Genomic DNA, 113,816 nt, shown 5'->3' on the forward strand with positions numbered 1-113,816 from the left:
TGTCTATTATATCTGCATACCACCACCAACAATGGTATGAAATTATTGAGATCAATAAATAGTATTCACCAATATTTCTTAGCTTCACATGAGAAAAGGCAAGCTCTCCTCCCCTGGCTTTATTTCTCATTCATATGAAGTATGATGTTAAGATGAAATACATATGTTAAAACAATCTTCTTGTATACTTTATGTGTGTAGTTTATTATATATCCGTTATATTTCAATAAAGCTGCAAAACCCTCCAAACAAAACAAAAAGCAATAAAAATTCTACTTTATATGTAGCAAAGAAATTGCTTCATTTATTTATGAAGAGCAGTTACTTGTGGGAAACAACAAGTATCACTACAGAGCCTGGTAGCCTAAGGAAGCAAATTTTATTTAATTATTACTTTTCTTTTTTTAGCCTACATTTAGGTTAATATCTCTACTCAGTGAAAAAACCCCCTTTTTATTTTATTGCGTTCTGCTGCAGCTCCAAGGCGGAACTGTTTGAAACCTTTGTGTTTTTAGAGTATCAGTTAGCCATTAAAGAGGATTTTAGAAGTTTCGGAAATGAACCTGAGAGGCGAAATATGAATATCTTTCATACGTGCCCCAAATAGCGTATTCTAAGGCTGTTTCGAAGTATGGAAAATTGACAGAGAGGAGCTATCAGGCTCGGGGCTAAGTGTGACTGTTTTTAAAAATACAACCGAGAGATCTAAGTGGGCTTCCCAAAGGTCTCCAAATCCCTAGGTAAAAGTCTTTCACACTAAACCTTTCAGTAAAGATATTTTCCTGAGGATTCAACTCAAGAAAGCCAGTCTAAGTGTTTCTATTGGTAGACGTAATAAGAGTGCTGGAGTCGACTCTCCAGCGACTCCTCCCGAGGTTATGGGTAAATCCAGCGTCTTTCTTTCGTTCTCAGTTCCGGGAGGAACAGCCGGTTCCATCACCTGGATGCACCCAGGACTTGAGGAGCACCTGAGACTCCAGAGGCGAAAGAAATGGGGAGGGCTGAAAGCCTCCGGTTCCTTGGCCCCCACCCCCAACACCCAGAGGAGGTGGGAAGGAGGATGATTGACAGAGTCGATCAGTGGCTACGGGATTGCAAGAGGGAGGGACGAAATCGGGGACCGCTGAGCTTTCCCCTTACACGGGTTGGGTTGGACCTCGGGAACAGCCTCCCTCCGGCCTAGTGGCCTCTCTGAATGGGTTGTTATGGTAACAAATGACCGAACAGTCCCTTATGAACTGGCCAATGAGAAGAGCCGTCTTTTTCACCGTACTCCTTAGCCTTAGGTGTTGCGAAAGCACGGGTAGGAGCGCGGAGAAGACGGTGCCCAGACGTTCTGCGGAAGAGCCCAAGGAGGGGTTTGTGACGTTTCCAGGAGGGCCAATCACGTCTGTTTTTGTCCAACGGCCCCGCCCTTTTACCGCACATTTCCCCTCCCCTAGCTCATTTCGCACGACGCAGCGGTTGGGAACACAGACATTTTCGGAGCAGGAGCCGCCAGTGCCGGCGCCATTTTGTGTTTGGAGAAAGCGGCTTCTGTGGCAGCTGGAAGTGGACGGAGATCACCCGTGAGAGGGCGGCGTTTCGTACCCGAGGTCCCCTTTGTGTCGTCCCCTAACCCCCCTCCGCGGTCAGCATGTGGTGAAGCCGGAGCCGCGAGAGACCCGGGGAGAGGAAGAGGAGTCAGAAGGGAGGCGGGGTATCGAGAGCGGCTTCAGCTTCAGCTGCGGCGGATCTCGGAGGGGGGCCGCGGCGCAATGTCAGAGCAGACGCCGGCCGAGGCCGGTACTGCGGGGGCCCGGGAGGACGCCTGTCGGGATTATCAGTCATCACTCGAAGACCTGACCTTCAATAGCAAACCGCACATCAATATGCTGACCATTCTAGCCGAGGAGAACCTGCCCTTCGCCAAGGAGATCGTCTCTCTCATCGAGGCCCAAACCGCCAAGGTTTTTATACACCCCGCAGCCTCCTATTCTTCTAATACTCCCTGATTTTAGTGTCAGCCTCATCCCAGGTCTCGCTTCCATCCGAAGGGGGACAGAGTTCCTCTCCAACCCTCCCCCCCAACTCTGGCTCAGTCTTTGGGCCAGGCTTCGAGCGTGGGCCTCTCTTGGGGGGAGGGAGTGGGGAGGATAAAGGGTGGAGTCCCACTTCCGCTTACGAACTCCCTATTTAGGCCACCGCATTGTATATCCCGACACATGCTTTGAATAGAGCCCTTTGGGGAGGGGGAGACTTAAAGGCAGTTTGTGGTGTGGGAAGGTAAAGAGTTAAAACCATTTTAAGCCCCTGGGAAGGTGGGGAGTGGTTCTTCTCCCACTTTTCCCCCCGGTACCTTTCTGGGTAATTGTGCACTGTGGGTTGGAAGGAGGTGAAGGGGGACCTGGGAGCGAGCTGTTGGTGGGTGGGAACAGGGAATTGGCCCCGAGTGGAGCAGCCGCTTGTTAGGAGCCCAACATGGCGCCTGAAAAGCACATGATGCAAAAGGGAAGAGAGAAGAATCCATTCCCTGCCAGCCAGGCAGCTGCTCACACCCGTCAGCCCCATTTTGGGGTGGGGGCGGCTAGATAGAACTTTTAGTCTCCTATCGGAGTGCTTTATTTGTCCCCCAATATGGGAAATTGGGGTTGAGGGTGGGGTATGGGTGGGGGGAGGAGATCTTATCCAACCTGTAGGTGGAGAACTGGCCCATTGGGTAACAAGTACTTGTAGTTTTTTTTTGAAAAGTTCAGTCCCTCCTCTTCCTTCTCTCTTTTTTCCTCCCTTCCCGGATAGTGAAGACGTGCTTTTCTTCACCCCTTGACAGAAGTGGTCCTCTGCCACCCTATTTCCCTGTAGTCCTCCTCTTATGTGGATTCATGTGGGAGTGATATGTCACTTAAGTTACTGTTAAACTCGGTTATCATGATGAATTTTAATAGCTTCCCAGCACTGCGTTTTAAGTTATTTTTCAAGCTTGTACTTATGGTTTAGTTTTTTCTAGTTGTTAGTGATTGAAATTATCAGGATGAGCCTCCTTTTAGCAGAGTGAACCCCGTTTAAAAGGCCACTTTAACAACAACCACCAATATATTGTTTAGAGGCGGTTTCTGTCTAGTGTAAAACTGAGTGGTCTGACTAATAAATGGTTTTGAAATGTGTGACTGGTATTATAAAATTTGTGAATAAAACATATAAAATATGTATTTGTCTTTTTTTATTTACCTTTGTAAGGTGTAGAATCTGCTTCCAAGACTTATTTTTATCTACGTGGTTGTGTGTTTTAAAAAAAAGTCTTTAAGTGACTTGGGTTCATTCTTTAGGTTCCATCCACTCTTGGGTAAATCCTTTCACAAGATACACGGTTTCAGGTGGTCCTTTCATATCTTAATTTAAAGAGGACAAAAAGTAAGATTTTTTTTTTTAAGGGCCCACAAGTTTGTCATGCTCAGTCTGACAGCTAAAATACAAGCCTTCATTCTCCTTTTCCTGTGAATGTCTGTGTGAAACAGCTATTGTTCTTTTTTTTTAAAGTATGAGATTTGAAAAAGGAAGCATTTCTCATACTCAACATCCTTTTTATTGATACCACAAACATGTTGGACATGAAAACTTAGTTTTTGCCTTGTTGAAGGCTTAACTTGACATTGAATGCCTTTTAAAAAAAATGAAACCACTTGCGCTTTTTAAAAAAACATTGATTTTTAAAATCTAATTACCTAGTTTTTTTGAGGGGGGTTACTAATAATCCACAGAGCTTAATGTTTAGCAGCTCAGGTTGTCACTCAAAAAAAATTTTTTTTTGCTGGGTTTTAATGGATCCAGAAGATCTTCACAAGAGGTGAAAAGTAAATGCTGAATTATAGTAATCACATTAAAACTTGTATTTGTGTATGGCTACACAGTGGTGAAAATAGATGGACTATTTGCTGATAAAAGACAGCCGAAATTTTTTTGGCACACGTTTCCTGGTTATTTTTGTAAAACCAGATTGAGGAAAAGATGTAAAAGTCACTTTGGGGAAATAATCAGGGTTGGGGTTGAGGGTGAGGGGAGGGATTTTCTGTCATTTGGTAGCAAACTGGCTTGGTTTTGTGTTTCTGGAGGTGAATGTTTGTGTCCTTATTCTCTTAGCATCTCAGCATTACTAAACTTAGGAATTCACACCTAAATTGACGCTATGAGGCAGTAGTAGCGAAAAATGTTACATATAGGATTCACTTGTGCAATAAAAAATTAGCCTACTGAACAGATTTTGGTTTTATAGAGAGCCTGTTATTTTCATAAATACCACAATGACTAAAATGGTGTAAAACATGACATGGTAAGATAAAGACACAGCAATAAAGCATTTGACATGTTGATTCTTAATTTACCCACATGCCGTGGCCTTGTGAAACCCTTTTATTAGGTAGTATTGTAAAAGAAATTTTTTATACAAGATGATTCAAGTGTTTCCTTAGCCAACTTTGGTTGTAGTAAAGGTTATCGGAAGCAAGAGCACTCTTCTACACACTTGTATGGGCAATTGGTTTTGTGAAATGATGGACTTGTGTACTGCAGAACTGTGAGCCTACCCTAGCTACAGGTAGCTATGGGTAAGTGTTGTTCGGGGTTAAGATTCCTATACACATGGGATGGGTAAATGGGGTGATTTTTTTTTTTTTTTTTTTAAATCACGGTTGCTCCAGTGGAGTTGGATTTAACACTTAGTGTATGTGGTGTGTGTTAATGCTCCTCAGCAAGTCTGTGAACCTGCTGATGCTTTCAGGAAACTTAACTGTGCCTTCTAAAAGCCAGTGATGGGTAGGCATTGCAATTGAACTGGGGCAACATTTGTTTGCTTTGGAAAGGGCTACCTGTATCCACATCACCACACTGGCTCTGCACAAATTTAGAACCCCTGGTTTGTGCGTGTCAGAGGAAAAATAATTCGACGGAGAGTCCATGCTGTGAAGAAAATCTTCAGGACAAATCCTGGTTTCCAGAGTCAAGTTCAACCTGATTTACATGACTCAGCGGCCGCTCCATCCAGTTTTTCTTGTATCAATTTGCACCTCCCTGCAAGTTTAAAGGTGTTTTTTTGCCATTAACTTCATGTGTGAAGTATACTTAATTTCTTTGTACATTGGATTATAGAGAAGTAATCCTAATGATTTTACAGGTAACAGGCTTCATAGACTTTAACATATAAACTATGCTTATGGAAATTAGGGTTTCTGCCAGAAGTCTGAAAACTTCATTGATTCTAGGCACACCACTCTAAGTTAATATGGATCACAAAGCTTAAATTTGGATTGCATAAAATAGTCCTTATTTCTGGTCACTTAAAATGGGTCTTTACCATATGAACCTGAAATTCCATTGAGCATTAAATGAGTTTCCTAGAGATTGGATTTTTCTTAATGGTGATTTTGAGCTTATTTTGTCTGCTCAACTAAAGGTCACTGTAAGGAATGAGTGAACACAAATGTTTCATAAACTATTTAAAATTACCAACAAAAAGAGGTCTGTATTGTAGGTTTAAAAATCACTTTTAAAAGTACTTTTCTGGTGGCAATTCATTATACTAAACTTCTCAGTTTCTTTTTATTCAGGCTCCTTCCTCAGAGAAGCTTCCTGTTATGTACCTTATGGATTCTATCGTGAAAAACGTTGGACGAGAGTATCTCACTGCCTTTACTAAAAATCTAGTTGCAACATTTATTTGTGTGTTTGAAAAGGTATATATTGCATTTAGAAACATTTGAATTTTTAAAAAATGTGTTCCTGATTAAATAAATACTTGCCTTTGTGTTGGGTTTTCTTGGGTGGTAAAATATTTTATTCTCTTGGACTTCTATCAAGTACCATGCTAAAGGTAGTGTTTTATGTTAGTTAATGCAGGTTCTAGGGGTTTTACTTGACCCATTTAAGACTAGGTGACTGCTTTTAGATGGGGGGAAAAGATCTGAAACTAGCAAGGGTATTTCAAATTTCATTGTTTACATTTCTGGTGTTAGGGTGTTGACCATTCCTATCTGAAAAAAACAAAAAAAAACATGTATAATCCACCAGTGTGTCTGGACCTGTGATTGATGCATGAAACTTAACATGATTTTGTTTTTCTGGAAATGTTTCCTCTTGTTACTTTGTTAAGTATGTTTTTTTATGAGTGCTCTAGGTATATGTGAATAGTGGACTAGTTAATTGCCTTAGGCTATATTGGAAATACTTTTTATCCCCTTAGTGTTGAGAAAAAAGTCTTGTTTTCTATAGCCAGAGATGGAACATTCTTTGATAACATTGTATCTGATAGTTTGGTAAATACAGGCATTATGTTGAGGACAAAGGACTTGCTGAAGTAAGTCAGGTTTTACCTTTCATACGAAGCAAAAGGGCATTTATAAGATATTAAGGTTTAGAGATTGTTTCCTAATGTAAAAAATTGGTAGTTTTTATATTTTAGATGCAGTCGTGTTTGAGGAAAATTTATAGTTGTTAGACTTGGAGAATTTGGATTATTTTGAAAACTATTCAGTATCAGATTTTACTTGTGTGAGAGAACAGAAAATGCAGTTGCTGCTTGAGTGGTTTTTTTCCCGTTTAAGTTCCTAGAGAAAAGAAATACTGCTAAGTAAGTATTATATGAAAGAAATTTGAAAAGCTGTATTTCAGACTGTTAAGGAGCTTGTTAGTAGTGTATTGTAAACTTCTGCTAAATACTTGTTACCTGAGCCTATAGCCTTAAGAAGAGAGAGAGGGTCACTGCTTTACAGAAGTTGGAGATCTAAACCAACCTCTTGATTTCAGTTTCAATATGTTCAAATTTCATTTCGGTGTTTGGTAGAATACCTTTACTGAATCTAATTGGGCCTTCACACTACAGTTGATGAAAATGACCTTGTAGTAAATATAATTATTTAAAGACATAGTCAAGGTGTATTCTAAAGTTAAATATCTAATTCTGTTTTCCTAAGTACTAGGTTTCTCTGATGGCTAATTTTTAGAATGTGATGCCCATCATAAGCATGAGCATTAAGTTATAAAACAAGCTAATCAGTGGATAAGATTTTGAATTTTAATACTTAAGGTATCTTCCACACTAATAGCTTGTTCTTAGGTATCAAGATACTGTATTGCATTGTATTGCAGCAGATTGATTAGTGAGACAGTTTTGTCTTAATTTTAACATTGTATTACCATGTAAATTAAGAAATTTAAGACTTGATCAGATAAACGCTTCACTAGTTTTATGTTTTTGTGCAGAGTAAGAATAACATTAGGAATTCTATATCAAATCCTAAAATTTGGAAACATTTTGTACTGTTTTTTCCAATGGGCCTCTCCTATTTTGTGACAAACATGTTCAAGAAAGTCCATTTATAATTTGTTCAGGTCTGACTTTGGCACATCTACATTCTGGCCAGAAGGTAGTTGAGGTTTTTGAAGCACACGAACATCTGCAGGCTATATCGTCTTTGTCTCAGTAATCTCAAAGCCAAACTTCCTGTAGAATTGTACTTTTAAAAGTACAAAGACTTGCCTAGTGGTTTGCTTTCACGAAGGCTAGATGATGATGACTTTAATTTTTCTAATTGTTTTTTTTTTGAGGGAGAACTTTATTTTACATTTGCAAACCAAATATATCGTTAATAAGTTTTTACTGTTGTATATATTCATGAAAGAGCAGTATGTATGCTGTATGTGGAGTACAACAGAGATTGATATAGCGTTATACTTAATATTTAAAACATTCTATAGTAACTTAACAAGCCATAGAATTGTTCTGTTGTTTTAGGTGGATGAAAATACTAGAAAAAGTTTATTTAAGTTACGTTCCACATGGGATGAAATATTCCCATTGAAGAAACTTTATGCCCTGGATGTCAGAGTCAATTCGTTAGATCCTGCTTGGCCTATTAAACCTCTACCCCCCAATGTGAATACATCTAGCATCCATGTGAATCCTAAATTTTTAAATAAATCGGTAAGTTTTACATGAATGGTATATAACTAATACTTTCAACTGTCAAGTTTTGACTTTTCTAAAATTTCTTGCTAGAAGGAAATACCAAGAATATCCTGTGTTGAAACAGTTTTTAAATTTTTTTTCCCTTCAGGTTCACAATGCATTTAAAAATAAATTATTGTTAGGTGTTACATAGTATATTTACTTTGATTTTTAAATTCCAGAATGTTTTTCTGCATCCTTTTAAACATGATTGGCTGTTTAAAATTATAAATGGTATTTATTAAGAGATAAGCTTATATTTTTAGTTTCAGCTTCCTTTTTATTTCTCTATAGTTTTTTAACAAATAATTTTCTGTTATAGCCTGAAGAGCCTTCAACACCTGGCACAGTGGTCAGTTCCCCTAGCATCTCTACTCCTCCAATTGTTCCTGATATACAAAAGAATCTTACCCAAGAACAACTAATAAGGCAGCAGTTACTGGCAAAACAAAAACAGTTATTAGAACTTCAGCAGAAAAAGCTGGAGCTTGAATTAGAGCAAGCTAAAGCACAATTGGTAAGTAGAGGAAATTTGCACTTTAAATAATTTTAAACATGTCTTCTGATAAGTAATATTTTGTATTTGAATCTTACACGTTACTTTTATTAATAGTATTTTCCTTTTATTTCACAAATTGTGTTTTTTGTTAGAGCAAGTTTTCATATCCTTGTGAAACTCACTTGAATATAAACTATACACTATTGTCTTTCAAGTACCTTTTTAAAAAAAATTTACTGTCTTTAGAGAGGAAGAGGGGGAGAGAGAGAGAAAAAAACACTGATTTGTTCCACTTATTTTTGCATTCATTGCTTGGTTTTTGTATGTTTTTCCTGGGGTCAGATATACAACCTTGGCATATTGTGATGATGCTTTAACCAGCTGAGGTGCTCGGCCAGGGCCCCCACGTATTTTTTACTGGATTGTTATCTTCTATGGTAACATCTTAGTTTTATTAACAATTATGTCATGTGGATTTAATATCAGTCCCAATATGATAGCAATGTTGTGGCGAACGTTTTTATAGTCTTGAATCTTTTATGTGCTTATGCTTCTTGAGTAGAAATCCGGGTACTAGAAGTCAAAAAACAAAAACAAAAACAACCCATCATAAAATTAAGCAGTCCAGGAAGACTACATGTTTATATGCACCAATGACCTTACACTAAGTTATTTTACTTGGAACTTATTTGAGAGTAAGGAGGTACAGGAAGGCAGAGTTTTATAAGTTTATTATCAGTGCCACTTTTGGAGGAACTAAATTTTATAACAGAATTTAGCTGGGATAATTGACTGTGAATCTGAAGTGCAGTGATTTAATTAGCAGTTTCTTAGCATCAGTCTGGTTCAGAATCCTGAGTAATTGGAAAGTGGATATTTTTTTCCATTCTACCAAGAGATTATACTATAAAACTCCAAAGTAAAGTACTAGTAAGAAGTAACAGGCCATGCAAGCACATTAATTTTCTCTTTTCACTTTAATTTCCATTTAAACATTAGAAGCATACAGTGTAAAAACAACATTGAATAAATGGATGTATTGAATAAGCATATTTAGATTTCAGTTTCTTGATAAATAATCTGCATGTTTTACTCTATTAATATGAATATTTTCTTTGTATTTCAGGCCGTTTCTCTTAGTGTTCAGCAGGAGACATCCAACTTAGGTCCTGGATCTGCACCATCCAAATTACATGTTCCACAAATTCCCCCAATGGCAGTCAAAACTCCCCATCAGGTTCCTGTGCAACCTGAGAAAAGCCGTCCAGGTCCATCCTTACAAATTCAGGATTTGAAAGGAACAAACCGGGATCCCCGTCTTAATAGGATGAGTCAACATTCTTCTCATGGAAAAGATCAAAGTCACAGAAAAGAATTCCTAATGAACCCATTAAACCAATCTGACATTAAGATAAGTAAAACTATACCCTCTGAAAAACTAAATTCATCCAAACAAGAAAAAAGTAAATCAGGTGAAAAAACGAAGAAAGAACTTGATCAATTAGATTCTAAATCTAAATCTAAATCTAAATCACCATCACCTTTAAAAAACAAATTATCCCACACAAAAGACTTGAAAAATCAAGAATCTGAATGCCCAAGGGTATCTGATATGAGCAAGAGAGATCCAAGATTAAAAAAACATCTTCAAGATAAGACTGATAGCAAAGATGATGATACAAAAGAGAAGAGAAAAACCACAGAAAAAAAAGATAAAGATGAGCATATGAAATCATCTGAACACAGACTGGTTGGAAGTAGAAATAAAATTGTTAATGGCATTGTACAAAAACAGGATACAATAACAGACGAGTCAGAAAAACAGGGAACAAAACCAGGGAGATCAAGTACTAGAAAGCGATCAAGATCTCGATCACCCAAATCTCGGTCACCGATTATACATTCTCCTAAGAGAAGAGATAGGCGGTCACCCAAACGAAGGCAAAGGAGTATGTCTCCAACCTCAACACCCAAACCTGGAAAGATTCGCCAGTCAGGATGTAAGCAGTCCCATATGGAAGAATTTATGCCGCCTTCTAGGGAAGAAAGAAATGCTAAGAGAAGTACTAAACAGGATGTTCGAGATCCAAGGCGAATGAAAAAGACTGAAGAGGACCGACCACAAGAAGCTGCAAATCAGCATTCTGCAAAATCAGGCACTGAACCAAAAGAGAATGTAGAAAATTGGCAAAGTTCCAAGTCTACCAAAAGATGGAAATCTGGTTGGGAAGAAAATAAAAGGTAGGATGTTCACATTTTTAATCAGTTAGAAGAATGTGTACGTTTTAAAACATAGTGGTAACTTACAAATTGGATAATGTTCACTGGGTGCTATAATTGATACTGTATTTTTCCATTTAACTCTTAAAACCCTATCATAGGTTAAATACCATTAATCCTATTTTGCAGCTACGGAGAGTGAAGTTTAGAAAGGTTAATCTACCAAAGGCTGCAAATCCAGGACATACAAGAATTAGAATTTATATTTGATTTTCGTGATTTCAGATCTTGTGCTCTTACTCATTGAATTTTATGATTACATGTATTCATTTTAACCAGATCCTTTGAAAAGAATTCCTAAGTATGGTCCCGAGTATTTAAAAAAATTTTATGAAGTAACATACTGCTTTTATGGTTTTCAGCTTACAACAGGGTGATGAACATAGTAAATCTCCTCACCTAAGACATAGGGAAAGCTGGTCAAGCACTAAAGGAATCTTGTCACCTCGAGCCCCAAAGCAGCAGCATCGATTAAGTGTAGATGCCAATCTTCAGATTCCTAAAGAGTTAACTCTTGCAAGCAAAAGAGAATTACTTCAAAAGGTAGATACCATGATCCCATGCAGTCATTATTCTCTTTAAGTATTTTTGTAAGTACTATTTATATTTAAAACACTTGATTTCCTTTTATTACCCCATGCAGACGAGTGAACGTTTAGCATCTGGTGAAATTACACAGGATGAGTTCCTTCTTGTTGTGCATCAAATTCGACAGCTATTTCAGTATCAAGAAGGTAAACATAGATGCAATGTACGCGATAGTCCTACAGAAGAAAATAAAGGTGGATTAAAAAAGAAACCTCTCTTATCTGATGCTGAATTAACCTACTATGAACATAAAGCAAAACTGAAAAGGACACAGGTTCAGCATTCATTTCCAAGACTTGATCTCTTAGATCCTGATATTTTTGACTACCCTTTGACTGATGCCTTGTTGTCTGGAATAGAATGTGAGCCATCCAAAAGTAAACATGCAAGTAGGAATAGTGGAGCACAGTTTGACAGAAAAGAACAATTTAGTGAAAGAGCAAGACGTCTTTCTCCTATATCTGGGAGTCGTACTTATGCTGAGAATCTTTCACCCCATGAGGGCCGGAGAAGACATGACGAGCAAGTCTCTGCTAAAGGTAGAAAGTTAAATCAGATTATGCCTATTGAATCACACAGCAGTGAAGGGAAAATGAACAAGCTAAGTGGGGATGGATTTTTGTGACTGTTCAGACTACCTTTTTCTATTTTGATTTTTTTTTCCCCCTCACAGAGAAGGGAATAGAACTAATGATACTTAAAAGGCCAACTCTGTGCCAGGTACTTTACTAGGTTCTTTATATATGTAATCTAATTTAATCCTCACAACAACCTAATGAAATATATATTACCTCATTTTATAGATAGGAAATAAGACCAGAGAGGTTAAATAACTTGTTTTCAAAATCAAATAATTAGTAAGTTGACATAATGGGGATTTTTTCTTTTTTACCCAGGTGTGTCTGACTCTAGAGGGCAGCCTTTTACCTGTTGCTTGGTGCTGTCTTTTTCCTCCCCTCTAAGTGAGATAGTTTTGGATATTTTTGGATAAACATTTACATGAATATAGGAAGATTTTAAGATAATTATGTAAGTTGAGATGCAGGGAAAATAATTTTTTTCTCTTTTTAAAAGGTGTACGAGAGGAGCAGAGATCACCATTCAATGATCGTTTTCCACTTAAGCGGCCTAGATATGAAGATTCAGATAAACCATTTGTAGATAGCCCAGCTTCACGGTTTGCCGGCCTTGATACAAATCAGCGACTTACAGCTTTAGCTGAAGACAGACCATTATTTGATGGACCTAGTAGGCCATCAGTAACCAGAGATGGCCCAGCCAAGATGATTTTTGAAGGACCTAATAAATTAAGCCCTAGAATTGATGGACCTCCTGCACCAGGTTCTCTTCGGTTTGATGGGTCTCCTGGACAGATTGGGGGAGGTGGCCCTTTGAGATTTGAAGGACCACAAAGTCAGCTAGGAGGCGGGTGTCCTTTGAGATTTGAAGGTCCTCCAGGACCAGTTGGGACACCTTTGCGGTTTGAGGGGCCAATTGGTCAGGCAGGTGGAGGTGGTTTTCGGTTTGAAGGTTCCCCTGGTCTGAGGTTTGAGGGATCTGCAGGTGGTCTACGATTTGAAGGACCAGGGGGGCAGCCTGTGGGTGGTCTCAGGTTTGAGGGACACCGGGGTCAACCTGTGGGTGGTCTCAGGTTTGAGGGACCTCATGGTCAGCCTGTGGGTGGACTCAGATTTGATAATCCCCGAGGTCAGCCTATAGGTGGACTTAGATTTGAGGGGGGTCATGGTCCATCAGGGCCCGCAATTAGGTTTGATGGACCTCATGGTCAGCCAGCAGGTGGGATCAGATTTGAAGGCCCTTTGCTACAGCAGGGAGTTGGAATGAGGTTTGATGGCCCTCATGGTCAGTCAGTAGCTGGTCTGAGGTTTGAAGGACAACATAATCAACTTGGTGGGAACCTTAGGTTTGAGGGTCCACATGGTCAACCAGGGGTTGGGATCAGGTTTGAAGGACCTTTAGTCCAACAAGGAGGTGGAATGAGGTTTGAGGGTCCTGTGCCAGGAGGTGGCCTGAGAATTGAAGGGCCTCTGGGTCAAGGTGGTCCAAGATTTGATGGTTGTCATGCTTTAAGGTTTGATGGGCAGCCAGGTCAGCCATCACTCTTACCAAGATTTGATGGACTACATGGTCAGCCGGGTCCTAGATTTGAAAGGACTGGTCAGCCAGGCCCACAGAGATTTGATGGACCACCTGGACAGCAGGTTCAACCAAGATTTGATGGTGTACCTCAAAGATTTGATGGTCCACAACACCAGCAAGCATCAAGGTTTGATATTCCCCTTGGTCTTCAAGGTGGACGATTTGACAATCATCCTTCACAAAGGCTTGAATCAGTTTCTTTCAATCAGACTGGTCCATATAATGATCCACCTGGCAATGCTTTTAATGCCCCATCCCAAGGACTGCAGTTCCAAAGACATGAACAAATATTTGATTCACCTCAAGGACCAAATTTTAATGGACCACATGGCCCTGGAAACCAGAGTTTCTCAAATCCCCTTAACAGAGCTTCTGGACACTATTTTGATGAAAAAAATCTTCAGAGTTCTCAATTTGGAAATTTTGGCAATTTACCTGCTCCAATAACTGTAGGAAATATTCAGGGATCTCAACAGGTAAGTCTGTTGCAGTTACTGTAAAATTATGTTGTGTGGAGATAACTTTTTAATATTTCTAGGGTTTGAGGAAGGTTTCAGGAGATAGTTTATTCTATAGATTGGAAAATTTATAATGTATTTCAAAACACTGCATGTTAAGGATGTGGGAGGAGAGTCTTGGGGAAGAAATTTGCAGTTTTGATCCAAAATTGATTTTAGCTCTTCGGTATTTAGGAGCTTGCTGTGCATGCACACACACTTCCCTCCCCCCCCCCCCCCCCCCCCCGTAGACTTTATTTTTTAGAGGAGCTTTAGGTTCAGAGGAAAATTCTGCTGTGAGGTACAGATATTTCCCATATACCTCTTGCCTTGACACCTGCGTAGCCTTCCCATTATGGTTTTTTATTTTAGGCTTTAAGGCTAGTAAAGTATTATACAGTTGTTAGGGTGTTTATGTCTATAACCTCTGCTACAGTGTAAAACTGTGAGGTCTGTTAAGTTTTAAAGTAACTGTAGAGCTTATTTTCTAAACTGCTCTTTTAAAACTTCTTAGTCTGAGTTAAGAAAGTCAAATTGCCCATGCTTTTATAGTCTTACTCTTTTTCTTCCTCTCATTTTTCGCCACCTTTTTAGCCATTCAAAACAGAATTATTTGACATTAATATCAACATAGCAAACCTGTGACTTACCTTCCAAATATATTCATTTTATCACCTGAACATGTGTAGTCACCTGTTGGTATTCTTTTGTCCTTGTTCTGAATGCATCTTAAAATGTATTTTGAAATAATTTTAAAGCAACATGCTTACAATTTGTGATTAATTCAGTTGATATTTATTTAATGACTACTCCTGCTTGCCTGCTAAAATTCTCCTGGGCTAAATTTAGTTCTTTTCCAGTTGCTGACACGTTCTCAGTAGGATGATATCATTTTGTGCCAGTAACATTGCATGGGAGAAAATGTAAAACAAGAAGAAAGATTTTTAAGAGCACCTTATAAGCATTATTGATAGAAAGCAGTCTTCTGTTGATATCCAGTAGTCTGAAGAAACAGTTCTCCTGCCTAGTTAGATTTACTGTATTATATGTTCTTAGAGGAAATGATAGTTATTGACAGATACTTTAGAATGGGACTTGACTTAGTATTGCTTCCTATGTTATACAGAATTGGTGGAGTTTTTATTATGTATACATACCACTTAAAGTTCACATAGATACTGAACAAGGCTTATAAATGGATATTTGTTTACATACCAGCAACATGTAGTAGTCTTACCTCATTCTAGACGACAGATACAGTTATTGGTATGCTATATAGTACTTGTTTCATGACTCTTACTTTCAGCATTCCCTTGATGTCTTTTACAATCTACTTTGTAACCCAAAGTATGATGGCCAAGATAATCACAAAGGAGTTTAGATTGCTAATTAAAACAAGCTTTTGATACAGGTCACATCTCTGGATGTCAGTTCTTCTATTTATAAAATAAGGGAAAGCACCAGCAAGGTAAAGTGATTTGTGTAAGGTTACACAGCTAGTTGACGTCTATCTTGTGTTTGCATGGTATCTTAAACTTTTCAAAGCAGCTTCACATCCATTCTCAGTTCCCTATAACTCTGTGAAACAGATTCAGGAGGATATTGTTCATTTTTGTAGAAAGTCTAGAAGTGACCAATCAGGTAATACTTGTAAATCTTTATTATCATGGAAACCAGGCCTTAAGATATCTGTGAATATTTTTATGTGATTTGGATGTTAAAATTTTACTTAAAATATGGAAAGGATGTTCTTAAAACCAAAGTTTCTCTTAAAGGTTCTTACTGGTGTTGCTCAGCCAGTACCATTTGGCCAAGGACAACAATTTTTACCGGTTCATCCACAAAATCTTGGAGCATTTGTTCAGAATCCTTCCGGTATGTACTTTTTGAACTTTGTCTTTTGAAAAAAACAAATAATTAATGTCTTATTCAATACCTACCTGTTGATTTTAAAAAATGGCAATGTTGAGAGGGCATAATGTGATTTAGAGAAATTTAAGCTGCCTGGACTTTTGTTCTTTTTCTGGGTTCACATCGTTGATGTGTGTTCACATTGATTCTATTTACAACTGGAGATGGTTAGTGAGGACTAGTAATCCATTAAAAAGAGGAGGAATGAAATCTATTGGGTGCAAGCTGGAAGGTGGCATAGGAATGTAACACTTGTGTTGAAAGGAAATACGACAAACATCAGAAGTGCCGATATTTGTTATTTTGAGTTTTTGTTTTGTGTGTATGTATGTGATGATCCAATAAACATTAAGTAATACTGGGGACATTGCCTTGTAAGCCAGTAAAGTTGGGCTATTCATGTGTTTTTTATGGGCACTCAAATAATTATACTCAGCGTATTTAAAGAATAGAAAAAAACTTCTTTGATTCCCTTAGCCAGCTCCTCTGATAAGCGCCTTTGTTTCTTACAAAGTAACGAAATTGTTATGGATACAATAACAACATTGGAGGCAAGGGCTTTAAAAATGAATTTTAGTTTTAATATGTGAAAAATAGGAAGTATATAAATTATGGTAGTTTATAAAATAACTGCAAAGTTAACATATTGAAAACTAGCCCACCAAATCATAGTGATACTTGCTTTATTTTTGAATCTTCAGAAACATGCTCTGGTATGGCAGTATTCAGTTTACAAATTTAGGGACTTGTCTAAATCTTCTAAAGTAACTAGGACAGTCCTAGCCAAGTTCTAGTTTATGTGTTAGATCATAAGCTGTGTCATCAAAAGAAATTCATTCAATTAATTTGAAAGCTGTTTTTAATTTCTAGGCTGACCATTGGGATAATTGATATTTTTAATTATTATTATTTTTTTGGTGTCATTGTAATGAAAGGGAAGGAAAGAATTTGGAATGTAAAGTCAGAAGACCAGGCTTAGAGTCTCTACTCTGCTGTTTCATGGATGGTCAGGATATAAGCATATATCCTCTCTGGGCTTCAGCTTCTTCCTCTGTAGATGGGATATGATAAAAGTTATTACTTGCCTAGGAATTGTTCGTAAGAGAATCAAATGAGAGTGTATATGCAGAAGTACTTTGTAAAGTGCTATGTTAATGTATTTATCTGGAATTCAGTTTTCTTTGTTGAGAATTTCTTGTTTTACGTTTGGTGTGCAAAAACTGCAATTTTTTTTTTTTAACAAATAGTGTATATAGTACCAAACACCTCAGTGCATTATAATTATTAATTCATTTTTAGTCCTCATAGTGACCTTAGATAGGAACAATTACTATTAATACCGTTCTATAGGTGAAGGAAACTGAGGAACATAGAAGCAATGTGATCATGTCACACAACTAGAATGTGGGATTTCTAGGTAGAATAACCAAGGAGTCTGGTTCTGTAGATCATGCTTTTGATCACTAAACTTTGCAATCCACAGACATGTGAATGGCTGGTTACCACTGTGAGACATATAGATAGCTAATTTCAATGAAATGTAATTGTTAAACTAGTATGTGAAATCTTATTGTTATTGACTATCAGGGGTGATTTATTCATTCATACACATATTCAGACATTCATTTCAACAGACATTAAGATAGCCTACTGTGTCCAAGTATTGTGCTAAGTGTGAAGACTATGCAGTGGTTAGCAGCAGGCATTATGTGTATTGTGGATGCAAATTGAATTTCTTTTCATGAAGAGGAATTTTTGGTGGTTCACAGCTTTTTCTAGAGGTAGTGAGATGCATAATGGTGACATACAAATATATTAAAATATTTTTATAGTTGAGTGAAAGGATCATAATTAGATTAGTGCTTATCAAAATAATTGGATTGATTCCTCACCAGTGAGCTTAAAGAGAAGATTGGTATCCTTTTGTCATTTATTTAAATTATTGAAGCTTTAATAAGCCTCACACCTGTTCAGCAATAGCCTGAGTTACTTTGCAACGGTAATAATACAGCAAAGGGCATAGGGGAAGGGACACTCTGAGCCACATGGCTCATCTTCCTGCATTAGTTTCCCTGGGTAGTCATGGCAGGGAGAAGTACTTGCACTTAGGCTCTTGGTTTTTTTTTCTCCCTATATAGTTAGAAGATAAGGACTAGAAAATTAGATAGTTGGAAATAGAAATGGTTTTTGCATAGAAAGGAGTATGAGTATAAAGTATTGGTGTTTTTAGTATTTGTTCTAGAATATGTTAAGATACAAAGTTCATTTTAGGAGCTTTTAAGATACTTACGTTCATTGTTAACAAGAGTGTGTAAACTTTATTGTTGATAGGACATCTTGAAGAAAACTTCGAAAATGCTTAGTGTAATTTATACCTTTAAGTTCTAGTTTCATTTGAAAAGTTTTTTGTTTTTTTTTTAAGGAGCCCTTCCTAAGGCATATCCTGATAATCATCTCAGTCAGGTGGATGTAAATGAATTATTTTCAAAACTGCTAAAAACAGGAATTCTCAAATTGTCTCAGCCTGATTCAGCTACAACACGTAAGTGTGTTTCCATACTTCATCTACACAAAGCTCCACTAAGTTGTAAAGATGTATGATATGATATAATTTTTGATAAAAGTTCTTACTTATAACAATTGAATTCTTAGGTATACTCTATTTTTTGAAAATCTAATAGAATTGGTTTATAATATTTTTAAATTTTTCTAAGATGTAATTATTTCTGTAGTGGACATTGTTTTAATTGACTAACATTCCTTCTGCAGATAATGTGCAGACTTTTTAGTAGTTATTCTATATTAGTTTTTAAAAAGTAATTTGAATATTGATGAGGTAAAGTTTTGTGAAGATTGACTTTTAAAGATCTAATATTACTTATCAAAATAAAGAATTATATTAGGTTTCTTGGCCATTATGTAAATATAAGATTACAAACACTGAGTAGACAAGATGGGCTTCTCTACTGCTTATACCACTGTGCTATTCTGCTGTAAAGAATAGATGGAGAATAGTATTGAGAAATTGGTATTTATTTTTTTCAATTGAAGAAGTAAATGAAGTTGCTGCTCAGCCTTCCACTGAAGAGGAGGAAGATCAAAATGAAGATCAAGATGTTCCAGATCTTACCAATTTTACAATTGAAGAATTGAAACAGTATGTAATCTAATTTTCTTCCTAATTTTCTAAGGTAAAAAGGACAGTGACTTTACTAATAGTGGACAGTATTATTAGTGCTATTAATTTTACCCGTTTTGCTGTTTTTAAAATTTAGGAACCTGGGTTTTTTTCTTTTTTTCTTTTTTAATGTTGTAAACTATACATAATGTAACATAAACTTTAGGAAGCCTATTTAAATCTTCTTTTAAAATATGTCTGCTGCACAAATATTTAGGCCTGAAGGCTATGGCAAATTTCTGTGTTTTTCATATCTCTGTTGGGTAGAACAAATACAGGGAGTTTAAATATTAGATAATGATAATTACTCATTTTCCTTTGTATTTTCATTTTAATTCTCATTATTTTTTCTTTATTGATATTCTTACACATTTGTGGTTAAGAAAATTAGATTTTTGTAGTCTAGTATTTAAAAAAAATTTTTAAAAATCTATTTCCACTTTATAAGTAATGCACGTTCATTGTGGACAATAGAAAATACAAATGAAATCAAGAAAGTAAAATTACCTACAATTCTCACTTTACTGATAACAGTGTTAACCTTTGTTGCATATCCTTCATAGTTTTCTATTGCCTATATTACTTACAAAAAACATTTAAAGCTACTGTATGGATTTATTATATCTTTATGAGTACTTGATTTAAAAACCGAACAGCTAATGTTCTCACTCTTTTAAAATCAATATTTTAAAGTAATACTTTTTTTTTCTAGTTTTATTTTTATTTTTTCAAATACATTTGTCTCTGCCTACCCCCCACCACTTTCCCTTGCCCTCTCCTCCCTCCCTCAGCTCTTCCCCTTTGGTTTTGTCCATGAGTCCTTGCTATATGTTCCTTGACTTTCCCCTTCCCTTCCTTCTCCCCCCCCCTTCCTTCTTGTCTGTTGATTTCTTTTCCTTTCAGTGTTGCTGGTCTTATTTTCCTTGAGTACTTTCACATACTTAAAGCTTTGTAATGAAAGGCATATAATAAATAATAAAAGATGATCTCCCTTTCTCCTAGTACTACTTTTCACCCAGAGGCAAACTTTTTTTTAACTTTTTTTCTGTGGTTCCTAGCATTTGCTTTTATTTTTTTAAAATATACATACATGGTGGTGTGAAGGAGGTTTACAATTGTGCGTACATGAAACACATGAAGTATATTCATGTATTATTTATTACAGTATTATTTTCCATATGAACAACTGTAAAACTACTTTTGCCTCATGCTGTATTTTTCTGATCTACCACATTTCTTGATTTCTCATGTTTAGAAGTCTTAACTTTTTGAATGTGAAGATTTAGCTAGTTCCTTTACTGTTCTATCAACTTTGTCCCATATAGTTATATAACCATTTTTTCATTCACTCATTCAATATTAATAATAATGACTAAATATTTATTTTATATGCTGGTATACAAAGAACTAGTGTATTGTCCTTTGCTTTATTCTACTATTTAAAAAATCATTTGGAGTTTGTAACTGCCCTGTTTGTGGATTTCCTTGGTCTTTATACAGTTTGTTTCCAAATAGGGAGCCCACAATTCTAAAAAATGATTTGCTGACCTCAGTTTCTCATTAGTCTCCTAATTTTTCTTTTTAGTAATCTATACAAATACTATTCCTTCTGCGCCTCTTTCAGTGTTCTTTAGATCAGGGTGGGGCAATTGAGTTATTGAGAACTTCAGAGATCTGGAGATATAAAATCTGATTATTCTGCCATATACACCTGCTGTGTCCACCTTGATACTGACACTAGTCTAAGAACAGGCCCGCTGTTGCTTTATTAGTTAGTTCATGGTTACTCCATTTTTAGTCAAAAGGAAGTAAGTGACTGAGCCAGGTCTGTTAACAATAGGATAGACTGCATGTTCCAAAATTTACTGAAGTTAAGGAAAAATGGGCCAGTAATATACATTAATAGAAAATAATAATGATCTTTGGGTATTAATAGCTCTTAGCTGAAACATTATTTCATCGCATAATGACTTCACCATTATTAAAATACAGAAAACTAGAATATTTGTAACTGTCTTTTTTTTAAAGTCCTTTAAGCCATCAAAACTAAAGATTATTTCTCTTTTCCAAAATAGACGTTATGATAGTGTTATAAATCGACTGTACACTGGTATTCAGTGTTACTCTTGTGGAATGAGATTTACAACATCACAGACAGATGTATACGCAGATCACTTGGACTGGCATTATCGGCAAAACAGAACTGAAAAAGATGTTAGCAGAAAAGTCACTCATAGACGTTGGTACTACAGCTTAACAGTACGTAATTCATATGTCTCTGATCTGTCTTTTACCCTTTAAATTTTATTCTAAAAGTATTAGTTTAAGTAGTTGCTGAGGTATTTGTAACTTGTGACTTTTTTGAATATTTGACCCCTAGTATATAGAAGGTTTTTTAAATAAAGAAATTTGAACAGTATGTATTTGCTTTTTGTTGACATTAGAGTAGGATTTCTTCTAGACCTAAAATTCCAAGTTGCTGTGACTGATTTTTTTTTTTAAGTATACTAAAATTGATCATGTTTAAATTAGTAGATTGTAACTATAGAGGTAATGGAAAATTAGTATTGTAATCGGTTGCTTTATGTTTGTTAGTTAAGGGCCTGAAAGAGAAGGCATAATTAAAGTATATTGTAGAATGTACCCTTATCTTTAAGTGGCATTATATTGAAGGTACTCAGTAAAAGTTTAGGAACAATGAAAATATTCTTCTTAAATCAACTCCTTCCTTTTAAGGACTGGATAGAATTTGAGGAAATAGCTGATCTGGAAGAACGTGCAAAGAGCCAGTTTTTTGAAAAGGTGCATGAAGAAGTTGTGCTCAAAACACAGGAAGCTGCTAAAGAAAAGGAGTTCCAAAGTGTACCTGCAGGGCCAGCTGGAGCAGTTGAGGTAAGAGAAGACTGCTAATACTCCCCCTCTGTTCATGTCGCTTACTTTAAGTAAATGATCATAAATGTATCACTTTATTTACATCCCTCTAAGATTTCTTCACTTGATCTTAGCCAGAGGCCAAAAAGCAAAACTTTTTTTTTTAAAGATTTCTTGTAAGCTTGATTCATTAGTTGTACTCTATGATCTGGTTTTGGGTTTTATAACCACTATAGTTATAATATTGACCAACAGCAGCGAAATGTTACCTGTTATATCAGTATTACATAGGGAACATTGTTTAAACTTTCAGAAAACTCAAATTCCTTTCTCCATTTAATGCTTATATATTTTTACTTAATGTGTCTTATTAGTAAATTTCATTTTATATGATTCTATTTTAGAGTTGTGAAATCTGTCAAGAACAATTTGAACAATACTGGGATGAAGAGGAGGAGGAATGGCATTTAAAAAATGCTATTAGAGTAGATGGAAAGGTAATTTTCATTTCGTTATAAGTTTTAAGATTTGTTTTGTAGGGGTAGCTCACCACTTTGACAGAAATGCTTTTTGCTTTTAATAAAAAAGGTACTTCTGAGGTATTGAATTTTAGTCAGTGTTTGAGTTGGAAGGGATCTTAGCAGTCATCTGGTTTTGTAGTCATATAAGAGGTTGCATAACTAGTTAATGATAAACCCAGGACTAGGTCTTAGGAATCTAGTCTTTCTGCTTAACCAGTTTTGATTCTAAATTTGTATTTCATCATCAAAACTGTTAATATCTTGAAAACTTACCATGTTATCTACTTAATGTAGAAAGCCAAGTTTAAAGAGAAATCAGGATGAAAAATATTTTATCCGTATTTGTAACCAAATTTTTGTCTCTTTTTCCAAAGATAGTTATTTTCTGGTTTAGTTTAGAAATCTTATTAGAATAACCATTAGAAATGAATATACATATGAGTACCTACTTACTTTTATCTTTTTGCTTCAGATTTATCATCCATCATGTTATGAAGATTATCAAAATGTAAGTTCTTTTTTGTTACTGTTCTTATGTACATTAATAAATTTTGTTATTTTGTGCATCTGAGCAATATCATTATTTTAATATTGAGATATTGAGCTGTTTTTGTGTTTTGATGTAGCATTTAGATTGTTCATTAAATATTCGTGCTAGATTGATAGAATCTGATTAAAATTGCAAAATTTCTGTATTTCTTGCATTTCATTCACTTCAATCTTGATGTCTTTTACTAGAGCACTAGTCATAGAGAAATATGAGGGAAACTCAAAGATGAGGATTGATAGGAATAGGTTTCTAGAGCGATGGGTAGCATTTACTGCTTTCTTACGTACTTCACTCAGCCATGTAATATCAGAGAATTTTTAAATGATCACACATGGAATCTGAAAGATACCAATCTGTTTCCCATTGAAATTAAAAAATCTTTTTGTAGAGTGACCACTTTTTAAAAACCAAATACTGGAACACTGCCTTTCAAAGATTTGTTCCACAGGTTCAAGAGGCAGCTTGGTGTATATATATGTAGATCATCAAAAGAGTAGACTTTGTAGGATGTTTTGAGGGTTTGTGGAGCTTTTAGAAATCCTCTGAGTGTTTAAAATTAGTCGCAAAAATCCCAGGCTATACATAGAAGTTACCATCTGTGTGGGGTTAGCTATAGAAGCATATCTAATCAGCCTCTTTTGGCCTTTTATTGGTTACCGTTTCTCTTAGCTCATTGCTGAGTACATGTTAAATGCTTGAATCTGCCTTTATAGCATGTTTTAGAGGGAAGCAAGTATGTTTGTTTCTTTGTCCACAATAAGGATCTTTATAAGACTGTCATTTAATGTGATATGTTTGATCTTTAATCAGTACTTATAGGGTTTTTCATTTTGTAGACATCTTCATTTGATTGTACACCATCTCCCAGCAAGACACCAGTTGAAAACCCTTTGAACATTATGTTGAACATTGTGAAAAATGAATTGCAGGAACCCTCTGAAAGTCCCAAAGTTAAGGAAGAACAAATTGATATTCCACCAGCTTGTACAGAGGAAAGCATAGCAACACCCACCGAAATTAAAACAGAAAATGATACAGTTGAGTCAGTTTAAAATAAAATGAGAAAGGTATGGTTTTCTTTTTTAAAAAAGCTGCTGTTGGATCTAGAAGGTGAAGAATTTATGTATATATAGACATAACTATATAAATTGTCTAGCTGAGGCAGGGCCTTCAGCTGTCATTTGGTTAATAAATACATTTTAGTATTTGCATTTCCTACTGCCTGCACAGTTTCAGGTGCTTGTTGTGTGAAAGTTCTGTAGATGTGTGCAAATTTAACAAAATGAAATTGTATGTGTAAAAATGTACGATTTTCACTTGTGAAACTGTAAATTATAAATAAAAAATATTTTTGCTATCCATGGAGTGTAATATTTATGCACACCATCAAATAGTGTTTCTGTACTTTTTATTGGGTGAAGATGGAATTAAACAGCAACCTCAACATAAGATTTTTTTCTAGTAGCTCCCACAATTACGGAGGCAAAGTCTAAGTTTTATTCTTCAAAAGGGGGTTGTGAGAGAGCACTGCAGGACTTTTCTCAAGTAGAAAAGCCAGATTTGAAAAATTTTAAAACAAAACAGGACATGTTTGCATATATATATATATATATATATTTCCAGCTTTAGAGAACCATCCAGATGTCCATTTTTGAAGAGTATCTAATGAAGCAACTATTATTGAAGTTGGACACTGATGCCATCAAACGATGAATATATTTAAGTACTAAAGGTGATTTTTTTTTTTAAATGACATTTTTCAAATTTGTCACAATTTAATGCAGTGAACATACTTCTATTTTAAGTTACAGGGCAATCTGTAAGAATGTTCATTTGAAAGATGGTTTACTTTTATCATTTGTTGGTTTTGACTGAATTAGATGAATACCATGAGATGTTAATATTCATACATGTAATAAATAGGATAAAGAAACTTTGTTTGTGTGTCTTTATTTCTTGAATGGCTTTAGATTGTGACTTCTTTCATCACCTTTAAAACTTGAAGTGGCACTTAACCAGCCAGCCACTTGGAGATGCAACATTAATCTTCTCTGCCATCTATTGGAGGAGATAGGCATATAAAACAATAAAAAGTCATAGTTTGTTGAATATTTAACATTTGGTTAGCCAAACATTTTACATACATTTTCTCTGGCACTTAAAAATAATCCTACATGGTAGGTGGTACAACTTAAAAAGTTGTAGAACAAGAATGTGAACCTGGCTTTATCTTAGTCCACGCTATTTCTACAATTTAAAAAAGTACCCTACGATAAATGCTAGGATAGAAATAGGCACACCAAACTACCTGGACATAGCAAGGCTTTATAAAGGAGGGGGGCGGATAGCGGAGTCTTGGGAGATAACTAGGACTGGAGTCCACAATCATGGAAGGGTATCTATGAAGAAATGAACAGCAAATACAGTTTTCAAAAATTAATTTTTATATGGTTAAAACTCAGTAACTTTGATTACGTACTCTTGGTCATGCTAAGGTATTACACTGATGACCACAAGAATTTTAAACACGTAATACCCTATTTGCATCTTAGCTTTTTTAAAAATGGAATCAATAAAATTTTAAGATTTTCAAATGCTACAGAGAGGTTTAGTAAGAAAGCTGGTTGTGTTCATGTGATAACTGAAATTTTGAATATACATGAATAGTTATGAAAGAAATGCTGGAATCTGAATCCAAAATGTAGTTTGTTGCTATGCCTGTTTTGGAGACCTGTCAGTATTTATGAAAAGTATGTGACAAAAGACATTCAAACCTACTAATACCCATATATAGAGGTGCCTAGAGAACATTTAAATTCATAGGAATGTGAGAGAACACTATTGAAGTAGTGTGGATGATAGGTGACAACATAGTTAGGAGCTAATCTTAAACTGGAGAGAATTGTGGTTACAATGAAATGAATAGGAGATATTAGCATGCTAAGTAAGTTAGCTCATTGGAACCACAGGTTAGAGAGACATAACCGTTGTCACTTGGAGCTGGAAAAGGACTAGATAGCACTAGAAGAATTGGAGGGGGCAGTATTGAGATGACCACAGGTATTGGACCTGGAATTCAGAATGCAATTCCTAGTTTTTCTTTGGGGTAGGCGGCTAGATGTCAGGTAGGGATTTAGATGTTCTCTCCCACTCCCCACCGGCAAAATTTAACCAGGGCTGTGCACTAGAATAACCGAGTTAAGAACAGGTTCCTTATCTCTGAAGTTGTTTAGTAGATTGTCATTCAGAGATAACTCAGTATTTAAGGTGCTCCATAGCTACACTTGAAACTAGTATGTCAATTGTATTAATAAAGTTCCATACTTCACTCTAATGAACAGGCAAATCTGATTTAGAAATCACTTAATTTTAGCCCCAGCCCTGGCTGGTGTGGCTCAGTGGATTGAGCACCAACCTGCAAACCAAAGGGTCCCCAGTACGATTCCCAGTCAGCGCACATGCCTGCCTGGGTTGCAGGCCAGATCCCCAGTGGGGGGCATGTGAGAGGCAACCATACACTGATGTTTCTCTCCCTTTCTCCCCCTCTGTGTAAAAATTAATTAAAAAAAAAAATTTAGCCCCAGAAGATGGAAAAGTAATAGCTAACACATAGCACTGGGAACTATAAACAGTAGTCTATATTGGAAAGTGTGGCAAGAAAAGCTAGAAACCTTATGGAAGATGAAAAACATCATTTGAAATGAGTTTGAGACCATATGAAAGGAATAGTATGTTATTTCCTGAAAACTAGAAATTTCATTATTTATACCCTATACAATGTCAACAAAACTTTACTTAAACTTTCATGTTGTGGAAAATACTACACAGTAATGTTATTCAGCTAAAAACAAAATAAGCTTTAGGGAGAAAAATAAAACTAAGATTCTCATACAACAGCTTAGAGGATTTTAGATTCTATTTTCCTGGCTTTCTTTACATCCAATTTTAGTGCCAAATAAGTGCTGTGAAAGGTTTATACAAAATATTCAGGAAAACATAAGGAGGCATTTAACCATGTCCATAAGTGAAAAGATTTAGTTAAAAAGGTAATCTGGAGGTAGAGATCGAAAGTCAGGCTATTGTCAAGGCCTGACTTCTGTAGGAGTAGAAAGTTTTCTCTTAATCCTATATGGGGCCAGCTCCCTGAAATAATGGACACTTCATTGGGCAGGTGGGGAAGAGCAAAAAAGCCAAAAAGCACCAGTGGGATCCCTTAGGGGTTGGAGGTGCACACCAAAAGGAGAGCAAGAATGCCTGGAAAGCATGAATGTACACAGGCAGGCAGTAGAGATGGTTACCAAAACCACCTTAGTTCAACTTTTAGTCTGGGGTTGGCCCTGCTTCTTTTTCTGGAACTAGATGTAAAGAGCTGATTTACGGGGGATTATGGGGACAAACTGGTTAAGTACCTCACTATGGAAAACCTAAGATAGAGGTAGAGGACTAGTCATTTTCACTTATTGGAACCATAATCTTCCTGCTTATAAAGGGTACCATTTCCTTGGAAAGCTGAGATGCCCACTTCAGTGTGTTCTGAAACTTTTTTCACTTGAGAAACTGAGTCCCTTACTTACCTTAAAATCCTGTACAACATGGTTTTTACATCTTGACTACTTTATTAAAATTGCTCTTAAGTATTATCAATGACTCCTTGCCAAAACCAATGTGCTTTTCTTAGCCTCTTAATCTCTCCTGGGTCATATAGTCGTTAAACTTCTCTTTTGTTTTATGTGACAGTGCAGGTCTCCCTAAACTTCTGTATTTTTACTTAGGAAGAATTAAACTTTAAAAAACAAATAAAAGCATAGAAAATAGTCTACTTTCATGTCCTTTCTTGTATAAAGTAACCCGAGATGCCAATTTGGTATAGATCCTTCCCAAACTTAGAAATTCATTTAGAAAATAATTTTTAGAAATTAAATCACATATAGTTTTGCCTTTTTTCATTTACCACCTTACAAACCATTCCATGTTGATTAATGCACGTAGATCTGTATGTCTACCACTACACATTTCATATTATAAGCATAACATAATTTAGCCATTCTTTCACTGATGGATATTTAAATTTCTCTTTACAGCTACAAATTGTTGCAATGACTATGTTAGTATATACATCTCAGCAAGTTATCTTGAAGATTTTACAACTTGAAAGTTGCTGGTTCAAGCATGGTATCTAAAATTTTGAGAGGCAGTACAAAAATTGTCTTTAATGGGTGATGCCACTTTAGTCTTTCACCAGCAGTCTTCAGAGTGCTTTGTTGAGGCCACCTCTTCCAACACTCATTAGCCATAATCTTTTAGTTTTTATCATTATGCTGCTCCAACAGCCTATGAATTTGAGTATCTTTTCTTTCGTTAATTTCCACTTGGCATTTCTATGTTTTTTGCTATTTATTCTTTAATTTTTAGAAAAAAATGTCTTTTCTCATCTTGACTTTATAGTAACAGCTTGTAGCTTTTTAAATGTTTATTACACTATTTTCTTTTTCCTCTGTGGTCTCTGGGGCTTGTCTTTCTTAGAAAGGTCTTCCTATGATTTATTAAACAAATATTCTGTATTGTTTTCTAACACTTTGTTAATATTTTTCATTCTGAAATTTTTGTATGTGAAAACAATGAAGAGCCTCCATTTCTCCATTTGAAATGTACCTCTGTAATAAACAAATCGGCTTAAGTGCAGATCAATTAATGTTTGTTCCACTAATCTGTCTAGTTCTATTCCAATACCACCACCCTGTTCTAAATACTCTAGCTTTATAGTTCTAATATGTATTTGGGTTAAGTCCTCACTGATTGTTCTTTTTCAAAAATATTTTGTTTAATCTTGCACATTTAATCTTCCAGATAAACTTTAAATCATCTTGCCAATTTCCACTAAAAATTACAGTAAATTTTTACTTAAAATGCAACTAACGTAGTCTCAGGAGAATCCCATCTTTACAATAGTTGAGCCTTCTCATACAGGGACACAGCTTCTTTCTATTTATTTGGATCTTCTGTAACATCCATAAATGAAGTTCTATGGTTTTTTTCATGCAGATTTTGCTTACTTCTTGAAAAGTTTATTCCTAGAATATTCCACCACTGTTGCTGCTAATGTAAAGATTTTTCTTTACATTTAAAAATTGATTCTGGTTAGTAGGAAATCTTACTTCTGTATGTTGCCATTACAGCTGACCATCTTAAGTACTTAACTCTTTATTCTAATATTTAATATTTTACGGTTGTCTTAGACTTTCCAGGTAAACAATAACATCACACCTTAATTTCCTTTCCAATCATACTTTATCTTATTATTACACTGGGGCAAAAATTCTCAGACCAGTGCTGACTTACAGGAATGACTGCAGATAACCTGGACCATAACGTTAAGTGTGCTGTCTGTTTGTTCCTTCAGTTAAGTAAGCTTCTTTTTATTACTTATTACGAATTTAGCTTCTCTTTGAATCAGTAATAGGTGCTAATTTTTCAAGTGACTTTTCAGTATCACTTAAGATCATACAGTTTTTCTCATTTATTAAATTAGGAAATTTTCATTGCTGTACAGTTAACCCATCCTAGTACTGGTAGGATAAACCCAACTTGGTTGTGACACTCTAAATGCACTGCAGTCTTCATAGTTTCCTTAGGGTAAGTGAGACTGAGACATAAGTCTTTTCTTTTACTCTCCTTGTTTAGAATCTATTAGGGTTATGCTACCTTCACAGTTGGGAAGTATTCCACTCTTTCTGCTTGGTTCCTCGTGACTTTTGTCAGGGATACATAGGTCATTTTTAAAATTATTATCAGTTTATTAAGGTTTTCTAATTCTTAGGCCAATTTTTTTGAAATTTATACTTCCCTAGAAAATGATACAAGTCAATTTTCAGAACTATTAGCGAAAGTTTACATTAAATCATTTCAGATTTTCAAAGACCCTCATATCTGTAATATGTTTCCAACATTTTTTCTCCTTTTCTCCCTCAGATTTGCTAAGTGTCTATTTATTGTTCTTTCCAAGTACCAGCTGTTATTGTGATCAATTTATTTTCCCATTTCATTTACTTCTGCTTTTATTTTTAAATCCTTTTTAATCTATTTTGGAAGATTTTACTTTTCCTGCTTTTCTGGTTTCTCTTTCCTTTTCTAATCCTTCCTGCCACATGTATATCCTTTAAGTGCTGCCTCATTCCTTCAGTGAGTTTATCCATACAACAAAGCAAAAGATGAATGCTTTACCATTATTATGTAAGTGGCTACAGCACTGTATTAATTTGGGGTCAATCATAGTGGGTTCCAATTCCCCACCTCTTAGTTAAGTGATCTTGGCCAAATCTGCGCTGTTTCTTCATCTGTAAAAACAGAAATAATAATACTGATTAAGTGTGAAACTATTTGCAAATCACTTAGCATAGAAACTGTCCCATATTAATAATTCAACAGATGTCTGGTAAATGCCCCATTTCTAAAGATGAGGGAATTGGGATGACTAACCCCCAAATCCCTTGTATCTGTAAAAACCTTTACTTTCAGTATATCAGTTCATCTACCAGACAACCAACCAATCAGCCCACCCACTCACCTACACAGCAGCTAGTAAGCCCTTTCCCCTTGAACTGTTTATTCTAGATGTCAGGAGTTCTGAGATGAATAATGGACACAGTACCTACCTTCCAGAAGCTCAGAGTCCTTGAAGGGTAGGGGTGAGGATCAACTGCTAAACAGGTTAATTATAATACAATGTGGTAAGTGGTCTAATACAAAGGTTGCAGGAATTCAGGGACTTTGAGGATTATGTACCGCAAAATCAAAGATCTAGGTAGAAACCCTAATTCAGGTACTTTCGACTTACTAGCTGTGTGTCCTGAGACAATTAACTTTCGTGCTTTTTCTGTGTAAACCAACAGTAACACTATCCTGGTATTATTAAGGATTAAATAAGAAAACTAATATAAAGCACTTACTACAGTGCCAGACCCATCATATGAACTCAACAAGTAGCAGTTATTAATATTACAAGATGCTATGGGAATTAAAGAAAGGCAATTTACTGTGTTTCAAGAAAGGAAAAATACAGTCAGGGGAATTTCCCAAATACATTCACAACACAAACCTGTGGCAAGGGAGAGGTCAGGGGGTTGTGGGGCTGGGTGAAAAAGGTGAAGGAATTGAGAAGTACAGATTAGTAGTTAGAAAATAGTCATGGGGATGTAAAGTACGGCGCAGGGAACATAGTCAATAGTATTGTAATAACTATGTATGATACCAGGTGGGTAATTAAGTATCAGGGGGATCAGCTTGTCAAGTATATGATTGTCTTCCACTATGCTGTACACCAGAAACCAACACAAAATAATAGTGAATGTAAACTGTAATCGAAACGTAAAATTTAAGTTTTGTAGCTAAAAAAAAAAAAAAGAGAGAAAAAGGTAACAACAACAACAAACCCTGTGGCAAGGCAATGAAGATGGGAAAAAAACGGTGAAAGGAATAAACGTGGCTGATGCCCTTGGAGGACAGAGAATTTTAATTTTTGTATTCTCAGCTGCTAGCACTTTTGCACACATATGACCCATATATTTACAATAAATTCTTAATGGAAGAATACACTTTAAGCAATAGGGCTGAAAAAAAAGATGTGGGCGAAACTGTTCAACGTCAACATTTTAGTGGAGGAACCTTGAATTTGAAGTCAGAAGACCCGGAACAGTCTTTTGACTAATGAAAGACCTGTGGGGTTGTTTTTTTTTTTTTTTTTTTTTTTTTACACCAGCTTTAAAACTTACCTGCTGTTTGGCCTTAGCAAATTACTGATACTTTGAATGTCCTCACCTGTAAAATAGGGTTAACACCTACCTTACAAAATTATTGTGAGAATTAAGTACCAAGCGATTATCAGAGGGCCAGGCACTAGTAAGCCCTCAACAGTGAGAGCGGCTGCAGCTGCTAACTTCTCCTTTAGGTCTTTTTCCACACTTGTGAGAAGTCAGGGTTAAGAATAGCTTTTCTTCAACGTTCCAAACAGCACTAAAAAAATTACACTAGGTTAGCCAAGGACGAAAGGCCCCGCCCGGCACGCGCTACATAGGTCACCTACGCAGACGGCAGTCCTGGAGCTTCCACCTGAGCGCTGAGCCCTGGAAGGCGCGATCCAGGCCAGGCAGTTACAGAAACCAGGCCTACAAAAGCTTGGGTGTGAGACTGAGCGGAACTTCACCAAACACCGGTCTACACCAGTATCCGATTCCTCCTAAGAGCAAGCCTTGAAAAAGGTGAAGGAAGAGAAGACGGAAGTGACGCAAGCCGTAAGGAACTGGAAATGACCAGAGCACGCCGGAAGTTTATACGTTTCCAAGGCGACGGTTCTGCCACAGCTCCAACCTGGTGGCCGGAGTCAGAACGCTATAAAGTTACTTGGAAGAGAGGGTACCGTGTTCAGCGGTCGCCGCCACAGCGACTCGCGGGGAATAGTAGCCGAAGACGACGGCGGCCGCCGCAACTGGCCCTCGCGTGTGGAGGATAAACGGCCGACCCAGCCAACGCGGCGGCCGGTCGAAGGAAAGAGGTAACGAAGACCAGAAATTTACTCTCAGAGAGGAGAGGGAAAGAATCCATAAAGACGATGACCATCGCTGCAGCGTCTCTACGGGAAGCGTAAGTGAGGACGTCGTCTTCTTCAGCAGTCACTTCAGAAGGGTCGGTGAAGACCTTGGCCGTTGTCGCAGTGGTTCTCGAGGGACAGTTACGGGAGATGGTGGCCACAGTCATACCGGCCCTTGGGGGAATGTGAGAGGAGACCGTGGCTTTGGCAGCAGCGACGTCAGTTTCAGTGAAGTGGGAGGCCACCAGTCTAGTAACTCTGGAGGAACGGTTAGAGAAGACCGCGGTCTCCGCCTCAGTGGTACCTGGGAGGGGGCCAGGGAAGTCCGCGGCCCCGGAACCAGCGACTCCGGGGAGAGGGTCAGTGACGAGCGGAGCCGCCGCCTAAGTGGTTCTTGGTGGGGAGAGAGTGTCGATGGCGGCCCCAGCTTTAGTAGTTCCTGGGAGGGAGTAAGTGAAGACCGCGGCTACGCGGCCAGCGACTCCTCCGGGGTGAGCAGCAGCCAAGACTCCAGCCGCCACCTCAGTGGCTTCTGGGAGAGAGACAGTGAAGACGGAGGGTCCCTCTGTAGGAGCTCCTGCGAGGGAGCAAAGGAGGACGGCGGCCCTGGTCCTAGCGAAGACGAAGACGGCCGCTGCAGTGGCTCGTGGGTGACAGCCAGTGAAGACCGCCGCAGCAGCAGGGGCCTGGACTCCTCTCCTCCCCGGAGTCCGTGGGATCGCACCATGCCCGGGGTGCCCCGTTCAGGCCCTTCCACCTCCTCCACGGACACGGCAACCCCGTGTGAGTTCGATTACTTCCATAGCCCTTGTCTCTGCTACACTCTTTTTCTCAGTTCTGCCCCATCAGCCTTACCCGTTTTTGGCAGTTCCCTTTCCCAGCTGTCACTCCTCATTTCTCCTGAGTGACCTATTTTCAGTGGGTCTCAAAGTTGTTCACCTTTTCTCCAGCCTCCCTCAGTTTAGCTTTACTCCCCCACCTTTTTCTTCCCATCTGCGCATTCCTGAGACTTCTCGCCCATTGATGTCCACCCTTGTTAAATCTTATGAACGCTTTTAAGTTCTTTCTTGACTTCTCTGAAGCATTTGACCCTGTGGAGATGACATTAGACTTACCTAGTTTTCTTTCTTCCAATTTATTGACTCCCTGTGTTCTTTGCTGACTTTATTTCCATCCTCTACTTAAATGTTGCTTTTTTCCTGGACAGTGCCATCACTGGGGTTTTTTCTCTTGTTACGCACTATGACTTCAACCCTAGTGAGCACTCCAAATCTATGTTATTCATTCAGCCATCTAGTAAATATTTATGAAGTGACTAATATGTACTGTGTCTTAAGGATATATCAATAAAGAAAACAAGCATACTCCTTACCTTCTACTGGAGAAGATAAATACTGAGCAAATAAGGACTAGTATGGTGAATATTATAAAGAAGAGTAGAGTGCCATTAGTTCCAGTAGGGGGTGAGGATGGGTATCAGAAAAACGTACCTAATACTGAGACACATCTAACACTGAGATCTGAACTCCAGACCTCTCTGAGCAGCAGACTCGTATGCACAAGTCCCTTCTGGAACTCTTCCTTGGGCACCTTGAGAGCATGTCTAAAATGTAATTTTGTATCCCTATGCCTTCTCTGTCGTTTAGTGTTCACTCTCTCAGTGGCACCACACCAAGGCCTTTAGCTGGACTCTTTGGAGTTATCCTAATACTCTTCCCTTATTTTGTCTACTATGCACATCCAATTTCACTTCAACCTGTTTTCGTAATATTTGTTGAATATTCTGTTCCTAATGCCATTCTTTTGGTTGCAGGTCTCAACCTTCCTGCTATAAACTACCATAGCTATTTTCTTACATGGTCTCTCCCTGAATCTCTGGTGTTTTTGCTTCCCAGTCAGTCCCTTCACCAAAGCCAGTCCTATACACCCAGCATTACAAATCTGATAATTATTATTCTTCTGTTTAAAATCTCTTAATGACTCCCCGTTTAAGTGCTTGTAGCTCTTTATGGCTCCAGTGGCTTCTGCTCCAGTAAGCTGAACTTGAGGGTGTTTCTCTGTATTTGCCTGTGTTTTCCGGATTCAGGGTGGCAGTTTGCCAAGACCTCAGTTCTCTGATCAGTCCAAGAAAAGCCATTGGTTTTCAGTTTGTTCTTTTCTCCGTGCTCTTTACATGTTAGAACTGAAATGGAAGTTGGATTAAGATGTTAATCGCAATGCTCTTTGTAGTAATTTGGAAAGCCAAAGTGATTTTGTTCTTTCTTTTGACTTATTGCTGTAGTATTTTTTTTTGTATTATAATACGTTTTAAGCAATTCCATTTTTCAGTAGGCACCAGGAAGAAGGTGCATTTTGGTAGCATACATGATGCAGTTCGAGCTGGAGATGTAAAGCAGCTTTCAGAAATAGTAGAACGTGGAACCAACATTAATGAAGTTGATATTCTCCATAAATTTACCCCTTTACATTGGGCAGCACATTCTGGAAGTTTGGAGGTAAGAAGCTAAATAAAACTGGGATAAGTTTACAGCAGTTTTGTAACTGTAATCAACAGGACTAATACCCTATACTAGGCGCTGTAAATATTTTCCTTTTCTGTTCTGTCTAATGCTGGGTGTTTTGGTCACAATGGCTTTGTAACAAATTAACCCAAAACTTATTGGCATCAAATAACCATTTCTTTATGCTCAGGATTTGGATCACAGGGACAGCTTGTCTCTGTTCCGTGGTATCTGGGGCTTCAGCTATGGATTGAAAACCTGGGGCTAGAACTTTCTGAAGTCTTGTTTACTCAGATGTCTGCTAGTAGATGCTGGCTGTAGGCTGGGTACCTTAACTCTCCTCCATATGGGCCTATTTTGAGGATTCGTCACCTGGGCTAGTTTGTGCTTCCTCACAGTGTGGTTGCTGGGTTCCAAAGGCAAGTGTAAAGGGTAACTTAAAGTGGGTAACACAATAAATACCTAGTTCTCTTAAATCCTAACATATTTGCTATAATTGCTTCAGATTTTTAGAAAACAAATGGAATATTATAGGTATATTCGAAGTCCCTGAGAACCCCTCCCCGGCATAATTTCTCTCCTCCTAACTCGAGAGATAACTATTACCCTGAACTTAGTGTTTATTATTCCCATCTGTGTTTTATGCTGTTATTGCATATGATTATATCATTGTTTTAAATGACTTGTTTTATATAAATGACATGAATCATTATGCAGCTTGATACATGTGGTTAAATATATGTAATCTAGTTTATTTCTTTCAGCCATGTTGTAATAGTCTATTCTTTGACTAATATCAGAATATATTCATTTTTGAATTGATGGATATTTATAGTTTGTTTCAATTTTTAACAGTACAAGCAGTGCTTAGTAACATTTTTATGCGAAACTTCTTATTCTTGGGCTGTGTACATAACTAACTGAAATTTTTCTTATGATTCAAGGTTGTATATGGGGACCTTATTTTAACTACATTTCCCCAGACTGTCTGCTTTGGTATGTCTGTTCACTATGCAGTCATTTTTTTCTCCACTGCTACACAGAGACTGCTATGAATATGGCTTCTCTGTGTGATTTCTTTTCTGGTCTGGGTTCTTCTGCTTCTTGGAACCAAATCTGGTTTGGAGAATCTCTCTCCACCAGTTTGTGTGTCCCACTTGAATTGCTGTAAAAAGGATTTCCCTTTGGCCTTTTGGTGACCTCCTTCAGCTGTGAGAAATGTGCCTTGATGGATCTTTCTGCCCATGCAGCCTTGGGTGGGTATTTTCTCTGCTGCTTCCTCCCACATCCTTATTTGATCTACAGTTTGGCAACTTTCCCATCTGTTTCGTGGTTTGAGTTTCAGATGTCTCCTAGTTTCATCAAAGATGTTTTTTGCCCCTTGTTTTTCTTTTTTCTTTTGATGACTTTGAAGAGGTGAAATACTGATTTTACTCTGCTACATTCCAATAGGATAGGACTTCTTGATATACTATTTATTTAATCTCTTTCCTGGTATCCTTTTAGCTTCTCTGATTACTACTCTCACTTAGGCTTCTTTGGTTAACCAACCTTGCCTATTCTATAAATATAGGTATTTTTATGCTTCTGCCTTCTCTCTCTCCAGGCAGTTTTTGTTAGATTTCCTTGGCTGTATCACTTCTACATCATAATTCATGGATTTGCCTTCTCTCCTAAATTATATATCGGGTGCTTCATCAACAACTTATGCGTATCTGACTAGTATCTCAAATTCAATTGCTGTAAAACTAAACTATTATTCATTTTTATCACTTTCTTAGTTTTCAGGGCTAATGGCTTTTGAATCATTATTGAGTTTTCTCAATTTTTTTCACCATCTAAAGCAGTGGTTTTCAACCTTTTTCATCTCATGGCACACAAAAACTAATTACTAAAATTCTGTGGCACACCAAAAAGTATAGTTTTTGCCAGTCTGATAAAAAAATAGATATAATTTTGATTCATTTACATCAGGTGGCCATTGTTATGTTGGCTATTGTCATTTTTTAATTTTAATTTTTAATTTTTATTTATTTTTTAAATTCTGTTTATAGAAGCCCATCAATAAGAACTGATGCCAGTGGGTAAGAAACAACTGACCAGGGATCTTGGTTTTAGGATTATGTATCAAAGACCTTTGAAATGTTTAATACTTTTACCCAGCCATTTTATTGCTGACAATTTCTTAAGAAAATAAAAGACAGAAATTTATGCAGAAGATATTCATCATATTCATTACAGCATTATTTGCAATAGAAAAGAATTGTAAACAACCTAAATGCTCTCAAACTATATAAATTATGGGCTGTCCACAAATGCAATATTATATACTCATTAAAATTATGTTCAAAGTGTTCTTAGTTACATGAGAGAACACAATATAATGTTAAGTTTAAATTTAAAATATTATGTGTTATGATCACAGCAATATAAAAAAGAAAAGAAACAAGTAATAATAGCACACTCATGGATGGGTATAATACCACAAGCAAGTAGCATTTTAGGACTGGTAATGTTAATAGGGTTAATTACCTTTCCCTTTGTGCCCTACTGTATATTTCAGGTTTTCTAAGGCTCTGAGAAGACAGAATATCTTGCAGCTCATCACTATGCTCCTAGCACTGAGCCTGACACATAGTATGTACTTAGAAAAATTTGTTGACTAAATTTAAAGCCAAAGGAAAAATAAAAACATTTTAAAAAATAATAAACATGCACATACATGTATATATACACATGTAAATATGCATGTATGTATGTGGATGTGTGTATATGTTTATATATGTCAAAGCAGAGTGGCAGTATTAAAAAAAGGAGAAATTTCTCTGCATCTATATTTACACTCATAATATTATAAATAGCAGGAGAGTAAGAACAAGAAAGAAAATATCCAAAAACTGACCAAAAAAATTTTTATAAGAATAAAATCAAAAGGTGTTGTAATTTGTGAACTGTTTTCTTTGTTCTTATCAATATACAAATGAACAAAGAAAAGCACTCACCACTAGCTCTTTATACAGAAAGTTACCTTTGGGAAGTTTTATTGAAGAATGCAAAGAATGTCTCATCTTTCATACTGGGAGTAACTGATAAGGAGCTAAAGACTTAATGCAATAGAAAAATACCATATTTTCTCATTAGTCCATATCTCAAAAGAAGATATAACTTTCTATGTTGTCATTTTTTAAATCTGACAATATAAGGAAAAAGAGGTCAGTGCATCTGACTAAATAGTCAGGTATTTCATGTTTTAAAAAATCCTGCGGCACACCGGTTGAAAAGTGTTGATCTGAAGTATTTGTTTAATAACAACAGAAAAAACTCACAGAACTATTGTGAAGCAATATTGTCAGTTGTGATCATTGTAATATACACTACAAAGCAATTTTCTCAGAAATCTGAGAAGCACCAAATGTGATCATTTATTTAAAAAGTATCTGCTTGAGTTGTCTCAATTTCTTACAGAAGCATTATACATTATCAACATTTCTCTAATGAAGGTGCCCTTCATGGTGCACATTGATGCAGAAAGAACTGATTACAAGGTCAGTTGATTCCATTCCATCTTTGTCTTTTGAATTTGTCTTCTTCATCCTCATAGCCACTGCCTTAGATCTAATTGATTTTCTTTTCTTTTTGTCTTGTCTACCTCTAGTTCATCTTCTGTATATAAATATACCACTCTAAAACTAAAATCTGATATTACTTAATACTCATCCTCTATAGGATAAGGTTCAGGCTATTTAATATGGTAGACTTATATTTCCAATCTCATCTTCCAACATACTTAGACATTTTGAAAACTGCATATTTTAGATTATATTGTAGCAACTCTGGAGTTTGATCCTACTCCCTTACCCCTACCCAAGGGGTGGTTGTTCTATATATTTGTTTGTTTGCTTGCCTGGACTAATTATGTGGAGTCTGGTTTCCTCACAGTATGTGGCCTCTGCTCAGTTGTTGTTTTCTTTAACACTTGTTTTTTGTTTTTTAAGCCTGGCTTTCCAGGGTTCACCACTGGGTTAGCAAAGCTTATTGGTCAGCCAGTGACTTATGAAAGCATATGCTAAAATACCTTGAGCCAGTAAGGATTTCATCTTTTACTGATGGGCCTCGGTATAGCTGGGGAATGTTTTCAAAATCCAAGCAATGTACAAGTCAGTCTGACATCTTGAAAAAAAAAATTGTGTATGCAAGGCCTCATGTTTAACCAGGAATTTCTAGTCAACGTAGTTCCTCTGCAGTCTTTTCTGAGTCTGAGCAGCCTTGTACATGCACGCAGCCTTTAAGATTACAAGGAATAAATGGAATCTTAGTAAGGTCCACTTTGGCCATCTCATTTCTTGGATTTTCCTATTAATTTTCTGGATAGTCTTTAGTTTTGTGCTTGCCCCAACCAGTATCATGACTTTAGGCTAGCTCTGATGTTGGCTTTCTCAGATTGTTCCGAGGAGTGGAAGTGTTTTTGACAATGTGCCTGGGCATGAAAATTTTCATGTTTAGCTCCTAATAAAGTCAACCCTTTGGTTACAACAATGGAGGTGTCCACCCAGGTAGGTGTTCTGCACCATGCAGCAGGGAGAGGGATAGGTGTAGTCCCAGTCTTCCTGTTCTTGCAGAGATTCAGTAGATTTTCTTGAATAAATTCTCCTTATTTTGTTATATTGCCTTCAGTCAATTTTCAGAGTCTTTAAATGATTGTTTTTGACAACATTGTCAAGTGTTATCATTGCTTTTAGGGGAGGATTTGCCAATCTCCTCACTTAGCCATTTCTGAGTTATTGCTTATTTGTCAATTGATTTTTGATAAAGATGCATATGTAATCTAATGGAGAACAGATACGGTTTTCATTAAATGGCACTGGCACAATTGGATATTTTATATGTAAAAGAAATTTGAAACTTAACCTTATAAAACTTTTAGAAGAAAACATAGGAGAAACATCTTTGCAAATCATATATCTGAACTTTTGACCAGAATATGAGACTTATAACTCAGTAGTAAGAAAACAAAAAACCCAATTAAAAAAATGATAAATGACTTCAATAGACACTTTCTCAAAAATAATATGGATGGCAATTGAACACATGAAAAGATACTCAAAGATCAAAGGTCAATGATTATTACGCATTAGGGAAATGCAAATTAAAACCACAGGGAAAGGCCCCTATACACATATTAGAATGACAAAATGAAAACAAAAATACTCAAGAAATGACAATATGTAGTATTGGCAAGGATATGGAACAACTGGAACTCTCATACATTGCTGGTAGAAGTGTAAAATGATACAGTCACTTTTGAAAACAGTTTGGCAGTTTTTTATAAAGTTAAACATATACTCGCCTATGTTCCAGCAATCTTGCTTCTATGTATTTACCTAGGACAAATAAAAAACCTGTATGTGAATGTTTACAGTATTCTCCAGTACCTGAACAGGGTTACTATATAGTAGTCTCATTGTTACCGAACAAAAGGACCCGTTGGGGGGGCGGTGCCCAGATAGCTATTACCGAAACAATGACACCCTCCTTCCCCGGGGACCCCTCGGTTGTGGGTCCTTTGCCCGCCGCTTTGGAATTATGGCTCTGAATGGCAGAGTTTGGTGAAAAGGAAAAAGAACTACTTATTCAAAAGTTATACAGGTTTGATTAATGGCTAAATGTCACCTTTAAACCTCAGAATCCCTTCGAAACAATCACCAGCACACACACTGTCCTGCCTTCCCCCCTTTGCCAAGTTAGGCCAGTCAGGCCAGTCAGGCCAGTCAGGCCAGTCAGGGGTACCATCCTTCAGAAGAAAAAACGAAGCCCAGGGCTCGGCTAGGCAGGCCTCTCGCGGGTGTCAGCACCATCTACTGCGTCGCCGCAATCTCCAGCTGTTAATCCATAACCATGTGGCACCTTCTCCTGGCCCACTAGCAAGAGTCCTTTCTCCCCTCTTTCTTCCCGCGTGGTCTTCACACCGTTCCCCAGTCCGTGTCCCTTTTTCTCTCCTGCAGGCCCCCATCTCTCCTCTCTCTCAGTTACATTCTGTATTAAGTCTTTTAAACCTTCCTGATTAGCTTTGGTGATATGCCAAACAATCCTCTTTGCAAATGAGGAAGGAAGCTATCCTGTTATTGACATGCAAACCGACTTTCAATGGCCCTGCTCAAGGCTCCCATCCCCCATGGTGGCCCGCCTTGGGGTGGGGGGAATATATTTTTCTTGCACACCCGAATCTCTGGACCCTGTTACAAAATACCCTTTGCAGGGGGCGCCCTGGCTGTGCCCCGTTACATCACCAGAAATATTTGTTGAATTAATGAATGATTCACTGTGATCATTAGTGAAGTCAAGCTTTTTAAAAAATATATTATTGGCCACTAACCTCTGAGGGGGGGGTACCACGTCCCCTGCAGAGTTCCCCCCCGCGGGTCATTGCGGATGAAGGAAAATAAAATAAGTCGTTTCAGACACTTCTTGGTCTGCCAGGAAAAGGAGGAGGGGTATAATTCCCTCTAGTGTAGAATGCCCCTAGCCCTTCTCTTGAAGTGACTTATTGAGAACAATATGTGCAGGGGTATACAGCATGAATGCAAAACTCATCAATCAATGTCAAAAGTCTATGTTTACAGGAAATAGATAGAGATCATAGATAACAATTGAAGGAACACAGATATTTGCCTCAGGTTGGGGTCTGGTAGACAGGGTGGCTCCCATTCAGCCCTGAAATCTGGGAAACTGATCAGGTTATATGCTCGACCCCAAACATCAGTACTCATTAAACTCAAGGGCATTCTTAGCAAAGTAAGTTTCATAGGATTTAATGCATTCCTTCTTCAGGCCTAATTTCTCCCAGGAACAGCCCAATCTAGTTTAGGGCTGTATCTGCCTTTAGTATTGTTTCAAGCCTGAGTCAGGTGGGTGGAGCAGAGCAGCCAAGAGATAAGGAGACTTCTTTCAGATTGAATGAGGACTCTGGTCACGACAAAGCCGAGAGGTGAGGTTTTTTATTCCCCTTCTCCATGTCCCCCAAGTCCTTTCCTGATGGCCCCTATGCGACTGTGCCTGTCTTAGGTTGCCCCTGCCATCGAGGGGGTCTTACCCATCATTGACTAACCAGCCATTCTCTGGGGCCAAGCAGGGTGATGTGAGGGAGGCAGAGGCTGTGCCCCTGTCAGGGGGACAGGTTTTGTCTCCTCAGTGTCATATTTTCCAAGGCCTTGTTGCTCAGCCCCAGGTTTGGGCCCCTCTTGCCTGTTGGCAAAGCTATAGTCCCTGAAACCAGGTGGGACAGTTCCCAACAAATGACACCTAAATGATAAGCCTTCTCAACAAATGATATAGCTATGACTGATTTCAGTATATTGCAATGATACAATCAATTTTTTTAAAAGAAACTTCTCGAAGGTAAATCTACAAACTTGAACATATAAAAACAGTAATACTATATCTGGCGCAGAACTCTTAAGTACTATATGAAAATGAAACCGCGTAATTTTAAAAAATCTTAGATGAAGATGCATTTGATTACTACTCTTTTTTATATAAACTACCATAGTTTTAGAGAGCATCATCAGAATATCAAAGTTTGCTTTGATATAGAAGCTTCTGGACCCATTTAAAAAATTTTTGGCAAAGGTTGCAAACTAGCAGACTCTAAGTGAATTTGGCTCACATGTGTTTTGTTTGGGTTGTGCAGTGTTGGTCAAACATTAGGTTTGGATCAACATTTTACTCATAGCAACAACTGGATGGTATTGAGTAGCATCTGCACCTTATTGACAAGGAGTGTTGTCTCCAGTTTGTCGCAGTTCTCATTGCTCCCTATTCTTTACCCAACAGTAAAGCCAAGCCCTGACTGGTGTGACTCAGTGTGTTGGGCATCATATTGCAAATTGAAAGGTTGCCAGTTCAATTCCTGGTCTGGGCACATACATGGGTTGCAGGCCAGCTCCCTGGTTGGGGGTATGAAAGAGGCAACTGATAAGTGCTCTTCCTCTCTTTTTCTCTTATCCTCTCTAAATAAATAAGTAAATAAATAAATAAATAAAATCTTTAAAAAAGGGGCAAATATTGGTTACCATATCATTGTATCTCTGCTTTTGTTTTTCTTATACCTGGCTTCCTCACTCACGATGCTTCTCTGGCTGCAGTATTTCATGATAACAGACTAAATTTAAAAGATAGAAAAATGTTTAAAACATATGCCTTATTACTTGTTAACATGATTATTTTCTTAATTTAGTGTCTTCATTGGCTCCTCTGGCATGGAGCTGATATTACAGTAGCAACTACGAGAGGTTGGACAGCAGCTCACATAGCTGCAATCAGGGGTCAGGATGCTTGTATGCAGGTAATAACTTTGTTTACTTTTTAAAAATTCAATAAGTTTAATTACTTTAGCATAGTTCTGTTAAGCTATTGCTTTTATTCTAATAATTTGATCCTATAGGTTTACTTCTATTGGGTTGGCCAAAAAGTCAACTATGTTTTTTCCATGTGGTGGCTCTAGTAGTGCTTAGTTGTCTTTAACTTCATTCAAAACAATTTTGTTGGACTGTATTGTGACAGATGTCATATCAATGTACATTTTTATTTTTTTGCAAAAAGTGTCAGACACTTAGTTTTATTATGAAGCTGGATAAACACTGGGCCTGATAAAGCTTCAGGGGTGTTAAACATGGGCATGGACATACAGGTAAAGTAGGAATTCAGGTGAAAGTTAGACAAAATGGGTTCAGTGGAGTGCTAGTGAAAACAGTCATTTTATCTTAAACAATTTTTCTTTGCCAAGTCCTAATACTTTGAAGTGATATACTTCCTTCTGTTCTTCAGAGAACTTCAGATCACCAGTCTGGGGATGAGAATCAGGACAATCACTGACTTCTACATAACATGCTCCTCGTAACAACTCGGTGGGGTAGGGATTATTAGAATCTCTATTTCCTAAATGAGGAAACTGAGGCACATAGAGGCTGAGGAATTTGCCCAAGGTCACACAGCTAAGGGGTGGTGAAGCTGGAGCTTAAATTCAGACTGTCTGGCCTTAGAGCCTAGGCGGCAACCACCATGCTATAGCCTGTGTTGCTCATACCCTAAGAAGCCGGCAAACATACTGCCTGCCCTGTCCTCCCAATAGTTTTGCAGGACTGACTGTCAGATTTCCATGTTGATGAAGAGATATGACCCAGTTCCTTTGCCCTCAAGCCTGGGCTAATGTAAAGGGACACAATCTGATCAGGGTGAGGGCTAAGTATGTTCATGTTCTCTGTGCTGTTTAGAATGCAAGAAATCCTGACCCCAGACACAGACTTCAAAGCTGACTTGGAGCAAGCGCTTCAAAGGAATGTAATATCTGTACAAAATAATGTTGGAAGGAGAGTTAGTTGCCTGAAGATGCAAGGAAAAAAGGGGGTGGGATGAGGTTTGGAATGGCTGTTGCCCAGAGGGGAAAACAAAAGGCACAGGCATAGAAGCTAAACTGAGAGTAGGGTTGAAGGAATTTAAAACATGAAAGTTCTGTTTAGGATCCAGCAATAGAATGCAAGAGTGAGGTGTCATTTTGGTCCAACAAAACAAATTTCTGTTTGGGGAAGTAACTATAGCTGATTCACCAATACATTTTTTTTTTTCCCCCAGAGACCTAGAATGATTTCTTAAAAAAAAAAAAGGAGGGCGGCATGGTAGTTTTATACGAACCTTGAGATTATTCAGATATGCACTTCATGTAGCTATAAAGAAGAAATCCAAGGTTATGTTAAAATAATAATTTTTGTTATATTTTGGGAGATTCTATTAGAATATTAGAAAACCCTATAAGGAATCTATTTCTTAGAGGGAATGTTTATAAATTCTTTTGAGATGTCCATGTGAACTTCAGCTGCCTGGAATACTCCATTTTTCACTAAGATACTTTTCTGGGCTTCCATCCAATTCCTGGCCTTATCCCTCCACCAGATTGTGCACTGCTGCCTCTCCTTCCTCACAGGCCACCTAATTCTCTCACACCTTTTCTTGCAGTTTATGTTTCCAATGCTCTCCCGATCAGCCAATTAAAACTTGTCTCTCAGCTTGCACCAATTCCAGCCACCTCTTTCCTTATCCATCACCTCTTCCCTGGCATTGTTCCAAATTTATTATTTTTTTAAAAATAATTTTTATTGTTTTTTCTATTACCATTTAGTTCCCTTATACCTCCCTTCCACCCCTCGCAATCACCACACTTCTGTTGGGTTGGCCAAAAAGTCCATTTTTTCAATATCATGGCTCTAGTGGTGCTTACTTGTCTTTAACTTCATTCAAAACAATTTTGTTGGATTGGATTGTGACAGCTGTCGTATCAGTGTGCATTTTAAAAAAACATCAAAATTGGGGAATTTTTCTGTAGCCATTTTAACATTGAAGATGGAAGAAAATACACAATGTTTTTGGCTTATTAGGCTTTATTTCAAGAAATGCCGCTGAATAACACACACGCACACACAAATTTGTGCAGTATATGGAGAGAAAGCTGTGACTGATCAAACATGTTAAAAGTGTTTTGTGAAGTTTCTTTGTATATTGACATATTGGCCAAATAATTCTTTGCTGTGGGGCTGTCTTATGCATTGGAAGATGTTTAGCAGCACTCCTGACCTCTACGCACTAGAAGCGAATAATGGGAGATAGTCGACCTATTCAAAATATCCAAATCAATAAAGTTATTGGTGAAAATGAAAAATGTGTTTTTTATTTTATGGAAAAACTAAATGGACTTCTTGGCCAACCCAGTATGTTCTAAATACGAACTTACGGGATTCTATGTCTTAGATATTTTGGTATCAACTACCCACTTAAACAAGTGATATAAGACAAGAGACCATTTTATTTTGAAGTAGTTGTTTATCTGTTTGGATTGTTTTAAGGGCTGTCACAGTTATGCACAGATTATCGCCTTTATAGCTTGCTGTGCCTAAAATTACTTATTTAATGTGTTTCCTGGCCAGAATAGCACATTAATATGTGGCAGGATCTAGTTTACCAGAGTAACTGGATTTAATCAGTGTTCTGAAATAGACTAGAATTTGGAAGAATACAAAACTGTATAAGCAAACAGTCCCTGCATGTAAGAAGGCTGAGATTCTGTTTGGAATGAAGGAGCTCTACTCAGTGAGTTACAAAACACAGCTTGTGGTTAAGGTTCTAATGAAAAATACAGATGAGAAGAATTACAGAGTTTAGCTGGAGACAGAAGAATCCTAAGTGGAGGAAATACAGGTTTAGCTAAACCTAAAAGAATACATTGATATCAAAGAGTTAAGTAGTAAAGAAGCATTGTAAGTTGGGAATATGTCAGGAGCAAATAAAAATAATGATTTTCATTTATTGAACATTTTTTAACATGTCAGTCATAGTCTCCTATGTATCGCCTCATTTAACACAACAATCTTATGAGACCCTCACCCACTTTTTTTAGATTAGGAAACAGATTCAGAGTGAGTTAAGTACCTTGCTAAGTAAGTGACAAAGCAAGGATTTGAACCTATACTTTGTCCTTTTAATCTCCATGTTAGGATTCTATGTGAAGTCCCTAAATTAGAAAAATGAGGTGTGTTCATGGGATATATTACTATTATATTAGTTTGACTGAGTGTAGATGGTTTGTTCTGTGGACTGTTATGAACTAACTTTGGATGAGCTAGATTTGTAAAATGTCTGAGAAGCAGAATAAAGATTTTAGTTTCATTTGTATAGGAAAGAGGTTTTATGCACATACTACATATATAGATATGTATGGAACCGGAGAAGCCTGCATTCCTGCTTCCTGTCACCTACCAGACCGAACTGACAGGGATTGAATCTTAATGGGCGCTTTATTCAGATGGCCAGCAATCTGAGAAGACGGTGGGTTTGTACTGCAGCAGACCATCTCAAACTCCATTTTATACCAACCCTTTTTATAGGGAGAAGAAAAGTGTAGGTAAGGGGTTTGGAATTCAGGGAAAAAGTTAATCAGATAAAAAGCTGTAGCATTCTTTTATCTGTGTCCTGGGTCATGGTCTTTATCTGTTCTTGGATGGTGGGCAGTGGCCATCCCACCCTGGAACACAGTGGCTCAGATACCATCTTGATTGCTTGCAGTCCTGAGGCACAAAGGTGGAACTGCTTATCTCCTGGAGTCATGGTGGGTCATACCTTTAGCTCCTGGGACAATAGCTTTTTACATACATTGATTACTAAATTTAGCTATTACCTGAAACTAAAAATTTTTGAACATTTGAGTCCCCCATCATATAGATATACATATATACATACACATACATATACATGGACATTAATATTAGAATGAAGTGATGAAAGCAGTATTTCAGGAAATTAGTTTTCTGAAACATAGCCAGGATTACCTGGGATGAAGAGAGTTTGGAAACAAGAAGAAAAATTAGATATTTTTTTCGTGTGCTCACTAACCATAGAAGGTGGAATTAGGTGATGGCAGTGGGAAAGAGAGAAAATGATCTCACATCTTCCAAAGCAGTTATTGAGAAAGTATAATGATAATTTGAAGTTCTGAGTCAGAATGACAAATGATTATGAAACTACTGATGGGATATCTGAAAGGCCATGGAGATTAGAGAGGAAAAAGGTTGAGTTCAATTTAGTACATTTAGAGTTTAAGGGGCCTGTAGATGCAGGTGCAGAAGGTGCAGGCAGTTGAAAGGGAGCTGGAGAAAAAGATTTCAGATAATAAAGTGTAGAGAAGAGTGAGTATTGAGGCTGAAATGTTGAAGAATTTTAGTAGTAGGGGTGCGAGGAAGCAGAGAAAAAAAGCGTAAGGAATTGAGAGGAGGAAGTCTAGGAGCTAGAGCCAGGGTCTACTAGGGCTGTGCAAGTGAAGAATGACATTTAAGAATTACGCAGAGTATAAGTTACAGGATAAAACTAAGGGGAATAAAGCTTAAGGAAGTGCCACTGAACTTAGGAACTCCCTACAGGGGCAGGCTGGCTGTATTTCTATGCAGTGGTGGGGGTGACACTCAATTTGCAGGTGGATTTGACATTTAGGAATTAATTTGAGAAGTAGAAAGTGGAAATAGTACTTTACAGTGACATCGGGGTCAAACGAAGCTTTCTTTACTTGATACTTTCTTCCTCTAAGCAATAGTTCATGCCATTCCCTTTGCCTTGATTGTCCTTCTCTTCCTCAAAGTGACCTCTTCTCAGAGCTGGTGTGGTGCTGTCTTTGTACTATACTGTTTAGTTCTTGCTTATCAAGGACAGCTTTGTATAGTTACCTTTGTCCCTACATAAATCCTAATTCCCTGAGTTGATAAGTCTTCATATGCTTTGTAGTGACTTTTAAAACATAATAAGTGCTCAATATGTGATTTGTGATAATTTAACTAGTTTGTTACTGTAAGTCAGATTAAATCATGGAGATTATTCTTAAAACTCTCAATTGGAGTCATGACTAATTAAACTTTTTCTAAGATACTCTAGTTACTTTAATAATGAAATCCTTTTATTGTATTCAAAATTGTATTCAAACGATTTCATTAATAAAAGATTGTTCTTTTGAAATAATGCAAGTTTAAATTTCACCTTTATTAGCTTAAAGTGTTTAACTTAATGGTTATTATTCAGTGCTCATAAAAGTGTGCCTCATAAATTGTATGTACATGCTCAAATGAGAATGTGAAATCAAGTATTATAAAGATTTCCTAGGCAATGTTAAAAACGATCTTAAACACTTTTTTCGGATTAGCTAAGGTCCTCTCACACTTTGCCTGTGGTACGTATGTAAGAACATATATAATAATTTAGCTAGGTTTATAAATTTCTTGCCTTTAAATAATATGCATCTGCATTTGTGATTTTACATCTATATTCATGTAAAATCATTCTTTTATCTCTATTTTTAGGCTCTTATAATCAATGGAGCAAATCTGGCAGCTCAGGATGATCGTGGTTGCACTCCTGTACACCTTGCCGCTACACATGGACATTCTTTCACTTTACAAATAATGCTCCGGAGTGGAGTGGTGAGGGATTCCTGTTAATATGTGAAAATGTATAATCATATAAATGAAGTAGCATTTGGTAGTCTGATTATCCTGACTTTTAAAATATTTTTCATGACTTTAGGGAAGTAAATTTTTTTTTATCCTCACCTGAGGACATTTTTTCATTGCTTTTGAGAGAGAGAGGAAGATGGGAGGGTGGGGGGAGAGAGAGAGAGAGAAAGAGAGAGAAACAGGCACTGATTGTTTGCCTTCTTGTATATGCCCCCATCGGGGATTGAACCTGCAGCCTGGGTATGTGCCCTCCCTGGGAATCAAACCCAGGACCTTTTGGTCTTTGGGATGACTTTCCAACCAACTGAGCCACAATGGCCAGGGCTTTAAAGAAGTACTATGATATCTATAGCTTTTCTATCTTTAAACTTGGGAACAATAATTTAGAGAAATCTTTAAAAAAAAACCCCCACCCGATTTAGTAACATAAACTGTTTCAGAGGCTATGGGTTCTTCGTGCCAGTTCAGAGCTTAACTGGGAGGATTGTGAACCTTTCAAACATGTTAACCAGTGATTGTGAGTCTTTCTGAATTTCTGTGTATAACTCTTATTTCATATAATAATTTCTCAAGTGATTTATATCTCCAGAAATTTGATTATGATATTTATTTTTAATATTACTGAGTGGTTGTAAAAAATAACTTATTATAAGAAAAGAACTACCTATATTGAAGACATGACATTATGTTAAGAGTTGGTGTTTCTATACAGAAAAGTGAAAAATCTTAGTATTTTTTTCATTAATTTTTTCTTTTAACTCTTAAAGATACTGTTTGATCATTTGAATGCATTTCTTTAATTTTATTGTTCAGGAAACTGTGACCAGTAAAAAGATTAGTAAAATTCCTTTTTTATTATTGATTTTAGAGGGAGAGACAGACTGACAGACACATCAATTTGTTGTTCCACTTACTTATGCATTTATTGGTTGATTGATGTATGTGCCCTTACTGGGGATCAAACCCAGAACCCTGACATGTCAGAATGATGCTCTAACCAACTGAGTTACCTGGTCAGGGATTTAAAGTTCCTTCTTAAAAACTATTTTTAAGTGACAAATTTATGTTCTTTTTAAAAGTATGTTATTATCTTGTGTGTTCAAATCAGTGGTTTCAGTAAATTTTTCCTTTATATTTAGTGTTTGCCTTACAATTTTTAAGGACAGCTTCCAGTTCTCATTTATAGAGTTACAGTTTCCTCTAAAAAAATGGAAAGAAACTTAGTCTTTGTGAATGCTATCTTTAGGATCCCAGCATAACTGATGTGAGAGAATGGAAACCTGTACATTATGCAGCTTTTCATGGACGGCTTGGCTGTTTGCAACTTCTAGTTAAATGGGGATGTGGCATAGAAGACGTGGACTACAATGGAAACCTTCCAGGTATTCACAAGAACAAATATTTTGTTTTTTCACTAATGCAAACTTTAAAAATGTTGATCATTTTTTAAGAGATTTAATCTGTCATCATTCTGATAGCCCCTCATAAACATATTAAGTAGTAAATATGTTAACATGAACATTTTTAAAATCTTGTATTACTCCTATATTATGTACCTATCATGTGATTGATTTTTTTGGAGCTGTATCAGCAAAAGAGAAATTCAAAAAATTAAACTTGGATTTTTTTTTTATTGTATTTTTTCCATTACCATTTAGTTGCCTTATACCCCCCCACCCCCACAATTACCATGCTGTTGTCCATGTCCATGATCCTTTTTTTTTTTTTAAAGATTTTATTTATTTAATTTTAGAGAGAGGAGAAGGGAGGGAGAAAGAGAGGGAGAGAAACGTCAATGTGTGGCTGCCTCTTGCATGCCCTCTACTGGAGACCTGGCCTTCAGCCCAGGCACATGTCCTGCTTGGGAATTGAACCGGCGACCCTTTGGTTTGCAGACCAGTGCTCAATCCACTGAGCCAACCAGCCAGGACACCTTTTTCCTTTTTGCTAGATCCCTCTCTGCCCTAATCTCCACCCCCGCCCCACCACCACTTAGCTGTCACCCTTCTTTCTATGAATCTGTCTTTATTTTCCTTGTTATTCAGTTTGTTCATTAGATTTCACATATGTGTGAAACCATATTGTATTTTTCTCTTACTGGCTTATTTCACTTAACATAATGTTCTCCAGTTAGATCCATACTGTCACAAAGGGTAAAATTTTCTTTTTTATGGCTCTGTAGTATTCCATTGTGTAAATGTCCAATACTTGTTTTATCCACAGATACAATGGGCAGTTGAGCAGCTTCTATATCTTGGAGATTGTGAACAATACTGCAATGAACATAGGGGTGCTTATGTTCTTTTGAATTAGTGTTTTGGGTTCCTTTGGATATATTCCCAGAAGTGGGAATACTGGGTCAAAAGGCAGATCCTTTTTAAATTTTTTTGAGGCATCTCTATACTGCTTTCCACAGTGGCTGTACCAATCTGCATTCCCACCAACAGTGCAAAAGGATTCCCCTTTCTCCATACCCTCACCAGCACTTGTTGTTTGTTGATTTATCGTTGATACCATTCTGGCAGGTGTGAGATGATATCTCATTGTGGTTTTAGTGTGCTTTTCTCTGATGATTAGTGACGTTGAGCATCTTTTCATATGTCATATTGACCATCAGTATGTCATGTATGTCATCAGTATATATGACCTCTTTGGAGAAGTGTCTATTCAGTGTCTGTTGTGGTCAGAGAAGATATTTTTATAATTTCAGTCTTCTTAAATTTATTGAGACTTGTTTTGTGTCCTAACATGTGACCTATAATAGAAAACATTCCACGTGCACTTGAGAAGTATGTATATTCTGCTGCTTTGGGGTGAAATACTCTGAAAATATCAATTAAATCCATTTGATCTAGTGTGTCATTTAAAACCTCTGTCTCCTTGTTGATTTTCTGTCTGGAAGATCTATCCATTGAAGTCAATGGGGTGTTAAAATTCCTGACTATGACTGTATATCTATCTGTCAGTCCCTCTTTTTATGTCCATCAAGATTTGCTTTACATATTTAGTTGCTTCTATGTTGGGTGCGTAAATGTTTGCTAGGGTTATAGCCTTTTGTTGGATCATTCCCTTTATCATTATGTAGAGTCCTCCTTTGTCTCTTACTATAACTTTGGTTTTAAAGTCTATTTTCTTGGATATAAGTACTGCTACCCTAGCTTTTTTTCCATCCCATTTGCATGAATTATCTTTTTCTACCTTTACTTTTAGTCTGTGTGTATGTTTAGATCTGAGATGGGTTTTTTGGAGGCAGCATATGTATGGGTCTTGTTTTCTTATCCATTCATCTACTCTATGTCTCTTGGTTGGAGTATTTAAGCCAATTTCATTTAAGGTGATTATTGATAAATACCTTTTGAGTGCCATTTTATTGTTTGACCATTTCCCTCTTTTTCTTCTTTCTCTTTTTCTTTTTTTTCTTAAAGTAAGCCCTTTAATATTTGTTCCAGTACTGTTTTGGTGTTAACAGATGCCTTTAGCTTTTTCTTGTCTGGGAAGCTCCTTATTTCTCCTTCAGTTTTAAATGATAGCTTTGTTGGCTAAAGTAGCCTTTGTTGTAGGTCCTTGCTTTTCATCACCTTGAATATTTCATGCCATTCCCTTCTTGCCTGAAATGTTTCTGTTGAGAAATCAGATGATAGTCTAATTGGTCCTCCCTTGTATGCAACTACCTGCTTTTCTCTTGTGGCCTTTAGGATTCTCTCCTCGTCTTTAAGCCTTGTCATTTTAATTATGGTATGTCTCAGCATAGGTCTCTTTAGGTCGAACTTGTTTGGGACTCTCTGAGCTTCCTAGACTTGTGTGTCTTTTTCCTTCACCAGATTAGAGAAGTTTTTGGTCATTATTTCTTCAGATAGGTTTCTTGATCCCTTGCTTGCTCTCTTCTTCTTCTGGTATTTCTATGTTATGGATGTTGTTACACTTCATGTTGTCCAAAATGTTTCTTAAGTTCTCTTTATTTTTAAAAATTCTTTTTTCTTTTTGCTGCTCTGCTGGGGTGTTTTTTCTTACCTTGTCTTCCAAATCACTGATTTGATCCTCTGTTTCATCTAACCTAATTTTATTCCTTCCAGTGTATTATTTATTTCAGATTCTGAATTCTTTATTTCTGACTGGCCCTTTTTAATGGTTTCTATATCTTTTTTCATACTGTTGAGTATCCTTATAATCATTACTCTAAACTCTCTATGTGATAAATTGCTTGCCTCCATTTCATCTAGTTCTTCTGGAGACTTCTTATGTTCTTTCATTTGAGGTCTGTTCCTTTGTCTTCCCATTTTGGCTGTTTCTATGTATTCCATCGCCTCAACCCTCACCTTAAACTAATCCATGATGTAGCCTCAAGCTGTAATCAGCAGCCTGTCTTAAGCACCACAGGATGGGACAGATAAATTCCTGTGGGAGGGGCTATTGCTTCCCCTCAGGCTGATGCCACTGGAGGGGACTGCTCTTCCTGAGAAAGATGGCTCTTGTAGTATGGAGGATGACTCAGCACAGGGATCCTGACAGCTGTTCCTTCAGTTGTCTCCCCAGAGCCACCAACCCCAGACTCTCCTGAAGCATCTCTAGTCCACTCTACCCTCCCTCTGCTGGTCTCTGCTGCAGAGGGAGGGCAGAGTGGCTGCAAACAAAATTTTGTGCATTGGCCCTTTAAGAGTCTCTCTATGTCTCCAGCTGTTTCTCTCTGTCAGACAGAAACCCTGCTGCTTTTCACAGCTGGATATTACCTAGTTTCCTTTCTGGCTCTGGTGTTGTAGGCTGGGGAGCCCAGCTTGGGGTTTAGACCCCATTCTTCTCAGGGAGAACCCTCCCCCCAGCCTCTGAAATATCCCTCCAGAACTTTAGCTGCTGTCTGTGGGAGCCCAGTGATCTTTCTCTCACCTCTTCTGCACTCCCTACAAGTCTCATTTTGGTCAAGTGGTAAATTCTGTTTGTCCTTGGTTATAAGGCTTCCCTCTAGCTAGTATTCAGTTGGTTATTCAGGATGAATTCTCTATAGTTTAATTGTAATTCCAGATTGGTCCTGGGAGGAGGTTAGTGTAGCTTCCACTTACTCCTCTGCCATCTTGGGTCTTCAGATTTTTTTTCAGCCAGCTGTTTCCTTCATCTACTGTCTAGTGGTATTATTTTTTAACTTCGTACAGCTCCACCCCATAGACTACTTAAAAAAATAGTATAAATAGTGGACACTAGTGTATTTGAGTTAATTTGCCAGCTGCAGTTATGCAGTCTGTAATCAACTGGTCCATTGAAATCTATACTCTAAACACTCTGTCTTCTTCTAAGAGGTGCTGTAGAAATTAATAAGAGGGAATGGTCACAGTGAGACTGGAATGAGGGTTACTAAAAATGATACTTGAATTATTAATTAATTATTATAAATGGGATTGTTTTCTTAATTTCTCTTTCTGATAGTTTATTATTAGTGGAGTAAAGTCTTGAGTGTAAGACCTGATACCATAAAACTTCCTAGTAGAAAACATAGGCAGTAAAGTCTTTGACATTCATCTTAGAAATATTTTTTTGGGATATGTGTCCCCCAGCAAAAACAAAAGCAACAAAATTGCTAATTTGAAGATATATGCATCTATATGCTCACTTCAGCATCATTTACAATAGCCAAGATATGGAAGCAATCCAAGTACTCATCAATGGACAAGTGGATAGCCCTGACTGGTGCGGCTCAGTTGGCTGGGTGTCATCCCAGCAACAAAGGGTCACCGGTTTGATTCCTGGTCAGGTGCATACCTGGGTTGCGGGTTTGTTCCCCGTTCGGGGGCCCACGAGAGGTGACTGATCAATGTTTCTCACATCAGGGTTTCTCTCCATCTCCTTTTCCTTCCCTTCCTCTCTCTTTAGTTATTCGATTCTCTCGTTGACACTTGACTTGTTTTTTCTTTTTCTTTTTTTAGCTTTAGTCATCCTTTTGGGTATATAGTAATATCTCGTGGTTTTAATTTGCATTTTCCTTGATGACTAAAGATGTATAGAACATCATTTCATATGCTTACAGTCATTTTCTTTTGTGAAGTACCAGTTCAAATCTTTTGCCTTTTTAAAAAAATTAAGTTAGCTGTCTTTTAAAAAATCAAATTGTAGACATTTTTTATATATTCTAGATATAAGCTCTTGGTCACTTACATGTGTTGCAAATATCTTTTTCATTTAAATATCTTTTCCATTCTATGGCTTTCATTCTAAGATGTCTTTAGATTAAGAGAAGGGTTTTTTTTTTTTTTTAAAGATTTTATTTATTTATTTATTTTTAGAGACAGGGGAGTGGAGGGAGAAAAAGGGAGAGAACATCAACATGTGGTTGCCTCTCGTGCTCCCCGCTACTAGAGACCTGGCCCACGACGCACGCATGTGCCCTGGCTGGGAATGGAATCCTCGACCCTTTGGTTCGCAGGCCAGCACTTAGTCCACTGAGCCACACCAGCCAGGGCAATATGCCTACTTATTTTTAAAAAATCCAACTTTTACTTCTTTAAACAGATGTAGTATATTTTCAATAGTGTCATGTAGATTTTAGGATTGTGTCCTCAGTATTAGACTGTTTGTGTTAAACCTCTTAAAAAATTATTAATTCAGCATTTATTTATTGAACATCTAGTATGTGTTAATCCCTCTTCTAAGTGCTGGGGATATCACAACACATAAAACAGACAAAAGTACCTTCCTTGTGTGGTGGTGAGGGGAGACAGATTGTAGTCAAAATGAATGAACAAAATTACATTAAATAGTGATGTGTGTTTGGATAAAATAAGAAAGGGTTATAGAATGTGAGAGGGGATAAAGTTTAAAGTGAGGTAGTCAGGGAAGCCTTCACTGAAGAGAATGACAATTGGGTAAAGACCTGAAGGAGTTGAGGAAACAAGATGTGTGGGTATCATTAGGGGAAAACTTTTCAGGAAGAGGTAGCAGCAAGTATAAAGCTGAGGCAGTCATGTGCCTGGTATATTTGGGTAAAAGCAAGCAGTAACAGTCAGTGTGGCTGGAAAAGAACTGAGGGGTGAGTAACAGATGATGAGATCAGAGAGGTTAACGGAACTATTGAAAGACTCTGAGAACAACAGTGACATGACCTATGGTTAAGAGCATCATTTTGGCTATTATGTTTACAACAGACTGCAGTGAGGGCGTAAGGGGGTGGCAAGGGCAGAAACAGGACAGTTAGGAGACTGATGCAACAATTTAGGCTACTATTTGAGTGGATCAGAGTAGAGGTAGCAAAGATAGTGAGAAGTAATTGGAGTTTGTGTATCTTTTAAAGATAGAGCCAATTCAATTTACTGATTGATTATATGTGAGGAGTGACAGTGGAGTCAAGGACCGCTCCAGGATTTCTGGTGTTGACTGCAGGGAAAGGAGAGAGTTTCCATTAACTGAGATGGGGAAACCATGTAAGAAAAATGTATGCAAGAATTATAAGGAGTGTAGTTCTTTTTTAAAAAAATTATTTATTTATTTTTAGAGAGAGGGAAAGGAGAGAGAGAGGGAGAGAAAAATCAATGTGCGAGAGATACATTGATTGTATGCCTCTCGAACGCCACCAACTGGAAACCTGGCCTGCAACCCAGGCAAGTGCCCTGATTGGGAATCGAACTGACCACATTTTGGTTCGCAGGCTGGCACACAATCCACTGAGCCCCACCAGCAAGGGCAGGAGTTCAGTTCTTGACATGTTAAGTTAGAAATGCCTCTAAGACATAAGTGTATATGATGAGTAAGCAGTTAGAGGAGATTGGAGTTTGAAGTTTCAGGGAGGAGTTTTTAGTAGAAGGTTCAACTGAGAAAGTGTAGAGTGGTACGTGCCAGCAACTTATCTTTCTTGTTTCTCTTGAGTTACTGGTATATTGGTCACATGGGTACTGCCCTACTTCTCTAGAGGCAAGATTTGTATATTGGTTAGGCTATTTCCCAAATAGTCACTTCTCAAGAGTGTAAAGGCTCTCTTGTTTTTGTAATCATTGTCTCTAAGCTGGGAAGACCCCATAACAATTTTGGACTGTAGCTGTCCCTCAGTATGATTTCAAATATTTTCTTTCAGGGATTCCTTAATATTTCTTGTCTGTTTTATGCTGTTCTTGTTTATCTAGTCCTCTATGGCTTTAAAAAATATCTCAATATTTTCAAGGATTTAAAGTAGGGATGATAAGGTAGTATGTGTGCTTAGTCTGTAATTTTGATCCAGGTGTCTTGTTTATAATAAAAATAACATTTATGGAAAAGTGACAAAATACATAGTGATAAAAATAACATCATTCATATTTGCATAGTAACTTTCAGTTTATTTCTTCCCCCTTTTTTGAAAAATATTAAAATTTATCTGTCTATCCTCTGTCTATCTTACGTTGAAAGCATTTTCTCATGTAAGGGTAAGCTGCATAATTGAAACTTCACTTAACAAGAAAATTTTCTGGTGCCGGCTGTTTGGTGACTGGCCTTTCTACACTCATAGTAAGTGTTGCTTTGGCATGACTAGAAGGCTGATAAGGACTTGCAGGCTAGAAAAAGTTCTGTTATCCTTGCTCAGAGTGTGTCTCTGTTATATAGGGTAGGACAGTCATGTCTCTATGAGGATTAGAGCCAATGTGTTCTTTTTTTAATGATTGTTTCATTGTCAATTTAAAAATAAAATTCTTTTTTTTTTCTCACCTATAGTTCACTTAGCAGCCATGGAAGGCCACCTTCACTGTTTTAAGTTTCTACTCAGTAGAATGAACAGTGCAACAGAAGCTTTAAAAGCATTCAATGATAATGGAGAAAACGTACTGGATCTGGCCCAGAGGTTCTATAAGCAGAACATTTTACAGTTTGTCCAGGGGGCTGAATATGAAAGAAATGATCCAAAAGATCAGGAAAGTAAGTAATAAACCTGAGATGTTTTAGCATTTAATATGTATAATAAATGGAAAAGAAAAAGAAAGAAGCCATAAGCTAAAGGTTATATTACAGTAATATTACATATCATTGTCCTTATATTTATTCAGGTTCTTGCCTTCATTATGAAGTAGTTTAGGCAGAAATATATAGGTTAATATAATGAACAATATTTATACCATTGGATTTAAGAATAAAATATCATAGATACAGTTGAATCTTTTGGATCTTTATCCCCTAATACCATCCATTCCCTTTTCTTCCTTCTCAGAGGACATTTGGAATTTGTAATTCCATTGTATGATTTTATATTTAGTATATATGTACGCACAAAAATATGCAGTATTGTTTTGTGTAATTTTGGAGTAAGAGACTCCTATAGTTAACTGCTATAATTAAGAAATCCTAACATTTAGTAGCTTAAATGATATAGAAGTTTATTTCTTTTATATGGCAGCTTGGGTTGGAGAGTAAATCTGTTCTATTCAGTCACCATGGACATGTTATCTTCCCAACTAATTCTCTGTAGTTGTTGCTAATCCAGCAGGAGGTGGAGAGGGAACAAGAGTATATGCCTAGGGCCACAGATTTTCAAGGTCTAATTTGCACTCATGATTTTTGCTAACTTCCCATTGGCAAGAGTTTCGTTACATGGCCATATGTAGCTGCAAGGAAGCCTGAAAAATTCACCACCTAACTGAGAAGCCTCATCTCAGCTGCAACTATTACTGATGAAGGAAAGGGATTTTAGTCGACAACTAGCAGTCTTTGAAACTTCTTTTCAAACTTTATAAAAATGGCATAAGACTATGTTTCCTTCTGTGACCTTGAGATTAGGTTGATAGATGTATCCTAGTTTATTTTTAAGTGATTGTATAATACTATATTTTATACAAACCATTGTTTATCCATTCTCCAATTTGCCATTTACATTTTTACAGTTTTTCACTATTACAATGAATATAATAATGAATATTCTTGTCTGTATCTCCTTTTATATACATATATGAGAGATTCTTTGGAGAAATGCTTCCTTACCTTTTTTCACACATAGCCCACGCAGAAAATGATATTTGTATGGCACACTGGGAGCACTGGAGGAGGATTTTTGAGGTACTGCCTGTCTTCTTTGAAGACTAGGAGTTAAAAGCTCTGCTTCGGTAAATACTTGGGAAACTGTACTTTAGGTTTGCTTTGTGGGATGTGCCCATCTTCATTGTAAGTAGGTATTACTGCATTCTTCATCAATGTGATTGCAGAAATTGATACTCTTATCAGCTATGTTTGCTAAGAATTTAGAGAAACAATATTCAGTATTGTCAGACTTAAAAATTTTTGCGAATTGATTTGGTATGAAAAGATTTATCTGTGTTTAGATTTGCATTTTCTTTAGTTCTGATGCAATTGACATCTTTTTTAAAGTTATTGGCTATTTTAGTTTTCTATGAATTGCATGCCTATACCTTTTTCCCTTTTAAAAAATTGTGTTCTTTGTATTTTTCTAACTATTTTGAGTTCTTTCTATAGTCTCAGTACCAATCCTTTATTAATTTTATCTGATATAGGTATATTTTCTCACACTGTGGTTTGTTTTTTCACTTTGGTGATTTTTTAAAAACAAGGATATTAACTTTATTAAAGTATGATTTATGTACAATGAACTGTATTCATTTAAAGTGTGCAATTTGATGAGTTTTGACAGTTGTATATATTCATTAAACCACTACCACAGTCAAGATACAAAACAATTCTGTCACCTCAAGGGTTTTTTCCTTCCTTCTTGAAGTTCATCCGTCCTTTAACCTTGGCCCCACACAACCTCTGATTTGCTTTCTGTCACTGTAGATCAGCAATTTTCAACCTTTTTCATCTCATGGCACATGTAAACTGCCAAAATTCTGCAGCACACCAAAAAAAGACAATTTTTGCTAATTTGACAAAGAAAGTAGGTGTAATTTTGATTCGCTTACACCAGAAGACCCCTGTTGTGTTGGCTGTTGTCATTTTTTTATTTGACAACCTAAGGGAAAAGAGTTCAGTGCCCCTGACTAAATAGTCAGGTATTACATGTGTAAAAAATTCTCGCAGCACACCAGTTAAAAATCGCTACTATAGATTAGTTTGAAATGTTTTAAAATTTTGTTTATTGATTTTAGTGATATGGGGGTGGGTGGAGAGGGGAAGAGAAAGAGAGAGATATTGAGAGAGAGAGGATGACATTGATTTGTTGTTCCACTTATTTATGCATTCATTGGTTGCTTCTTATGTGCTCCGACTGGAGATTGAACCCACAATCTTGGTGTATTGAGATCATGCTCTAACAAATTGAGCGACCTGGCCAGGGCTAGTTTGAATTTTTTAATGCAACCATTTCAGTTTCATTTGTGTTATGTATATTCTTTCATTCTTTTTTATTTCTGAATAGTATTCCACTGTATAGATGTACCATATATATATTTTTTATCATTCATCTGCTGATGAGTATTTGGATTGTTTTTAATTTGGGGCCCTTAATAAAGCTGCTCTGCACATTTACTAAGATATTTGTTTGCATTTCTCTTGGTAAATACATAGGAGTGGGGCATATGGTAGATGTATGTTTAACTTTAAGAAGTTTTCAAATTGTTTTCCAAAGTAATTGTGTCACTTACATCCCTTCAATATATGCATGAGAATTTTATTTGCTCCGTGGAATTCCCAACATTTGATATGGTCAGTTTGTTTTATTTTAGCCATCCTAATGGATGTATAATGATATATTATTGTGGTTTTAATCCACATTTACTGATAGCTAATAATATAGAGCATCTTTCATATGGTCATTCATACATGTTCTTTATGATAAAGTATCCATTCAATTCTTTTGCCCATATTTTTATTGGGTTCCATGTCTACTTGTTATTGAGTTTTGACAGTTCTTTATGTTTTGTTAGATATATGTATTGCAAATATTTTCTCCCACTCTGAAGCTTGCCTATTTTTTTAGTAGTGTCTTTTAAAAAGTAAAAGTTTTATTGTAAATTTTGATAAAGTACAATTTATCAGTTTTTTTATAGGCCATATTTTTCTGTCCTGTCTATGAAATATTTGCCCACTGTAAGGTCAGCAAGATATTCTCCTATGTTTTCTAGATGTTTTACAGTTTGATTTTTTAATTCATATTTTTATCTATATTAAGTTAAATTTTATATATTGACTGAAATAAAGTGTTGATTCTAATTTAAAAAAATATATAGCCACTTGTCCTGGCATCATATTTTTGGAAAGCCTTTCTTTTCCCTGTTGAAAATTCTTAGCAGCTTTGTCAAAAATCAGTCACCTGTATATGTATATGTGTTTTTCTGGCCTCTGCATTCTGTCTTATTGATAATCTTTTTATTTATCAGCACTACACTGTGTTGATTACAGTAGCTTTATAGTAAGACTTAAAATCAGGTAGTATACGTCTCCCATTTGGTTCTTTTTAAATAGTCTTTGGCTGTTTTAGGTTGTTTCCTTTCCATATGTAAAAATGAGAATAGCTGTTTCTCAGAGTTAAGAGGGTTAAATGAGGCAGTCCTTGGAAGTGTTTACAACTGTGTCTGACATTCAGTAAGGGCTCAATATATGTAGTCATTTTTAAAAATATTTTATCAAGTATTTAGTATGTGCTAGGCACTAGGGTCAGGTTATATTCACACATGTATATGTACTTATATCTGTATTTGTATTTGTATACGTATACATACATTCATACACTTTACCTGCTTTCAGTTTGTTTTGCTTTCTTTGCTCCCTTGGAAACAGAGAGAAAGAGTGGTTTGTGCAAATGTAAAACTTAAGATTAAGTACATCTTTATGCAAAGGGTTGAAAATGACTATCTCCTTGTGTTTTGTGGTGGACCACGGGTAAAAGTGAATAGAGCTTAGAATAGTTCTGGTATGATACTATTACTAGCATGTTTGAGGTCCTGAGGGTAGAAAGGCTACACAGTTAATAATAATCCTATTTTATGGTTCTCTTTTTATTACTTGTCATTGCATCAACTGAACTAATTCCAATAACAACATTCTCATACTTTGTTTAATAATGTGTGACTGCTCAAGGCAGGAAAAAAAAATGAACTCATGTGTTTACTGAAATGCTGAATTTTTTATTCATAGCTTTAGCATTTCCAGGTCATGTGGCTGCCTTTAAGGGTGATTTGGAAATGCTTAAAAAATTAATAGAAGATGGAGTAATCAATATTAATGAACGTGATAATAATGGATCAACTCCTATGCATAAAGGTGAGTTATGATTCCTGCTTAATTTTTAATTCTGACACAATTGCTGATATTTACTTTTTAAAATAATTATACATCAGAAACACATGAAAATGTATAGTACAGAGTGCTTAATTTTTAATTCAAGTATGCTACTCCTTTTATGTCAGACGTTCACACATTATGACATTTGAGGGTAATTCCAGTAGGAAGTCTGTTTTGATATTGTTGTATAGTTAAGATGTGAAATTCATTGCTAGAGAAGTTCCTTAGGAATAACGTTTTCTTTGGACTAAAAGTGACTTATTCATGTTAAAACAAAACATATGTCTTGAAAAAAATCTTAATTAGCAGAATTTTCTTTTTTCTTATACTCTGCAAAAATATTTTTACTTCCATAGAAATACCAATTATCATGATATGAACACATTTTCAAGGTGTCTGCAACTTTTCTCTGCACTCTCCTTATTTCTGTGTGGACTCATGGGATATGATTTATATGATTTATAATGAATGCATCTTTGGGGGAATGAGAAAGTAAGCTTTATTGACATACTGTTTTCAGCCTATCTCAGTCATTTATTTCTTCATCACTTGAACTGAGATGAAAATGAGGCATCTGGAAGAAGGTTCTAAAGAGATCGATGTACAAGAACATAGTGTTTGGGATACAGCTGTTGAGAGAAGGCAAGAGGGTGAAAGGGAGGGGAAATCATAAGGGTTTGCCCTTCTTCACCCCTTCTCTTGTCAGTCTGCCCATGAAGGGAGCCTGGGGCTGGGGTGGATTGGATGGTGTGGCGAAGGGGTGATGTGATTACAGCAGGGGGAAGGGGCACTTTTGTGTACATTATCATTTTCCTGGGGAACATCTAAGTCATACCCAAATTTGATAAATAAAAGTTGATGTTTCTCTTTAATTTAATTCACATTTTGTCAATCTGCTTTTTTTAATTTTAATTTTGATTCAGTAAGTAAGCTGCAGTATGTATTAGCCATTTAATGATTTTTAAATCTACTAAGAATTCTCCTTTCTTTCATTTACTTTTAAGCCATAATTATTTCAAATCATTTCTTAAAAATTTCTAGCCACTATATAATTTTATCTTGTTCTCTTATAAAACATTGATCAAATTAATCAACATATTCTAATCAATATACAATAAGGATTTTGGATAAAATTTCTTTTATTGTGTCATTGTAGATAATTACTTAGCTACCCCTCCCCATTGTAAATATTACCTGTGTAATAAAATGGAAATATTGGATTAAACACACCCTGTCTTATAAAACTCACCATTGTTTTGGATTTATGAATATTATTTTGTAAGTATTAAAGAGAAAAAGTATTGTTATTTTTGTGTAAAGTAAGGTTATTTCTAGGGGTATGGGTAATCCTGTAGCATTCCTTGGATTTGCTGTAGGAGAAAGAAAAGTCCTAGACTCCTTAGGAGCCAACTCTGAGTTTGGCAGATGACTGTGAGTCAATTAGAGAAAGGTAGGACAAGAGTACTTGCAGACTTTTTCTAAGCTGGGCTACAGGGCTCTAGTGATGGTGCTTTGTCACTGGATCTGGCTTTGTATCCTTTCTTCTCTATTCCCAGCATTGGAGGTGGATTCACTTTTTAAGGCACCAAAACCATACCAAAAGTTTATACTCTAACTTATTTTACAGAGACTTGTATATATTCAGTACCAACCATGTGCTTGCACCATGGACACAGTATGAGACCCAGACCTTACTATTAAGGAGCTACGTACTTATAGCATGAACCAACTAGAGATTTGTATAAGTCACGATGTATTACATGGCAAAAAGTATTTGGTTGTTAAAATACTGGGTTGGTCAAAAAATCCATATGGGTTTTTCCATAAAATAAGAGACACATTTTTCATTTTCACCAGTAACTTTATGGATTTGAATATTTTGAGTATTTCAGCTATTTCCCACATGGTATAATGTTGATTGTTCTCAATTAATGTCCCAATTTGATCTCTATCAACTTCAACTGGTCTACCCAACCATGGAGCATTGTCCAGTGAGAAATCTCCAGCACAAAACTTCGCAGACCACTTTTGACACATTTAATTAGGCACAGCACCTTCTCCATATACTGCACAAATCTTTTTTTGCATTTCATATTTTCTTGAAATAATAAAGCATAATATGCTATTGCTGGGAGTGCGGGGCTCCCCTGAGTCTGAGAGTCACTGTCCGGGCAAGATGAAGTAGGAGCGGGGCTCCGAATCCCACAGAGCACATCCCGGGGTTGTCGCGGATGAAGGGGATAAATAGAAGTTGTTGCAAACCCTTCTCTATTTGCCAGGGGAAGGGACATGGCTCTTCCCTATAGTGGAGAAGGCCCCAAGCCCCCTTTTCAAAGGCTTTTATTGAAAAAGTTATTAATGGGACTAGGTAATAGGAATGTACAGCTTATCTCATTACATCAGTATGTTAATGTTTACAGAGAATAGATGATGTTTTGAAGAAAACAAATGGCAGGAACACACTGATTTACATGGGTTTGAGAGGAGACTAGTAAACATGAGAGCGCCAAAGGGTATAGGCTTAGGATCTGTGAATAATGTTAATTTCCTTCCCAGCATGGGCTGGTTATTATAGCTTTTGAGGGAGAAACAAAGAATGCTTTAAAGAATTTACTTCTAGGCCTGATATCCCCGGGAAACCGCCAGATCCAGTTTAGGACCATCTCCAGTATTGTTTTGAGCCTGAGCCAGGTGCGGGGAGGGAGCTGCCAAGAGACAAGGAGACTTCTTTCAAATAGGATGAGGACCCCGGTCATGTCCAAGCCAAGCTGAACTGAGGGGTGCGGGCCTTTTTGCCCTTTCTCCAAGTCCTTGACCTCCTGCCTATTTTGGCTGTGTCTGTCTTAGGTTGTCCCTCCTTGAGGGATCTTACCCGTCATTGACTACCAACCATCACAGGGCCAAGCAGGGTGATGTGAGGGAGGCAGGGGCTGTGCCCCTGCGAGGGGGACAGGTTTTGTCTCCTCAGTGCCCTGTTTTCCCAAGGCCTCCTTGATTATTTCCAGCCTTGGGGTCCTCTCACCTGTCAGCGGGGCAATAGTTTCTGACACCCGACAGGGCATTTCCCAACAATATGCCAAAAATGTTGCATATTTTATTCCATCTTCAATGTTAAAATGTCTATACAAAATTCACCAATTTTGATGTTTTTTAAAAAATCCACACTGATATGACAGCTGTCATAATACAAAGTTGTTGTGAATGAAGTTAAAGACAACTAAGCGCTACTGGAGTCTTCTTATGGCGAAAAAAAACCAAATGAACTTTTTGGCCAACTCAATGCAATGCATTCAAGAATAGATATTGAACAGAAGAAGTAAGTCACTAAGGCTTGAATTGTTGAGGAAGTGTTCAGGGGAATTCAGAAATAATACCTTATGTTTATGTGACATTTAACAGGGCACAAAACTCATATTTAATTCTTATTGTAATTTTATGCAGCAGAAGTGTCAATCACTGCTGCTTTATAAATATGAAATTATCTCTGTAAAAATGAAATTGAGGTCCAGAGGAACCTCAGTTTTTTTTAATCCTCACCTGAGGATATGCTCATTTCTTAAAATTGATTTGAGAGAGAGAGAGAGAGAGAGAGAGAAACATGGATGCGAGACAGAACACATTAGTTGGTTGCCTCCCATACATGCCCTGACTGGGTGTTGAACCTGCAACCTATCAGTAGGTATGTGCCTGAGTGGGGATTGAACCCACAACCTTTTGGTGTATGGGAGGATGCTCCAATCAACTGAGCCACTTAGCCATGGTGAAACCAGTTTTTTTGACTGAGGTTACCCAACTGGTAAGAGCAGAGCTGAGATTTTGTTCATTTTTTCTTCTTTCATTCACTCATCGATTCTATAGACATTTATTACAGGTCTGTATGTGCCAGCCCCTTGGTAAATTCTTTTCTGTTCTCCAGTCTGATTGTTCAGTAGACTTAAATTCAGATCTTTTAAGTATATTAAGTTTTTTTTTTCCAGTTTCCCTGAGTCTTGAAATGGACCTACAAGGATGGGTAGAAGTTAGATAAGCTTATTCAGTAATAATGGGCACTAGGTACGAAGGCACATATACAGAGTTGTGGAGGTGAAAATTAATATTGAGTGCATGTGTTTTGAGGACAAGATTTAGAAAAAGGTGGTAAACAGTTTAGATAATCAGTGGGGGGACCTGTAAATGTTGAGTTGTGAGGGCCAGAGGAATAAGCTATTAATATAAGATGGCACAAGATTTTCAAAGTACATGTGGATCTTTCTGGCTAGATTGCACTCCCATTCTGGTGTGATGTAAAATTGATCAGGAGCTATATAAATAGCAGCAGAGGAGCACTGGATAAGGATTAGAAAAAACTAGATTGTAGTTTCAAATCTATTACTTACTAGCTGTGTGATGTTAAGTAAATAACCTCTTTGAGCCTTAACTTTTATATCTGTATGTAAAGTTCTCTGGTGCCAGAATCCCGCTCCAGCAACCTTCAGGGTCCCACTGGAATGGACGGAGTTGGCGCAGTGAAATGATGAGGGGTCAGGTATGGAGTTGCAGGCAGTCCTTTATATTCAGACATTACATAAGTTGTGGTTAAGTACTAACATAAATCAGACATCAGTTCTTTCAGTTTCCCTCACCACATAGTCATGGGGTTTTAACGTCCTACTTATTTTTACCTCTATGCTGAACTTTATTTCTATTACTCTTAGTCTATATTTCTAACTAAGCATTTGAGTCCTAAAGCTTATACTGCTAAAGCATACTCAGCAAAGTTTAGTTGCGGAAGCCTTGCGATTACCCGTCTGGCACATTTTCACTCATAATTTCTGATATAATACCAGCACCCTATTTCTTTATAATACTTATTTGATTGTTTCCTAATAGCATTCGTAGATTCCTTTGTTCTGTAACACTGGGGCAGGGGTTGGCGGGGAGGGCGGGGGCGGTCCTAACCGGGCCAAGGCCTCTAGGAAGCTCAATTCCTGCCACCTCACACGTTTTCCATTTTTCACTACCATTCTTTCTCTGTCCACATATGCCCCTGTGTAAGGCAATGGTTTGACAGTGGTTTCAGGCACCCATATTTACATTTCCGTTTTCCCCGGGCTTTATTTATTCCAGAGCTTCCGTGTTTCCTCCCCGCCTGGGGGCTGCCCGATAGCCCGCAGGCTTGGGTGCTTTTGTGGCTTGTATGAGGGCAATTCCTGCCCTCTAATTTTCTTATAGACTTCTTTAAATGGGGTACAGGGCTTAGTGGTCAATTCTTTTTTCCCCTGTCCTATTTGTCTCATTCCCTGGAGTTTCCGCAACACCATACAAAGGGGCTGCTCTATGAGCAATCGGGCATACCCCCAAGAAGGGGATTATAACCATAAGTAAACAGGGAAGTCCCAAGAGTCAAGCTTCTGGACATCTGCCTTGCGACTGTCCATGTCCCTCTGTGACCTTGTCAGAGGGCAGGGCTAGGTCGGCTCTGGGCACTCTGGATAGGGATCGAGTGCGGTACAGATTTGATTAAATGTTTGTCTAATAAAGGAATAGATGATATAGAGAAAATAACATCTGCCCAACCTACTTTCATTGGTTATTACAAGGATCAATATTTATGAAAGTGCTCTCTAATGGTACTGTTGAAAATTTTGGAAAATTGCTACTAATAACAATAACTTTTTTCTGTGTATTTTCTGTTTTGTGTTTTTTTACAGCTGCAGGACAAGGCCACCTAGAGTGTTTGCAGTGGATAATTAAAATGGGAGCAGACAGTAATATTATCAACAAAGCAGGGGAGACACCTAGTGATGTGGCGAAGAGGTATCCCTATCTGTTTTGCTCCTTTTTTGTTTTGTTTTTACAGTTTTGCATATACTCTCTTATACTCAGAAATCTCTGGAGGTTTCACGAATTGTAGGACTCAGTCAAATACTGATGGAATGACAATATTCAAGCTGAATAGACATTTGACTATATATCAACTCTTCTCTCTAAAGCAGTGATTCTCAGCTGGGAGGTAGTATTGTCCCCTTTCCTGGGGGGAGGGGCATTTGGAAATATGTAGGGGTTTGTCACAATGACTGGCAAACATCACTAATATTCAGTGCAGTCAGGTCTAGGAATGTTTAAATACTAAACATTTTACAGTACTCAGAATAGTGGTACACAGCACGGAATCATTCCACCCAAATGCTGGTACGTGTTGAGAAATATTCTGTGCTAAAAAAGGGCAATCAAAAGGAGTCACATGGGTTTTGAAACAAATTTTGGTATTTACATTTGAATTAAATGTAACACCTGTTATTGAACACATCCAGCTCATTCATGTCAGATCAAGTCCATTCATTTGTTTATTTGGTGGTTTTTTAAAAATTCAACTTTAGTATACTTATTATGTTTCAAGTGCTACAGTTAGTGTTAGGATTACAAAGATGAAAAAACACAGTTCTTGCCCTCAAAGGAGCTTAGAATCTTGTGGAGAGACAAATGATAATTATTGTAATAATCATTATTAATTATAGTCATTTTGTATAAACATAACTTGATTATAGTCATTATATCACATTATATTATGTATAAGGTACAGTAAGAACATAGGAGAAGTGCCCAAGTCTTCCATTTGAAAGTTGTGTGGGAGAAATATTAATACAGATAATGGTAAGAGTTCGAAGGAAACTGTAGGAGGACAGAATTTATATAGAGGTCAAAGAAAACTTTTTTTGTTTTTTTTTGAGAAAACGATGTTTACATTTTCTGACTCTTAAAGGAGAGAGAGTTGTAAGAAAACACCTGTTTGTTTGAGGAACTGCATGTGGTTCAGAACTGCTTGAATCTAAAGTAGGAGTGTGCCCTGGCTGGATACCTCGGCTGATTGGATACCTCAGCATCATTGTTATACACCAAGGTTGTGAGTTCAGTCCCTCGTCAGGGTACATACACGAATGGACTGATGAATGCATAAATAAGTGGAACAACAAATCAATCTCTCTCTCTCTCTTTTTCTCTCTCTAAAATCAATAAATTTTAAAAAATAAAGTAGGAATGTGGAGTAAAAGATGCAAATGAGGCTTGATAGGATGCAAGGATCTAATCATTCATTAAATTGACATGCAATTTTTGTTTGTGAGTTCATGTTTCTTAACATTTTGTCTGTGGAATTTCTTTGAAACCTTGGAGTGCAGTTTTGTTGTACCATGTACCTAGAATCGTAACCAATTGAGCCCACTTTATTTTTATTTTTATAAATAGCTTTATCAAGGTATAATTGGCATATAATAAAGTATACATATTTGTACAGTACAAATTAATGAATTCTGATATATGTGTACACCCCTGAAACCATCATAATCATGATAGTGAACATATTCATGAACCCCCAAAATCTTCTTGTGCTCCTTTGTAATCCCACTGCTGGCTTCCCCAAGCAAGCACTGATTTGCTTTTTGTCACTTTAGACTAGTTTACATTTCTACAGTTTTATGTGAATGGAATCAAACAGTATGTACTCTTATATATCTGGCTTCTTTCACTCAGCATAATTATTTTGAGAATCCATATGTATTATCTTTCATTTCTCTCTTATTGCTGAATAGTATTCCATTGGATGTAGAATTTCCTAATATTTAATAGTTTGATTATCTACTAACCTGTTGAAGGATATCTTGATTGTATCCATTTTTTGGTGATTATGAATAGAGCTGCTATAAATATTCACATACAGGCCTTTGTGTAAATGTAAATGAAAATCTCTGTGGCTCCTTATCTCCTTAGCATTTGATATTGTCAGGTTCTTTGATTTTAGTAATTTTACTAGGTGTGCAGTGGTATCTCATTGTAGTTTAATTTGTACTTTCCTGATAAAAATTATTTTGATTTTGAGCATTTTTATATACATATTTGCCATTTGTGTATTTTCCTCTGGTGAAGTGACTATTCAGATCTTTTGGCCACTTTTTAGAATTGAGTTATTTTCCTATTTATTTTTTATTGTTCAGTTACAGTTGTCCCGCCTTTTCCCGCCTTGCTCCCGCCTGCCCTGCACCCCCCAACTGCCACAGTCAATTGCCCTCCATTGTCCGTGCCCATGAGTCCTCTATTCTTGTTCCTTGGCCTCCCCTTCCCCTTATTTCCCCCCATTATCCCCTTCCCCCTCTACTCTGGTCACTCTCAGTTTGTTTTTTATTTCCAAGTCTCTGGTTCTATTTTGCTCATTTGTTTTGTTGTTTAGTTTCCACTTATGGGTGAGATCATATTGTATTTGTTGTTCACTACCTGGCTTATTTCACTTAACATAGTACTCTCCAGTTCCACCCATGCTGACACAAAGGGTAGGAGTTCCTTCTTTCTTTCTGCTATGTAGTATTCCATTGTGTGAATGTACCACAGTTTTCTGATCCATTCCTTTACTGTTAGGCACTTAGACTTTTTCCAGCACTTGGCTATTATAAATGACACTGCTATGAACATAAGGGTGCATAGGTTCTTTTGAATTGATGTTTCAAGATTCTTAAGGTATAATCCCAACAGAGGGACTGCTGGATCAAAAGGCAGTTCCATTTTTAGTTTTTTGAGGAAATTCCATACTGTTTTCCACAGTGGCTGCATCAGTCTGCATTCCCACCAGCAGTGCACTAGGGTTCCCTTTTCTCTACAACCTCATCAGCACTTGTTTGTTGATTTGTTTTGTGATGGCCATTTTGACCAGTGTGAAGTGGTATCTCATTGTAGTTTTAATTTGCTTCTTTCTACTGGCTAGTGACGCTGAACATCCTTTCATATGTCTCTGGGCCCTCTGTATGTCCTCCTTGGAGAAGTGTCTGTTCAGGTCCTTTGCCCACTTTTTAATTGGATTGTTTGTCTTCCTGATGTGGAGTCGTGTGAGGTCTTTATATATTTTGGAGATCAGACCCATGTCCAAGGCATCAATGGCAAATATGTTTTCCCATACAATTTGTTCCCTTTCCATTTTGTTGATGTTTTCTTTAGCTGTGCAGAAGCTTTTTAGTTTGATATAGTCCCATTCGATTATTCTTTTCTTTATATTTCTTGTCTTAGGAGATGTATTGGTGAAAATATAGCTATATAGGATATCTGAAATTGTCCTGCCTGTGTTTTCCTCTAGGAGTATTATGCTCTCATGAGTTATATTTAAGTCTTTTATTCCATCTTGAGTTTATTTTTGTGTATGGTGTAAGTTGGTGGTTGAGTTTCATTTTTTTGCATGTAGCTGTCCAGATCTCCCAACACTATTTATTGAAAAGTCTATTTTTACCCCATTTTATGCTCCTGCCCTCTTTGACAAACATTAACAGACCATATTGACATGAGTTTTTTTTCTGGGCTCTCTCTTCTGTTCTATTGGTCTATGTGTTCTTGAGCAAGTTCTAGACTGTTTTGATGACAGTGGCCTTGTAATATAGTTTGATAATCAGATATTGTGATCTCTCCTACTTTGTTCTTCTTTCTTAAGATTGCTGAGGCTATTTGGGGTAATTTATGGTTTCATATACATTTTTGAAATATTTGTTCTGTATCTGTGAAATATATCAGTGGTATTTTGATTGGGATTGCGTTGAATCTATAGATTGCTTTGGGTAGTATGGAAATTTTAATGATATTAATAAAATAACCATTGGGATATTTTCTTATTGTTGAGTTTTAATAGCTCTTTATATGTTCTGGATGCTAGTTTTTTCCCTCACATTTTTGTTTTGTAAACATTTTCTCCCAGTTTTGGCTTATTTTTTTCATTCTCTTAACAATGTCTTTGAAGAGAAGAAGCTTCTTATCAATTTGTTCTTTTATGGATTATGCTTTTGGTAACATTTCTAAGAAATTGTTGATTAAAACAAGTCACAAAGATTTTCTCCTGTGTTTTCTTTTAGATGTTATATAGTTTTAGGTTTCACATTGAAGTATAAAGCAGTAAATGATAGCTGTTAAATTACAATCTAGTAATAGAGCTAATGAATTCTATTAACCTTACAATGTCCTGCTTATGTTTATTACTATATCTTTAATGATTTGCAGTGCCTGATGAAAGGTAAGGATCTATGTATGTACATGTGTGTATGGTATGTGGTTATGTGAGTATGTGAAAAAATAGAATTTGACGTCTTTGAGTTTAGCAAGTAATTCTCCATGTCCTAAGAGAAAGCATTACACATCTAAATTAACAAAACTGTGGGAAAAAAAAAATCAGCAGATTACATGCATTTACAACCACTCCAAAATCAAGGATATATTACTGGAAGCTTCATTAGAGATTTGGGAAAGATCGAAGAAAATAGAAAGTATGGATGGAAAAGTCATTATTTTTCCATTAAATTTCAAAGCCATGCCAAGTGCTTTGGGTTGAGAAAGGATGAAGATTATGGGGGCTAGACCTATAGTTAGCCATAAAACTGGAACCAGATTCTACAATCTAAACTAGGCCATCAGAAAAAGGTAGTAAATGCAGGTGATCAAAGTACAATAGGATGATTTGGGGCTTTCTATCCAATTTAGCAATTCTGTTTGGGTCTCCTCTTCCAGTTGGTTTTTTGCCAATAAAAATTATGGAATCTGTCTTTATGATGACTGCTTGTCCTTAGTGTCCAGTAACTGAGTTTTCCATGTAGCTGAATACAGTACATCAATTGGCACTAATCTTCAGATACAATTTACTCTTTTACTGGTGGATAGGTTGGTGGCATGCAATACAGAGTGTAATTCCCTAAGTAAGTTCAAACTGCAGTTTCAGTTTGAAAATTGTGCTTCTTGTTAATTGTTGATTCTTTCTACAGGTTTGCCCATTTAGCAGCAGTAAAGCTATTAGAGGGACTACAGACATATGATGTAGATGATGAGGATGAAGTTGATGAAAATGATACGAAGTTTTTTATGAGACATGGTGTTGAGGGAAGCACTGATGCCAAGGACGATTTATGTCTTAATGAGTCAGATAAAACAGATGCCAGAAGTAAGTGTGCCTACTCTGTTGTGATTTATTCTTTAAGAAATGCCATAGCCTTTTTTTTTAAACTACAAATTTGGAAATTATCCTAATGACAATTACCATCTAGAAAGTAAAATATTTTGATTTCAGAAGGGAACCAGAAATAGTATAATTTTTGTATTATGGGTTGTTGAACATATAAAAGTGTAAGACATGATCTCTTTCCCTCAAGGAGGAAAAGTTATGTAAGAGGAAACATTATTTAAGTAGATCATAGGAAACAGAAGAGACACCTCAAGGATTTCCCTGGTTAGTTGGCAAATGATTTTTTACAGATAATAATAGCAACAAATATTTATTGCCTACTATGTGCCAGATACTGTTATAGGTATTGGGGAAACAGTGAATAATACAAAATTTCCACCCTGCCACCAAGAACTTACATTCTGGTGATGGTGGTGGTGTCAGATAATTAATAAGAAAATAGTTACATAATAAAATAAAGTAGGGTGGTGCTATAAATAAGGTAACCATTAGAGGAGGCCTCTCATAAGGGGGTGACATTTGAGAAGAGACCTAACTGATGAGAGTGAGCCATATGAAGATCTCAGAAGGCTATTTCAAGCAGAGGAAGACTATGAGGTGGAATCAAGCTCAGTCAGTGTGGCTGGTGTAGTGACAGATTTGGGTGGAGACATAAGCATGGACTCAATGAGATCAAATAGGGCCTAAGAAGGATTTTGTTTTTAGATTTTATTGGTGGGTTTTGAGGTGGGGATGGTGTGACTGATTTATGTTTAAAAATAACGTCACTATAGCCCTGACTGGTGTGGCTTAGTTGGGCAGTGTTCTGCAAAGCAAAAGTCACCTGTTTGATTCTTGGTCAGGGCACATGCCTCAGTTGTGGGTCCACTCCCCAGTGAGGACACATGCAAGAGGCAACCAATTGATGTTTCTCTCTCACATCAGTATTTCTTCTCTTTCTCTCTGTCTTCCCATTTCTCTAAAAATGAATAAATAAAATCTTAAAAAAGTAACATCACTCTAGTAGTTGGGTGGAAAATAGACTGGAAGTGGGGAGACAGCATAGCATTTCAGATGTGTTTTGAATAGGTGGGAAGAGAACACATTCACCTGCTAATTCATGGTGAGAGGTAGTTCCTGATATAATTTAAGTTTGCCAAGAATACTAAATTACAGTTGTACAAGAGAAGATGCAGAAAATCTGCACAGATTTCCTGTGCTCCTAGAGTCCCTGGTGAAGGCCTGCAACTACCAGTGCTGCTAGACATCTCCATTGTTGTTTTGCTTCAGCCTTGTATAATAAAGGCTTTGACCACCATTCCAGGAGAGCTTACATAAACAATCTGTTTATTTCTCTTTAAGGTAATATTTATATATAACAGGTTTTTTTGGTTCTGGATCCAAACTCAGCATTAGTTAGACCGTATTTATCTGGAGGGTGGTGGTAGGGAAAGCTAAATCAGGATCCAGTTGACCTTGACTGTTTTTGCCTCTAAATTTCCAGAGTTGTGGAAAGCCCATTTCCCTTTACAAGGCAAAAGTAGAAGCAGGGAAATCCAGGGACTATGACTTTAGTTCAGTAGAGAGTTGATAATGACTTGGACTAGGGTGAGAATGATGGACATGGTGAGAAATGATCAGATTTGGGTATATTTAGAGCACAGAGCAGAAAGGATTTGCTAGTAGATTTGAATATGAGGTGCTAGAGAATGAGAGTAATCAAGGCTGACCCTTAAGAGTCTTGGCCTGTGCCACTAGAGAGGGAGTTTAAAAGCACTTTTCACTCAGAACTATAGCATAACAGGGAAGGCTTTTCAGAAGTGGAAATTGGACTTTTCCATAAATGGTGGCCAGGATTTAGATAGGCAAATAGATAAGGAGGGCATTCTATTCATCCACCGTATATTTAATACATACTGTGTGCACAGCCCTGGACTAGGGGACTGTGGCAGTGCATCAGAAATAGTCCTGCTTTCTGAAATTCAGAAAACATTCAGAACCTACTCAATGTGATAGTAAAAAAAATGACTGAAATTGTGCTTTATCAATTCTTCTTTCTCTCCACCATTCAATGTGTTTATTAAGTACTCGGTTATGAGTCTGGCTCTGTTCTAGGTGCTAGGTTACACTGGGGAACAGACATCATTTCTCTATATTTGCTTGTTTCCTAAATTGTCTAAGCTTGACTTTTTTAAAACTGTTATAGTCTTGATTATCTGCTCTTATTTCAACTAAATACAAGTTTTTAACTAAATAAAAATGTTTTATTTTTTTCTTTCATACAAAAGGCATTATAGAGACTTATATGCCAGAGGTTTAATTTTTATAATTACCAATGAATAACAATCTTATTTTATTAAAGGGTGTCTTAGTGGGCATGGACTACCATAATACTGGGTGGCTTAAACAATAGAAATTTATTTTCACATAGCTTTGGAGGCTGAAAGTCCTAGATCAAAGTCCAATGGGTGAGTTCTGGTGAGGACTTTCTGGCTTGGAGATGGCCCACTTCTCTCTTCCTTATGTGGTGGAGAGAGAGTGAGCAAGCTCTCCGGTGTTGCTGTAAGGGCACCAATCCCATCGGACCAGGGCCCTACCCTCATGATCTCATCTAACCCTAATTACCTTCCAAAGGCCCCATCTCCAAATACTATCATATTGGGGGTTAGGGCTTCAACTTACCAACTTTGAGGAGATAATAAACATTGAGTCCATAACAAATGATTAAACATTAAAGTACACCAAATTAGTGAGTAAAAGTAGAAGTGTTTCTGTTTCTTAAATGGACATGTGATTAGGTTGAGGCAAATGAATATCCCGGAGGCAGCATGACAGTGGCTTATCTCGGTGTTATATATTTATTATTGAACATATTGGAACAAAATTGAAGTTTAGTAATTGGAACAAATTTTGATTCCTGTAGCACTTCTACTGGTAGCACAGTTACTGGTATATAACTCTCTTGCCAGAATTTTTATTCTTCAAAATGCTTATAGTAACCTTTTATACTTCTGTAGTGTTTTCCAGAGTTTACAGAACATTTCCACATACGTCATTCATAGTAAGCCAAAGAGGCAGGTAATAGCTCTGTTTTCTGTCTCCAGAAATGCTTATTTAGTATAATAGCCTTATTTGATAGGTAGAGAGCATAAGGTCCAAAAAAGCTAAGTTACTTGTCCAAAGTCACACAGTGACTAGAAGCAAGGCTTTAGAATTTCAGTATATGGTGCTCTTGTCTCCACACTCACTTCTTCAGGAAGGAATATTTTCTTGTCACATTACTATAATTTTAGTTCTATGGTATTTGGTCAGAGAGCCATGGTTCATGTGAATGGATGAGAAGAACTATTTCAATGGAGGTCTTTCCTACAAGAAAGGCGAGAAGGATCTATTTGCACTGAGGCTAACCAGAACAAAGGCAGCTGTAGGAAAGCAAATAGAGCTTGTGTATTGCATTCAGACTTCAGAGCTTCACCACTTTCTGGGAAGTATTTTCAGTTATCCTGGCAGGAAAAACTAATTGTACCAGAAGTATATTCTCTGAGGAAAATTTCTAATTTATGTCTACATTAAAAAAAAAATTCAAAGAGTTCCCAGAACATTGTTAGGTGGAATCTTATTCTCTAGGGGATGGTGGAAGCCTCTTTTCTGATGAATGCAACCAAGGGCAGACCTGAAGATGCTGAAGGGCTCCCAACAAAGCACCACCTAGATCACCTCACAGTGAGGCTCAGAGTTAATGATATCTTCCGAATTCCCTGACAGCTTTATTTTAAATGGTTTTATTGAGATACAATTTACATAACATTCAGTTTACCCATTTAAGGTTCACAATTTAATGGTTTTTGGTATATTCACGTATTTATGCAACCATTAACACAATAAATTTTATAACATTTACATCACCCCAAAAAGAAACCTCACAACCATTAGTAGTCACTCCTCATACCCTTAACATCTCCCCCTTTCCCCCCAAACCCCATCTCTAGGCTACCACTAATCTCTTTCTGTTTCTACAGAGTTGTCTGTTCTGGACATTTCACATGAGTGGAATCATACTATATGTGGTCTTTTGTGACTGGCTTCTTTCACTTAACACAGTGTTTTCAAGGTTCATGCACATTGTAACATGGATCATTGTTTTGTTACTTTTATTGCCAAATAATATTCTTGTGTGGATATACCCTGTTTCATGTATTCATTTATCAATTGATGGACCCTTGAGTTGTTTCCACATTTTGGCTATTATGAATAATGCTACTATAAACATTGGTGTACATATATTTTTGTGGATGTATACCTAGGAGTTGGAATTGCTGGGTCATCTGATAACTCTAACACTCTTAAGGAACTTCCAAACTCTTTTTCCAAAGTGACTGCATTATTTTACATTCCCAACACCAGTATATGAGGGTTCCAATTTCTCCATTTTTTTCCAATACTTGTTATTTTTTCTCTTATTGATTATAGCTATTTTAGTGTGTGAAATGGTATCTTGTAATTTTGATTGGCATTTCCCTAATTAATCATGTTGATTGTCTTTTCATGACCTCATTTGTACATCTTCTTTGGAGAAATGTGTATTTAAATCCTTTTGCCTATTTTTCAACTGAATTGTTTATCTTTTTATTATTGAGTTGTAAGAGTACTTCCAACTATAAGTCCCTTATCAGATACAGGGTGGGGCAAAAGTAGATTTACAGTTGTATTTGAAACAGAGTTTATTCTTGTATTATTCTTTATTAATTATTGTATTATTTTCTACATGAACAATTGCAAGCCTACTTTTATCCCACCCTGTATATGATTTGCAGATATTTTCTCCTGTGGTTGTCTTTGAACTTTCTTGATGTCCTTTGCAGCATAAAAATGTTTAATTTTGATGAATTCCAATTTATCTACCTTTTATTTTGTCATTTGTGCTTAGATTTCTTTTTTGTTGTTTGCATTCAAAATTAGTAAGGACTTAGAACTCTAGAAAATGATCAGTTTGTAGAATTTCAGTTTCTCCTGAAATTATTTTAGTAAGAGATATTTGTGAGGGGACCATTGCTAGTGAATTATAAAATTTTTAAAAGATGTTTCAGGAAAGACTAAGAACGTGGCCAGTTTCCCACTGTGGTGTGTCTTAATACAAATGTGCTCACATACCTTGCCATACATCACAACCCACTGGTGCCCAGCTTGAGCACTTGCAGCTAGTGAAGGTACTGTATGTGATGTCATGTGCTGTTTTTTTTGTCCCTATTTAATTTTATTCCAGGGTGAGACTTAAAGGACTAGATGATCAATTCTTCGGACACTAGGTGTTGCCAGAGTACCTACGTGGGACTGGTTGGATTTCTTGACACCCCAGATTTATTGGAACTGAGCCTAAGTTTTGAACATTCGTTAGTGAATTATGTTTAGGACCATGGTATCAGAGCACCCTGTAACTATTGGAGGTTTGACTCCTGGCTCAACATTCCTGTCATATGTCACCCAGCATCCACTTAATCACCTTCAGTGGCAAGGCACTCCCTACTGCTCAGGGAGCCCATTTCCATCTTTTGACAGGGTTCTTGTGAGGATTAAAATGCATAAGGTGCTTGGTGTAGTATCTTGCAAATCAGAGGCCACTCTAATATATGATAGCTCTTACTGTTTTTGTTGAAAAATTCCTTTGTTGAGTTAAAAATCTCTCTTACTGGAGCTTATCCCAGTTAATCCTAGTTCTTACCTCTGATGATCCCATAGAACAGTTCTTTTTCAAAGCATAGCCTTCAAATATTAAACAATTATTACATAAATAACCACAGTTATTTCTATATTTGCTTATGTAACATTTTTAACCTCCTTTGTTTGCTAGTAGTTACAGTGGTTCCCAAACCTGTCTGCCCATCAGAATGTCTGAAGAGCTTTTACTGAGTACTGGTACCAGAATGTATCTGTTATAGGGCTCAAACATGTGCAGTTTAAAAAGGCACCCTAATTGATTTCGATGTATGCAGTTTGAAACCTGCAGCTCTAATTTATTGAGAGATAAATCAGAATGGTAGGTGTAAGGGAGTAGAGGCTTTAATTTGCTGACCTGGTTCTGTAAAGCAGGCTTTCTCAGCTTCTGCACTATTGACATTTTGGGCCAGATACTTATTTGTTGGGGGGGTATCTCTACCGTATATTTTAAGATGTTTAGTAGCATCCTGATCCTGTAGATGTGTATTGCCTGTTCCCCTCCATCCGTCAATTTCACCAGAAACAATGTATCCAGGATCAGGATACAAATATATCCAATTGTGATGTCAAATGTCCTTTGGGGGAGAAAATCACCCCAGGTTGAGACATACTACCACAAAGGATAGAAAATTCATAGGTTTGATAGTTGGAGAGTAGCTAAAAGCTGCTTTCAACACACCTTCCTTCTCTTAGTATCCTCTTGGATAGATATTACATGTAACTTATCATAAAATTTGGGAGCTGGGTTAGTTCTTATTTGTTTTAAATTAGTGTATTTCAGTTTTTCTAATTTTTTGACATACCATAGATGGTGCATGGTCCTGCAATATACCACTAGTCCTAAAACACTGCATGTCTTTAAACCTTCTTGGTCATAGTATTAATAGTTATAACAATCTGGTACATCCTCCAACAGCAGGAAAAGAATCCTCCGTTTTTTTTTTTTTTTTTGCTTGTTCATTCAAAGATTCTGTTACTGATATTTATCCTTCTGTGTGTATGCTGCGTCCCTCCACCTCCTCCCCAAACCACACATACGCTGGCTTTAAAGGAAGAATAGGTATCCTGTGACCACCTGTCTAAACTATGTTTCTCTTGATCTCTGTCTTGCAGTGAGAGCTTATAAGAAAATTGTAGAACTGAGACACCTCCTGGAAATTGCTGAGAGCAACTATAAACACTTGGGAGGGATAACAGAAGAAGATCTAAAGGAGAAGAAAGAACGGCTCAAGTCTGAAAAGTAATGTCCTCCAAACTTTAATGGTTTGTTTTTAGTTATCTCTCTAAATGCCATGTGAAGATTTGTTGACCAACAACTTGTTTTCTTTTTTATCCCCACCAAAGGGTATGAGATTCTATTCTGTTTTCCTCCTAAGCCCTCAGATGGAGAAAATGTTAAGATTTTTTATTGTGGTAAAATACACATAAAAGGTATCATCTTAAATATTTTTAAGTGTTCAATTTCATAGTGTTAAGTACATTCACATTTTTGCACAATCTCCAGAACTCTTTTCATCTTACAGAGTTGATTTTTTGAGACCACAGCTACTTTAAGTTTTTCAGCCAACACATTCTCTAACCATTGCTATTAAATTTGACTGCTTACCCATGAATCTGAGGACGAGCACTGTGTTCACTCACTGCAGTACCTGATCAGAGAATGCTCCCGTGTCTAGACAAGAGGCAGTGAGCAGTTGCATCCTTTCCTTCCTGCACCCTAAGTTGCCTCTCTGCACATTTGATGCCTCTCTAATTAATTAATTGCTGCTGGAATAGAGGATGCCTAGTGTTTATTTCCTCCCACTGCCTCTCTGCTTGCCTGTCTCTTTTCAAAGTGGACAGGGAACATAGAGAGGCAGGAGAGGAGACTTTTAATTTAATAAAAACTTGGGTCTGTAAAGAGTAGTACACGTGGCTTCTCCTCTTTCCCTGTCCTCTCCTTTGATTGGATCTCTTTCCCTCAGACTCTTAGAACCTCCTGTTTCCCATTCCTCCATCCACTTCTGAATATAGACTCAGTAAGAGGTCTGGTAAATACATTCAGAGTACCATCTAAATCTTTGATAAGGGTTAATATATCATCTTTCCATGGGTACTTGGGAATTTGAACAGAAGACAAAGCCTTAAGCCAAAATACTCTTAATGGGATTTTAGACACTAGGAAATTGTGGCAAGTCAAAAAAAATTTTTTTTTAATCAGAGGCCTTCTTGGTACCTCACAAATCACATCATTTAGTTAGCTGTTCATTTCCCCTATATCGATTATAGTATTTTGAGATGTAGAATATTTTTAGTATTGGCTTTTGCCTAAGAGCCTAACTGAAAGTTTTTTGATCCCTTGTAGTCTGGATAGTACTTCACATGGAGCAATTCTTTCCTAGATAACGAGTACTAAATTTTGGTGTTCTTTGCTTCTCCTCTAAGGCAGATTACTCAACTATTGTTACGGCTGCTTGTGTTACTTCTGAGCACTCCCTGTCATATCCTAGGTACTAAATAAGCCTCTTGTATATATTATTTCATGAAATTGTCATAGCTCCAAGGGTTTCCTACATGGTTTAAGGAACTACATGGATTCCAGCCACATTGGCTTCTGGCTTTCTTCCAGTTCACCAAGCATACTTCTGACTTAAGGCCTTTGCCCTTGCTACCCCCCTGTGTGGACTGCTCTTCCCCTGGATGACTACTTGATTATCTCCCTTATTTCTTTAGAACTTTGCTTAGAAGCACCTTCTTAGTAAGGCCTTCCCTGGCCACTGTGCATGAAGTGTTGATCCCCTCTTCAACGATATATTATATTAATCTTTGTTCCTTTATTTTTTTCTCCCATAGCATTTATCAAATTCCAGCATACCATATTTACTTATTTATTTTCTTTACTGTCTATCTTCCTCCACTGCTAATGCAAGCCCCATGAGAGCGGGATTGGCCTGTTTGGTTTCACTGCTGTATCCTCAGTGTCTAAAGTGTAGATGAGTGCTGGTTCATAGCAAACTCTTAATACATATTTGTTGAATAAACAGTTACTTTTTATTTGCCTTCAATATAATGCATGGATGCTTTTTGCCATTATGAAAAATATTATTTAGTTCATATTGGACACTGATTAAAAACAAAATCTTTTTTGACAGGAGTATCCAAGAGCTGCAGGGCCAGCTGGAGTATGAACGACTACGTAGAGAACAATTAGAATGTCAGCTGGATGAGTGTCGGGCAGAGGTGGATCAACTTCGGGAGACGCTAGAAAATATTCAGGTCCCCAACTTTATTGCAGTGGTTAGTATCCTTCTGAACACATTTGTAGTTCTCAAGAAATAGTACACAAGAATAGCTAAAGTACAAGATTTGGACTGGGGCTGTTTGGATTTGAATCCTGGCTATAACCCTTTTTAGTACAAGTCGTTTAACTTCTGTATGCCTTAGTTGTAAATTTATACTTTCTACAGTGTTGAATATGTGTGTGTGTGTAACTTTATACATATACACACATACAGGGTGTGCAAAAAGTAGGTTTACAATTATTTGTATGGAAAAATACAAATTAATAAATAATAATACAAGATTAAAGTGTTTTGTGTACTCACAACTGTAAACCTACTTTTGCCCACCCCTGTATATATCCATATATATTCTAATCAATATGTATTGTTTAACAATATGTATGTATGTCTAACCCATATACATATCTAATCAGTATGTATATACATATTGATTAGAAGAGTAGCCTGGTTCATAAATGTGCAGTAAGTGTTATTGTTCTTATTATTGTACCATATAAGGAAGAAATATCTGCAGATTAATCATTGATTCCATAGCCTTAGCTCTTTTCATAATTCCCAGCTAGAATTATGAATTTTGAATTAAGAATATCGCTCTAGAATATAGAAAAATGCTTAGGGTGATAAATGAAAAGGACAAATGAGCCTGGTGTGGCTCAGTGGATTGAGTGCCGGCCTGTGAACCAAAGGGTTGTTGGTTTGATTCCCAGTCAGAGCACATGCCTGGGTTGTGGGCCAGATCCCCAGTCGGGGCATGCAAGATGCAACCACACATTGATGTTTCTTTCCCCTTTCTCTCCCTCCTTTCTTCTCTCTCTAAAAATAAATAAATAAAAATAAAAATATCTTTTAAAAAAAAGGAGAAGGACAAATGTCCAGAACAAAGCTAAAAAGAAACTCATACGGGAACAGATGCAAAGAACAAATACAGAACAGCAGGTGGAGTATTTCCATAATAGACTGACAGCAACAGCCAGAAATCCCAGTGGTGCTTGACTTGCAGGCCATCTAGTCTCAGATTAGAACAAGAAGAAGGTACACTGGGGAAACTTTGACCCTTGCTCTCTTTTGGGAGTGAAGCCAGCCATGATATGGCCTCTTTGTACAGCTTATGTGATATAGTGCAGGGATTCAGGTACATTTCATATTTTCCTTCCATAGGGAAATTTTTTCTTCAGTCATCAAGGGTGAATTAGTTCTGTTCCAGACCTGTATCACCTCAAATCTGATCTATAATGCAAACTTCTGGGCACTTTTAAATTTTATTTTGCACAAACTCATCATTAGTCTCTTTAATAAGTACTTTTAAATAATATATGTGCTTCTTGTAAAATATTAAAAACAGGGCAGACATTCCTCCCTATTTCTCTACAGAGGAAACTACTCTTAATGATTTGGTCTGTCTCATTTCAGATGATATTCTGTTCATTTAGAAACACATATGTGTATTTCTATGCATATGTGAATTCATACACTTTTCTGGCTTTGAGTTTTCCAAGGAATATAATTCATTATAAATAATGCATTCTCTTCATTTTTGCAATGTTCATCTTGTACCACCCTGAGCCCCTGGGGAAACTTTAGTACGGAGGGGCCAACCTGTGCAGCCATGTGGTATTGGCTGAGGACTAAAGGACACATAAACTACCACTTTCACTCAAAATATGTTCCCTCTCCACTTGTGGGCAGGAACTCTGTGGGCTCGCACAAAGGCAGGAAGTTAGGTCGTTCTTGTCCAGCTACCGAGACCGGACATCACCAAAGATGACACCTTTTGAGTCATTCCAAAATGATTGTCTACTTAGAGAATTTTAGTTTTTAAGCTATTTAAAAACATCCTTTTCTTCCCCAAAAGCTCTCTTCTTGGGTTGGGGTTCGATTTCATACTCTGTAGCACATTCTCCTTAAAACCTCGCTCTCTGTGAACAATGTGTAGGCTTTTGGAGAGCTGACTCAAGGTCCCTGCACTGTGGGTCCATCGTGTTTTACAGCCCTGCTTTAGGTTATCCAGTTTTTGTAAATCAGTAAATGTCACTGACCTCTAATGGCAGCTGCAGCCCTGGCACTGCTTATTTTCTATTGCAAAAGCATTTGTGCCCCAATTTCCTCATCTTTAAAGTGAGGATAACATCTACCTCATGGCATTGCATTGATGTTAAAGGAAATACTGTATAGAAACCCTGTCTAGTAGTATTTATAGGATTAATTCTCCTCTCTTCATATCATTTTCTTTTTTCCCCTTTCCTTTCCTTCCATTTTCTATATTCAAGTTGAATAAACATAGTCTGTGGATTAATAAATATGTAGAGACCTATGTACATGAGAGTAGGAGGAGTTAGTCTATTTTGGCGTCTAATTGGTATCTAAGTAAATAGAGTATAAATAAAATGTACTGTTCATTTGGTGCTCATTTATATTGATTCTTCAAGCTCTGATTAAATTTTTGTCCTGCCACTTTCTGGTCAGGGCCTATAATTGATTACAGCTGTACCTTTAAGACTTTTTCCCACATAGTAGAATCTGCAGTAGTGTGATTTTTATCCAGAAAAAAATTCTTATGATACTTTCTTAGGCTAGTTTGACTTATATCCTGCACTTAAATAGCTTTTTTATAACAACAATAATAATGATAATAACTGGTTTTGATAATAATCATTTTTATAGTGCTTTCTCACATATTGTCTCATGTAAGCCCACATTAAACTTAACCAGTCTTATTTTTTCCTGTCCTCCTACATGTATCCTATATTTTCTGAACGTGCCCCACCACCAAGCCTTTGTTTATTTTGTCCATATACCTGGAAGATTCTCTATCAACTCTGCTTCTCTGAGTCCTCTAAGAACCGTCTTATTTATAAACTCTGACTTAATCCCCCTAACTACACGTGGTCTCTCCTTTTGCCAAATACTTTGTATAGTTCTGATGGCACCTTATCACTTGTATTAGAGTTTAGCTGGGTACTTACTTTACCCACGGTACTGAAATTTAAGTTCCATGACACCATCTAACTTTCCTTAATAATAACATCTGTATTAACAAGTTACTGAGCACCTGTTATGCGTTAGCCTCAGTGCCATGAATTTGATATCTGGCAGATCTCCAAAACTGGTGTCATTCAGGAAGTCATTAGTGCAATGCTTTGCGCCATGTTTGCTAATTAAGAATGGCCAACCTGTAACTGGTAATAGTCCATGATTACTTTCCTGTTTAACTTAACCCTTGTTTTCTACACCTACAAGGGTATGGAACTGGGTTCCACATGGTCCATATGGTCCCTGCTGGGTTTCTCTCTATGACATCCTATGAACCTATAGTGGTCCTTGGATAGATCTGAGGGCTTCGGTGAGCTTATCCAGGCTGAGCTTTTATTTTAGAGAAGTTATAGAAGTTTGTGATCTCTCTCTTTGTCTTTCTCTCTCTCTCTCCCCCCCGCCCCCCCCTCTGGTTATACTGTTTTGACACTCTGTTAAGAAGAGACTGTTCTGGCAATCAAGAAGGTTGGATTTATCTTCTTTTAGTTTATATGCTTCCTAGAACTTCTCAGAGTATATGGAGTTTTTAAATAACAAGAATTCCTGCTCTGACTGGTGTGGCTCAGTTGGTTGGGTGTCATTCCACAGAGTGAAGGGTTACTGGTTCAATTCCGGGTTGGGGCATATGCCTGGGTTGTGGTTCAGTCCCTGGCTGGGGTGTATATGAGAGGCAACCGATTGCTGTTTCTCTCCCTGTCTTTCTTCCTCCCTTCCCCTCTCTCTAAAAATAATTAAAATATTTTAAAATAGAAATAAAAATAAAAATAAAAATTCCATGTACCCAAGTAATAATTTGTAGATACATAACTTCTGTCAACAATTTCATATATTATTAATCACTTCACCAACCTCTGAATTCTTTCAGAATAAAAAATACTGTTTTAAAATATTATATACATTTTGCACAGGAGTTTAATTTTGTTGAAGCACTAACCTGCATTTACACTTAAGTTGCGTTTGGTGCCTCGGCACCATGATTTGTAGATTCAATATCTAAATATTATAGTTCTCTTTTCCTAAATTTAGTAGAAAATATATTAGGGAGCAGTTTTTTTCTGAGTATAATTTATGATAGAAAATATTCTCCAAATGTAGAAACATCTGGAATTTGAAGGTTTGGAATTTTTATTAAACACTTACTGGAGGCCCATTGAGTGCTTAAGCACATTTTCTTTTGTAGTAGTTATACAATAACACTTGGTTTGATAAACCACCTTACATATTTGGTGTTAGTAGAGGATTTACAATTTAATGACTTCTAGAGTATTCATTTAAAACCTTCTTTAGGGATTAGCATATATGTAAGGTAAAGGAAAATAAATATTGGTTTCTGGGGGTCTTGTAGTTCTATTAAGCACTAGAAAATTCACTGCTTCTGAGAAGTAGCTACCCATCCCTCTGTTCCTACATTTTCTGTGTTCTTTCTTTAATTTTGTATAATTGGATGATGTTAAAATCTTGCCCTACAGTGTTTTTCTTTCATGGACATCTTTGCATGTCCATCCCCTAATGATCTTGAAGACCCCTGAAACCTTTGGGGTGAGTTAGCACTTTAATATCTGCTACTCCACCACAGACTCCTGAGTAGGAACCAGGCCTTATTCCTTTTTGTATACCTACAATATAGTGTATACAGTACAGTTGTAGGAACTGAATGCTTGAGGGTTTTATTTCTTTTTTGCTGGAAGACAGGATTGAGGAATGGTTATGATATGAACTTTGGTATCAGACAAAATTTAGATTTGAATCTTGCCATTTAATTAGTTTTGTGACCTTTGGGGAAGTTATTTAAGCTCTTTGACCTCTGTTGACATCCATAAAAGGTTGGTAATACTACTACTTAACCTTGTTATATATTTAAGCTATGAAATACAGTGGCACCATATGCCAACTCCCAATGAAAGGTTTGTTGTTGGTTTTCAGACTAGTTGGTATGCTTTTTCAAGGGAAGAGACCATCTATATTTACCCAATGCTCATCAGTACCTTGCCACACTATAAGGGAGGGCTACCAGGTCCTCCATCTACTTATCTCTCCACTGTGATGGATGGAAGGAACAGACATGTGTTTCTGTTTTTTTTCAGGTTGTGGTGGTGGGAAAATGGCAGTTTATTTCTATGCTTGTATAGTATCACTTGAGTTAAGGTGACATACCTCATTAGCAAAGGTGTGGGCAGGAACACCCAGGGGAATATTAACTCAAGCCATGGGATCTCTGCATGGACATGTTTCTTTGTGCTGTTCTTGGAGTCCCTGCATTCAGATCGGTCCTGCCCAACTGGGTGCAAGCATTTTTGACTGAAAGAATTTTTCAAAGATAACTAACATCTAGTGAGCATCCAGTGTGTTTCTAGCCCTCTCTTGTTCCTTCCTATAATGTTTATTAAGTGAATCTTCTGTGCTAGGTCCTGAGAATAACATGATGGATAAAAATATACGGAAACGGTGGGAGGGCAAAGTGGAAAATGAGGCAAGAGCAGCAGAAGGATGTTCTGTGAACACAGTGGGGAATGGAGGAGCCAGAAGATGTGATTTCTAGCACTATGAGGCTTGAAAAGGACACAGAGGTGACATAGTAACACTTTGTGTATTTCAAAAAGTCTGTTGTGAAATGTTAGTCTAAGTCAGAGATTTTCAACCTTTTTCATCTCATGGTACCATAAACTAATTACTAAAATTCTGCAGCACCCTAAAAAATACATTTTTTGCCAATCTGACAAAAAGCAGGTATAATTTTGATTCATTCACACTGATGGCTATTATTGTGTTGGCTGTTGTCATTTTTTTATTTGGCAGTCTAAGGGAAAGAGGTTAGTTGCCTGTGACTAAAGTCAGGTATTGTATGTTTTAAAAATTCTAGTGGCACACCAGTTGAAAACCGCTGGTAGTGATAGTACTGGATGGTTTCTCAAGGTGCTTCCCAAGTCTTATGAGTCAATACAATTTGATGAACTGGTTCTTCAGTTTTAAGAATTTATTTATACAAAATCTTAAAAGAACTGTAATCCAGAGTTTAAAATGTTAGTATCGTTACTTTTTTTTCTTTTGGAACAGATAATGTAGAAAGATGAAATGTGTCTAGGATGGAAATCTTATTTGGTTCTCTTTTTATTTTTCATTTGTAGGACAATGACTCTTTTTGTGAATCAAGCAAAGAGAAGAAGCAAGTGAAGAAAAAAGTGTCTTCTGGGGGCATTTTTGTGAGAAGGTACTAATCAGTGAAACAACTTTAAATAAATTTCCTTGATTTTTCTCTTTTATTTTAAAAATTGATATGTTAATGTAAATGCTTTTAAAAATACTCTGATATACTCTTACTCCAACTCTGAAGGCAAAAATATGTTATATAACACCAAAGGAATTGCTAAATTAACACGGACTCAACTGTATTCCCCTCCCAAAATATTCTTTTTATATTTATGTAGGCAAGTCAAGAGTCTAGATTTATGAGCAATTAATTTAGCAAATACATAAACTTTAAAATATAATATGGTACTGTTTAGTGTTTAAAAGAAATCCAGTTCTAGACTAAAAATTATTCTAGATATTAAAAATTCTATTATACCTCCATAATGAAATTTTATATATATATATTTTAAAAGATCTTATTTATTTATTTTTAGAGAGAAAAGAAGGGAGGGAGGGAGAGAGGGAGAGAATCCTCCATGTGTGGTTACCTATCATGTGCTCCCTACTGGGGACCTGGCCCACAACCCAGGCATGTGCCCTAGGTTGGGAATCAAACCTGCAATGGTTTGTTTCACAGGCTGGCACTCAATCCACTGAGCCACACCAGCCAGGCCTCAGAATTACATTCCTTTTACTTGCTAGAAAGTACCATTTACTACTACTAGAGTAGATGTGGGTTTTTTTTTTTTTTTTTTTTACTTTTTAACTTTTCAAGTGACTTGACTTTTAAAATAAAATCTGGACTTGGGAGAAAATGCAACACAAGACAAGTAACTTTTAGAAAAAGACAACTTTCCAATAACAGCCAAGTATTTCACTCAGAAAAGTTTTATGAAAAATGGAGATCAGCACTTGTTAAAGGAAGAAAACAAAACCATAATGTATACTTACTAAGAATACGCATTTAAATAACCTGGCTTAAAATTTAACCATTGCTCTGTCTTGCGAGCTCTTTAAGAAAGGAATACAGAAACAAGGCAAATTGGAAAGGCTTAAAGCATGTGGTTTTATTGTTGTTTTTTTCCCCTTGACTTTGCTGACAAATAAAACAATAACCCAGTTGTAGCATTTAAGTCCAGTTCTGACTTCAATTCCGTCAGTTTTCCATCCAGCCTCACTTCTCCTTGACCTAGCAAAGATTTGTCACTCTCCCGGGGCAATTGTTTACATACTGCCTCCCCCTGAAGATCTGATCGCTAGCTTTGGGCTTCACTGGCAGCCGCTTCTTGCTGTACATCAGACTGTCCACCTTTTAGTCCCGGGCATGTACCTTACGTGGACACTAAAGGCTATTTGGACCTGGTGTCACCGGGCCAGTATGACCTGACAGGAGTGCATGTGATTGCTACGACCAGTGCAGAGCTGGTCAAAGGTCTTTAAGTAAGTAATAAAACTTTTCTAATAACCTTTATAGTCATTATTGTTACTTTTTCTGCAGTTTCCAATAGGCGTTCAATTTGCAGTAATAATAGTTGTCAACATTTATTGGGCACTTACTAGGTGTGAGGTCTGTGTGAAGTCCTTTAGGGATATTCTCTCGATTCTCACAACAGCTACAATAAATATATTTTATACATGGGGGTTAAAAATAATTTACCCGGAATCACATAGCAATATGGAGCCAGGATTCTCATCTTAGCAGGGAAAGCTCAGAGTCTGCATTCTTCTTCACCACTACTGGGATTCCCAAATCTCTCTCTCTCTCACCGTCTGGGACACGTAGCCTTACTTTTCCCTTCTAGCCTGATGTCCCTAATGTTAAACTCAATGTTGGAAATAGTCTGTTATACTTGCTCCAGTTTTCTTAAGGCTATGTCTCTAGTCTTTCCCTGTACAAGGGAAATAGGAAATAGAAGAGTGTCGTGATAGAAGTATGCACCCTTGTGGCACAGGTTCCCTGACTGTTCCCCAATATCCTCCCTTTTTTCTATAATATTAGGATTTACTTGGGCTGTGGCTGCTCAGGATAAAGACTTACCTTCCAGCCTTTTTTGTATCTAAGATACCAAGTTGTGGCCAATAGAGTGTGAGCAAAAACGGTGTGTATAACCTTAGGGTCATGCCTCTAAAGAGAAATGGTTTGCCCACCTCTTGCCCATTTCTTCTTCTGGAATGTGGCTGTCAAGGTAAGCCATGGACCTGGCGGATGAGGGCCACAGCAGGGAGTCAGGGAAGTAGGAGCCCGACACATATAGCTGACATACTAGCCCTGGAATGCTTGCACTTGGATGGCATAGGTAAGAGAGAAATAAACCACTATATTATTTAAGCCACTGTTATTTTGAATTTATTGTAGCAGCTAAGCCTAAATTGTAATACAGCCCCCAAATTATGTGTATTTGATTATAAATCATGAAAATATATTATCATCATGCTATGGGTGGTGTTTTCCAACATTAACAACTAATTCTGATTTTTCTGGACACTAATTCTGTGTTCAGCAACTCAATTTGGATATCAACTACCCAGGGTTTAGCATCAAATTCCCAAGTTACATACTCAGTCTCACAAAACTGCTTGCACTTCAGACATTTGTAAGTCCCTGGTTGTCATGGATACTTCTAATTGCCATTGATCTGGAGGTTACCCTTTCACCCTCCTCGGCTTCAATAATTTGCTAGAATGACTTCCAGAACTCAGGAGAACACTTCACTTACTATTACCAGTTTATTAAAAAGGATATATATCTCAGGAACAGCTAAATGAAAGGTGCATACGGCAAGGTATGGGGTGAAAGGTGCGTGGAGCTTCCATACCCTCTCTGGGTATTTCACCCTCCCAGCACCTTGTTGTGTGCACTGGGGTGGAAATTGGTGATTGAACTCAATCCCCAGCTCCTCTCCTTTCCTTTCCCCTCCCTGAAGGTTGAGGTAGAGAGTGGGGAGGCTAAGAATTTCAACTCTCTTGTCATGCCTTGATCTTTCTGCCAACCAGACCCCACTCTGAAGCTATGTAGGGGCTCCTAGCTACCAGTCACTGCAGCATAAAAAAGACACTCTGAAGAATCCAGGGATTTTAGGAGCTGTGTGCCAGGAAAACAAAAGCTCCTCATCAGCTCTGTCATTCATAATAACAAGGTATTTTGCTTATGCCAAGAACTGGGGACAAACCCCACATACACAAGGGGAGGGGCCTCAAAAAATGGAATTTATTTATAAAAAAATTGTGTATTCTCACGTTTAAACTTCAGTTACCTTCAAAGTACTCTCCATTTGATGCAATACACCTATCAAGACATTTTTTCTACTGCTCAAAGCAATTTTTGAACTTGTTAATTTTGATGCCTTTTAGTGCTTTTGCTGTTTTTTGTTTCACCTCTTCCCCATCTGCAAATGTTTTCCTTTGAGGACTGTTTTCATCCCAGGAAACAAAAAATGTCACTCCAGGGTGAGATGGGGTGAACGGGGAGAGTGGGACACAGGGGTCATGCCGTTTTTGGTCCAAAACATTGAGCACAGTGTGGGTGGGTGTGCTTATAAATCACCCATCATGAAATTGGCAAACACCTTGAAAGTCTTCCAAAACAATTCCACAAAGCCAAACACAGCATCTCACAACAATGCCAGCTGGTTCACACTCACCTGATGGGGGGAAGCCTGTACTACAAGGGGCCACCCTCTAGAAGATATTCCAGGTTCTTTTTGGTCCCCCCTCATATATTCATTATGCTACATTATATTAATGAAACTCAAAAATAAAGTAAAAAAGATGTTAAAAGTATGTATGTAGAAACTCTAATATTTTTTCCCCCATGCCTCAGTAGATTGTTTGTCTATCTCTTGAGATAGAGGATCAACTTGGAGGTCACTAGGGTATTGAGTAAGAATATGAGATTTGGAGTTTAAGTCTCTGTCACTTATCTGCTGTATGACCTTGGTAAGTTACTTAACTTTGCTTAGCTTATTTCTTTATCTGTAAAATGAGGATACTACTACCTACCTAAGAGGATTGCTGTGAAAAATAGGTGAGTTATATATATTTTCTTTTAGCATATTCACTGTTGTATGGTCACTGGTCTACAAAATGACAACCACTAATTTCAGTGTTGGTGACCCATAGCCTTCTCCACTGCCTCATTTTTTCTTTATATTAAAAAGTACTTAAAACTTGTAAATATTTAAAACTTTAAAACTTAAGACATTACCTATCTAAATTTTTAAAGATTGATAAAATGGGCGTTATAAACTTTTAAGGTGTTTTTTAAGTATGGTGAAGGGTTTTTACTGACTTTTGAGTAGTCCTTATATTATCTTACCTGGTCTACTGTCACCAAATAGTATGAATGGGCAAGTTAGGATCTAGTCTAGGCCATATACAAGGTGAGGGTAACTAATCCTTCCAGAGACTTACCACCTCAGAAAACGCTGAAAAGTTTTAGTGTTCCCAGAAACTCTAGGAATGGAACATTCTCACCATACCCATAATAAAATATTTAAAATAGTAAAAGTTTAGATTGAGATCTAGTCACACCATTTATTATTCCACGTGAATTTACGAAGTACCTCATATAAGCTTAGAGGCCTTGTGGGAACTCACTTATAAGAAACAGATGTATACAACAATAGCTATTTTAGAGTAGGGTGTAAGTGCTGGAATAGAGGTGTAACAATCTATTTTGTCTAACATTTTTTGTCTTTTTAGATATTTACGTTCCCTAAACAAAAATCTATCTAAACTCATAGCAAAGTGGTCTCCCTAAGATACAGGATCTAGAAGTAATGGGAATTGGGTATGGTGCGTATACTTCTATTCTTCTATTATTGGATACAAAGTACTTCACTTGCTAAATCCCTAAAGATGGAATAGATCTATTTTATCATTAATGGCTATGAACTGGGAATGTGCATCTTTATTTGTTGGAGGTTGAATGAGATCCAATAAATGGCACTTCTCCATCCCATCTGGGTTGTGAACCTAATTAAGATGAAGAACAAATGAATTGATATGGAGTCCAAAATAGTGCTTTTATTTACTGATAAAGCTGATATTGGAGAATGTGTTTATAGCTTCAGTAAGTTCCCTATCACTGAACCTCAGAGTTGGACAAACTTATTCACCCTGCCCCAAGCATACTGTACTGGGGTGGGCTTCAGCCCGCAGAGGCTGAGCCTGATCCCACAGGAGCAGAACAGAATGAACGCTCTGTGTAAACAGGCTGGTCCCAAACAGGAGTAGGGGGAGGAAGTGGCTGGGCCACTTGGGCCCTGTTGCTCCTTTCACTTTCCTTTACCAGCAGCAGGGTAGGTGAGGGGAGGGAGAGGGATGGCAGTAATGTTATGCTACTGGAGTTTCTTTCACATGGAGGAAAGAAGTATACCCTCTCAATATTTTATTATACTTTAAATTGTAACAGTCCAATCATTTACTTGTTTACTGTCTATCTTCTCCACTAAGAATGTCAGTTCCATGAGAACGAAACTGTGTGCACCTTTGTGCACATGAGGACCAGCACTTTGTTGTCTGCCATTCTCATTTATTCAGTGAACAAACACATTGTAGAGTTTGTTACAATGGAACCTTTGGTCCGTATTTATGAATCCAATAAAAATTTATCTACAGTGTGCCAAGAATTTTCTTTGGCAAGCAGATTCTGAGATAGAAATGAATCAGAACATAACAAGATATTAAAATAGTTTTGTTTTGAAAACAACCAGCAGTTAGAAGAAAATTTAGTTGGAAAGCCTATGATTCTCACTCACTGGACCATATGGGCCAGTCTGACTGCTCTATTCTTCAAATTCCCTATTTATAACTAAACAAATGATGGAGTTCTTTTTAATATACTGAATAAATAATGGGTTATTGAACTTGTAAAGCTATTGCCAAGGCATTATGAAATCTTTTGAAATGTTTAGCACTTCCTGGCCTTGCCTTCTCGACCTGGATAAAACTGCAGGTCTAAGTTGAAAATATTTTGTACTTTCCTTGAAATTACATGTATAGTATTAATAAATACTATTATATAAGGAAAAATATAGAGGTGACCCAATAGCAATAAAACAGAAATACGAGTTTCTTGAGAGCAGGCGTTATATATCAGTAGACATTTGCTGAATTTAAGTATCATAAGAAAAAGCTTTATTTTATGCAATAAATATGAAGCAGGGACAAACTGGTTTTTGTGAATCAAAAAATTAAAATAGTATATTTTAGTAATAATCAGGGCTCAAGATTTAGCAACTCTACAGCTTTCATATTAAGTGTCATACACTGGCACTAGAGCACACATTTTAAGATTTTAAATTTACTGTTTATAATTGTTCATTACCAAAAAAAAAACCCCTCCAAACCATTTGCCGCTGTATGGTAAGTCACTTTTAAAATCCAAACAACTGTCTTACAACATTTTATTTTATATGAAAAGGCAATAGTATAATAGTTATCAGCAAAGTTGAATGACAAAATATATAGGAAGAAGATAACCAAAGAAATCCTATATGATTTACACAATTGTTCAAGCAAACACAAGAAAACTCTGGTTCAGTTTCTATGAACTATCAAAGAATAAAGACAAAAGACCCTTCTATCTCAAATTAATCATGTTCTGAATGGCAGCTTTTCAACATAATAAAATAAAGACATAAAAACAAAGACAAAATACATCTTTTTCTAAAACATTTCTTTTTAGTCCCTATGTACTTTGAACAATCTTGTTGTAGAGTCTTGCTGCAACTTTCAATGTTCAGAGTAAATCGATCCTGGTACAGTGTTTTAAGAAGTCAATAGCAGCAGCAGTGGAAGCATAATATAGTCATTTCACTGTTATTTCCAGATTCTATAAAATCCCAAGGCTATTGCCAGGCAAGTAAACACAGAGGCTGTGAACAGAAGAAACCATGTTATAGGTCATGCATTTGTGATTATTTTGCAGACAGAAACAGAATAATGTCATTTTCAATTTAAATGAAGAACAAAAAGCAAAGGGAATCCAAACAATTTTCTATCTCAGGTTTTTTGAAAAAAGATTCTATTTATTTATTTTTAGACAGAGGGGAAGGGAAGGAGAAAGAGAGGAAGAGAAACATCAATATGCAAGAAACAACTGATCATGCCCCCAACCAGGGACCTGGCCCCAAACCCAGGTATGTGCCCTGACGGGGAATCGAACTGGCAACCTTTCACTTTGTGGGATGATGCCCAATCCACTGAGCCATGCTGGTCAGGGCAATCCCAGGTTTTTCATTCCCTAGAAAGTTAAGCTAAAGATAAAGGATGTCTTTTGGGGGCAGGATTGATACCAATTTTTCTTAAAAGCTTCCTGTATTTTAAACCCAGTAAGGATGACAGTAATTTAAAAATGTAGGTCATATGTCAGAATCTACAATCTGTTTAAAGTCATTATTAACATTAGCATTGTAACCTCTAATTTCAGATCTTATAGTAAGTGATAAACTATTTCACCTATAACATCCATGAGAAGAAAATTTTATTTGCCTTTTCAATACCTTTAAAAATAATTTTCTCATAACTATTAAATGTATATTAAAAACTATAAATAAAAATTAAATTTTAATGAAAATCCTTTATTTTTTAAAAATACAAGCGAAAGTTTATTTAGAAAGTCACATAGGTAGAAACAGTGAGCCAAATGGGCTATGTGGGCTCAGGAAACAAGTTACAGAAGCAAAAGGAGGGCCCTTGGAGCTTAGGAGAAAGCAAGGGTACATGCCTTTAGGAAACAAGAGGGGAAAAGGTGTGGGCATGCTTTAAACAGAGAGGGGAAGAAAGGAAGCAGGGTGGGATGTGGCGGGGGGTGAGAGAGAGACTGAAAACACCTTAACAAATCTCAGTGAGGTAGAAGAAATGGCAGAGCAAGCATCAGACTTCTTTACCAGTTAATATACCACCTGCTCTTTGTTACATCATTCTGGACAGAAATCCTTTCTGTTCTCCTTAAGAAGATCAATCTGCATGAGGCTTTAAGGACTCCCTAGTTTCTAGTTTGTTTAAACAGCCATGACGCCCCCACCCTATGCACAAATATATTTATTACATCATTATTTACATAGAAAAAAAAGGGAAATAACCTAACTATATTATAACAAGTAATTTATGACATCAGATGGCCTATTATACAGCCATTAAAAATGACATGTACTTATAGCATAAAAGACTAAATAAAATACAATAACATGTCAGTAATGATTACTTCTAATTGGTGGGATCATGAATGATTTTAATTTTCTTCTTTATAATTTTTAAACAGCCATGAATTTTAAAATAGAGAATCTGAGATGAAGGGCAAATTTCTTTGACTAAAGACACAAGAAACAGACTTTCATAGTACAGCTATCCTAATTTTAATGTATAAATTTAATTATATATTATCCCATTTAATGCCACTTAATAAAACTTGGTTAATGATAAGATCATTTCCTTAATTTTAAGAAATGGGTTTAGGTCTCTTTAAGACATGTAGGGAATGAGAACATTTGAGGACAAAGTATAATACTAGTTTTTTGTCTTGGTTAACTACACATTCTCCCATTTGATTATGCTACTATTTACCATGTTTCAGGCAGTGTCCAATTACATACATTACCTTCCTTAACCATAATTAAAACCCTATGAGGTTCGTGATATTATTCCTATTGTACAGATGAGACAATAAGCCCAAAGCTGTATTGAACCAGGACTCAACACTATGTGAACCTGACTCCAAAGTTGTTGTTTTTAAAAAACGATGGTATTGTCCTTACTTATCCCTTGTCACCTGAAGGACTCAATCTGATTTGTTATTTTTGGGGCCATATAATGCTGTCTAGGTGGTTAGAGGAAGGGAAGGAGGGAGGGAGGGGGAGAGAGAGGGAGAAACATTGATGTGTTGTTCTACTTATTTGTGCATTCATTGGTTGCTTGTTGTATGTACGCTGACCTGGGATCGAACCTGGGGATGACACTAAGCAACTGAGCTACCAGGGCCTAGGTGATTATATTTTTTGCTAACCCAAATGGCTGATAAATTATCTTAGACTACTAATGAGCATATGACTGTGAGGAAAGAGTTATTTCATTCTTTACTTAGAAAACATAACACCATGGTTACTGCATTTAAGTTTCTCTTTTATTTCTGTTGCCAACTCTTATTGCTATCATGTGCCATCCCCAAATTGCTTTCAAATTTTTCATCTTCTATGGCCTCTCTAGGACACTTCCTTTAGATATATGAAATGCACAGGTGAGCATACAGCTGGTACATCTTAAGTACTCTGTGTTAGATTTTATTATTCCTCTGCCCATAACAGAATCTGCCACATTAACTGTATAAATTAAATGGAAACTGCCATTATCTTACAGCTCTCACTTCCTTGGCAACCGTGATCTGGGTCAAAGGGTGGTGCCTGACTCAAGATGAGCCACTCAGATCCCTTCCCTGGGATTTCCTGAATTGAAATTAAGGACAAGGATAATTTTTCCTGGTTGATGAAACTGAAATGATACGAGCCTGAGAGCTACTGTAGGCCACGTTTCTAACCTACGATGCAGAGAAAGCTGTGATTCCAATTATCCCTGGGCTGAAGCTGTACTTCTGCCCTTCTTCCATAATTCAATATGTAAGCCAGTAAGTTCCCCTTTATATCTAAGCTAGTCCAAGTTAAAAGTATGATATTTGAAACTAAAGAGCCTTGGCTGATGCATGCTGGGAAACTAAAATGCTTAAGATTTACAATTTTAGGAGGATTTCTTCTCTAAGGGGAATATAAGACCTTTAAGGCTTAGGCCTTATTTAATATTTTTTTCTACTTTTTCTTTGTTCATAATTGAATTTAACATGTGAATCTCAGGTAAGTGGAGCATTATTGTCTTACTGGCAACACTGCAGGTATTCTAGGACCCAGTGGATCGTGTCATATTAACTTCCCACCTGCTGAGCTTGTGGGATTGATTTCCTAAAAGGCTTGTCAGTAACAGCAGCAGTAAACAGTTATTTGGAGAAGGATAAGGGAAGAGAAAGACAATGCCTTCAGAAGTATTGTTGCAAATCCTCATTGAAAAAAGGAAAATAAGATAAATTAGGTAAGGTATTTTCCAATGCTTTGCTAATTTCCTTTGCCACTGCCATTAAGTCTATTAGAGTCAGTCTTGTATGTATCCACTACTGAAGGAAAGCTTATGGAGAAAGCATCACTATCTTCAAACTGAGAATAAAAAGGATATTACTTTAACGAAGATATTCTTTCCCTAAATACTCTGAAGGAAGCTAAGTGGAATTTGAAGCTCTTCCTAACCTGGATTGGTTTGAAATCTATTTTGAAAGTGGGAACAAACATTCCAAACTGGGCTGTTTGGAAATTTCCCAAGCACTACCACTGAATTATCTCCAGTTCCAGAGACTTTGCTTAGAAAGGGGTTTGTTAAAACTTGTTTTCGCCTTAGAATCCTTTCTTCAAATAAACCTTTAGCAGAAGTCCAATATTTTAAAAAAGGTAGAAGTTCAGCCATTCAAGTTGTAGAAATAAAGGGGGTGTGTGTCATTGAGGGCTAGGGGCCTTATCTTCACTACTACTGCCACCTCATAGTTAGTGGCTGCCCAGAAAACCACTGATGGTATAAATCAGTAATTTTATTTTGAACAACAGTTCGATAATATGAAAATTTTTACATGTGCATATGTTTTTGACCCCAAAGTATAGCTGTGCAAAGCAATTTATACAGGAATACTAGCATGAGGGCACAAAGGGGTGTCAGGGTGTGTATATATTTATGTTTACTAAGACACAAACATATATATGGTTGTTCGGTGCAGTATTTTTAATGATGAAAAAATAGTAGCAGAGTGTCAACAGATGTTTGGATAAATAAATTATGGCAATTTCATACAATGATTACTATGCTTTCTAGTAAAAAGATGTCTATTGATGTGGGAAGATATTTAAGACATTTGGTTAAATTTTAAAAAGTTGAAGTCTGTACACTATGATCTAGTTACTATTTTTAAAAAATTGTAATTTTATATAAAGAAGAAAAATCCTACAAAGATATATACTACTAACAGTAAAAATACCTATGAGGAACGCGTAGACTTTTACTATATTGCTTTGAATTATATGAACAATTTATAATGAAAATATATTTTTATAAAACAAAGGAAAAAAATTACTACTTGATTAGGGCATTCTTCCTACCTTGGAGTCCTGTAATTGGTTCAGGTCACATGGTACCTGAACCCAGTGTGGGACAAATAATCTAATTTGGGGGTAGTATCTGTGCTCAGTCAGTTGGATTCAAGGTAGGACGTATTTTCCCCCATGCTTGCTATGATTTTTAAAAAATCCTCACCTGAGGATATGTATATTGATTTTAGAGAGAGGGAAGGAAGGAGGGAGGGAGGGAGGGAGGGATGGAGAGAGAGAGTGTGTATTGATGTGAGAGAGAAACGCCAATCAGTTGTCTCCTATATACAAGCTAGCTGGGGTGGCACTGCAACCTAGGCATGTGCCCTGACTGGGAATTGAATCTGCAGCCTTTTGGTGGATGGGACGACACTCCCACCAACTAAACCACCTGGACAGGGCTGCTTGCTATGAGTGTTAATGGCCTACATATATTTTAGATATGCTTCCGCTTAAGTCCACTCAAATACTGATGGAAGAGCACAGCCAATAAAAATAACATTTCTTAAAAATTGTGGAATACCTGCTTATCTTCACATCATTTTGTATTTGTGTTTATATATTTCTTTGATAATCACATGTTTTTTCCTCTTAGTAAGTTGCAGAGTTGCTTGTTAAACTTATATCCTCAACTTACTGCCTTTCAAACAGATTTTTCAAGCACTGCAGGGACCAAGCAATAGAGGAAACCTGTGGTAGCTCCTCCATTTTTCCTTCTGTGCTGCCCAGGGTCACCTTGGTAGGAGCTGACAGGTCTGAAAGTCAAAAGATAATTCCTGTCTCTGACAGCCTTACCTGCAAGATAACGAATTGTCTCAAGCTTGTTGGATTCCATTAGTGTTTTTAAAGAAGCAATTTCAGTGTCAATTTTATTACTGGTCTCTGAGATAATACTTCTGGTTTTGGTATCCTGTAGCAAATAAGAATAAAGACAATTAAGTTTTGTCCTTGTATATTATTGGCAAAAATATTTACATTAGAGACCCTTATTTATGGGTGAACTGTGCATTACAAAAGTCCTAATTGTGGGAGCACAGTAAAAGCAGTGTGATGTTTAAAAAAAAATTATATAAACATTACAAACTGACAAAAAATATTCCTTTTACTTTAATATTTGGAGACCATTTATTAGGATTATCACATCCTGGGCACATTCTATTAAAAAGACTCATAATAAGGTATTTGAGACTTAAACATAAGAGGATAAACTAAGAAGAAAAAATTTTAGTCACTGAACTATCACTTTGTGTGTAAAAAGTCCTTAGGATAAGATAGTTAAAAATTCAACTATATTTGAAAAAAAGAAACCAAAAAACCCCCCAAAAAACCTAACCAGGTTTATTATGTGAACTGGCACCAGCATTAAAGGAAATGGCAGAAATGTTTTTTGGGCAACGCTGAATGCTTTGTGTATAGGAGGTAAGAAATAGGAAGAGAGAGAAAATGGTACTTAGAGCTCAGAAATGAGCTGGGAGACAATTTTAAAATTTCTTAATCTCCTTTATCTGGTCAAAAAGAAAAAGAAGAGAATAGGATGCTAAGAAGGACAAATCAGACCTTCTAAATTATTAAATTAGAAGCAAGAAACAGTGCTGTCTCTTCTGTCAGAATGTAGACCAAATGGCTTTTAACTTAGGCTAAGCCAGAAAGCTGGATTTTACCCAAGCCACAGAGATTAATGATGACAGTTTAGGATTACTGAGAAGGTAGCCAGTAGTAATGAGTATAGGGTTTAAAATCCAGGTTCATAGCCCAGCTCTACCACTTATTAGCTGTGTGACCTTAATGACCCTGTGCCTCATTTTTTAAATTGGTAAAATAGGAATACAGACTGCCTGCCTCACAGAGGCTGATAATAAGGGTTAAAGAAATTAACAGACAGAAGTAAAGCAAGTAGAACAGTATCTGACATATAATAAGCATTCATTAAATATTATCATTTTAAAATTTAAAGATAATTAATCTGGGCACTCACATACTCATTGTGAATCCTTTTTAAAAATAGTTTTTTTTTAATATATAAAAATAATTTAGCTAAAAAGAAAGTATGCTACCTGGAGAGCTTGATTCTGATTCAGAGGTCACGTCCAGGTGCTATCACCACTTGGTGGCAGCTTTCCCAGTGCTGGTTAAACTGTGACAGCTTTGAGAAAATCATGGATTCTATAGGGCTAGCTGTTTAAAGTCCAAAGTTATAAAATGATACACATAAAAGCAGTTACACAAGGCACGAGAGCTATACAAGAGACATTTTTATATATTAGCTTACCTTTTTGGTAAATTCTGTGGTTGCTTCCATAAGTTTCTTTTCTTGATCTGTAAACTAAAGGATATCATGCATCAGGAGGTTAACAAAAAAGATGAAAAGGGATTAAAAAGCAGTAAGTAATCAACAAAGTACATTTAAAAGCACATTACCATATCTGTTACTCTGCTCCTTTCTAGGTTGATATCCAGTTTATTATCTGCTCTGATTTGACTGGTTTCATTCTTTAAAGAAAAAGAAATTTTTAAAAAGTGATCTTGTAATGAATACTATGAAATTGATAAAATATTCTTAAATGGGAGGAAAAGTTTCACTTACTATCAATTGTTGCTTAACTTGTTCTAATTCAATTTTCATTTTCTAGATACAAGAAAGATCACATACAATTGGCATTAAACTAAAAGTCCATATTATAATTTGTTTTCATAAAATCTGAAACCCTAGGTTAGCAAAAATTAGATGATATATGGATTTCTAATACAGGATTTGATTAAGAATAAACACAAAAAAGAATAGTTCATCATATTCAGAAAATAATTTTTAAAAAACATTAGAAAATGTATTTGTTTTAGTATTCTACTTTTTAAAATGATCGGTATTCTAAATTTAAAAATAATTAAGCTGTAGGATAACAAAATTCCGGATGAATTACAAAAACATATTTTTCTCCTACATGACTGATTAGTGCAGAATCAAAGAAAATTGAAAATGTCACATTACTTTCCTTGAACTATGAAGTATGCTAAAATTGTATATAATATACAGAGCTCAAATATTTATGTGATTTTTATACACATAAGATACAACTTATTCTGTAGTTATGCAAGAAACTATGCTTTATACATAGAAAGATTAGGTATGGTTAAAGGTATAGCATATTTTTACCTAAGAACTTGTAAATAATTATTTAATAACCATATAAACTTGTTATTTGGTCCTATTATTCACCAAGTAGACGGCTTGTGAAATGTTATTTTACTGGAAATAAGCTGAAGTTTTTGTCACCTCATTCTCTGCTCTCAGATTTGCAAATTCACTTTTCTCTAGGATGACCATATCTTTCTTGATGGAGTCCAAATGAGCCATTAGCTGTTGTACTGTTATTTCCTAGAAAACAAAACAAAATCACCCAGTGATCTGTGGAATGTCATCCCCTTACATGGAATTGTTTTCATGAAACTTATCGAGTATCTTATGCTACAAGATAACAATGACACTTGGCTAAGTTAACAAACAAACAAAAACAAACCTTAGAATATATGAAACCTACATATCTGAAATATCAAAATTAAAAGGAACAGAAGATTCAAGGAAGAAATATTATTTCCCAGTGAAGAGAAATAAATATCTAGAAACATTTATAAAAGAATCCCAATAAAAGGTTTACTTAATATCTAAGAGTTCCTCAAAAAATGTTTTTTAAAATGCTTGCACAGAAAGGGTTATCTTTTATTGTTTTAATTTTGAGGGATTTTCTACCACCGGAAAATTCCAGGGGACAGGCTAAGACTCAGAAGTCAAGTAGTAAAACAAAATAGGTAGAAGTATGGTTTAAATAGCTACCCCTTGTCAGCATAACATAATTAGTGTTTTTCTTAAAAAAATAGTTTATATTTAGAGAGAAGGGAAGGGATGGAGAAAGGCGAGAAACATTAATAGGTTGTGTCTTGCATGCGCATGGACCAGGGGACCGAACGTGCATCCCAGGCATGTGTCCTGACTGAGAATCAAACAGGCAACCTTTCGCTTTGTGGGATGACTCCCAACCCACTAAGCTACTCCAGTAAGGGCTAATTAGTGTTTTTAAATGACATTTCAGTACTGTCTCTCTTGGCTGAAAGCCGTAAAAGCGAGCAACATAAAAATGAAAAAGGGGAGAAAAACATTTTCATCTATTATATAGTTAATTATTGTTGAACCTTTAAGCCAATTTGTATTTTATCCAAATAAGTTTGCCCATGCCAGGTGGCTACATTATGAGTAAATTAATATAGGTAACTTTCATATATTTGGTATTACAAAGAATATGTGAAAGAAAAGGTGGCTCCTATCTGATAGATTTATAAGCTTTTGCTTTGCTACGGAAGGATATTTTTGTAGAAATGATATAAGGCAGACTTAGAAAGAAAATAAAAATGTAACACTAAACTTTTAAAAAATTGATTTTAGAGAGAAAGAGGAAGGGGAGGGGGAATAGGGGAGGAGGGAGAGAGAGAGAAAGAAACACTGACTTGTTGGTCCACTTATTTATCCATTCATTTGTTGATTCCTGTACATGGTTTGACCAGGGATCAAAACTGCAGCTTTGTCATATTGGGATGGTGCTCTAACCAACTGAGCCACCTGGCCAGGGTAACACTAAACTTCTTAAACTTAGGTAGCTTATTGATTCATCATTTCTCCCTCTTTACTAAAAGAAAAAGCAAATAAGGATGTATCCATCAAAATACCCTCTCTAACAGGGTGTATAAACAAACAACCCAAATAAAAACAGGATCACTAGTGGAACTCCCATTTGTTTTTGGTCACAGTTTGTGGCCAGGAGTGCGTTGTTGGGGTTATAGTCCTTTACTGACCATTATCGGCAAGAAAGACTATTGCAAAACTTACTTGACTTCTAGAAAACAGAGGCTATAACAGTTCCAGATGCATGACAAAGAAATGACTCAGTCTTCAAAGGATTTGGAATGCACACACTATCCAATAAGAACTCCCATGTGGCCCAGTCATATGGAGTAGAAGTTAAAAATGTGAGTTCTGGAGTCAGGAGATCTGGCTTTGAATCCAAATGCTCCCATTTACTGTGAGACTTTGGGCTAGTTAACTTCTTTGACCTTCTCATTAGTAAAATGGAGAAAATAACAGTAACTACACCTTAAAGAGCTGTTGGGAGAATTAAATGAGATAGTCCATATGAAATGCTTAAAATAATATTTGGCATACAGCACTCAAGGAATGTTGGCTATTACTATTAACCAGAGACGGATGTAAATGGCTGAAGCAAGACAGTGTAACTGCAATGATATGGAGAAGTTTTGCCTTAAATATTAATCCTGTCATAAAAATCATTTTTTTTTTTACTTTGTACTACAGACATCTCTGAGTCTTATGTTTTCCCTAACCCTCATCTGTATTATTGGGGATGGGGTTAATTTTCTTTTATGCAGTTCTGTTTGAATATTCATGAAAATTAGTTAGGAAGTTATGTAGAAGTGGCTTTATGTGCTGTTTTAGTCCTATTGCCCCAAAACATCATTATGACAGAGTTCTAAAACATTAAATATGTTATCTTTAAATATTTAATAAGATTTTCATTGCTGAGACTATATAGAGAATAGTTGAAAACATAATTACAGAATTCTTGAGTCTGAACCTGAGGTAAGGAATTGTACTATGACCCTAATAGCTTCCTCTTCTCCCTGTCCTCCTCGCAATACAGTTTGTGACTGAAAAAGACATACAAAACAGCACAGGTGTCCATCTTCAAAAACTTTAAATGGAAAAGTATAATCCAGTATTTAGTAGTCAAATCTACTGAAAGTGTGATCACTGTAACTATTGTGGAGCCAGGCACCAGAGAATATGACTATAATTCAGATTATAAATAAATTCAGATTATAATTGTATTTTCAGATTGAGCAGACTTGAGTTAGTAGTATGGCCCTTCCTGAAGTGATCAAGCATGATGCTTGTTTGCCTCAGAGCCCTGGGTCCCAGCCCCATCTTTCATGTAGTTTTTGTGTGTTGTTTTATCCTACAGGTGGGGCCAGCAAGGGGATTAGGCTCCAGGGTGGAATAGGATTTTGATTTCACACACTAGTAATAAAAAAAAATAAAAAGTTTAGTAGTAATATTTCTACATCCAATCCTACATTTTGAATATATAACTAAACAGCCTTGGCAGCATAAATATTTCTCAAACCACAGTATTATATAATAGGTAATATAAACCACTGAATATATAATAGGTAAACTTAAAAATCTGATTTAAGAATATATTACCTTATTTAAAATACCAGTAACTCAATTAGCTGTTTCAGGATAGCTCAGAGCTTTGGGAGAATTAAATGACTGGCTTTTTCTTTAGTGGATTAGTAATCTGTTATGATTCTGAATAAATTAAGCTATAATAATGCACACACGAATGTGTAGGTATGTTAAATCCAAGAGCTGAATGTTTTTAATTCTAAATGTCTAATTGGAAATTATCATTAAAAGACTTCAAAAAGCTTTTGATTCATGACCTGTAATATAATGAAATTTTATGCAAGAGCTTCTAATTTTACGTAAGAACCCCTGATTTCTCTCTGCTGTGAAATATTTATTTAAGAAATGAAGCTTATATTTGAAAAAATTAAAACTTAAAAAATATAATTATAAGAAAAGATTCTTAAACATAGTGAATTAAGTCATGATGACAAACTATTAATTATTCCACAGTTAAGCCCACTGATCTTATTCTATCCTTTATGGAAAATCGTTGCTTTTGTCCATAGCACCACAATGGCAGCTCTTGCAAATTACTCAGCCTCTCTAATCACCTCTTCAGTGGCAAAGGAGAATAATTCTACATACATTTTAAGGTTGTTAGAGGGGTTAAATAATATGTGAGAAGTAACCAACATCATGCCTCTCACATCCTAAGTTCTTAGTAAATGGCATTTATTTTACTTAAAGGACTTGTGTATCCGAATTAAAACATCTTAGCCAGATGATTTATGAAGTCATGCCCAGCTATGTAAGTCCCATCCAGACTTCTAAGTTTGTGAAAATTAAGCAGAATATACACATGATTGCAATAAAATATATATATATATATAGGTTAGTTCTTCTACTGTGGAGGACTTTGAACAGGGAAAAGTTATTTCACTAATAATCTACCACCATTTCATGGTTCAAATAATACAATTATCTTACAATGAAAGAATTGACAAAATTTCATTCTGTGTGTTACCATAATTGTTATGACTATTCTAACTCCTTAATCTCTCTAGATTCTGACTTTTTTACTAAAGGGATTTTTTTTTGGATCCCGTCAGAGAGTGCAATCAGGAAAATGCAGGTGTGTCTGGGAGGTCAGTAGGTAAGATAAGAGATGCAGTTAAGTGATAAAAATGAAAATATTACCTGTTGAGCTTGAGTGACCATTTCCTTATAGATAGTATCCAAGCTGACATTTGATAAAGTGGTTAATGCTGATACAATCGTTTCTGCCTGTGCTTTGTCAAATCCTGTAGGCAGCAAATACGCATTTATGTTTTTTAAAAAATGTACATTTTTATCAGAATAGACAGCTGAATAACTTTCCCTATAAATTGTAATACTTTAAAAAAATGTTTACAATTAAAAATTTGACAGATTATTCAAAATTACTTTCTAAAACACTCTACAATTTTGATTACCACTGATCCATTTCCCCAATCTACATCATTACTGGGAATTATTAGTCTTTTTAAATTTTTGAACATGTAATTGTCATAGAAACGGTATTACATTGTTAATTTGTACTTAAAATTTGCATTTCCTTGGTCAAGCATCTGTACATATATTTATTGGTTATTGATGTTTATTTCTGTGAGCTCTTTGTAGCTTTTGTCCTTTTCCTGTAAAATTGCTTAGTTTTTTCTTATTCATATGAACTGTTTGAATTTTAAAGCAACAGGTTCATTTTCATGTGTTGCTAACAATTTTAACTTTATGGATGATAACATTTGAGATATAAATTTAAATACTTCTATAGTCAGATCTGTCTTTCCTTTCATTGCTTTTGAGTTTTATGTCTTGCTTCTCCTAAAAATATTCTATATTCTAGTATTTTTTAAATAGGTTTTCTTTTTTTTTTTTTTACATTTGGCTTTTAGTCAACCTAGAATTTATTTTTCAGTAAGGGGAATCATATATATTATATTTCCTCCAATGGCGAGCTAGTCAGTTATTATAACTCATCTATTAAACAGTCCTTCCTTTTCCTAATTTGTAATGCCTTCATTAAATTTGCTTGCCAAACCCCTATGTGTGTGTGTGTCTGAATCCCATTTTATAATCAACTTTTCTATGTGCTATCACATAACTTAAAAAACTGTTTTGATACCTGGTCACTTGTGCTTGTTCTTTGATTTTTTTTTTTTTTTTTTTTTTTGCTCTTCTTAAACATTGTCCTTGTACTTCACATGGACTTCAGGGCCAGCCTGCAAGCTACAGGTGGGTGTTTGTTTTTTTTTACACATAACTGGAATCATTCTACACATCATATGTAATTTTACATAATGTATTTTTCACTTAACATCCCTTGATAATTTTTCATATTTTATTAAAGTAATACCATTTTTATAACTAAAATATTCCATTGTATTGATGGCACTTATACTTAGTGACTCTTAATTGTTCCTAATAGTGATACTGTCTTGACTAGGTAATTTATTGTGAGTGGTGTTAATTCTTTCAAAAGATACCCATGTTTCTCACCATGAGTTTCCAAGTCCTGAACCAATGCATGGGTATCAAAAGTTAATTTTCTTTGTTCTGAAGGAGTTATGTCCACTCGCCTTGTATCATATTCTTCCTTGGTTGTGGTGGTGAAGAAGTCTGAAGAGAGAAGACAATTATTTTTATTTCTTTTAGTAACACATGGAAGCCTCACACTTTAGCTTCTAAAGCATTTTCCCCATCTATTTATAATACAGTTCCAGCTCTCTGACTTAGAAATTCTCTAATTTCAGGCAAGACAATTGACTCTTCTGAGCCCATTTTATCCAAAAGTGTCAACATTATTTGGCATAGCGAACATTCAATAAGTATGTCCCTTCTTTTAGTATTCAAAAATGTTTTGTTAAGTCAGTTTAAAATCAGGTACTCTGAATAATGCTGCCACTTCGCTAATTACTGGAGAACAAACTGCCCAGCTTTCCTCAGTCCTCAGAAGTCTTTTTATACACCTATGAGACATTTTTATACCTATATCCTCATGCAAAGTAGTTTTCTGTACTCACTCTTACATGTTCAGTTTATTTTCCACAGTTCTAAGCTGAAATTATCTTGTTTACTGTTTTGTCTCTCTCAACCAGAACATAAGCTCCATTGAGGCCCTGACTCTGTTTTTCATTACTGTATCTTTACTACCTAGAACAATGCTGGCAAATAGTTGGATTACAGTATTTTATTTTTGAATCAATTTTATTTTAAGAGCTGGAGTATTTACTTTAACATAAACTCCTAGGAAAAGTTTCACATTTTTAAAATATATGTCCTGCTTCAATAAATTCCCTGGTTAAAAAAAAAAAAAATTTATTTTTAGAGGGCAAGGGAGAGAGACAAAGCGGGAGAGAAACATCAACGTGAGAGAGAACATCAATTGGTTGCCTCTTGTACGTGCCTCCACCAGAGACCCAACCTGCAACCCTGGCCATGTGCCCTAACCTGTAATCAAACCAATTGAACAGGCAGCCTTTCGCTTTGCTGGAGGACGCCCAGCCTACTGAGCCACAATAAATTCTCCATTTTTAAGGCACCAGGGATAATGAGCAAAACCAGACATAACATGTTTTCATTGACTTTATCGACTAGTAGGCAATTTTTATTTTTTAAGAAAATTTAAACATAAACCCAATTCAAATGATGAAAAAGAGTCGAGGGACTCAAGTTTTCTTCAACGAGTCAGATTCAAGAGTAGTAACAACATATATACTGAAAACATTATCGTTTACTTATGGTGATATACTTTCCAGTATTATACATACTTAAAAGTTCATTCTCTGAAAATGTTTACTATTGTTTCATTTGAATATGTAAACAAACTATACTTCTAAGAGTTCACATAGGATTGAGATTGGAGTTATTTTCCAGGGTTCCCCCCTCCCAAAAGATGCTACCTCCTTTTTGTAAAGGCCACCTAATGTGTATGCATGCTAACCACCTAAATATATACACGAAGACGTGAAAGGGCCCTGACAGCTAAATAGTCTTCGTATGGGACATGAACAACTGTGTGAGGAAACGAAGCAATGAGCAAAACAGCACAAAATACAGTGGGTACTGGTTGGGTCATTTCACTTGGTGCTGAAGATTCAAGGTGAACAGAGAATGCTAATATTAGTACCAAGTGCCCACTCTGTGGACAGTCTTAAAAGAGTTTAAAAATTGGGGGCGGGAGGGGAAATCTGAAAACGTCTGTCAGAATAAAAGCAGATGTCCTTCAGGTCACACCGTAAACAGGGATGGCCAACTAGTCCAAAACCTGTAGGTTCCAGCATTCACGTTCTGTTTGTGAATGGCTACTACGTGATTGCAGGATACTGAAAATCACAGCGAGAATAAAGCGGACCTGGTGTGCAATGCATTGTATGAAAAACCTGGGCTCGAGGCCAGCACCTAAATAACCAAGCGTAAATTTGAAAAGGCCACGAAAAAAATCACTCCTCCTCAAATCCCCGGGATTATTGGCTCCATTTGACACCAACAAGGGAATTGGAGCTCAGAAAGAAGCCCGGCTGGAACCCTAGGCCGGCAAAGGCTCGCTCTCAGAAGAGAAAGGCAGTCCTCCTCGCAGTCCTTGCCCTCCGCGGCCAACGGGCAGCGGGGTCTCCGGGGCCAGGAGTGGGCTGGGCGGGAGGGCGTGGCACCCTCCCCTCCCAATCGCCGTAGCAGGCACGACCGTCGTCTCTCTAGAAAGCACTCAGACAGCGGTGACAGACGCCTTTTCTCACCTCTCCGCAGTGCCCGCGAGAAACGCTCGCGGGGGGTTGAAACCTGACGCCCCCCGCTGCTTTCAGATAGCAGGAGCCGCCAGACACTGCGACTCCACATATCCTCAGTTTCCGGGTTGGAGGGAGGAAGCCAAAAGCTGAATGAATCACGCTCAGGCTTTCGGGCAAGGTAGTTCTGTCGCCGGGAGGATGCTGGGAAATGTAGTTTTTGATCTGTCATAAACACGTCCCAGCTCCTGCTTGACCAGCGCTTCCCCAAAGCTGGGCCTCTTTACACACGGACCCGCAATTCAGTAGCATGGTTCAGAGCGGAGCCGCTCCGCCCACCTCCCCTTCCCAACCCCAGCACGCCGTTACCACCCTTAGGAAGCGGGATCTTTGAAACTTCCGGCGCCAGCTTCCTGGCAATGAGGTACAGTTCAACAGCAGAGTAACCCTGGATTGCCAGCGACCATTGCACGTTTGGGTCGGTAGGACAAGGAGTCACATTTAGCCGCAGAGCAATCTGGGACCTGAAGTACTCCGCTGCTGAGCATTCTCGGGGAGCGTGTCACTTAGAAACCTTCTGGGGAGTGTAGTCCAGAGAATGCCTCATCTTGCTGCCTTTACGTGCAGCTTCGCCCTCTAGTGCACAGGAAGAGGAACTTCGCCTTAGTGCCTCTTCAGGGAAACTGTGTTCCTCTGCTTCTAGGGTAGAACTGATATTACCATTATACTTATCCCTTACAGACCTCAGTTACTCCAGACTTTGCTCCACATGGTAAAATGCTGAAAATAACACATAGTAGTTGCGTTCTAATAGATATTTTGTAGGTCTTCAAATGGTATCCAATTGTTAGTTTTTAGTGGCTTGATTGTTCTCACAAGGGTCTAAACAGTTACCACTAGGTTTTGCCACCTATTTGTTTTCAAAGCTCTGGGAACATCAGCTACATAACAAACATTCTCACCAGTGAGGCGCGTTAAATGAACAACACTTCATTCCCGCCAGCAAGGGCTTTAACAAATCATTGATGGAGAGGAAATAAAAATGGCTATTTAAGAATTGAAAATAAGTAAGAAAGGACAGGTCAGTCTCACCAGTTAAGGAAAACCATTAAAGATTTTTAAAAGTTATGATTATTAATGCTATCAAATATGCAATTAGGGCAACTCATGCTGCTGGCAGGAGTGTAAATGAGTACAACATATTTGGAAAGCCAATTTAATAATTTATATGAAAACTCCAAAAAGTGAAAAGCCAAGTTTCACTTCTAAGAATCTATCCTAAGAAAAATTAATCACATTTGTAGCTTAGACTTTTAAGACTTCTAGCCCTTGCAGAATTATTTATAATAATGAAAAATTGGAAATAATCTAAATATTCAGAGTGATTCAGTAACTTGCAGAAATGTTCTAAGTTGGAATAATATGCAACCATTAAGTATTTTTGTTTTAAATCTTAGCAACAAGAAAATTCATGCACACACATATAGTTGACCCTTGAACAATAGGGCGGGGTTAGGAGTGCTTACCCTGGCTAGTTGAAAATGCATATATAACTTTAGACTCTACAGTAGATCCTTCCCATCCACAGGGAACCCCATCAACCAACTGGGGACCACAAAAGGTATTTTCCATTTGTGACTGTGAATAGAAAAATACTACTTTCTGTCCAAGGTTGGTTGAAGCTGCAGATGTGAAACCCACATTTCACGGAGCTATTCTATTTGTTGAAAAAAAAAAAATCTATGTGTAAGTGGACTGGGACAGTTCAAGCCAGCATTGTTCAAGGGTCAACTGTGTATCTCCAGTATGATTATAATTCTGTTAAATGATAGGATCCCTGCTCTGGAGGAGTTCATAGCCATTGGAAGATACAGCCTAGAAGTGGGACCACAATATTTCTACTTACCTTAAATTAAGTAATTATAATAAAAAAGTATAGCTCTTTATCTATTAATACTGGTTATTCTTCACATTACTGTAAAACTCTCTCCCCAATACAAATCCAACAGTGTTGATTAGTCATGTGACCAAAGCTGGACCAATCATGTTCTTTTTTGTAGAACTGGCAATTGGATTCAGGGATTCTTAATCATTTTCTGAGCCTGGCTGGAACTGCAGCAAGTAAGCTCAGGGCTGGGACAGCCATATTCTGCCCAGTGGGCAGGACAAGCACAGAGAGGCAGCAGCAGGAAGAGCAGATGGAGTGAGTGGAGCTAATAGATTAGCGGCTCCCTGAGACCGCTCAAATGCTTCTGTGTGTTTCTAAAATCTCCATGGTTGCTATCATTTATTTGCATGCTGCAAGTCTAAAACTATTTTCCTATGGATTTGTTAATATTTTTGTAAATGTGTTAAGAGGAATGAAGGAGCTAATAAAATGCTTAGCACAGTGTATGGCATATATAAACACCCAATAAACAACTATTTTTATTAATAATGCCTGTGGACCATGCTCAATGTTGGGAGAGGGTTCTCCATGGGTCTGCCATACCTCACATATAGAGGCCCTTTCTGCCTTTTGTTATGGACTCTCTTTTAAGGAAGTTTGTATAATGAACAGCCTTGGGGATTATAGTGTCTGCCTCTGAAGCCAAAGACCTCATGCTTGCTGCCTATTATAAAAGATTTGAGTTTTCAGGGTTCCTCTCTGTAATGCAATCCACAGCACACTCAGGTACATGCCTGGGCTTATCTGCATCACCCCTGTGAGACTTGGGACCAAGGAACTGACACAAATGTGCTGATGCTCATGCAGCTCGCTGTACCATGAGTAATTATGTCCTTTGTCTCTGGCCAAGGACCCTCATGTCTTCTGCCAGCATCCATGCAACTGTGATGGCTAACTTGTAAAACTGCAAATAGGGTAGGATCTCAGACGCTTCCTAGTATTTCACAATCATTGCCCTACTCTGGACTTCACATTTTTTTTTTCATCCTTTCAATTTTACTCACAGAGTGCCAGATAGGTTTAAGGTTAATATGAGGAACGTCAAGAAACATAACTCAGTCCAATAACTAGTTGATTTCTTCCTATATGCAAAGATTTCTGCTCTTCAAGAACTTGTTATATATTGAGAGAACAGAACAAATATACCTATAGCTTCCACCCAAGACAGTAATAGATTAGTGTCATATAACGGTTACAGAAAATGAAAACTTTGGTTCAGTTGAGAATGTTACATTTTGGTCATGGTTATCAATAAAGGGTAGAGTTTGAGCTCTCTTTTTAAGGATTTTTTGTTAGGTGGATTTTGTAGAGCAGAATCTAA

At 36.9% G+C, this 113,816-nt stretch overlaps 3 protein-coding genes across 7 annotated transcripts; 2 read left to right on the plus strand and 1 right to left on the minus strand.

Moving 5' to 3' along the window:
* Nucleotides 1–1,452: 1,452 nt before the first annotated feature.
* On the plus strand, nucleotides 1,453–24,963 carry PCF11 (PCF11 cleavage and polyadenylation factor subunit). 2 transcript variants are annotated; one of them, XM_054576348.1, is made up of 16 exons: nucleotides 1,453–1,949; nucleotides 5,580–5,705; nucleotides 7,763–7,951; nucleotides 8,298–8,492; nucleotides 9,601–10,715; nucleotides 11,117–11,297; nucleotides 11,398–11,881; nucleotides 12,417–13,978; nucleotides 15,775–15,874; nucleotides 18,333–18,452; nucleotides 18,962–19,067; nucleotides 21,164–21,347; nucleotides 21,825–21,980; nucleotides 22,364–22,456; nucleotides 22,953–22,988; nucleotides 23,867–24,963. In XM_054576348.1, the coding sequence occupies exons 1-16, from the start codon at nucleotides 1,758–1,760 to the stop codon at nucleotides 24,080–24,082; spliced, it is 5,055 nt and encodes a 1,684-aa protein (XP_054432323.1). In that variant the 5' UTR covers nucleotides 1,453–1,757; the 3' UTR covers nucleotides 24,083–24,963. The 2 variants fall into 2 exon arrangements, with proteins under 2 accessions (XP_054432323.1, XP_054432324.1); XM_054576349.1 differs by having other exon boundaries at nucleotides 11,398–11,488.
* Nucleotides 24,964–32,487: 7,524 nt separating this feature from the next.
* Nucleotides 32,488–88,710, plus strand: ANKRD42 (ankyrin repeat domain 42). Of its 4 annotated transcripts, XM_054576353.1 has the most exons (14): nucleotides 33,282–33,396; nucleotides 34,942–35,108; nucleotides 37,678–37,751; nucleotides 38,580–38,659; nucleotides 43,348–43,455; nucleotides 49,001–49,120; nucleotides 50,400–50,535; nucleotides 57,818–58,018; nucleotides 62,180–62,305; nucleotides 68,017–68,122; nucleotides 73,087–73,262; nucleotides 80,091–80,217; nucleotides 82,109–82,253; nucleotides 88,414–88,710. In XM_054576353.1, exons 2-14 carry the CDS (start codon nucleotides 35,044–35,046, stop codon nucleotides 88,501–88,503), a joined length of 1,554 nt encoding a protein of 517 aa, XP_054432328.1. In that variant the 5' UTR covers nucleotides 33,282–33,396; nucleotides 34,942–35,043; the 3' UTR covers nucleotides 88,504–88,710. The 4 variants fall into 4 exon arrangements, with proteins under 4 accessions (XP_054432326.1, XP_054432327.1, XP_054432329.1 ...); XM_054576351.1 differs by lacking the exons at nucleotides 37,678–37,751; nucleotides 38,580–38,659 and having other exon boundaries at nucleotides 32,488–33,396; XM_054576352.1 differs by lacking the exons at nucleotides 37,678–37,751; nucleotides 38,580–38,659; nucleotides 82,109–82,253 and having other exon boundaries at nucleotides 32,488–33,396; nucleotides 88,414–88,491.
* Nucleotides 88,711–94,608: 5,898 nt separating this feature from the next.
* CCDC90B (coiled-coil domain containing 90B) lies at nucleotides 94,609–111,022 on the minus strand. Its single transcript, XM_054576355.1, has 9 exons — nucleotides 110,560–111,022; nucleotides 108,323–108,442; nucleotides 106,985–107,088; nucleotides 102,863–102,964; nucleotides 102,176–102,217; nucleotides 102,010–102,081; nucleotides 101,861–101,914; nucleotides 100,387–100,501; nucleotides 94,609–95,295 (listed from the first exon to the last, which is right to left on the minus strand). Exons 1-9 carry the CDS (start codon nucleotides 110,777–110,779, stop codon nucleotides 95,240–95,242), a joined length of 885 nt encoding a protein of 294 aa, XP_054432330.1. The 5' UTR covers nucleotides 110,780–111,022; the 3' UTR covers nucleotides 94,609–95,239.
* Between the last annotated feature and the right edge of the window lie 2,794 nt (nucleotides 111,023–113,816).

The sequence above is a fragment of the Pteronotus mesoamericanus genome, unplaced genomic scaffold, assembly GCF_021234165.1.
Source record: "Pteronotus mesoamericanus isolate MK-2021 breed Mesoamerican mustached bat unplaced genomic scaffold, CSHL_Meso_final contig_33, whole genome shotgun sequence".
Lineage (NCBI taxonomy): Eukaryota > Metazoa > Chordata > Mammalia > Chiroptera > Mormoopidae > Pteronotus > Pteronotus mesoamericanus.

What these genes read in the sequence shown, in the direction of transcription:
- ANKRD42 (XM_054576351.1), top strand. Translation starts at nt 33,339, where the DNA reads ATGCCCGGGGTGCCCCGTTCAGGCCCTTCCACCTCCTCCACGGACACG. An exon ending in GTCAGGATGCTTGTATGCAG is followed by an intron (nt 43,456 to 49,000) that starts GTAATAACTTTG and finishes CTCTATTTTTAG; the next exon opens with GCTCTTATAATCAATGGAGC. An exon ending in ATCAACTCCTATGCATAAAG is followed by an intron (nt 62,306 to 68,016) that starts GTGAGTTATGAT and finishes GTTTTTTTACAG; the next exon opens with CTGCAGGACAAGGCCACCTA.
- PCF11 (XM_054576348.1), top strand. Translation starts at nt 1,758, where the DNA reads ATGTCAGAGCAGACGCCGGCCGAGGCCGGTACTGCGGGGGCCCGGGAG. An exon ending in ATATTCAGGGATCTCAACAG is followed by an intron (nt 13,979 to 15,774) that starts GTAAGTCTGTTG and finishes TTTCTCTTAAAG; the next exon opens with GTTCTTACTGGTGTTGCTCA. An exon ending in ACAATTGAAGAATTGAAACA is followed by an intron (nt 19,068 to 21,163) that starts GTATGTAATCTA and finishes TTTCCAAAATAG; the next exon opens with ACGTTATGATAGTGTTATAA.
- CCDC90B (XM_054576355.1), bottom strand. Translation starts at nt 110,779, where the DNA reads ATGACAGATCAAAAACTACATTTCCCAGCATCCTCCCGGCGACAGAAC. An exon ending in CCACAGAATTTACCAAAAAG is followed by an intron (nt 100,502 to 101,860) that starts GTAAGCTAATAT and finishes TATTTGCTACAG; the next exon opens with GATACCAAAACCAGAAGTAT. An exon ending in GACAATTCGTTATCTTGCAG is followed by an intron (nt 95,296 to 100,386) that starts GTAAGGCTGTCA and finishes TTCTGTTCACAG; the next exon opens with CCTCTGTGTTTACTTGCCTG.